Here is a 144,179-nt window from a genome sequence, read left to right on the forward strand (position 1 = left end):
GAGCTGAAGGAGGATCCTGAGATGGTGGGGGAGGATTGTCATCCTCACTTTCATCATCTGAAGAAGAAATGTTTTCAAAAGTAGAAGAGATAGGGGGAGGTGGCACATCCATCGGACTAGGCTCGCAGGCTGATATATTTTCATCAAATTTTACATCTCTTCTAATGATAACATTTTTGGACTTAAATGGAATAAGTCTATAGCCTTTGACATCTTCAGAATATCCAACAAAAGTACATTTTTCACTCTTAGGTTCTAAAGCTTTATGCTTTTCATCTGGAATATGGGCCCACGCTTCACTTCCAAAAACACGAAAGTGACTTACATCTGGTTTGATTGAGCTCCATGCTTCTTCTGGAGTGATATTCTTTAAAGCCTTAGTAGGAGTGCGATTTATTATGTAATTTGCACAGTTAATTGCTTCTGCCCAAAAACTAAGACCAAGTCCTTTAGATTGTAGCATACAATTAGCCATTTCCTTTAAGGTGCGATTCTTCCTTTCAGCTACACCATTTTGTTGTGGAGTATATGGAACAGTATGTTGCATTTGAATTCCATTCTCAGTGCAAAAGTTGATGAATGTGTTTTTAACATATTCTCCGCCATTATCAGATCTTAGCTTAAGAATTTGATGTCCAGATTGTTTTTCAACAAAGGCTTTGAAGGCCAAAAATGTGTTAAATACTTCACTCTTGAGTTTTAAGAAGTATACCCAAGTGCGTCTGGAGAAATCATCAATGAAAGTTAAGAAATACTTGCAGCCAGAGAATGAAACAACAGGAAGTGGACCACATAAATCACTATGCACAAGCTGTAAAGGGGCTGAGGCGTGCCAAGAGGCACCTTTTTGAAAACTGTCCCGATGATGTTTTACGAGTACACATCCGGAACAAACACCATCTCTACAAGATACCATAGGAAGACTTGTCACCATATTTTCTTTACATAGATGCTGAAGGGAGCGATAGTTTAAGTGACCAAATCGCTCATGCCAAAGTTTGCTCACTTCATCGTTATGAGCAACAAATACTGCGGGAAGATTTGATGACCCAAAGTTGTGAAACTTATACAACCTTGTAGAATCATCAGCAATGCCAGTAGCCAAAATCTTTTTAGGATCTCTTAAGTCCTTGATTACAACATCATGAGGTGAAAATTCAACGATTTTACCTTCACCTGAATGAGTTATCTGATTACAGATAGAAGGTTGCAGGATAAGGTTGGAACACATAATACATCATTAAACTGACCATTGTCTAGATGAACAGTTCCAGTCCCTACAACACTAAGAGATCTATCATCACCAACATATATATTTTTGGTGTTACAATCATTTAAAGAAGAAAACATGGCTCTTTTTTTTTGCCATGTGATAAGAAGCTCCAGAATCAATGAGCCACTCATGAGAATGAGAAGAAGAAGATACATTTAATGCATAACCAGACCAAGATGATTGACAACCACATGCAGAAAGTGCCATTCCTGAGGATGAAGTTGAAGTTGAAGAATGCTCCACATGGATGTTATGTTTCTTCATCGCTGCTTCCAAGGCTTCCATCTTCTTAAAGCATTTGGATTCTAAGTGGCCATCTCGATTACAAAAGTTGCAATGTCTATCAGTCTTCTTCCATTTGTTTTTATTTGTCTTATCATTTTGTTGAAAGGATTTTTCATTTTGAGGCTGAGATTGCTTAGGACCCTTGTTTGGTTTAGGACCATTCTTTTTAGGATATGACTTCTTAGGATTCTTTGAATTTGGTTGTTGTTGGGCGGCTAACGCTTTCTTGGAAGAGTTTCCAAGATTAAGAAGACCAAGGTGTAAGAGTTTTTCTTGTTCTCTTATTGAAGAATCACAAAAAGAGTCAAAGGAAGGGGACTTGTAGTCTGTTCCTTGAGAAATGAAGGCTTCTCTTGTAGAATGGAAGGTGGAAACAAACACAGAGTAGGTTGGTCCCAACTTAGTAAGAATGGAATAGATAAGGTTACTATCTTCTTTCTTAACTTTAACACCTTCCAAGAGATATCTAAGGGTCTTGAACTTGGACAAGAAATATTCAATGCAAGAAAAATTATTAGGGTCCAATGTAAGCAACTCATTTTCAAGTTGATGGGCTCTAAGTTCATTTTTAATCCCAAAAACTTTATTGATTTGTTTCATTGCTTCATCAGGAGTATCAAGTTCTGCAATATGGAATCTAAGATCTGGAGAAATAGACATCCCTATCAATCCACGTGCTTGATCTTGCCTATTTTCCCATTTAGCAGCCTTATCTTCATCCTTCGGTTTCTTTTCTTGGCTTGAGGCTATTCTGTAGAGACCTTTACTTCTAAGTAAATCCTCAATGTAGGACAACCATTGGAAGTAGTTGGTGCTGCCAAGGGTAACTTGGTATTGACTTTCCATTTTAACAGAAACTGAAGGTAAAGATGCTGAAAATAAGTGTTCCAATGGATAGATCTCGAAAAATTAGGCTGGTTTAAAGAAAACGGCTCTGAAAACGGCTTCCGGATGAAGAAGTTATGGCTTTTTGAAAAAAAAGTTGATGAAGTCGCCGACGAAGTGCGGGAATGTGCGGAAAAGAAAAAGTCCGCCCCCACAAAATGGAGACTTGAACCCAAGACCTCTACTCTCTTAAAATAGCTTTGAACCAATTGAGTTATACAAAAAATTTGAGAGAGAGAGAGAGGGGGGGGGGGGGGGGGTGCTTTGGGTTGCGTGCTTGCTTTGAGAAAGCTCTTTTTCCCTACAAAACAAAAAACACAAAACCCAACACGGACATGCAAAGAAAACGAACCTTATGGCTCGAAGTTAGCTTTAGCCGAAAAACTAAATATTTTCAAAAATGAACCTTGCAGCTCAAAGTTAGCTTTGGCCAGAAACTAAATATTTTCCTCAATGTTTATGATTTTCCGAGATCACACTAAGGCGCAGGGAAAAGAGCATACGCATGAGAAAAATCCTTCTTTTCTGTTTCTGATTTTCCTAGATCGCACAGAGTCGCAGGGCAAAGAGCATAAGCAGAAATGAAAGGTATAGATCCGGTAATAAAAAAACTAAATAAACCGAAACCGAAATAAACAGAGAGAAAATAACTGTAAACTGCAAATAAACACTGTATACCTCCAGATCTTAAAAATGACGCAGCTAGGGCTACCGGAAACCTTTTCGCGTGAAACGAAAGGGGTTCCTCATTGGAACAGATGCTCCCAACACAACAGAGCAGTCATCTCGGCCCGAAAGCAGTCAGACACAGTAGATCTAGGAAACGGCAGTCGGATGCAGTTCTACCGGCTTCAGATTTGGATCACCAACAGACACGGCCCTCAAATAGCTCTGATACCATGTAGGAATTTACAGGGTAAGTTCCTCAGACAGAACACCAAAGGACACCACTCACAACCAGATTGCAGATCAATACACCAGTATTTTTGACGTGGTTAAAGCCCTCAAAGAGGGAAACAGTCCACGGCCTGAGCCAACGCGGCCACTTCAGGCAATTTATTAATAAAAGAATGAAAATTTACATATGCTTCTCTCATGCACGGATTACCCTACAAATGACCCTCCATGCGCTTTAAATAGAAATCATGGACCAATCGGGTGTCAAGCCACGGATCAAGTGTCGGTAATACCGAGGAGAGAATGAACCGTCGGATCACTACATATCGTGACTGTCGGATTGTAAGTTACAAAATATACAACGGTAAAGAAACACACTTTACCTAACTCTATACTAGACCAAGTTGTACTTAACTATTTCCTATGTGTCGGAATATCCTAACAGTATTATATTGTTTTATATGTGGGTCATATGGTTGTGATTTCCTTGGTATTTATGTTGTTATTATGCTAGTTATGTATATGTTTTATGGCAGTAGCTATGTATGGCTCTCATCATGTTTTTACTTGTAAATGAATGAACAATGTATCTATGACCTAATGGATGAAACTGTAGCTAATGTGTTGAGGCATCAATGTCTCTTAGCGATTCTCAGATGAGTATGAGACCCCTATGCTTAGAACTGTTGTTTACACCTGTAGATTACATATTTGTGATATGTTTAACGAAATGCTTGTCATGGCTAGTAGGGGCTCAGTCAAGGGCTTGTTCAATTATTTGCATTTGAATCATTGTTTCATTGTTATCTTTCAGTTCTGAAGGTGTCAATCAATTTTGGGCAATGACCTGGGCTCTAAGCCTGAAAAAGTGGCTCAAATCCCAGGGACGCTGGCACAACACTGAGCAAAATAGTCCCTGGACGTTGGCATGCCTTGTCATGAGAGCATCCAAAGCCTCCTAAACACTATCAGGCACATAGCGTGGGAACGTCGAGAGCCTCTTGGACACTATCAGGCACATAGTGTGGGAGAGTCCATAGGTTAAGAGGTCTAAAACCTCAGTGGGACCTAGGGGTCGGTTACCAGAAGTGTTGGGATGATTCTTAGGGGTCTTGTAGTTGATATGGAAGGTCTGTATAACGTGTTTTTGTCGATTCCATTTCCTTAAGGTCTCCTAAGAGGTTTAATCCAATCATAGTAGCCTCTCGTCACATGTTTACCCCGGTTGGTCGGTTACTTGGGTAGATGTGGGAGGAGGGTGTTACACAAACAACATCCACTGGTGATATTTCCCTAAGATGGAACTACCTTTTTCCTGACTTTACAGCCCAACTGCATGCATGCCAAGTAGTGCATGTGGTCATAAGGCTTTAGCCACACGCACAAGCCTTCCTCCATGCATCTACATTCACACTCAAGGGCCATCTTCCCTATGGCTAGGGACTTGTCCTAGAAATTAAGGGCTAGCCTCCAAGAAAACTGCCCAGAAAATGCCCATAACTCTATCATCCAACTATAGGAGCCTCCAGAATCAATTTCTAAGCTCTAATCATGTTAAACCTTACAAAACACATAATAGTAATTTATGAAAACACTTTGTAAACAAAGTACTTGTAGCTCATGAATGCCTATCTGTTCACTGATTCATTAAATCATTTGGGGATCATTAAGAAGGATCACTTCCCTCTCTTACTAGTTGTACAAACACATGTTAGCTCATGCATTCAAATAGATAACCAAGAGTCTGTCAAACCATGGAATATAACCATAACAAGATCACATCACATAACGATAAATATACCATGCTTATAACTAGCATTTAACCAGAAAGAAACCAATACAAGCTAGTAATATAATCATATACTAAACCAAAACTTGTGCTTATTGATCTCATTAAAGAATAACACATATTACCATATGCAAATGCCAATCAAGTGAGGGACTTCCACGTACCACCCAACCATAGATTGAGTTGAACCAAATCTTTCTTTCAGCCAATCACCCCCATGCCATATTCCAAGCATGAATGTGGGATCACATGGTATAAACCAAAATAGAACCAACCAAGGCTTTCAAAGGCTAAACCACCTCAACCCTCAACCATAATGATTTCACTTAAACCAATCCATATTTAAGAGATCACCAAAACCAAAAAATCTTTGATGCCTCAGACTTTCCTCACCATATCCAGAGGAATTTTCCTATCTCCACCCACCTGTCAAGAGTTCCAGGAGAACACCATCTCCACCCTCAACCCTTGGGAATTTTCCTGAGACCACCTCAACTAGATATACTGCAATCCAAAGCTTAACCAAAACAAGGAACCCACTACATCATGGCTATCCAGGAAATGGCATAGGCAAAGGGTGTACACCATTATCAATCCAGGCAAATCCAATGCCAATGACAACAAACCTAACCAATAAACCAATGCATAGGCCATGCATCAAATCCCAACATGATAACCAAACATGGAACCTGTTACCTGCAAAATCCTCTTGTTGATTACTCTTTTCCTTACTTGATTTTTTTCCTTGCTTTATGATGATCTAATTCCTCTTGCGCTCCTTGCTTTCCTTGCTCCCTCTTTCTTCCTCTCTTTTATCTCAAGAGAGAATGCCAGAATGTACAAGAGTAACTAAGAGTATATGATCCAAGAGAGAGTGTTGGAATGTTCTCTCTCTCCTTTTATTTCCTTTTCCTTTTCTTTTCTTTCAATTTCCTTCATTATATTTTTGTCTCTTCATCTTCATTTTCTCTTATTTTCCTTTATTCCTTGAATTAATTGTCATTTATTGCCTTTTGTCTTTTCCAATGCAAATGCCAATGCTAATTTCCATAGCCAATAAATAATTAACCACAAGTGACCCCCAATGTGTTGTTTTCCCCCTCATTCATCTTGGAATATGTGTCCCGTGAACTTGGTTTGATTTTTGCCTTTAAAATGCCCATTTACGTGGAATTTTAATCCGAGCCTATTACACCTTTTCATTTTACTTATCTAAGTAAAAGAAAAGGGACCCCTTGCCAAATTTGATTTTAATGTTTGTCATGTGAATTTACTATTTATTCTTTCACTACCTTTGGTTTGAGCGATTATATGTTTGACCTTAGATGTTTGAATTTGATAGGCCATAAATTGGTTCATAATTTACTTTTAATGCATTAAGTAGGTTATAAGGTGTTGCTTCATTTGGTTTGATAATTTCTCAATTTTGAGGCAACCATAATCTTCTATTCTTTGAGATTTTCTTAGTAATATAAAAAATTTGTCATTCTGAGTCCAAGATACAATGTTATGGCCCTAAGGAGTTTTTTGTATTATCATTGTGTTCTAGATGACATGGCAAATGACATGTCTCCTTGATTTATGTGGCAAATGATTACACCAAATGTGTTGACATGACAATTGATGTGAACTATATCAATTTTTATTATATTTATTTAATTTTTAGTTTTTTATTTTGTTTTATAATCTAATTTAACTTTATTCTTTCATTAATTTATTTTCATTAGTCATTGTTAAGTAACAAAACTCGTTTGATGAAAATATTTCACATATGTTGATGGAAATGTGGGCATCATGCATTGAATGTTTTTCTTACGTGTTGATTTCAAGATTTCCAGTGCTAACAAAACCCAATTAAAGAGAATGTTTCATGCATGTCGATGGAAATATCGAGTGTCAAGTATCAGGTATCTTTTTCATGTTGATTTTAGGATTTCCGATGCCAACAAATTTTGAATAACGAAAATGTTTCACATATATTGATGGAAATATCAGGTGTAAGGTATTTGGCATTTTTTAATGTTGATTTCAAGATTTATGGTGCTAATAGAACCAGATTAATGGAAATGTCCAACATATGTTGATAGAAATACAATTTAATTTTTGATTTTTTTTTTTTTTTTTTTTTTTAGCAACTTGATGACCCGGTTAGAATGCAATGGTACATATGTTGATCGAAATACAAGGTGTCAGTTAATAGGATTTCGGGTACTAGGCATTCTCATTTCAAGTTCTACTTTTTTTTTTCGCCGACTCGATGATCCGTTTAGAATGCAATGGTACAATGACAAAATTCAATGGTTTTATTTATTTGTTTTGTTTTTTTGCTTTGGTATTCATATGAAACATTAACATGCACTTAATCAATGACTATTGAGTGTTGTCTTTTCGGGGACATATCTTGAGTTTCATAAGGCTAGATTGAGCAAGAAACAGCTAGTTGGAAATGTGAGGAACACTTTATGAAGATTATTTTCCCAAATAGATAATAAAAATACTTAAAATTTTTGGTTTAAAAAGACCCACAAATTTGTTTAAAAGAAAAGAAAAGAAAAAGACCAAGATATTAAAAAAAAAAAACACAGAAAAGAAAAGGGGAAAAATATTAAAACTTAACAACTTAAATTTAGTATTTAAATTTATCTTGTGTGATTTTATTTACAAATTGATTAGATGTTGAAATTTTAATTGATTAGATTTTTTAATAATTTTATTTAAATAAAATTTGTAAACTATACAAATATTTAGAATAAGTTTATAAGGTAAAGGTTCTAGATGGAATAAAATAATAAAAATTCAATCTAGATTGTTAATTATTTTAGGGATTTTGTTGACTATTAGTTTCTATATTAATGGTTTTCCAAGTAATTTAGGAAAATAAAAATAACTATAATTTTAAATAAATGAATGGCTTAACAAGAACTTTAATTAATATTCTTTTTATTAATTCATTTCTATTTTATTTTATGGAGAAATCTTTCTTTTTAGTGATGATATAAATGAATATCTTTATGAAAATGTAAATATTAATAATTATATTTAATATATTTTGTAATGATGAGTGGAAAAAAGAAGAAAAGAACACTTAAAAATGAAGAAACTTGTGACCAGACAATAAGTTAGAAAGATACTATTTTTTTTATTTTGATAAGAAAGAATATCTAAAGGTGAGTATGAAGAGAAAAATAGTTGCAACCAAAGAACATGAGGAAGATTAATTATAAAAGGCTACTCTTTCTATGGTTTATGGGTTGGAAATCTTGTAATCAAAGACTATATATTTCTATCCATTTGAGTATAATTTTGAAGACTTGTGGATTGGAAATATAGACTTGAAACGTGTACATTGTTGTCAAAATTTTAAGAAGGATTAAAGTCTTGATGATTGGAAAAATTGTAATTCTTTCTTGTATATTTTTATCAAGTGAAATTTAGATTCAAGGATAATGAATTTTGCTTGAATTTGATATTAAGTATTTTTTCTCAACACTTAATACAAGTAAAATCCAGTTCAAGATCAATTTGTGCATTCTTGTCAATTATTTTATCAAGTTCTATTCATTACTGAGTTTGGTTGATGAAATATGATAATATAATTGTGAATTTGGTTGCAAGAATACACTCTAATGGCATTTATGTGGAGTTTCTTCCCATTCATGTTATTTGAATATTTCACTTTGGTTTATGGTGGAGAATAACTAATTTCTTCTTGTTTTCCATTAATGAATCACATGCCTATAATATATACATGATCACATTCACATAATTAATTAGGTTTGCATTTAGGATTTAGAAGAACTGTAATGTGAAACTCTCCTTTCAAGGAGCAATCTATTTAGTGGTAATTAGGGCCACATACGGGTGCAATTCACTAAATGAAATGAGAGCAAGTCTAATTAGGACTTGCTATCAGGCGATTATTATTTTGTTTATCAATAAGTCCCTTTGAAAAGTTGGAGTGGGTAGTTGATAATGCTTACATACTCAATCTACCTCTATATATGCACATTTACGTAGTGGTGAATGTGGAATTTTTGAAACATCTATGAGCCTTCCTTGTTATACTTGGAAAATGATGGGAAAGTCTTGCTTGCCATAGATAACATGGTACCATAAGTTGAGGCAAAGTTTAAAAAGAACATAGTTTTGAAGAAGAAGTGCAGTACAATTAAAAGGGGCCAATTAAAACTTTAGTTAGTTGGGTTGAAAGGACAACTTTAAGGTAAGACCAAATGAAACTCCGTGGAGAGGTTTAGAAAAAAAATCCTTCTCCTCCTTCAGTGAAAGCTCTTGGGCACCAAAAGCCTCCCAAAATGGGGAGTTATGATTCAAAATGAACCACTATATAATTTATTGTCTATTTTGGTGCTTTTTGAGAGGAAAAATTAAAGTTACTAATTTATAGGTTGCGTTTTAGGGGTAAGTCCTATTTGGGTTATTTGGGATCCTAAAACTTTGTAGAGTTTGTTTAGGCCATTAAATGACCATTTTTGGGGTATAAAAATTGTAAACAAAGTTCTCAATCCTCCAATTTAATTTTACACTCAAAAAGCTTCCCAACAATACAAGTATTGCCTCAATAACAGTCTATATGAGGAAGTTACACCTCCCACAAATTGACTTATGCTTTTGACCACCATAGTACTAAGTGAATGTCATGTTAGCTCCCATTGCTCACACATGTGGAGATAATCATATATTATGGACTTTCAAGTAGATTATGGTGGGTCCAACCCTAACCCTAATCAAGATTTGAAGAATACAAAAACCATAGATGACCACTGAGACTTATTAAATATTGGACCACTAGGAAAGTAAAGGGTTTATTTCTTGTCATATTGTTTTAGTATTCTATAGTTGAGTAGAGCAAGGAAGTAGGATATTATGAGTGAAACAAAGGAAGCAGAAGACCCAGTAATAACCATACATGGCATAATGTCTATCACAACTCCATAGTGAGTTCATCTTTCTTTGTATTTGAATTTCATACATGAGGAAAAAGAACATGGCATAGTTGTCACCTTCCTGTTTGGATTTCCCATATTGGTTCTCCGAAGTATATCTTATGTTCATTGTGTGGTTTTTATTGTCTTAGCTCCCTTAATAGCATTCTCAATGTATTCTAATAATTTTATTGCCACACTTGTAATATTTAAGTTATATGAATAAGTCAATGCTACATAGCAAAGATATTTTGCATAAAACTTCTAAGAAATATTGTGACACATTGTTCTAGTGAAACAACCATTATAATGTATAAATCATAAACCTTAAATTTCCATTATCTCATGTCCTTTAAATATCTACTTTCTAACATTTACAAAACATGTGGATAGAAGTAAGACTCTGCCACATTAACATTTTCAATATTGGTAGAGGAGGATAATTATAGTGTTGGGTTTGTAGTGGCTAGAATAGTTAGAGTATGACAAATGAGTGAATGCTTGCATGATAAATAATGATCCATTGGGTTGACTGGTGGAAAATGACATGAGTGACAAGTGGCACTATTTTGACAAGTTTCAAGTCACAAATGGTTTAGAGCAACACGATCCTCTAAAAAACCACCTTCAACATACAATTTAAGTATATTAATTAAGTTGTATATGTGTGTTTTTAAAGGGAAATGTTAGAATTTCTTCAATTGTCTTGGATCTACCCACAAGAGAAACATAAGCATCCTATAATCATAATATCCTATAAACCTCTCTCACTATAATGACTGCTATTCCATGAGACATATTTGGGCAATCAACAACGCTTACTAGATTATTCTGGTCACGCATACCTAAATATCAAAATCAACGAAGTTGTAGTTAATAACGAGAAGCAGGTTTGCCTTATTCTCTAAAAGAAAAATGTGCTTTGAACCCTTAACTTACCGACTACCCCACTATCTACTTAAGAGATCCTTCTAGCATGATTAATCCAACTAATATAGCCAACTCTTGCACACCACCTTGTGGTAGTTTAGCCTCATGCCAAGGTGGTAAATGTAATGACCCTTTTTTACTAGGTTGCTAAACTACCTTATGACCACTTTTGTATTTCCTTGCTTATTATATGTGGAACTTTGTTAGAAAATTGAAACCTTTATTATATGGACATAAGAACCTACTTGTATACAAATGTTATGTATAGTTATTGTTTATGTAGTTAATGATGGTTGTTGTGTGATTTACTTATAACACATAAGTTTTAAATGAAATATTGTGGTACATGGATATAATTTTAGATTATATATTGAAATGAGTCAATAGGTACTCTCTACATGATAAATATACTAACTAGTTTGTGTTGTTTGTTGATGAGTAAAATGGTAACCACTTATAGGTAGTTATATGGTTATGAACGGTCTCGTGTTTTGGTAAGCTAGCCTATAGGGTGAATGGGCTAAATGGTAGGCATATAAGTATAATGCTAAAATGAAGTAGATGTTGTGTACATCAAAAGATAAATGGTATATTGTGAAGCATTATTTTGTTATTTGATAATTGGTTTGATATATGGCTATGATATTTGGGCAAGTGCAACTTTCAATATGGAAGTAAAATTTCTCAGAGTAATTATTTGATGACAAAACTCTAAGAACAATAATAGTGGCACATTAGGGTAAAAGATAAGGTTTTGACCCTAGTTCTATTTGGAGGGTTGGAAGTATTGCCCACCATTTATATTTTGAAACTTGGAGAAGTGGGAATGTTGTGTTAAACCATGCTCCCATATATGTGTGATGTCAAATTCTAGTTACTTACTAGGAAATATTAGTTGAGATAATTCACACTTCCACTTACATGTTTTAATTTGGCCCAGGTCAATGTAGTTGATGCTCTAACATAGTCCAACAAAGTAAAGGATATGATGTGGAAGATAGAAGTAGAATAGGGAGGAAGGGTGGTTTGAAGTAGGCTATTGGGAATTAGAAATGTAAACTTAGTTCCTTACTTTGTTCCCTTTATCATTTATAGAGATGCAAACTTAGTTCCTTCTTTATTCCCTTTAACGTTTATAGAAATGCAAGCTTAGTTCCTTACTTTGTTCCATTTAGCGTTTATTTGCTTTCTTAATCCATTTATGATGATCTTGGAGTAATGTTGAAATCATATCATATATTTTGGTTGAGATAGTAAGATTTCTAGATGTTGTGCTTAAAGGGATCTCTATCTTGTAGGTTTGGATGAGAATACAAAAGAACTATGCATTAAATGTGCTGATTAATCATTGATGAATTATTGTAATTTTGTTGGTGTAGATTTTTGAATGATGCATACATGGTTGTGAGCATACATGAATTACTCATTAGAAGTCGTGGTTGTTTATTGTTAGTACATGCACAAGTTATGTGTATGATAGCTATATATACATACATTGCACATGTAGATTAGTGTAACTACTTGATGTATTAGTTATTAAACTAAGTTATTAAGTACTTAATTAATGGTTGAATAATTATGGAAATTAATTTGCACATGTAACTATCAAGTAGTATTAAATGTCCTTGATTTTATTCATTAGATTGTATGATGTATTAAATGTGTAGGGTGGTTGTCATCAATTTTACGGAAAATATCTATGTTTTAATTATAAGCTTGCAAGATAAAGAGGACTTGCAACTTTGTTTTTTAATTATTTTATTAAATTCATTTAATATTGTATTTTTAATTCACTCTTTCCTAAAAAACTATAAGGGGGTTGATGACTATTAACGAGGGTGGCTGAGGAAACTTTGAGAGGGAGGATGGAAATAACGTAAGGGCGAGTCTATCGAGGGACAGGGGGATGGTTTTGTGGGGGGGAAGCACTAGAACTATGGAAGCTCATAACAGTGAGATCTATGAAAGATGTGAAAGACTAATTATTGATAGGAAACCCTAAAGTATTTTAGAGTTAGGGAGTTGGAGAGGGTATTCTTAGCTAGTGAGATGATTAAAAATATAATTTGGATAGCCAAATATACAAGGAACTCCATGAATTATGTTATCAAATGTTACATTATTATTACGAATAAATACTTGGGTTTTTTCTTCTATTTCTACTATTTAAGAGTGAATTGTTCTAGAAATTGATTTGTTAAATATTATACTTGATAATGTCTTAAAATATTTGAATACTAGTAATTTAATAAGATAGAAGAATGTATCATAGTATATTATATTGATTAAGTTATTGAGAAAAGGGGTACTCCACAACCCAATATGGGGAAAATGTTGTAGTGGTTGTAAATGAGTGTAAACATTTAAATCTCGACTCAATTAAAAAAGTAATAAAAATAACAAATTGAATTAATTCAATTTGTTATCTCATAATTTTGTTTTTGTTAATATGTATTTCACATTAAAATGAACTTAAATAATGCCCACGTGGTGGGGTGTTTTGTTATGGCATTCCATAATTTTAATTTAATTATCAATAATTATTAAGTGGATGGTAGAGCGCTTCTAATTAAATTGATTAATTAAAAAAGACGTCACATGAACAAGTGCCATATGAAATGAGTTATAGTTTTTTGGGTATATGATATTCATAAGCCATGGTATTGGTCCATGGTATTGTCACAAAGCCTATTTACAAGTTAAGAATCTCTATGGTAAATTGAGAGTGAATCTCCATGGTTCAAAATCTAGTTAGATGTTTTTTTCTTTCAAATTTACATATGTTTTTTTTTAGTTGGCTTTACCCATGGGGGATTTGAACTTTCAATCTCATAGTTTACCTCATATTTCATATAGCCAATTGAATTACCACCCTTTGCCTTAAATTTATATATATATATATATATATATATATATATATATATATATATATATATATATATATATACTGAAACGGTTGTGATTTTTATTTATTGCAAAAGGGATGGTGGGTCTTTGCCGTAGCGACCCCTATTACATGGCTGTTTTCCTTTTTTACAGCCTTTCAGCTATTACAATTTCACATTTTTTGGAAGAGTCTTTCCCCATTTGCAGTTAAGCTCCCTTTCCTGAGAGTGCATCCAATGTTCGCCATCCGATCCGCTTCGCTGTTGGAGTTTCTGAGTATGTGGTAGAGCTTGTATGAGTTGAAGTCTTGTAACACTCTCTTCAGTCTGTCCATAATTTTATTGAGACCAACATTGTTGAAGAGTTCCCCTTTGATTAAATTTTTAATTATAATTTCTGAGTCTCCGAAAACTTGGAGATCTTTGATTCCTTTCTCCCTTGCAATAAGACAAGCTTTGAGTAACCCAAGGATCTCAGCTTGATTGTTAGTTTTCAGGCCAAGTCCCCATGCAAATGAGTCTCTTTCTGTCCCATCCGTGGAGTAGATAACCCCACCAGCACCGGCTACTCCGGGGTTCCCTTTGGAAGCCCCGTCGAAGAATATGGAAGTTAAATTTTGGGACCTCCACCATTTCTGGAAGATGTCATCTGGTTCTCTTATTTTCCAATCTGATTTAGCTTTCAGGGGATGCAGAAGATATTTTCGGGGGTGAGGTTCTAGGGCCAGCCACCTCTTTTCTTCCAGCGTGAGTAGAGGATCATCTTTGTGGTATTGCTGTTGGGTCATTTCCAAGAGGAGAGACTTTGCTTTGGCTGCAACTTGAAGCGGGGAATGTTGTATGTCTTTGAATATCTGCTGGTTACGTGCCAGCCAAAGCTGCTAGCAAACATATTTTGGTATCGCTATCCATACCTTGCGCCAAAAGGACTTGGGAGGGATGCGCTGAGGGTAGAAGGCATTCCATGTGGCAATGAAATCCGGGACAGAAATCTGTGATGGTATGGAGATCTGAAAATCTTGCAGGATGAGTCCCCAGACCTCTTTGGCGAAGAGGCATTCCAGAAATAGGTGTTGGGCAGTTTCAAGGTTTCTTTTGCATAGATCGCATCTATGAGGCCCTTCGATCTTCCTCTTTACGAGATTATCTCCTGTTAAAAATTTGTTGTGCGCTAAAGTCCAGTAGAAAAAAATTATTTTTGGAAGTGCCAGCAGCTCCCAAACCTGTTTCCAAAACGTGGGAGGATGATTACTGTTCTTCGAACCTTGGAGCGCTCTATAGCCCTCAGCTGAAGTGTAGTTGCCTGTCCGCCCCCATCCCCAACTGTCTCTCGTGGTTCTGTTGATTGGCGTAGCCTCTTCGAGGAGCTCCTCCAGATGGTTTTGTTGGCCAATTAAATGCGCAGGTGCTCCGTGGAAGTTCCAGCCTACCCATTCATCGCGTCTGTCCCAGTTTGACAAGTCATAAACGCTGTTTATGTCTGCTCTTTCTAACCATTCCCTGAGCTCTGCGATTTCCTCATTCTTAGCTAAAGGTTCACACCCCATTATGCGGTCTTTCCACAAGTGTGTGCACTTGCCATTTCCGAGGATTTTGTACAAGTGTTGCTTGAAAAAATTGCTGCTTTTGCAGCAGAGTCTCTAGACCTGTGTACATGGAATTGTGTTGTCTAGATGCATTTTCCTGAGAGCGGAATTGTCTGTGTATTTTGACCATAGAGTGATGCTGACGGGGTGAGAAGGGTCGTGGATCATTTTCCACAGAAGCTTGCCTCCCAACGCTGTGTTGACGAGGGAAGGGTCGCGGATTTGCAGTCCGCCCTCAGTGATCGGTCTCTTGACCAGATCCCAGTTTACAAGATGATTTTTTTTTTCGTTTCCTTTCCCTCCTTGCCATAAAAAGTCCCTGAGGAGTGAAGAGGTCTGATCCATTACATGTTTAGGAGCCAAGAGGAAAGTTGCTTGATAAATAGGAAGAGCTGACAGCTGGGATTTGATGAGAATGGTTTTTCCACCTTTTGTTAACCAGTGACCTCCCAAAGCTTTGATTTTAGATTTGATTTTACTGATGATATCAGTCCAGAGAGACCTCTTGTTCGTGCCTGAGATTATTGGAAGTCCAAGATACCTGAACCTGTCCCATTTTGCATGCCCTTTGAATCCTAAGATCTTCACAATGTTATTGATCTCCTACTGATTTGTATTCCAGCTGAAGATTTCACTTTTGTTCTCATTAACTAGAGCACCTGATACCCTGCAATAACTTCTCAGGACATTGTCAAAGGCTTTCGCTATTATGGAGGAGGCGCCTCCCAGGAATAGGGAGTCATCCGCAAAGAGAGCATGATTCAGGGGGGTTGATCCATGGGAAGGTTTGAGACCGGGAAGGGAGCCAACATTTCTTTCAGATGATAGTTTTCTGCTAAGGGAGTCCGCCATGAGGATGTACAGAAAGGGAGAGAGGGGGCATCCCTGCCGGATGCCTCGCCGAGCTTGGAAAAAATTGGTGGGGCGTCCGTTGATAAGGGGAGCGATCCACGGGGAATCAATACAAGCTTTTATGAGCTGAATAAATTGCTGAGAGAAGCCAAAAGATTGCAACACTTTGCAAAGGAACAAACGATTAACTCTATCAAATGCGTTTGCCATATCAAGTTTGATCAACATACCTTTCTCCCCACGCTGCTTGCTTGAGTGGATGGTCTCCTGTACCTGTATGACATTGTCCAAAATGTTTCTGCCTTCCACAAATCCTCCTTGAGAGCTAGAGATCAATCTTTTGAGCAGAGGCTTGATTCGATTGGCTAAGATCTTGGCTATTATTTTATAATAAGCATTGCACAGCGAAATAGGCCTAAATCTTGCAAAAGATTCTAGGTTGGTTTCTTTAGGAATTAGGGCTAAATAGGTGGGGTTGGTTCCTCCTCCTATCTTAGCTTTTTTCATGAAGCCTCTTATCATTTTAAGGAGATCCACTTTTATGACTTCCCAGCAAGCTTTATAACAATGGATTGTGAATCCATCTGGCCCAGGGGCCTTGTCAGCTTCCATGGACCAGATTACACTGATGATCTCCTCCTCTGAGATGGATCTGCAGAGAGCTATGTTGTCTTCAGTGTTGACTAGGAGAGGGATTTCGGTGAGGAATTCGGTAGTTTCCTCATTGCTGCCTTGGGTTCCATCATTGAATAAGTTCCTGAAGTGATTTTCAGCAGCATCTTTAACCTGATTGAATCCTTTGCAAACTTGGCCCTCCGTAGTTTTGATTTCAGCTATATAGTTCCGGCACAGCCTGGCTTTGTATTGTCGATGGAAGAAGGAGGTGTTACGGTCCCCAGCCTTCAACCAAAGACTTCTTGATTTTAGCCTCCAATGTTCTTCTTCAGCTCGAAAGGATTGGTATGTGGAATGTTGTGCTTTTACTTCCTTGTCCAGAAGTTCTGCTGTAATGACAGTACTTTCCATGTTTATCTGCAGAGAGTGCAACGTTTGGACTACCTCTTTTCTTTGATTGGTTGGAGTGGGATCTGGCTTTTTGATCCACTCCTTCAATGCTAGTTTTGTGGCCTTCAGCTTTTGTTCCCATATATAGCTGGTGGATCCTGTAACGGGTTTAACCCATGCAGCTTTCACAGTATCCATGAATCCCTCTTTTTCGAACCAAAGCGGGCTAAAACGGAAGGGGATGGGCCCCATATTTTCTTCATCCTCTAGTAGGAGCTGAATTGGCTTGTGGTCTGAGGTTAGTTTAGGCAAAATTTTTGTAATGATGATTTTTTTGTTCATCATGAGGGTGCTTTGGACTAGGAATCTGTCCAGGCGGGCAGCAATATGTTCCGACCCAGCTCGATTATTTGACCAAGTGTACTTCCCGCGGATTGGGATGAAATCAAGAAGGTCCCAGTTTTGGAGGAGCTCCTCCACAAATGCTAGCATGGGATCTCTACTGCCTGATCCGCCCCTTTTCTCTTTTGGATTCATCACTATGTTAAGGTCTCCTGCTAAAATAATATTACTTGGGGAATGTTGCTCTAGAAAAGTTGAAAGTGAGTTCCAGCAATCTCTTTTCTCAGAATAGTTAACAGGGACATACATATTGAAAAGATATGTTCAACTTACTAGCTTTGTGCTTGAGTTCTGTATAGATCCAGTGCTGAGTTTCTTTAGAGTTTTGAAGCTCGAAAGCGCTGTCTGACCAAAGAGTAGCCAGGCCTCCAGAGGTACCCCTGACACTGATTGCCTTGCCTGTATTTTTATTCCACTTTGACTTACTGATGTCTAGAAGGGCTTGCCCTTCAATCTTGGTCTCTTGGAGCATGAGGATTTCTGAGGGTTCTGTTTTGAGTAGATCCTTGACCGCTTCTAATTTAGAGGGGTTCCCCAGTCCTCTGTAGTTCCAAGAGACAAACTTCATTATTTACTGAGAGGGGGATTGGGACCTCCCTTTGAAGGCCTCGGTCTGGTATTTCGTTCGATGGACATTTCTATTGTGGCTTGACTTCCTTGGGTTTTGAGTCTCTCTGCCTCTTCTTCTCTCATTTCTTTTCGGGATTTCCTTCCAACTCTTTTGAAGGGGTGCTCATAGGTTTCATTCTCCGCTGAACCTGAGCTTTCTATGGCTTTTTTCTTTGCCACTTCTGCATATGAAGGGTTGGATGGGCTGCCTTAGGTAACTTCAACCTGAACTGCTTTTTCTCCTTCTTTGCTTGGAGGGGTACTTTCTTCCTGCGCTCGATTTTCCTGCTCTGGGGCTACAGGGTCGATCTGAGTGCTTGTTGTCTCTTTTGTTTTTGCTTCGCCTTCCTGAGTAGGCTTAGAGCTGCTTGGGATTCCTGTTGTGTTTCCTTTGCCGGAGCCTTTTTTTGGAAGGGTTGTTTTCTGAACTAGGGTCCATTGATCCCCATTTTGTTTGTTTGGTTGCTCTTCTGCCCTTTTCTTGCAGTGCTTGGCGAAATGTCCATGCCCGTGGCAGTGTCTGCATTTGAAAGGTAACTGTTCGTAGTCCAGCTCCTGGATATGCGTCCATCCGGCGACAGTGAGCTTGATTGCTTCCGGTAACCCCTCCTCTAGATCGACTTCAACACAAATGCGAGCACAAGAGTACTGATCTTTTCTTGCAGCTTTGTCTATGTATTTTCCCAGCGCGTTTCCGATGTTCTCTAGGGATTTTTGGTTCCAGCAGTGGAGCGACAGGTGGGGAAGTCTCACCCAGACCGGGACAGCTGATGGGACGTCTTGGGAGGGGTCGAAATCTGGGGACCATTTGTTCAAATACAGTCCCTGCGGTCCCATAAAATATGGACCATTTCTGAAAATTAAACTTCTGTCTTCTATGCTTTCAAAAACAAAGACAAAGTATCCTTTACCTACAAAGTAGCTTTTGACACCTTCTTTGATTAGGGGGTTCCAGTTTCTTTGAGTCCAGTCTTCTACTGATTTAGGGGAGGGCCAGAGACCCGTGAACTGCCCAATAAGGCCTCTCTCTGCCAGGTTTAGAGTTGCCTTGCACGTCTCTTCTTCAGGAAGGGCCACTGAAGGGATTTTTTCCATTTTCTTGATGAACTTCTGTTGAGTCGCCGATGGCGCTCGTTTCGGGGCTGCTTCGATCATTGCTTTAAAGGCTATCACCTCTGGAGGCGGGATGGAGAGGCCCCCTGAAGAGTCCATGGTGAGAGCGCCTCAGTGCTGTGCGCAGGGGCGCAACAGCCACGAGGGCGCACAGAGGAACTCCCAGCAGCCAAGAGATACGCTGCCCTTCTGCGCTGCCAAAGGGCTGGATGGCTGGATCGATCTGCGGCTTCAGAGAAGGCGAGCCAGAGGCGGCTAGGGCTCCTGCAGCGCAGCTCAAAAAAAAAATTATCCCTTAACTTTATTTACTCTTGTTGTTTATTTATATATGTTTAACTCATATATTATTATTATTATTATTTTTTTAATTAATAATACTAATTTAAAATAAAGTTATATTTTAGTTAATTTTTATGATATTTTAATCTTAACCATGTGAAATATGATATGAGTTAATGCTTATAGATATTTACCAACCATTTAATTTATATGACTATAGTAGTACCGTATAAATTAAAATAATGATTCATATTTGTAACCATCATATTTAAATTTACTACGCATATAAAACTAATACTTATAATAATTTTTTTTTTTCTAGGCAAGTTAATCAAATTTTTGGTGAATGTGATCACTAGGTTAAAGTGTACAACATTAAAAAAGACGTTGCTCACTTTCACATGTGCTACAAGTGATGACCATCTAAATTGCCCCACTATGAATGACAAACTAGCTTCATGTGATTTTAACACATTCATGTTACTTGAAAACATTCAATGACAACACATATCCATCTTAACTTTGGATCTACCAAGCATCAAGAGGAATCAAATTTCTCGAGGTGCAAAACTTTCATTAAGTTTTGCACTAAAAAGAGTTTTGTATATTAAGAGATTTTATTCTTCTCGGCGCTTGGTAGATCCGAAACTAAGATGAATCTATGCTCATCTAGATAAAAATAAAAATAAAAATGAAAGAAATAATAAATGAAGATTTAGACAACAAATTAAACTTCATAGATTTTTTATATCACGAGTAAAATGTTTATGTAAATGTCTTATAAAAAGTGTTTGAGAGATAAATAATTACTAATTATTTCGTATCTTGATAGTTTATTGCTTTAGTTTATTAGTATTCTCTTATTTAATATTTCAATGTCTAAAATTTTACTAAGGAAAAAGTGTTTTTTTCTTCATTTATGACTTAGCAAGAGCCGAAAGTCTAGAAGGGTGAGGGAGCCTACTTAAATTCCTTAGCAAGAGCTGATATTCCACAAGGGTGGGGGAGCCTACTCCTTGAGCCTGATCATAATGGGCCAAAGATGCCCTCCCATGGGATTTGAAACTAAGTGGAGGGGATGACATCCCGTTGTGCCAATCACTCAATTGTCCAATGAGGTGACAATCATATTAATCACTTATCACCCTGAGTATCAATAGGAATACCCCTTCTCTCGGGGTTTAGGAATTGCCACAAACAACCAAGCATAAGCCTACGCGCTTCTGCAACGTCTCTCTCTAGCTAGAAAGATAAACATTCAAGATCTCATTATCATTGATGACTTTGCCATTCTTTTGTGCTACCTCATCAATAGCTCTCTACTGCTTGACATCAAATTCCAAGCTATTATAAAAATGATTTGCCATATGTTAGGACGCTTTCACTCCAAATCATTTATTAATGTCCATAGGCACAATAACAAGAAGGTGGACTTCCTTGTGAGTGACATTGTCCATCTAGCAAATGAAACCTTAAATTGGATGAGGTTTTAAACTTAACCCTAGCTCCTCAAGCCTCCCTGCAAAACATGTTTTGTAAGTATCAATTATTAATTGGTCCTTTTTTAGAGGATCTACAAGGTAGCGTTTTAGAACACTGTAACACCCATATGCCTACTCCAAAACATAGTTTTTGAATCATAGTTTAGAATTTTATTACTAACTACAACATCCATAGATCTAAATTAATAAAAAATATTTGTAAAAAACACAAAATTATATATTAACACAAATTTTATGAAATATAAATATATTTTCCATTCAGATTAAAAAAAAAACCATTAATAACTTAAAAAACATCAATAATAACATTAATAACTTCAAAATGCCAAGCACCTAATGTCCATTACAAGATGCCAAGGGCCCATCACAAAATGCGAAGCACAAGGGTGCAACATACATTCGAGCAGAGACTAACTAATTAACAAAGATAAAAGCAGAACACAAAGGAAGAGGATCGTTACTTATGTTTGGCTGCAACTATACTCTGCAATTACCCTGCAATTCTTGATAAGGGTATTGGGCTCACCAAAATTATGCAAAACTTGCAACCCACACTGCATCAACGCAAGTAGCCAGGGCTTTCGAGTATTCAAAAATCAAACAGTATTAGCGAAAGTAGCCAGGGCTTTCTAGTATTCAAAAATCAAACAGTATTAGCGAAAGTAGCCAGGGCTTTCTAGTATTCAAAAATCAAACAGTATTAACGAAAGTAACCCGGGCTAAGTTTCTAGAAATCAAAAAATCTTTAAAAAGTTTACTATTTAACATAATGGGTAGCCTATTCTAGAATTCTGTATGAAGGAAATCCAATACAATCCATGGCAACAAACCCAGCGTCTGCATTACCATCGCGGCGTTGTGCAATTTTCCTCAAACCCACGGCTTCCCTAAAATCCATGTTCTCCGGCAGGTCCGCCACCATGTCTTCCGCTGCACCACCACAACACCAAACTCCAATCCCAACTCTGCCGGAAAAACTGTCGACAGTGATAAAATACCACGAGCAAACAAAACATTCCTTTAACAAATACGCCCGTGGCCCCCATGGCCTCGATTGGGCAAACCAGCCCAACCCCTTCCGACGATACGAGCCTGCTCCGGCAATCAGTCTTCTCCACTTCCCACCCGATAAAACTAACACCGATGATCCTCCATACCCCTATCCCTTCTTGCAGTTTCCTGCCTCGAAACCGCTGGACAAAGCCACCATTTCTCAGTTCTTCTACGACAGCCTTGCGCTCTCGGCCTGGAAAACCACCGGTTACTCCACTTGGTCTCTCAGGGTCAATCCCAGCAGCGGAAATTTGCACCCCACCGAGGGGTATATAGTCAGCGGCCCTGTGAGCGGTATTTCTGAAACTGCTTTTGTAGCCCACTACGCCCCCAAGGAGCACAAATTGGAAGTCCGAGCAGAGATACCGCTGGATTTATGGGTAGAATTGAGCAAAGGGCTACCGAATAATACATTTTTTGTTGGACTGAGTTCAATTTTCTGGCGGGAAGCCTGGAAGTATGGAGAAAGAGCTTTCCGTTACTGTAATCACGATGTGGGTCATGCCATCGGGGCGGTCTCGATCGCCGCAGCGGTTTTGGGTTGGGATACCAGGCTGATTGATGATCTGGGTTGCGAGCAATTGGACGTTTTGTTGGGCTTGACAGGCCAGAAAGAGGTGGCCATTTCTGAACGGCCAGTGAAGGGCTACATGCTGGAGCTTGAGCGGGAGCATGCTGACTGCCTGTTGGCGGTTTTCCCGGGCAAGGTTTCAGGTCGGCCTCAGCCAGAATTGCGAATCGATCATGAGTCTTTGAGTTCTGTTATTTCTAGATTTCGTGGGATTGAATTCAAGGGACGCCCCAATGCGCTCAGCAAGGAACATGTGTGTTGGGACATTATTTACAGAACCGCAGATGCTGTTAAGAAACCATTAACAGAAATTGAACCCACTATCAAAGTCGCCCCGTTCCCAAAAGCCCAAATTTTTTCAGAGGAATCATATAAGTCCTTCAGCATTAGGGAGGTTGTTCGGAAGCGGCGCAGCGCTGTTGACATGGATGGAAAACACAGTATAGATAGGAATACATTTTATCAGATTCTTTCAAAAGCACTTCCCTCTGGGTTGAATGAGGAAAGCCAGGGTGAACAGGAACAACTCCCATTTAGGTCTCTTGCTTGGAAGTCGGAGTTGCATATGGTTTTGTTTGTTCATAGAGTGGTGGGGTTGCAGCAGGGAATTTACTTTCTTGTACGCAACTCCCAGCATTTTGATGCCCTTAGAAATGCAACCAGGTCCGAATTTGAGTGGGCTAAGCCAGAGGGCTGTCCGCCGGGTTTGCCTTTGTACAAACTTGCAATGGGCGATTGCCGACAGGTAGCAACTCGACTTTCATGCAATCAGGTTTGTAACTTATCTAACTCTGTCATTTTCTCCTTTCTTTTGGAAATTACTGCAAATAATATACCCCAAGGATCTGCACTACAAAGAATGGATTTCTTGGATTTCTTTCAGCCTAGGTGCCAGGTCCGGTCTGAGCAGTATCCATTCCATAATTCCCCTGAACTTGCATATGGCTTTATTCCTTTGAAACTCATGCCATATGGGGGCAGATCACAGCGAAAAGGGACTTTTAGTTTAGCGGTTGCTTAAAAATTAAATCCTCCTTATTCAGTCAACTAAGTGCTTTAGTATCATTGCAGTTTCCTCGTTCCAAATGCTCGTCATTGGACCATTCATGTATTCTTCTGTCACTAATCTCCAAGGATACACAAACTACTCACAAATGATATAACTATGGAAATACAAGAATCTAATTGGCACCTCGCTAAATAGAAATCACAACAGATAAATGCTTTTTTATTGTCATGGTACATTTTTTTTTACCATGGTGAATGGGTACCTTGTTGGAGCAATTTGGGTGAGGCCCAAGATCAACCTAGCGGCTGCCATAACACCAAGAGTATATCCAACAGCCTTTAAGCCAGATATATGGAGAATTTATAGCTTAGCAAGAGCCGAGACTCCATGTGGGCGGGGGAGTCTACTCCTTAAGCCTTATCACAATAGGCCAAAGATGTTCCCTTGTGGGATTTGAAAGGAACCGGATGGGGGGATAACATCCCATTGTTCCAACCACTCAATCGTCCCATTAGGGGGGTTATCATCATTGGTACATATTACCACGAGTGGACTGATATATATATATATATATATATAAGAGATAGCCATGACTTTTAAAAAGGAGGTTAAAATCTATGAAATAACTATTATGGGAAATCCAAGGGGTGCTTACCCTCATTATGAGGATGGCACCTAGGGTATATTGGATTTTGCAAAAGCTTGAGGTTTTGTCCACACAATTTTTAAGGTCATTACAATAATACACTCATTAAGAGCCCAATATGTTACTAGCAAGGATTGAGCTTGGGTGGGAAGGATAACAATCATTCCTCCCAACCACCCTAGCTAGATCCAATTGATAAGAATAGTTATGGCTCATGATATATAACAAATACCGATCAATAATATTTCCAATAAATAACAACATTTGTTCATTAAGCAGAAAAACATTGTAATCTTTAGTAGTACTATGTAAAGGGATTTGGATTAGGAAGAACATGGTTTTGATTGCAATTAGAGGACTATCATATGGTTGACATGGATTAGATAAACACATATTAGAAAATGTTGCATCAAGAGAGGTAAATGAGAACGGAGCTTAACATACTTCGAGGCTTTGTCCACATAGGTCTTAAGGTCATTACAATAATACACTTATTAAGAGCTCAACATGTCACTAGCAGGGATTGAGTTTGGGTGGGAAGGATAACAATCATTCCTCCCAACCACCCTAGCTAGATCCAATTGATAGGAATAGTTATGGCTCATGATATATGACAAATATCAATTAATAATATTTCCAATAAATAACAACATTTGTTCATTAAGGAGCAAAACATTGTAATCTTTAGTAGGACTATGTAAAGGCATTTGGATTAGGAAGAACAGGGTTTTGATTGCGATTAGAGGACTATCGTATGGTTGACATGGATTAGATAAACACATATTAGAAAATGTTGCATCAAGGGAGGTAAATGAGAACTAAGCTCAACATACTTCGAGGCTTTGTCCACACAGGTCTTAAGGTCATTACAATAATACGCTTATTAAGAGCTCAACATGTCACTAGCAGGGATTGAGCTTGGGTGGGAAGGATAACAATCATTCCTCCCAACCACCCTAGCTAGATCCAATTGATAGGAATAGTTATGGTTCACAATATATAACAAATATCAATTAATAATATTTCTAATAAATAACAACATTTGTTCATGAAGAGCAAAACATTGTAATCTTTAGTAGTACTATGTAAAGGGATTTGGATCATGAAGAACAGGGTTTTGATTGCAATTAGAGGACTATCATATGGTCGACATGGATTAAAAAAGCACATATTAGAAAATGTTGCATCAAGAGAGGTAAATGACAACTAAGCTCAACATACTTCTAGTTGTAGAAGACAATCGTATCTTGTTGGTGAAGTTTTGGTTTAATTTGAGATGATGTGACCTTAGCATCGTTAATTCTATCAACACTATATTCGTTGTTAAAAGTAATTGTAGTATGTGGGTATAGAATCAACACGTGAAGGACTTCAGTATCTAATTTTGCTATGATCATTTTGATTCGTAAAGGATTTATTGAAAGATCCTTCCAATAGTATGCATGTGGACATTGTGTCACCATCAAGAAGTCTAGAAAAAAGGCTGGTTTTAGATTTCAATTGCTAAAGCACTAGGAAAGTTAATGGCTCGTATGGGCAACATATCAAGGCTCATAAGAGGTAGAAGGATGATCAATTGGAAAGTGGAAGACAATTCACAAATCAAATGGTAATGGTCTCTTGGTGAGCTCATAATTTTTAACAAGGGCACTAGTCCAAAAGAGCAAGGGGATCACAAGAATCAATCAACGTTTAAAGGACCACCAACCAAGAGGCAAATCCATTGTAATGGTAATGGTCTCTTGGTGAGCTCATAATTTTTAAAAGGGGCACTAGTACAAAAGAGCAAGGGGATCACAAGAATCAATCAATGTTTAAAGGACCACCAACCAAGAGACAAATCCATTGTTGTGGTGAGAGATGTAAAGGTGCAGAGTAGACAGAGCTTGCGAAAATAAAGCTCTTAACCCAACATTTAGTTGGATGCTAGACCATTTCGAAAAGCATGCATGAGTACATAACTCAATGTGAAGGTTGTTGTGTATCAAAAAGCATCCACGAGTATACAAATTAACGTAAAAGTTGTTGTGTATCCATGTTTTTGTTTTTATTATAGACTTAATATAATTTCGGGTTTTTTTTTTTTTTTTAAACTATGAAAGGGGTTTCTTCAATTTAAAATCTCCGTGTGCAGTAGACGTGGATGTTTTTTTTAATGTGGTTGCTATGTTTGTTTGTAATCTAAAATTCTGCAAAGTGATCCTTAGTTTATAGCAAAGTTCTCGATTGTAGTTTTTGCTTTTTGCACAATCAATTGTAGTAGCATATTTTAACAACATATAAATGAATGTAACACTGTTGTTAAATCCGCGAGAGCAAACAATCAAATGTCAAAACTTATTTTGAAAAATTGAGGGTGATTCTACTCTAGCTTATGAGTTAAAAGCATAATAAATTTTGAGTCAATGGTATTAGAGCATTTGCATCTAGAAGTTTAAGAGCCTAGAACTAGTGTAGACAGTGAGAGATGCCCTTAAGAAATGGTCGAGAACTAGAGTCGGAGCTAAGAGCTAGAGCATAGTGTTGGAGCCAAAGCTATAGCTAGAGCTAATAGCTCGAGTCTTCAATTTATTGAGTTTTTGGGACCCAAATTCACCAAATTTGGGAGGTATGATCCTTGAAGGATATGTTGAAAGATCCTTCCAATTGCACATGTGGATATTGCATCATCAACAACAAGCCTAGGAAAATAAGGGATAGTTTCATATTTGGATTTATAAAGATGGAATCACCAGGAAAGGTAATGGTTCTTGGGGGAAATTGTGAAGGCTTGGAAAAAATAGGAGGACAAGCAATTGGAAGGTGGAAGATGAGAAGACAATTAACATATCAGATGGTAGTGGTCTCTTGCCAAGCTCATAACTTTCAGAGGATGGCACAAGTAAAAGAGCAAGGGGAAAGCAAGAATTTGTTGTCATGTATCTTTTGTAGGAACTAGCCAAGAGAGAAGACAATTGTTGTAGTGAAGATGTTGTTTGTAAAGCTAACAAGTAAAATACTTCTAGGAAAGGAGTTTGGGAACTATCGTGAAGAATCTATTAGTAAGGCCAATAGAAAAACAACAAGAAGGAAGTAGAGAGAGAGGTTGTGAAATGAAAGTTCCTAGGCTACTTTGTGGATGGATGCCATAGTTTGTAAACCATGTGTGAGTGAACACTCAACACGGAGGTTGTTGTGTATCCATTTTTTATGGACTTATTATTCTGGACTTTTCCTTTTTACTCGGAAAGGGTTTTTTCTCCAATTTAAAATCTTCATGTGAAGTACACATGAATGTGTCTTTTCATATCTCCCTACATTGTTCATTTTTGTTATGATGTTACTCATTAAAATCTGTAATTTGTGGCAATGTTTTCCATGCAGTTTTTGCTTGGGACAGTGAATTGTTGTAGCAGATTTTAATAGAAGATAAATGGATGTAACAATAGTGTTAATCCATGAGAATGCACACTTAAATGTTAAAATCTTATATTAAAAATTTGAGGGTGATTCCTCTCTAGTTTCTGAGTTTAAATCTAGAAGAAATTTCAGATGAGTTGATTAGGATTAGCATTTTTCATCTTGTCTTAAAATCATTGAGAAGAGCTTTGGTGATTTGCTCCCATGATATTGAATCATTACCATGTTCTTTTTGTTTGTTAATTCAGATGGTCTACTAATCATATGCCTTTGTCACACATGTGGAACATGAAAAATATAATTTAGTCTTTATTGTTCTGTAATGGGTGCTTTGAGAAATATATATCTAATTTTTGTAGAAACATTGCTTGGCCCATTATTTGTTTTCTTTGTTTTTTTTTTTTGTTTATTTATTTATTTATTTTTTTAGGCTGTGGTTCACAGACACCCTGGTCAACAGGTGGCGCTACGTCCACGGAAATATCTGGGCTGATCGACCCCGAAGGGAATCTAGCCCTGTAGCCCACTAGCAAGGCCTGACCCCAAGGGCTTCGGGGAGATTGGACCCTGCGACCTGCCGATGGGGAGGCATTGATTTTGACCAACTAAGCTAACCCTTGGGGCTTGCTTGGCCCATTATATTGTGGTGTGTCAATCAGATAATATTGATTTGAATGAGCGTTTGCTCTTGTATGTACACATGCTTCTTTTGGTCATGTTCTCTTTTTGTGAAGGTCCTAGGTGTTTCCATTATATCATATATATGTATGTTGAGATATTTTGGCTAATCTTCTCTTATGGCCATGTGTGAGCACACTACGTGGGTAGTTGACGCCCTTTAGAGGTAGACTTGTGGGTTGTAACACATTATTACATTATATTGAATTTTATCGTATTTGACTAGATTTGCCTAGTCATCCTCTTGGGGTGTGTACCCTATTCTTGTGGGCTCATAACCCCTCTCGAAGGGGGCACCCCACTTGAGTTGCATATAATTACAGAATTCAAGCTCTCATTTGTAACTTCATCTAATCAAGTGAGTTTATTCATTCTTTTTTGTTAAATTTTCTTAGGGCTAATTGTTCCTTACCTTGGATAATTGCATTTCATCATTTTAGATTACATTCGCCCCATAACATTCAAGCATCATTAGCAATTATATAGAAAGAACAATGACATCATAGCAGTGGAACTTAAAAGATCACAAGAAGAAAAACCTGCACAAAGAGGACCCCAAGATTTGGTCAGAGACCAGAGCAAAACCCCACAAGGGGAAAACTCATCGCAATTCTTCTTCTTCTATTAGGTTGTCATAGAAAGTTCAATAGAGAGGTACAAAGTGCAAATATCATCATTAGGCTGCTCAGGTCCTATACATGACTTATTCACAACTACGTTTGTGAACAAGTCTTATCGAGAACACTGTTACACTACACTGCCATATTGATATTAGGGCTGCAATATATAAACACCATCACTACGTTTGGACTGAACGATATGATACATATTCTTGAACTATGATGCCAATAGAGCCATACATATATTGTAATGGTGATGTCAACGAATATAATGCCAATGCTGCTATCTATACAACTAAATTGAGACACATATGTAACTGAGCCATATATACAATACTAATATCATACATTTGTGATGCTCTACAATTGATCATGCCATACATATAGTCTATGTCAATGTTGCATTAATCGTTATCAGGATTAAATCGGCGTGGGGAAAAAATTGGTAAAAATCGGGAAAGAATCATAACATACAAAATTATTCATTTTTTTTTTCAATTTTTTTAATATCTAAAGCATCTACAACATAAAATAAATACATTGACACATAAATATGATAAAAGAACTAATATATAAGATGTTTAATATCATTTCTAGTGCCACATCACACATAACAGTGAATCATATCCTGAATAGTAAGTTCTGACTCATGACTCCCAACTCAACCTCAAAAGATCAACAAAAAATATAATAATGTATCTCATATCATGAGTCATAATGTTATATAGTATATACAATGAAATGAACCAAATAACTAAAGTATAATACCACTGATTTCCTTTGCCCCTCTAGATGTAGATGTCGGTGGACTTGGCAGTGGACTCTGCTGTGCTCTAGAAGCTAAAGAACTAGGAGCTATAGGAGGTATAGACCACATCCTCTATTGGTGACAGGGGTAGCTTGGGTAGGTTGTGTCACCTCCTCCTCCTCATGAAAAATTGCGATTTTTCATAAAAATCGCCGAAAAAAATACATGTATTTATCAGCCGATAATATCGCCGATTTCAAAAACTCGCGATTTTACGATATAATCGCGATTAAATCGCGATCAGTGCAACACTGGTCTATATAACAGAGCCGAGACTCATCTAGTGTGAAACAAATCCATATAATAGTGAGGCTGTGACTATAGGAATGTCGGGACCGTAATATATAACAAAGTGCTTGTGCCAACCATATAAGTACTGCAAAGATCTGCGGAAACAATACACCCAACGCAGAGCAACGTTGAGACCTCCATACATATTATTGTGACCATAATGCAATGACAACATATTGTGTATCAAATTGTAGAGTATACGCCCAATTGAAAGATTGCCCATCAAGACCATATGAATAACATAGTTGAGATTTGAGCCAATATACTGAAACTGTGATCATAGCATTGAGATGCCAAGTGCCAAACATAACTATGATACCACTGAGATGCCAATAGACAACAGAAAGCGAGAGCCATGATACAAAGAAATGAGAGTACCATAGATGCCATGATATAGTAAAATGCGAGAGCCATAGATGATGTTCCACTGAGGTAAATGCGAAGCACAAAGAGCCATATATTATGAGACCATCCACAGAGAGCGAGTAACCTTTCCATAGAGATGTGAGTAACCTGAGATGCCGAGACACTGTGGAGTTCGTGACACTGTGGAGAATGCAAAAAACAAAGATGTCATGTTATAGACTACAGTTGGAAGCAAGGTCCACAGAAGTCACCGAAATCTCATGGTCATATGAGCTTACTAAGGTAGCCATCCGAAAATTGCAAATTAAAATTCACGCTTTTGAGGAGCACCCCAATGGGGTATATATAGTGATTTGTTATAGTTTGAAGGGTCACAACTATTGGATGGGTTGACATAAATTCATTGATGAGAAATTTAAATTTGAATTACAAATAAAATGATTTTCCCTCCAAATACATATTGAAGTCGACTTTGAATATCTTAGGTGGGAGACATTAATAATTTAAAATACCTCCATAAGTATTATCAAAATAAAACTTCCAATCAATTTGAATTCACTTTAGGGGATCAAGGGAAATTCTTCCATAAGCTACCTCATAAATTTAACATTTTTCCTATAGGCCCCATATCTTGTATTTCTCTTATTCAGGTGTTTATCCTTTTTTCTCATCAAGGCATTGTTACATTTCAATTTGTTTATCTTATTGATTAGGGTTTATTGGAGAATTCACCATAGATCATCTACCTTATGATTGTTAACATGGTATTGGAGCTAGTGTGGATTTTTCTTATGCCATCTATCCCCCCCTTTTTTTATTAATCAGATCAGGAATCAGGGTCTCAACACTATTTCAAGGCTATCACAGATATGGAATTAGGGTCTCTAGTACCTAATTTTTTGGACAATAGAATTCACCATAAATCCTCTACCTTATGATTACTAACATGGTATCAAAGCTAGTGTGGATTTTTCTTATGCCATCGAACCCTATTGTTTTTTTTTTATTAATTAAGATCTGAAGTCAGGTTTCAACACTATTTGAAGGTTGTCACAAATATTAAATTAGGGTCTTCAATACCCAATTTTTTGGACAATAGTAAGTTTTTAGGGGTTTTCACCCCTATCTTTGTCGATGCAACCCTATTTATAGCTATGTCTTGGTTTCTTGGTGTATTTAAGGAAATTGCTATAGTTTTTGTTGATTTTGTAGCTTCAGAAGGTCTTCTGCACAGGCTTGTTGTTGATTTTTGTAGTTATGGCCAGTCTTCCTAATTAGTATTTTAGCCCTTGAAATACATAATGAAAAATGTAAGACATGTTCTTCATGTCATTTTATTGTTAGCTCTTGAAATGATTAATATAAGACACGTTCTTCATGTCGGTTTCAAAGGAGGAAATTTTGAATTTTTGGCTCAAAACTTGTCAAGTCGGGCCCCAATGAAAAGACACCCATTCAAGCTAGGCAACACACTATATATAAGGCGTTCAACCTCCTCCACAAGGCACAATTCGATCTCACACACAACATGATATATTTTGGGCATCCAAGCGAAGAAGAAAAAGGATGAGGAAGGACAGAATCATCACAAGCATCTCTCTCTCTCTCTCTCTCTCTCTCTCTCTCTCTCTTTGACTTTGCACGTGTGACTTTCTGGGCATATTATGGGCAATAGGTCGAACTTCTGGGAAATAGTTTCTTTGTAGCAGGGCCAAAATTCTAGGCAGTATATTTTGGGCAGAAGGGCCTAATTTCTGGGCAGTTTTTGGGAGGCCGAAATTCGGCTTAGGGAGATCAAACAAGGTCGAGTTTGTTAGGCTTGACAAGAGGGTAGTTTAACTGGGTTTGACAATTGTATTGTTCATTAGTTTGACCACCATATTGACTAGCAGAATTAGATGTATCTCTTGTTGAATTGAAGAATTTCTTTAAGGAAAAGGTTGCTAGGTTTTTCTAGGTTAAGTCTTGTGTTGTCTGTGTGCATTGTGATCTCTACTGTCCTTGTGCATTTATGGTTGAATTTTTGAAGTGTAATTGCTTAATGATAAACTGGAAGTGCTAAAAGAATATCTACATCATTAGAAGTAATTATTAGTTTTAGAAATTATTGCTCGTATCTATTGCACTTGAAAAATCAACATGGTATCAGAGCTTTGGTGAAGGAAAGGACATCGAGATCACTCTTGAAGAGCTTTGGTAAAGGAAAAGGCTTTGAAGATCACTCTTAAGGAGATCTACATCTGCAATTTGATTGTCTATCTATATCCATGGGTTCCTCTATGAAGTCAAAGAACAAGCTAGAAGGAGCTTCAAATTTTAGGGCTTGGAAGTCAAGGATTGACCTCATTCTTGCAAAGAATGATGTCTTGGATATTGCGAAGGGCAAGGTCATCAAACCTTTGAATAATGAAGGGAAAGCAAAATATGAGAAGGATGTCATCATAGTTAGAAGTATTATTGTGGATTCTATTAGAGATCATTTGAAGGACAGAGTCATCTCAAGCATCTCTCTCTCTCTTTGACTTTGCACGTGTGACTTTCTAGGCATATTATGGGCAATAGGTTGAACTTCTGGGCAATAGTTTTTGTGTAGTAGGGCCAAAACTCTAGGCAACATATTTTGGGCAGAAGGGCCTAATTTCTGGGAGGTCGAAATTCGGCTTAGGGAGATCAAACAAGGTCGAGTTTGTTAGGCTTGAAAAGAGGGTAGTTTAACCAAGTTTGACAATTGTATTGTTCGTCAGTTTGACCACTATATTGACTAGCAGAATTAGATGTATCTCTTGTTGAATTGAAGAATTTATTTAAGGAAAAGGTTGCTGGGTTTTTCTAGGGTAATTCTTGTGTTGTCTTTGTGCATTGTGATCTCTACTGTCCTTGTGCATTTATGGTTGAATTTTTGAAGTGTAATTGCTTAATGATAAACTGGAAGTGCTAAAAGAATATCTACATCATTAGAAGTAATTATTAGTTTTTAGAAATTAGTGCTTGTATCTATTGCACTTGAAAAATCAACATGGTATCAGAGCTTTGGTGAAGGAAAGGACATTGAGATCACTCTTGAAGAGCTTTGGTAAAGGAAAGGGCTTTGAAGATCACCCTTAAGGAGATCTACATCTACAATTTGATTGCTTGTCTATATCCATGGGTTCCTCTATGAAGTCAAAGAACAAGCTAGAAGGAGCTTCAAATTTTAGGGCTTGGAAGACAAGGATTGACCTCATTCTTGCAAAGAATGATGTCTTGGATATTGTGAAGGGCAAGGTGTTAATTTTAGGTATGTTCTATGCTTAGAGCAATTTATTTCAATTTTCACAGTTAGCTCAATATCTTTTCCAGATTAGCAATCACATCAGTATTAAAGTAAACTGCAGATAGAACATAAACATAAATCGCAGAAGACAAGCCAAGACAAGAGGACACAAGATGTGGCGCTAGCCAGGGACAAACCCCAATGTGGGGAAACCCTTGATCAATTCTTCTTATATGTTCTTCAATAGATCAACGGAGAGAGAGAGAGTACGTTTACAATAGAAGTCAACGCTTTGACTTATCTAGATAAGAGCATAGATCATCTCTAAGAAGATGATACATGAGATCAGTTGAAGACATGCTGCTTCAACTGATTCTCCAAGGTGACTCCTTCACCTATTGTTGTGCTGCATTTTGTCATCATGCTGCACCTCACAGTGTTGCACCATGCTGCACCCATCATCACTATGCTGCATCTCATCATGCTTCATTAATCATGAATGTACCCATCATTGTACTGCATTATGTGCCATTGCTACACCATGTTGCCGTACTGACCTATGCTCTGGCTGCACCCTGCTTGCTTGTTGTCCTTAGAATGCTTGCTGTTGCATGCTAGTTGTCCCTTGCATGCTAGCTGTGACATTGCATGCTTGGTGTATTTGCTGCTAAGTACCATACAACTGTCCCAATGTTAGTTAGATGTCCCTTGCATGCTGCTCTCCTTCAGAGACAGATGCTTTGGCTGTTTCGGCAGTTCCCGACAGTTCTGATAGTTCCGGTAGTTCCAGCAATTTTGGCTGTTCTTGGCAGTTCTGGCTTTTCCCCGCAGTTCTAGTAGTTCTCGACAGTTCCAGCAATTCCGGCTGTTCCCGACAGTTCCGACAATTCCGACTATTCTTGGTAGTTCCGGCAATCCTGGCTATCCCCGACAATTTTGGCAATTCTGGGTAGTTCCCGACAATTCCCGACAGTTTCGACTTCTTGGTAGTTCCGATAGTTCCGACAATTCGACTATTCCCATCAGTTCCGGCAGTTCTCGGCAATTTCGGTAATTCCTGGCAATTCTTGCAGTTCCGGCTATTCTCGGCAGTCCCGGCAGTCCCGATAGTTCCGGCTTCTCGGCAGTTTCGACAGTTCTGGCTTCTGCCCTCTGGATTAAGGCAGCGTTATCCCTTAGGATCTCTCCTCCTACTAAAACCCAAAGACAAGTAGAGAGGAAGAGATCCCAAGTGTGTTGAAATGACTTGAAGGCCACCTCTATTTATACTAAAACGTTGAGCACAAGTGGGGTTTATTTGGTTGCTGGCCGACCTTGACGAATTGTCCCATAACACAAATAAATTCATATCTCCATGAATACTTATCGGAATTGGATGATCTTTAGATCAATTTTACACTTCTCGATGAGATTCTCGATGAGAAGGATCTAAGAAAAATATTAGCTTCCATTAATAAGATGACCCACATGGAGTTTTGCCCTAGTTGCCAATTTTAACACTCCCTCTCAACTAGGGAGAACTCCATCCGCTGATCCATATGTTTGACTGTACTATCTCTGCCATCAGTGCCCTGCACTGCTCTGTTCTGCTGAACCATGAAGAAGAAGAATTGATCGAGAATGTCTCATACCATTCTCTACTGACCCGAAGTCAGTTTCATTTGAAGAGAGTGTCACATCACTCTTACTGGCCCGAAGTCAGTTTTGTTGATCGCAGATCAATATCACAAGAGAGTGTCTCAAACCACTCATACTGATCCCAGATCAGTTTCATTGATCCCAGATCAATGGAGGTCATCCTAGCATAGGGAGTACAGTAGATACATCGATGTGTCCATCGATAGTACTACTATGGTCCCTAACCCCATTTCCCTGCTCATTGATCAGATGAGAGGTACTTCCCATGAGTCCCAGACAACATGGGTAGGATGCCTCGACAGGAGAACTAATCATCCTGTCCACAGGAGAACGAATCATCTTGCCTCACAGTCGCCATGGGAGAATTAATCATCCTGACCCACAGGAGAACTAATCATCCTGTTTAACAGTTGCCACGGGAGAACTAATCATCCCAGTCCATAGGAGAACTAATCACCCTGTTCCACAGTTGCCACCTGAGAAATAATCATCCCGGCCCACAGGAGAACTAATCATCTTGTTCCACAGTTGCCACGAGAGAACTAATCATCTCGACCCACAGGAGAACTAATCATCCTGTTCCACAGTGGCCACGGGGTATCACAGGGGAAGGTTGAACCTGTCATCTTGTACATAGCGCACCACCAGGGGAGGGTGAGTCGCCATGTGGTCGTATGTTGCTCCAGTGAGTACTCCAAGCCCCCCAGAGCTCCCAGAGCTTAATGCATGCAACATGCAGGTCCCTTATTAGAAGGTCTCTCAACGACTCCGAGTTGTTTGGGAAAGTCACAGATTTGACCTTTCTCGAGGCTTTGACAAAATGTCTACGACCTGTACATCAGTCTCAATGCGATGGAGCCTCCTCGCTCATTGACTTACAATATCCCAGATAAGGCAGTATACGATGTCTATCTGTTGGAGCAATCATCGAATACGGGATTCCTCAATAATCGAATCCCCCCTCTGGTCGTCACAGAGAATCACAGTGGTAATAGGTATTCATCATGTGTACAAACAACTCACTTAAGAGCTTCTGCAACCATGCAGCTTCACACGAGATCATACTCGTAGCTATGTATTCGGTCTCGGCAGTGCTTATAGCAACCGACTTCTGCTTCCTGCTCATCCATGATATCGAAGCAGAATCCAAAGAGAACCAACACTGAGAAGTGCTCTAGTGATCCTCCACACTGCCTGCCCAGTGAGCGTTCGAATAATCATGCTGTTTCATATTTCTAGCAGTGTATCTCAATCCATGAGAGATTGTGCCTCGAAGATATCTCAAAAGATTCTTGGCACCAATCCAGTGAGGCTCAACCAAATATGAGCTCACCATGCTAATTGCAAAACATATGTCTGGACGGAAGTTCACCAAGAACATCAACGCGAATGAGTTTATGAAACTCAGAGGCATTTCCCAACTTTGGTCCGACATCACTACCATATAACTTCTGAAAGTTAAGATCCTCGAGGTAGTCGCAGGCTTGCAGTTTATCATTCCACATCCAGAATCCAACTCCCTCTTACTTCTGCAAATGAGAGGGTCTGCACCTGTTAGAAATAGGTCGTCCTCATAAGGTGCCGGTATGAGAGGTCTATCATCCACAACCTTCGGGTAATGGTTTGGATCGGTTTCACTCCTAGTGAATCTCAACTTCATCAGAGAGCTATCAATCCTCTCATGCTACGCCCGGGGTGTTTTGATTCAAGCCATAGAGGGCTTTCTTCCACCTGTATACATGAGATTCCCGATCATGAATTTCAAACTCCTCGGGTTGTTCCAAACCTGTGGACTTGTTGCATGAGGGGAATGGTCCCCTTATAAGATTTTCCTTCGGTACATCTCAGACATGTACCTTTATGCTCTTCTTGAATTCAGGCATCGCTACCACCATCTGACTCACATCGGGTAGGGCCCCAAAGGTAGACCTCCGGTGTTATAGATGCGAGTCAATTGACATGATCCCCAATGGACCATCCTGCAACTTGATACAAATTACCAACTCTGAACCCATGAGAAAAAGCATCTTTTGAAAATTCTATTTTTTAACACGTACCTTTCCATTGATGAACGCCACCCTAAAACCTTTGACTTCCATTTACGAGATGGACACTAGGTTCTTCTTGCGATTAGGTACATAAAAGAGATTCTTGTAAATGAATAGAGTTACCCTCATTCAATTGAGGGGTAACATTCCCTACACCCTTTTCGGGATAGGTGGCATCGACTCCGAGTATAATCCCATGGTTGTTTTCGTCTCTACCAAATTAGAGAGTGCACCCTACTATCTGATGAAGTGCCTTGAAGCACTACAATCAATAAGTCAGATTCCCAAAGAATTTGAAGGAGAGGGCCAATACAAGATAACACTTCTTAATCTTATCAAAAACAACATTTGATTCTTCATACTTGGGGTTCCTTGCTTTTTTCTTTTTGAAGAGTCGACCATTTCCTTGATGACCTGCATTACCTGTCATTCCTTTGATCATTGAAGATGTCCCTGGAATGATTGTTATCTTCATCAAGAGATGTGTCTTTGCCATTCAGACACTCCTTTGCATAATGGCCGAACTTATTGCAACTAAGGCATTTGCCTTTCCTTCCACCCTTAGACCCGGACTTCCCATTGCATAATGGCCGAACTTATTGCAACTAAGGCATTTGCCTTTCCTTCCACCCTTAGACCCGGACTTCCCAATGAAGTGATCTTTAGGTAGGCCATCAGAAACTTCTGCTGCGCCATTCTGATAATATTCTCTGCTTCGACTTCACCCTCCGTGAATTTGAAGAGGGATGAGGAATCCACTGATCCTTTTGTCCTTTCCCATCTGTCTTCGGTGATTGCTCTTTCACTCTTGCTTGGGCATTGTCTTCACCTCAACTCCGATACCATGTTAATTTTAGGTATGTTCTATGCTTAGAGCAATTTATTTCAATTTTCACAGTTAGCTTAATATCTTTTCTAGATTAGCAATCACATCAGTATTAAAGTAAACTGCAGATAGAACATAAACATAAATCGCAGAAGACAAGCCAAGACAAGAGGACACAAGATGTGGCGCTAGCCAGGGACAAACCCCAATGTGGGGAAACCCTTGATCAATTCTTCTTATATGTTCTTCAATAGTTCAACATAGAGAGAGAGATAGTACGTTTACACTTTGACTTATCTAGATAAGAGCATAGGTCATCTCTAAGAAGATGATACATGAGATCAGTTGAAGACATGCTGCTTCAACTGATTCTCCGAGGTGACTCCTCCACCTATCGTTGTGCTGCATTTCGTCATCATGCTGCACCTCACAGTGTTGCACCATGCTGCACCCATCATCACTATGCTGCATCTCATCATGCTTCATTAATCATGAATGTACCCATCATTGTACTGCATTATGTGCCATTGCTACACCATGTTGTCGTATTGACCTATGCTCTGGTTGCACCTTGCTTGCTTTTTGTCCCTAGCATGCTTGTTGTCCTTAGAATGCTTGTTGTTGCATGCTAGTTGTCCCTTGCATGCTAGCTGTAACATTGCATGCTTGGTGTATTTGCTGCTAAGTATCATACAACTGTCCCAATGTTAGTTAGCTGTCCCTTGCATGCTGCTCACCTTTGGAGATAGATGCTCTGGCTGTTCCGGCAGTTCCTGATAGTTCCGGCTGTTCTCGGTAGTTCCGACTGTTCTTGCTGTTCCTGGCAGTTCCGACAGTTTCGGCAATTCCGGCAATTTCGGCTATTCCCAGGCAGTTTCGGCAGTTCCGGCTTTTCCCTGCAGTTCTGGCAGTTCCCGACAGTTCCGGCAGTTCCCGACAGTTCCGGCTGTTCCCGGCATTTCCAGCAATTCCCGACAGTTTCGACAATTCCGGCTATTCCCGGCAGTTTCCGATAGTTCTGGCAATTCCAGCTGTTCCCGACAGTTCTGGCAATTCCAGCTGTTCCCAGTAGTTCCCGACAATTTCGGCAATTCCGGCTATTCCCGACAGTTCCAGTAGTTCCCGACAGTTCCGGCAATTCTGGCGATTCCCGGTAGTTCCGGTTGTTCCCGACAGTTCCGACTTCTCGGTAGTTCCGGCAATTCCGGCTATTTTCGGCAGTTCTCAGCAATTCCGGCTATTCCCGGCAATTCCTGGCAGTTACGGCAATTCCGGCTATTCCCGACAGTTCCGGCTTCTCGGCAGTTCTGGCAGTTCCGACTTTTGCCTTCTGGATTAGGGCAGCGTTATCCCTTAGGATCTCTCCTCCTACTAAAACCCAAAGATAAGTAGAGAGGAAGAGATCCCAAGTGTGTTGAAATGACTTGAAGGCCACCTATGTTTAAACTAAAACATTGAGCACAAGTGGGGTTTATTTGGTTGCTGGCCGACCTTGACGAATTGTCCATTAACACAAATGAATTCATATCTCCATGAATACTTATCGGAATCGGATGATCTTTAGATCAATTTTACACCTCTCGATGAGAGGGATCCAAGAAAAATATTAGCTTCCATTGATAAGATGACCCACATGGAGTTTGGCCCTAGTTGCCAATTTTAACACAAGGTCATCAAACCTTTGAATAACGAACGGAAAGTAAAATATGAGAAGGATGTCATCATAGTTAGAAGTATTATTGTGGATTCTATCAGAGATCATTTGATTCCATATGTTGCAAATCTTGAAACTTCAAAGATGGGTTCCTCTATGAAGTCAAAGAACAAGCTAGAAGGATCTTCAAATTTTAGGGCTTGGAAGACAAGGATTGATCTCATTCTTGCAAAGGATGATGTCTTGGATATTGTGAAGGGCAAGGTCGTCAAACCTTTGAATAAAGAAGGGAAAGCAAAATATGAGAAGGATGTCATCATAGTTAGAAGTATTATTGTGGATTCTATTAGAGATCATTTGATTCCATATGTTGCAAATCTTGAAACTCCAAAGATGTATGATGCCCTAGTTGGTTTATATATTGTCATTAACATTGGTCACTTAATGAGTTTGAAGAATGAGCTTTGTGATGTTAAAATGACAAGAAATGATACCGTGGCCTCATATTTCATGAGGATCTCTCAATTAAGAGATCAACTTCAAGCGATTGATGAAATCATTTATGATAAAGAACTTGTGACTATAACTATTAGTGGTTTACGTGACTCATGGGATTCGTTTGCATCTAGTATTTGTGGCAGGAAGGAGATTCCAAGTTTCAAAGAACTATGGATCTCATGTACTAAAGAAGAATCTAGACTCATATCAAAGGGAAGGATTCAAAGATTTGAAGAAGGTGATTCTTAAGCATTTGCAACACGTTCCAAGAAGGTTGGAGGAAGAATGAAGTTTGGCTTCCAAAGAAGAAATGAAGGTAGAAGACCTGCTAGGGAAGAATAATATGTCGAAATTTCAATGCGACCATTGTCACAAATTTGGTCATTATAGAAGCCATTGTCCTGAAAGATCGAAGGATAGAAAGAGAAAGGGGAAGCAACATGCTACCACAGCATACATTGATGAACATCCATACCCAACTCTAGGGCTTGACACCCTCCCCTACTCAAAATTATTGCCATCCTCGACAATACTCCAGGTCATAACCCATAAGTCATTTCTCCTTGAAATCGACATCATGAGGTGTCGCTGTTATGGAGGATGTATCTGATTGCATCTTTGGAAATCATGCTAGCATATACAACATGTGATGGATCCCCTCATGTCTCTCGACCAATTAGGTAGCTAATTTGATAGTCATGTCTAGTTCCATAAGAACTCATGTCTCTTACACAGTGCAATGGCCTCGACCTCAAATCATCCAAACTTTCACATCAATCTACCACTGTTGGACAAGTACCCTAGGCACCTCATGGTCTTGGCTTGCCATTCAACTGCAACAACGAGCCACCTCCTCATGGCTCAGTGTGGAGATAAGGTATGGTAGTCATGGCGACCACCACCTCTATCTTTCGTGTCCAACTGCTCACTCGGAAGTATTCCTCCATACTTCTCTGTCACGTACCTCAATAATGGTGGATATGAACCAATTATGCCTTCATCTTCCTCAACAAGCCTTTCCAATTAAGGATCACATGGCCACCCTCCTAGGCTCCTTGCAAATGCACCAACCTCCTCCTTGGCTTTATGATCTCAAGGCACACTCTCTTGGTCACATCTTTGAACCATCAGTGCTATAGTCACATCCTCCTTGGGCATAACATCTCTCAGTCCATGCTCCAACCTACCATCCTCCTCTCTAATTCTTCAACCCCATTTGTCAAGGTAGTCATGATGTCCGCACGCTGAGACAAAACAAACTCAATCTCTTTGCTGCTTATAACTATTTGTGCCACACCACAATATTTTTACTCATCTTGGAATGTGGTAGCCATCTTGACTGTTGTACTTTGATCTCCTCTCTGAGTCTTCACAACAATTGATTCATGTTCTACCTTTCCCGCATCCTTTTGAGTATCCAATGTTCCCAATATTTGCAACATTCCCACCTTCAAAGACTCTTGTTGCTCCAAGTCAACTACTTTTTGCTTTATTGGGCAATTCCTTGCCAAACGATCACTTGCACATATCCAACATGTGATAGGTCTCTTTTCCTCTGCAGTGCTTGCTTGTCCTGCTTTGCCTTCCTTGGAAGACATACTCTTCTCTTGGTCCTTCTTCTTGCCTTTATCACCTCGACCTTCCTATTTGTCCTTCTCATCAATCTAGTTGCCCAAGAGTTTTTTCGCTGCAGTAATAGCCTTTGCAAGTGTTCAAACTCCGTGCTTCTTGACTTCTCTATCTGCCCATGGTTGCAAACCATTGATGAAGTGATACATATGATCCTCATCAGACATTTCCCTTGTCTCCAACATAAGTATAGAAAATTCTTTGATGTAAGGATCCTTCCAGAATATTTTAAAGTCATAAGGTGATCCCTTGCAACCCATGCTTGATTTCTTGGTCCAAATGCGTGTGCAAAGCAACCTTCAACTCTGCCCAGTTTTGATATCTTCTTTGTGATATGATTGGAATTCAGACCCTCCACTTAAGTCCTCCACCAAAACTTTGCAGTTCCCGTGAGATACATTGCAACAACATTTACTTTAGCTTCATCATAACATTGTCCTAGTTGTTCTAACATCTGCTCCACATCCCAACAAAAGTTCACAAGTAGTTTGGCACTTGTAGTCTATTAAAATTGGAAACTAGGGCCAAATTCCACCTTAGGACAACCCATATGATGGAGATGATTATTGCATTGGATTCCTCTTTTCGAGAGGTCCAATTTTGATATAAAGATCATCTCATTTTGACAAGCAAAAATGGAATTTTGAATTTATTCTTTCTCATGCACAAATTGTCAAGGTCGGCCTCAGTCAAATGTAGGCTCATGAAGCCTAATGGATGTGTCTCCTCACCCTCAACGAAGTGTATAAATAGAAGTGACCTCTCTCTCATTTTCACATCATCTCAACACATCACATCATCTCTCTCTCTCCTCTCTTGATTGGTTCGTACAACTTGGAGGCTTCTCTACTTTGCATCGGTGGAAGAGGACGATTTTTGGACTAGTTTTGGTGGCCGAAAATTTCAGGAAACAGGTTAGCATTGACCAACGTTGACTTGGACTCTTTGACCATGCGTTGACTTCGATCTGGAGGGCAGAATTCCAATTTCTAAAGGCTGCATTGATTGGCATGATTTTCGAGTTGATTGGGGTAGTTTGAATGGTTTGACTTCAACGTTGACTTCAACCTTTGACCACAGGAATTACAACAACGTTTGACTGGGTTGATCGAGCTATTTTTGGGTTTACTTTGACTCCCTTGGCATGCCGAATTTTTCTACTATTGAATGAGCTGCTTGGAGGACATTTGGGGCTGCTTTAACCATCGTTGACTTTCAGGGTAGCACTGCAGTCGACTGTTGATTTGACATGACTGTTTTGGGTACGTAATTATGATATTTGTACTCTCTCTTTCTTTGCTGAACTATTGAAGAATAATAAGAAGATTTGATCAAAGGGTTTCCCCACATTGGGGTTTGTCCCTGGCATCTGTCATATCTTGTGTCCTCCTGTCTTGGCTTGTCTTCTGTACATGTTTTTATGTTTTATTTGCATTTACTGTCAATGTGTTTAAGTTAATGTGATTGCTACTGGATATAATTGGAAATTGTCATTGGGTTGCTAAAGGAACATTGGAGTAAATTGTGCTTAAGTATAGAACATACCATTGTTATCTAAAATTAACATGGCATCAAAGCTCAGGTGAAGACAAAGCCCAAGCAAGAGTGAGGAAAAGCAAGGGAAGCTGTTGGACAAGGACTTGGAACTAGTCCCAACGACGACTACATCTTTCGTCAAATCTGAGGACAAGCTTAAGGACAAATCCGACTATTATGCATGGAAGATGACTCTAGATTTGACATTGGAAGAAAATGATGCTATGGACTCTGTCAAAGGAAGAGTAGTGGAGTCTCCTTCAAATGCATCTGCAGCTGCACAAACAAAGTACAAGAAAGGTGAAGTTAAAGCAAAAATAATTTTATCTTATTTCTGTGCTCAGCATCGCCTCCCCTCCGGACACATTGGACCATTGGTTAATTGATAGTGGTGCCTCAAGGCCTTTCACTGGGTACAAGGAGGCCCTCTCAAATTTGGTTGAAAAGAAGACGAATATGGAGATTATACTTGGGGATAATGCCACTTATCCCGTGAAAGGAATTGGCACTGTTACTCTTCACTTAAATCAAAGGTCAAACTCTTCATTTACAAGAAGTGCTATATGTACCTGATCTGAAAAATAACTTGGTTTCTATTTCTACGATGGAAGATAAAGGTTTTACGATGACATTTATAGATGGGAAGGTTCGTGTTTGGAAAAGGAACCCAAGAGATGCATTCACTCTTGGATTTAGGGTTGAAGGTCTTTATCAGGTTAGAGGAAGTTCGTTGGGAGCAATGACTCGTGATACTTCTCTTCAATCCGAATTATGACACCGGAGATTTGCTCACCTTCATTTCAAAGCCTTACCTGATGTAAGGAAGATGGTCACAGGTATGCCCAAATTCAACTTAAATCATGAAGGTGTTTGTCAGGGATGTGAAGCTGGAAAACATACAAGGGGACCATTCCCCACAAGTGAAACTCAAACCATCGATATTCTTCAATTGGTCCATTCTGATCTATTAGGTATGTTGCCCGTGACATCTTTGGGTGGATATTTATACTATGCTATTTTTGTGGATGACTTCTCTTGCAAAAAATGGATCTGTTTCTTAAAGAAGAAAGATGAAGTATTCAAATGGTTCTGCTCTTTCAAACCCTTGGTTGAGAATCAAACAGAGAAGAAGATCAAAATATTGGGGACTGATAATGGAACTGAATATGAGTCAAATGTGTTGAAAAGTGTAACTAGGTTGGGTCTTCATATTGCCATGTAAATATGATTTTATGTAATGAGATGTAAATAAGGAAAATAAAATTATTTTGTTGTCTTGCTTCATGGGTTTCATGAGCAAGGGATTTTGTTTTTGAGTCAAGACTCCCATTGAGAGTCTTTAGGATTTATGTGTCATCTAGTCATAAAATGTTAGTCATTGTCATGTAATGAAGTCATGATACACTTTGTTAAAATTGGCAACTAGGGCCAAACTCCATGTGGGTCATATTATTTATGGCCGCTGATATTTTTATTGGATCCTTTTCATTGAGAGGTGTAGGATTGATCTAAAGATCATCCGATTCCAATAAGTATTTATGAAGTTATGAATTTATTTATGTTATGGACAAATTGTTGAGTTGGCCAGCAACTTATGTAGGCTCAGAAGCCTAACAGTCATGTCTATTCAACCTCTACATTTTAGTATAAATAGAAGAAGACTTCAAGTCATTTCTACATACACTTGGATCTCTTCCTCTCTCTACTTGTCTTTGGGTTTTAGTAGGAGGAAAGATCCTAAGGAAAAGCCGAAACTGCTGGAAAAGCCGGAAAAGCTGGAAAAGCCGGAACTGCTAGAAAAGCCGGAAAAGCCGGAATAGCCGGAAAAGCTGGAAAAGCTGGAACTACCGGAAAAGTGGAAACGCTGGAAAAGCTAGAATCGCCGGAAAAGCCGGAACTGCCGGAAAAGCCGGAACTGCTGGAAAAGCCGGCACTGCCAGAAAAGCTAGAAACACCGGAAAAGCCGGAACTACCGGAAAAGTCAGAAACACCGGAAAAGCTAGAAATGCCGGAAAGGCTGGAAAAGCGGGAAGTGCCGGAACTGTCGGAACTGCCAGAAAAGCCGGAACTACCGGGCACTGCTGAAACAGTGGGAGCATCTGTCTCCAAAGGAAGGCAGCATGATGTATGAGATCATGGGCAACATAATGATGCATGATGATATGAGTATGAGAGCATGATGTATGAGATCATGGGCAGCGTAATAAGCAGCATGATGATATGAGTATGGGCAGCATAATGATGCATGATGATATGAGCATGGGCAGCATAATGATGAATGAGATCATGAGCATGGGCAGCTTGATGATGAATACGACCATGGAAGATGCAGCATGATGAGCAGCATGAAGATGAGAGTAGCTCAGTCATCAAGGTTCAACACATGTGACAGTACAACAAGGTGTCACGCGGTAATGTGCAGCAAATAGACGAGATGCAACACTATGATAGGTGAACGAGTCACCTTAGAGAATCAGTTGAAGCAATATGTCTTCAATTGATCTCATGCCGATATAAAAAGTCAAAGTGATTGACTTCTATTGTAAATGTACTATCTCTCTCACTTTCTCTGTTGAACTTTGAAGAACATAAAAGAAGAATTGATTAAGGGTTTCCCCACATTGTGGGGTTTGTCCCTGGCTAACGCCACATCTCGTGTCCTCTTGTCTTGGCTTGTCTTCTGTGATTTATATTTATGATCTATCTGCAGTTTACTTTATGCTTATGTGATTGCTAATGTGGAAAAGAAATTGAAATAAATTGCTCTAGCATAGAACACACCTAAAATTAACACCCGTGACATCTTTGGGTGGATATTTGTACTATGCTATTTTTGTGGATGACTTCTCTCGCAAAAAATGAATCTATTTCTTAAAGAAGAAAGATGAAGTATTCAAATGGTTCTGCTCTTTCAAAGCCTTGGTTAAGAATCAAATAGAGAAGAAGATCAAAATATTGGGGACTGATAATGGAACTGAATATGAGTCAAATGTGTTGAAAAATGTAATTAGGTTGGGTCTTCATATTGACATGTAAATATGATTTTATGTAATGAGATAAAATTAAATTATTTTATTGTCTTGCTTCATGGGTTTCATGAGCAAGGGATTTTGTTTTTGAGTCAAGACTCCCATTGAGAGTCTTTAGGATTTATGTGTCATCTAGTCATAAAATGTTAGTTATTGTCATGTAATGAAGTCATGTTACACTTTGTAAAAGATTCAATCTTGTCTATGTAAAGTATCCTCCAAGACCTTGTCCCTTATCCTCTTAAAGTCAACTTACAATGATGGGAGAAACTGCTAGATGAAGTCGGCCTAACCTCAAGTGAACATGTCGGCCTAAAAGACATGTGTGTAGGTGTATAAATAGCCCAACTCCTCACTTAAAGATACAATTTGAACAAGAAAACTCGACTTGAATTCGGTGAAGCAGAAGTGTGAAGAAGGGATCAAGAAAAGTGCGAAGAAGATTTTTCTGAGCATTGCGAAGTAGGGTTTCTTTTGGGGTCAACGATGGAGATTTCTTTTGGGTAGTACGAAGGAGAGATTGTTTTGGAAAGTGTGAAGGAGAGGTTCTTTTGGATCAACTAAGAAGGTATTCTTCTGGGGTAGTGAAGAAAGGTCTGTTCTAGGCAAGCAAAAGAGGGTTTCTTCTGGGGCAGCAAGAGGAGGATTCTTTTGGGTGATCGAGATCTATAGACTGAGTTTCTCTAGTGAAGACCAGTGAAGGCCTAGAGACTGAGATTCTCTAGGGAAACGAAGAAGAAGTAGTGTGAAGTATAGAGACCGAGTTTTTCTAGGCGCCGAGGAGAGCAGTTCCAGATCAAGAAGGAAAGGCGAAAGGAAGAGTTAGAGCATCAAGGATAGTGACAAGGTTCCTGGGAGGATACTAGAGTCAAGGGTTTGTGTCATGATCTTGGTACTTATCAATTGAAGATCTAGAAGAAGAATTTTGATTGGGTTTTCCTCTCAAGAGGTGAGAGTTTTTGGACCTGGCTGAGAAGCCTACATGTTGTGTCACTTTATTGTGCATATTGGTAATTGTCTTGATGAAGAGAACACAATAATAACATAACGAAGAAAAGATTATAAGCTAAGAAGTAAAAGTGTATCACAAGCAATTATCAAGCAGAGAAATTGTTAACTTCGAATGCCCTAGATTTCTCAAAAAAATGAATTCAAAGACTATTGTAGAGAAGATGGCATTAAGAGGGAGACCACTATTGCATATACTCCCGAACAAAATGGTGTTGCCGAAAGGAAGAATTGTACTATCATAGAAGCCACCCGTGTTATGCTACATGATCAAGGACATCCGAAGTTGTTATGGGGAGAAGCTGTCAACACCGCTGTGTATGTTAAAAACAGATGCCCACATCAATCTTTGGACTTCAAGACACCCGAAGAAGTATTCACTGGTAAGAAACCTGATGCTTCTCATTTTAGAATTTTTGGTTGCCCCGTATATTTTCATGTGCCAAAAGTGAAAAGAAACAAACTAGATGCATCTGGGAAGAAAGGAATGTTTGTGGGCTATAGTGAAACTTCAAAGGCATATAGAATCTATGTGCTTGGTCAAAAGGAAGTGGAATTAAGTCATAATGTTACTTTTGATGAAGATTATGCTCTTAGAAAGATTCGATATCTTCCTATCCCTAGCAAGGACAATGATGACGCTGATGAATAAAAGCAGGACGAACTTTCGTTTGATGAACTGATGCCCGATGTTGAAGGTCCATTGGATCCCATTGATCCACCTTCTAGTGAGCCCTCTACTTCAAGAAAAAGACCTCTGTGGCTCAAAGATACTCTTGAAGATGCTGAGAAACATATTGCACCGAGGGGGGACATTTCGTGAAAGCAAGAAGCCGAATAGTTACCAAGGGTACTTAGCTTCCATGAGTACCATTGTACAATTTGAGCCTTGTACATTCGAAGAAGCCGTGAAGCAACAAGCTTGAGAGGATGCGATGAATGAGGAGTATGAATTGATCATGAAGAATGATGTCTAGGATGTGGTTCCTAGACCCAAGGACAAGTCTGTGGTTACGTCAAAATGGCTCTACAAGATCAAACATGGCGCTGATGGGAGTGCTGAAAGGTTCAAGGCCAGATTTGTAGCTCTAGGCTTCTCTCAAAAGGAAGGAGTAGACTACGATGAGATATTTGCATCGGTTTCTCGATACACCACCATTTGTTCAATTATAGCCTTTGGTGCCTCGCAAGGATGGAGCCTACCACCAGATGGATGTCAAAACTGCCTTCTTGCATGGTTTACTTAAGGAGGAAGTGTATGTAGAACAACCTGAGGGGTTCAAGGTTGAAGATCGTGAGACACATGTATGTAGGTTGAAGAAAGCCCTCAATGGATTGAAGCAAGCCCCTAGGGCTTGGTATGAGAGGATCAATAGCTATCTTATGAAGCTAGGATTTACAAGGAGTGATGCTAATTCGAACCTATACGTCATGGTTGAAAAGGACAGAGCCCTCATTTTGGTCCTTTATGTGGATGATCTCTTTTTGATAGGTGATGACCTTCTCATTCATCAATGCAAGAGGGAGTTGGCTTTCGAGTTCGAAATGAATGACCTAGGATTGATGCACTATTTCCTAGCGCTGGAGGTTTGGCAAAAGCTAGGTTATATTTTCCTTTCTCAAGGAAAATACATTGTGAAGCTACTTGAGAGATGTGGGATGGTGGATCGCAAATTCGTGATTACTTCGATGGAACTCAACTTTAAGAAGCTATGTGGAAGTGCTGCTGGACTCAGATTAGCCAACCCTACTAAGTATCGTCAACTTGTGGGGGCTCTAATGTTCTTGGTCAACTCCCGTTTTGACATATGCTTCATTTTGAACACGTTGAGTCAATTTATGATTGAGTCTCATCACATTCATTGGATTGTTGCTAAGAATCTCTTGAGATATCTATGGGGTGCAATCCACTATGGTCTGAGATACACTGCCGGGAACTTGAGATTTCATGGATATTCAGACGTTGACTGGGCTGGCAGTGTGGTGGATCGTAAGAGCACGTTTGGGTGCTGCTTCTCTTTGGGGTCTGCTTCATTATCTTGGATGAGCGGGAAGCAAAAATCGGTTGCATTAAGCACTGCCTTGGCCGAATGCATTATTGTGAGTATGGCCTGTTGTGAAGCTGTTTGGTTGAGGAAGCTTTTTAGTCAGCTATTCGAGCACGCGCTGGATATCACCGTGATCTTCTGCGACAACCAGAGTTGGATTTGTCTATTAGAAAATCTTGCATTCCACGACTGCTCCAAGCACATTGATATCAGGTATCATGTTAGATCCCTATAATACTAGTGATTACCCCATTACTATTGTAGTTGTATCCTTTATTAATATTGTTGTGCCCCTATTGCCCCCATATTGTTATTATCTAAGTCACATGACACGAGGACACAAGACACGGAGGACACGTAAATACGAGTATTCAATACGAAACGCAGCAACCTGGAAACAAGACATGGGGGGCACGTTTATATATTTATATATATATATATATATATATATATATATATATATATATATATTGAAATATAGTTTTTTATCCATATTAAATTGCAGGTTGCAACTTATCTAATCAAATTAAAATATAATTACTTCTCAAAGTTCATAGTTCACTTTAAAAAAATAAATAGAATCAAAATTTACTATTTAGAAATTAGAATGTGATATGCTTGGTCTTGATTCTTGAATATTCAATGTTCATTGTTCATGTACAACTTACAAGCACATAAGAAAATAACTGAAGTCTAATCCTATTGATTTCCTCTGCCCCTCTTGCGAGAAAATGCCACAGCTTTCTCTTTCCCTCTAGATGTAGATGCTGGTGCTGGTGGAGTTGGCAGTGGAGTTTGCTATGCTCTAGAAGCTGAAGAATTAGAAGTAGGAGTTATAGGAGGTAGACCACGTCCTCTACTAGTGGCAGGGGTATCCTGGGCAGGTGGTGTCACCTGGAAACATTACAATCTCCCAATCCTGAAATCCTGAAAAACTGATAAGTCTGCTGCATTTTGAATGAAATCTAAAATTCTACTTTCTCCATATGAAATCCAATGAGGCCGAAACCACTCTCAAACATCCGGAGTCATTTCATGGTAACGTTAAAAATTTAAGTAAAAGGATGAAAATGAAGATTAAGGAGAATGTCACTTTTACTTTAAGAATTTAACATTACCATGAATAGCATATCAATACTAGGGCCTAGACTTGATCATTAAGCTGCCCCACTCAAAAATTATTTGTTTCTTTCAAAAAAAATTGCAGCTTATACAGGCAACGTTTTCTACCAATGAAATACGCGTTTTCCAAATTCAGGACACGACGAAAAGTGGTGAATACGTATTCCATTTTACAGGACACGATAAAAACCGTATTCGACACATATTAGGGCCGTTTTCGTGTCCAGTACGTAAAATACGGGACACGGGACCCTGGAGGACGTGTCTGTGACTTAGGTTATTATTGTGCGCCATAGAAACTCTCTATTGTTATTTTTGTGGCTTTATAGTATTATTGTTAGGTCGGCTGGGTTATATTGTGACTCCTTAGACTCCTATATATAGAAAGGAGGTTTTGTCATTTGTATCACGAAGAAATGTTCATTTATGTAATGTAAAGGAGGTTTCCCCCTTGAAGAGGCTGAATTCTAAGGCGTTGATCTATCTTTTCTTGAGCTGGTTTCATAACATTTGGTATCAGAGCTTTGGATTCTAGGGTTTCGTTGCTCCAAACAGGTCATTGTGGAATTTTCGCTATAAATTTTTTTTCTGCGACATTTCAGAAGCTAAAAAAAAAACCCATTTGAGAAGAGATTGCGCTGAATCTCGGGTCCGAAATTCAGAGCTTTTCACTCTATATTTGCGGAGATATGATCTGAGGAAGTTGGTCTTTTTGCAGACTCCTGAATTACATTCCAAACAGGTGACTTGGGGAAAATCATCATAACTTTCTCTTTGAGCATCGGATTAAAATTTCGTAAGAAGGTACAGAAAGATGATGGACTGTAGCTTGTATATATTTTTTAGAGCCAAAGGTCGAAACAGTGACTCGTGGCACGTCATACAAGTTCGCTCTACTGAACTAGTCTATAATTAGGTCACTGTGGGAGATTTGGCATAACTCTTCCGTGGAGAATCCAATTTGGATCAGATTGGTGGCATTGGAAAGAGGACACAAAGGGCTATCGCAGGTTGCAATTTCAGAACTAGATGATTCAAAATTACAGAGATACATCAGATTCAATATCAAGCTCCTACAAAGTGAAAAAAGGTGTGTAGTTTTTTTAAATTTTTGCATAAGCTTGGTTTGAAAAATTAGTTTGAAGGAATTCAAAGGGCATAGTAAAGCATTATTATCGGTAATTGATGACCCGAGGGAAGAAAATGCAAACACCTAGTAGGCAACCTGAAAGCTCTAGCATGACTCATGAAGAAGAGGAAGAAATGCAACATGATATATCAAAATTACGAGACCAAGTGCAACAAGTGTCACTTGCACAAAAAGCAACAGAATCTAAGATGGATGGTTTAAAGAAAGATGTAGAAGCTAAGATGGATGGTTTAAAGAAAGGCGTAGAAGCTAAGATGGATTGTTTAAAGACAAGCATGGAAGATTTGAAGACAGGCATGGAAGATTTGAAGACAGATTTGACAAAGTTTCTACAAGAAATGCTTACTAATGGTGAAAGGGTAGTAAAGGAAACTCATGATGAGAACAAAAGAAATGTTAATCATGATTTCATAGACTCTAATGTTGGATCGAAGACCCACCATATTCCAAAAATCGATATGAGGAAGTTTGATGGCAAGGATCCCGCAACATGGATATTACAGATGGAGCAATTTTTCGATCTCAATAATGTGCAAAACACACAAAAGGTACGTATTGCAACTTTATATTTGGAACCAAATCAGTTTGTATGGTATCAATGGCTTTGCTCTCATAAACAAATTATCACTTGGGCAATTTTTACGGAAGAATTGACAGCACATTATGAGGATACAAAAAACAACACTTTTTTTAGCCAATTGATAAGTCTCAAACAAAAGGGTTCAATAATGGAGCACATTGAGGAGTTCAAAAAATTGAACATAAGAGTAAAAAATATTCCAGAGGAGCATAGAATTGATGTGTTTATAGGGTCTTTAAAGGATAATATCCAACATGATGTTCGCCTTTGGGAACCTGATTCATTAGAGAAGGCATTCAGGTTAGCAAGAAAAATGGAAAGCAAAATTATGGCAACCAGGAAGCATACCACTCACAACTATAAAGATGGAAGTGTTGTTGCCCCTCGTCTTCCACAACTTTTAAGGTTGACACCACAACAATTGGAAGAAAAAAGAGCAAAAGGGCTTTGTTACAATTGTGATAGCAAATACACTAAAGGTCATAAGTGTGCTGAGAAGAAATTATTCTACATAGATTGTGAAGAGGAAGAAGAAAAGGAGCAAGAAAGGTCAAAAGAGGAGGAGATACTTCAGGAACAAAGCCTAGATAAAGAAGAAATGAATCCGACCATATCTTGTAATGCATTGGCGGGAATTACCACTCCTCAAACCGTCAAGATAGAAGGACAAATCAAGAAGAAAAAGGTAATAGTGTTGATTGATTCAGGAAATACCCACAATTTTATTCATTGTAAGGTAGCAAAAGAATTGAATTGCTTCTTATATCCAGCACCAGAGTGTCAAGTGATGGTTGCAAATGGAGGAACAATAAATTGCTCTGGAAAGTGCCATAATATCAAGCTATCCATGGGAGAATATGTATTGACTAGCGCAATGCTTTCCATTCCAATGGGAGGTGCTGATGTTGTACTAGGAGTCCAATGGCTACAATCCTTGGGTACAATATCTTTTAATTTTCAAGAACTTTTTATGAAATTTTATGCAGAAGGAAAGGAAGTTGAATTAAGGGGTATTGCAGGGAAACCGGGAAAGATAATCAGCTCTAACGGTATGACAAAGCTTCTAAAAAAGGAACAAAGAGGTGTAATTGCACAATTATGTTCGCTAGATGTTTCCACATCGGAATCATCTATTTCTCCAGATCTCCAAAAAGTCTTGGACAATCATTCCAAGGTATTTGAGACTCCCAAAGGTCTCCCATTTATTCGTGATCATGATCATGCTATTCATTTGATTCCAGGAAGTGTTCCTCCAAACATCAGGCCGTACAGATATCCCTATGCCCAAAAGAGTGAAATTGAACGTATGGTTGCAGAAATGCTAGAGGCTGGTATAATTCAACCTAGTCAAAGTTCTTTCTCTGCTCCAGTAGTATTGGTGCACAAGAAGGATGGATCATGGTGCATGTGTCCGGATTATAGGGAGCTCAACAAGCTCACTATTAAAGATAAGTTTCCCATTCCTGTCATTGATGAATTACTGGATGAATTGCATGGATCAATTTACTTCACCAAGTTGGATCTTCGTTCAGGATATCATCAAATCAGAATGAAGACTGAAGACATTCCGAAAACAGCATTTAGAACTCATGAGGGTCATTATGAATTTTTGGTCATGCCTTTTGGCCTTACCAATGCACCTTCTACATTTCAAGGTTTGATAAATTCCATTTTCAAACACTTCCTTAGAAAATTTGTGTTAGTATTTTTTGATGATATACTAATCTACAACAAGTCTTGGAAGGATCATGTTGAACATGTTGACAGGGTGCAACAACTATTGGAGGAGAAACAATTATATGCAAAAAGATCCAAATGTTTCTTTGGAGTACAAGAGGTGGAATATCTGAGTCATAATGTATCTCATGAAGGAGTTAAGGTAGACCCTAGCAAAATTAAAGCCATTAAGGAATGGAAAATCCCCACATCCATAAAGCATCTGCGAGGATTTCTCGGGTTGACAGGGTATTATCGCAAGTTTGTTAAGAATTATGGGAGAATAGCAGCACCTCTAACAACATTATTGAAGAAAGATGCATTTTCATGGACTCTAGAAGCAACAAAGGCCTTCGAACATCTTAAAGAGGTAATGTGCCAAGCACCGGTCTTAGCTACATCGGACTTCACAAAAACCTTTATTGTGGAATGTGATGCTTAAGGAAATGGAATTGGTGCTGTTTTAATGCAAGATGAAAGACCCATTGCTTTTGAAAGCCGTCCAATCAAGGGAATTTTTTTACACAAAGCTATTTATGAGAAGGAAATGTTGGCAATACTATATGCACTTAAGAAATGGCGACCCTACCTAATGGGAAGACACTTCAAGGTAAAAACAGATCATGATAGCTTTAAATACTTTTTAGAACAAAGATTATCCTCTGAAGAGCAACAAAAGTGGGTCACAAAGATGTTGGGTTATGACTTTGAAATCTTCTACAAAAAAGGGAAACAAAATGTGGTGGCAGATGCACTCTCAAGAAAGGATGAGGATGTGGAAGCATTGTTGTGCGCCATTTCTATTATCCAACCCGATTGGATAAACGAAGCAAGGGAGGAATGGAAGAATGATGAAGAAGTGTGGGCACTTATTCAAAAGTTACAACAAGATTCTAGTACTTATGATACATTTAGCTGGCAAAATGATTCGTTATGGTACAAAGATCGCTTATACCTCTGTAAGAATTCCCAACTCAAACAAAAGATTCTTATGGAATTGCACACTTCTCCCTTAGGAGGGCACTCAGGATTTTTAAAAACTTACCACAGGGTTAAGAAGGAATTTTTTTGGGATGGCTTTAAATCGGATATTCAAAAGTTTGTGGCGGAATGTTTGGTTTGCCAACAAAATAAAGTTGAAACAATTAAGACCCCGGGTCTATTACAACCTTTATCCATTCCAAGCTAACGTTGGGAGGAGGTTTCAATGGATTTTATCACAGGTTTACCCAAGTCTGAGGGAAAGAATGTCATCATGGTGGTAGTTGACAGACTTACCAAGTATGCACACTTTTGTGCATTATCACATCCATTTAAAGCCAGTACAGTTTCTACTGCATTTATGGAAACAATTCAAAAGCTACATGGAAATGCAAAGATTATTGTAAGTGACAGAGATCCCATCTTTACTGGAAATTTTTGGATAGAATTATTTTATTGTCTTGGTACTCAGTTAGCTCATAGCTCATCTTATCATTCTCAATCTGATGGGCAAACTAAGATAGTAAACAAATGTCTGGAAGGATATCTTCGTTGCTTTGTCTCTGATAAACAGACACAATGGGTCAAATGGTTGCCTCTAGCTGAATGGTGGTATAACACATCCTTCCATACAACACAAAAATGACTCCATTTATGGCACTTTATGGATATCAGCCACCATCCATCACATCATATTTAAGAGAAAATTCTAAGGTTCAAGCAGTGGAACATCACATCGAACATCAACAACAAGTCCTCCAACTCTTAAAGGATAACCTCGTGTTGGCACAGAATAGAATGAAACCATAGGCAGATCAACATCGCAACGAAAGAAGTTTTGATGTAGGTGATTGGGTATTCCTACGGCTACAACCATATAAACAAATGTCCCTTAAGCAAGCTAAGAAGGATAATAAATTATCACCAAAGTATTATGGTCCGTACAAGGTGTTGCAAAAGATTGGTACTATGACATACAAATTGGAGCTTCCTGCAGCTTCTTGAGTGCACCCAGTTTTCCATGTTTCATGTTTAAAGAAGGTTATAGGCGACAAGCTCCCAGTTCAAACAATATTTCCAGAACTTGACGAGGAAGGAAAAATTATATTGGAACAGGAAGCAGTCACAGAGACAAGAACTAGACAGCTATGAAATCAATCAATTTCAAAGTATCTCATCAAGTGGAAGAACTTATCCGCTGAAGATTCCACATGGGAGGATGAGAATTTTATACAAAAGCATCCAGAACTACTCAAGCATTGAGGACAACACTTTTTTGAAGGAGAGGGGCATGTTAGATCCCTATAATACTAGTGATTACTCCATTACTGTTGTAGTTGTATCCCTTATTAATATTGTTGTGCCCCTATTGCCCCCATATTGTTATTATTGTGCCCCATAGAAACCCTCTATTGTTATTTTTGTGGCTTTATAGTATTATTGTTAGGTCGGCTGGGTTATATTGTGACTCCTTAGACTCCTATATATAGAAAGGAGGTTTTGTCATTTGTATCATCGAAGAATTGTTCATTTATGTAATGTAAAGGAGGTTGCCCCTTGAAGAGGCTGAATTCTAAGGCGTTGATCTATCTTTTCTATCTTTTCTTGAGCTGGTTTCATAACACTGCTGGGAACTTGAGATTTCATGGATATTCAGATGTTTACTGGGCTGGCAGTGTGGTGGATCGTAAGAGCACGTTTGGGTTCTGCTTCTCTTTGGGGTCTACTTCAATATCTTGGATGAGCGGGAAGCAAAAATCGGTTGCATTAAGCACTGTCGAGGCCGAATGCATTGTTGCGAGTATGGCCTGTTGTGATGCTGTTTGGTTGTGGAAGCTTTTTAGTGAGCTATTCGAGCACGTGCTGGATATCACCGTGATCTTCTGCGACAACCAGAGTGGGATTTGTTTATTAGAAAATCCTACATTCCACGATTGCTCCAAGCACATTGATATCAGGTACCACTTTATTCGTGATATGGTACAATGGGGAGCAATAAGGCTCCAACACATTAGAACAAATGAGCAGGTTGTTGACATTCTCACAAAGCCATTGGGAAAGGTCAAATTCATAACCTTTCGAGAGAGACTTGGAGTCGTGGAATGACCCTCTTATGAGGGTCCCGTATGAGTTGGACATAGAGCTCTGGGAACTCCTCGGGGCTTGGGGTACTTCTTGGAGCTATGAGCGGCCATAGGGTGAGTGGTTCACCTTCCTCTAGTGGTGCGCTGGATACAGGGTGAGTGGTTCACCTTCACCTGTGATATCCCATTATGGCTGACATGTGTGTAGGGTGAGTGGTTCACCTTCCCCTACGATTGACATATGCATAGGATGAGTGGTTCACCTCTCCTATGGCATATGAGCAGGATGAGTGGTTCACCTTCTCCTGTCGACACCCCAACACACATTCTACCCATAGAGTCTGGGACTCATGGGAAGTACCTCTCATCTGGCCAATGAGTTGGTAAAAGATAGTTAGGGACCATAGCACTACAGATGGACGCATCCTGTATTGCCGTACTCCCTATGACTAGGTTGAATGGTGTTCAACAACTTGATCCTGGGATCAAGGACTGAATTTAGTCAGTGGTGCGTGGTATGATCTTATGACTCACTTTCGATCATTTCTTCTTCATTATTACTTCATGGTTCAACAGAGTAGGGTAGTGATGACAGGGATGGTACAAGATGACAAGATGGCATGATGACAGTTGGATTGGCATGTGGAATTCTTCCTAGCTGAGAGGGAGTGTTAAAATTGGAAACTAGAGCCAAATTCCACCTTAGGACAACTCATATGATGGAGATGATTATTGCATCGGATTCCTCTATTCAAGAGGTCCAATTTTGATATAAAGATCATCTCATTCTGTCAAGCACAAACAGAAATGGAATTTTGATTTTATTCTTTCTCATGCACAATTGTCAAGGTCAGCCTCAGTCAAATGTAGGCTCATGAAGCCCAATGGATGTGTCCCCTGATCCTCAACGAAGTGTATAAATATAAGTGACCTCTCTCTCATTTTCACATCATCTCAACACATCACATCATCTCTCTTTCTCCTCTCTTGATTGGTTCGTACAACTTGGAGGCTTCTCTACTTCGCACGTGTGGAAGAGGATGAATTTCTGCACTGGTTTTGGAGGCCAAAAATTTCAAGAAACAAGTCAGCATTGACCAATGTTGACTTGGACTGTTTGACCATGTTTTGACTTCGATTTGGAGAGAAGAATTCCGATTTCTGAAGGCCGCATTGATTCACATGATTTTCACTGTGATTGGGATAGGTTGACTGGTTTGACTTCAGCATTGACTTCAGCCTTTGACCGTAGAAATTACAGGAGCTTTTGACTGGTTTGAGTGAGCTGTTTTTGGGTTTATTTTGACTCCCTTGGCAGGCCGGGTTTTTCTGCTGTTGAACGAGTTGCTTGGAGGACATTTTGGGGCTGCTTTGACCACCATTGACTTTCTGGTTAGGGCTGCAGTTGACTGTTGTTGACTGCTGATTTGACAGGACTGTCTTGGGCATGTAATTCTGATATTTGTACTTTCTCTCTGCTGAACTATTGAAGAATAATAAGAAGATTTGATCAAAGGGTTTCCCGCATTGGGATTTGTCCCTGGTATCTGCCATATCTTGTGTCCTCTTGCCTTGGCTTGTCTTCTGCACATGTTTTTATGTTCTATCGATATTTACTGTCAATGTGTTTAAGTTAATGTGATTGCTACTGGATATAATTGGAAATTGTCATCGGGCTGCTAAAGGAACATTGAAGTAAATTGTGCTAAAGCATAGAACATACCATTGTTATCTAAAATTAACATAGTCCCATCAGATAACTTTGGTTCCTTCAACTTCGCCTTCATTGATGAACTTGACAAATCCTGCCCAATGGCCTTGTTCAGTACTACTATCATGTTCATTTGATCATGTGTCAAAGTCACAAGTGATGCCACTTGCTCTTCCAAGTACCTCATGAACTTCTTGACCTTGAAAATGCTTCACTGCTTTGGTAGATTTTTAAAGTGCATATGAACTTGTCTAGATAGCTTCCTTTATCTCAACAATACCATTTTTGATTTCATCGAACTCATTTCTGTGGCCTTCCATAGCGTCCATCATCCGAACTAAGCTTCCTTCATAGTATCCAAGAGGATAGGACTGTTTCTGGATAACAGTTGAAATCTGTGCCTAATGTAATAGTTCGTTGCTTGGATACAACAGGTGTTTGAATCTGGGAGTGCCACCAGGTAAGGGCTGGGTCCCCCATATGAAACTCAACAACCACGAGTTTTTGGTCATCAGTGATACTTTTTTGAGTTTGACTCTAGGCCTTTGTGAGAAATTTGTGTAATAAAAGCTGCTTAAACTTTAAAAACTGAAACGATCAGGTCAAGGTACACAGTAACAACCTTTAAATAACTTCCGGAAGGCATCCCTGTGCATATTATTTGAATTTATTGATGAGAAACCATAGGTGAGGATTGATAGCAATCCTTAGAAAGCTACAGACCAAGACTTTGAAGGAAAATTGTGGACAGAGGAAAATAAAAATGTTACAAGAACTGCAGAACTCCAAAGTCCAAATTGAAGGCTTTGATACCAATTGATATGTGCTGACAGGTGATCATGGAAAAGCAAACACAAAAAGCAATAAAGCAATTACACATAACAGAGACAAGTAACTAGAGCAATTTCCACCTGACAGTTGTACACTATATTCAGTATGCATTATATTTATATATAATTTGCAGAATGGGGAGCTTCTCTAAATAAAGCTCATCCATGAAAGGAGCACAGTTTAAATAGAAAATGCTAAAAGATTATGTCACACTATATTTACAGGCACTTTTTGAATATTAGCATCTTAAGGCTCATCAGTATCTGGGACGATATATTCTTATTAGTTTGAATTAAATCAAATGCATTTAGGTTATTATTGATATATTCATTTTCTTTGGAAAATATTTGTTTTCTCTTATTTTACAGGTATTTTCTTCCTTTATTATTTAGTAAAGTAGGTATAGTTGTTTCTTTCTATTTTAATAATTCAGTTCCAAACGCAGGATATTGCCGGTGATGGTTGCTTCAGCCTAGGAATGCTAGCTCATTTTGAGCCAACCCTACGCAACAGACATGCCTGGATGTATCCTCGACTCTTCTGGGAAGCTGGATTGCTGGGACAGGTGTTATATTTAGAATCACACGCAGTTGGAATATCTGCAACTGGCATTGGATGCTATTTTGATGATCCAGGTAATTTATTATTGTTTTATTAGTCTTCTAATTTAAGTCTATATGTGATTTTTCATGTGCATTTGCAATTTTATTTTTTGCATGTGAAAGTGTTGAAAGTGAGCTTGTCCAATGACCAAGGCTTCAATTGAATGAGTTTTATTTTCATTGTTTTGTTTGTCATTTCTATACATCCCATTTTTTGATGCATCTTGCATATATGTGTTAGTTTGTAAATCATCATTCAAATCATCCTGAAATTTTAGTTTCCAAGACAGCAAAATGAGTTTGAAACTAGATCATAACAACGAATGATCTCTGAAATTTAACAGAATGGACACAATAATGCTTACTAGGAGGTAAATGTATACCCTGTAGAACGGGCCCACCTCCAAAAAGTTTTCTTTAGAGAAGGAAATACTTCAAATGTGGTGTGTGCCCTAGCAAAGAATAATTGGGCTTCAGCCTTGTGATTTCACACTTTTATTTCATGAAGTTCTTGGAGTGGTTTGATATCCTAAAATATTTGTGAAAATTCCCTCTTTATTCTAATGTATTGGAATATCAGGAGTGATTAATCTCTTAATTAAAATAACTGTATACAAATAGGTTTCATTAGTTTATACCAATATGTCCAGCTTGTGAAGCGACATTTACTGTTTCCTGTTAAATTTTCTAAGGGCTGATTGTTCTTTGCTTTAGATAATTGCATTTCATCATTTCAGATTACATTCACCCCATGACATTTAAGCATCATCAGCAATTATATAGAAAGAACAATGACATCATAGCAACAGAACATAAAAATCACAAGAAGAAAAGTATGCACACAGAGGATACCGAGATTTGGTCAGAGACCAGGGCAAAACCCCACAAGGGTTAAAACCCTTCCAACTTCTTCTATTAGATTGTCATTGAAAGTTCAACAGAGAGGTACAAAGTACAAATATCATCATTAGGCTGCTCAGGGTCTATACATGACTTGTTCACAACTACGTTTGTGAACAAGTCTTATCGAGAATACTGTTACACTACACTGCCATACTGATATTAGGGCTGCAATATATAAACACTGTCACTGCTTCTGGACTGAACGATACCATACATATTCTTGAACTGTGATGCCAATAGAGCCATACATATATTGTAATGGTGATGTAACTGAACCTAATGTACAATACTGCTATCATACATCTGTGATGCTCTGCGATTGATCATGCCATACATACAGTTTATATAACAGGGCCAATACTCATCTAGTGCTGAAACAGATCCATATAATAGTGACGCTGAGACTATAGGGATGCCAGGAGAGTGCTTGTGCCTACCATATAAGGACCACTGACCATATCCATTACTCTATATGTATATATGAATATAGCTGCTAGCATAGATCTGTAAAAACCAGTGTTGATAATATCGCAGATATTTGAAAATAAAAACCAGTGTTGATAATATCGCAGATATTTGAAAATATCGCGATATTTTCAACAAAACGATATATCCTTGAGTAAATATCGCGATATTTTGAAAATATTGGCTAAATATCGCGATATTTTGAAAATATTGGCTAAATATCGCGATATTTTGAAAATCTCGGCTAAATATCGCCATAGTTTGAAAATCTCGGTTAAATATCATTATTGCTTTATATGTTTAAAAATCTGAAAAAATTGATTTTTTATGTTTGTCGATATTTTCCGATATTTTCGCCGATATTTCCGATAAGATGATTTTAAGAGCCTCGTCAATATTTTGCCGATACCAATATTTCCAACACTGGAAACAATACACCCAGTGCAGAAAAGCATTGAGACCTCCATACATATCATTGCAACCATAACGCAGAGACAACATACTTTGTATCAAATCGCAGAGAATACGCGCAATTGAGAGACTGCCCATCAAGACCATATGAATACCATAGTCGAGACTCTGAGCCAATATACTGTGACTGTGATCATACCATTGAGATGCCAAGTGCCAAACATAACTGTGATACCACTGAGATGCCAAGAGACAATGGAAAGTGAGAGCCATGATACAGAGAAATGAGAGTACCATAGATGCCATGATATAGTAAAATGCGAGAGCCATAGATGACATTTCACTGAGGTAAATGTGAAGCACAGAGGCCCATATATAATGAGACCATCCACAAAGAGCGAGTAGCCTTTCCACAGAGATGCAAGTAACCTGAGATGCTGAGACACTTTGGAGACTCTGACACTGGATAATGCAAAAAACAGAAATGTCATGTTACAGACTACAGTTGGAAGCGAGGTCCACAGAAGTCACCGAAATCTGAGTCATCCGAGCTTACTGAGGTAGCCATCCGAAAATTGCAGATTAGAATTCACACTTTTGAGGAGCACCCCAATGGGATATATATAGTGATTTGTTATAGTTTGAAGGGTCACAACTATTGGATGGGCCAACATGAATTCATTGATGATAAATTTAAATTTGAATTACAAATAAAATGGTTTTCCGTCCAAATACATATTGAAGCCGACTTTGAATATCTCAGGCGCAAGACATTAATAATTTAAATTAAAATAGACACCTTCATAATTATTTTCAAAATAAAATTTTGCCAATGAATTTGAATTCACTTTAAGAAATCAAGGGAAATTCTTCCCTAAGCTGCTTCATAAATTTAACATTCCCTCTCAGCTAGGGAGGAATTTTTATCAGCATTATAAGCTTCTTGTCTCATGACGAATCTCAAGAGTGCAAATTTCAGTCTAGAGAAGACAGACAACTGTGTCATAGGAAAAACCCATCTCATAGTTACTCATAAAATAAGAGGAATCCATAACCAAAGGTAGTGGAGATCAGCTCTTCAAACCATACCAGTCTCAAAGACATATGAAAGATATTCATCATATCTCAACATAACTCGATCATTAGCTGAAGAAGAAGAATCATCATAGGGAAAATCAACTTATTTATCATCGTAGGGAAGCATCCACACAGTAATTCGTTATCGTCATCAGGACATATCTCGTCTCAGCTCATCTCCATCTGTTGAACAATCTCGAATCTAAAGAAGAAGAAGAATCTGACATCACAGGGGAGCCCAACTCAACCCACAACAACATCGAAGAGCTTAGCTCAATCTAGAACAACATCAGGGAGCCTTGCTCAACCTGGAACCACATCGGGGAGCCCAACTCAACCCTCTATCCAATATGTGAGATCAACTTACCGCAAGGGAAAGGATCACACTCCAAGGATCGAAAGAGGGTGGGTCACAAGACCCTGCCACCCTCACCAAGAGTGACAAAGGCAAGTCTTCATGTCCAGGGGGAGAACCACTACCAGACTTGATCCCAGATCAAGTTGTTGAACGTCATGCATCCTACTCATAGGGAGTACGACAGTACACGATGCGTTCATCTGTAGTGCTATGCTCCCTATTCTCTTTTCCCAACTCATTGGTTAGATGAGAGGTACTTCCAAGAGTCCCAGACTACATGGGTAGAATGTACGATGGGGCATCTGTAGGTTAAGGTGAACCACTCATCCCGCCCATATGCCATAGGAGAAGGTGAACCATTCATCCTATGCATATATCATCATCCGTAGGGGAAGGTGAACCACTCACCCTACACACATGTCAACCACCATAGGGGAAGGTGAACCACTCACCCTATACATGTGTCATCCGCCAACATATATGTATATATAAATTTATAATACTGGGGTATATATTGCACAGGGGAAGGTGAACGACTCACCCTCTACTAATATAGCTCCAAGAAGTACCCTAGCCCCCCCCCCCCCAGGAGGTCCTAGAGTTCAATGTTCAATTCAAGCAGGACCCTCATGAGAGGGTCTTTCCACAACTCCAAGTCTCTCTCTGAAGATTAAAGGCTTTGTAAGGATGTCAACAACCTATTTATCCGTTGTGATGTGATGGAGCCTTGTTGCTCCCCGCTGTACCATATCCCAGATAAAATGGTACTTGATATCAATTTGGATTGGTTGTGGAACACATGATTCTCTGAGAGAAGAATCACGCTTTAATTATCGCAATAAATGATGGTGGTATCCAAGACGTGCTCAAATAGCTCATTAAAGAGCTTCCTTAACCAAATGGTTTCACAACAGGCCATTCAATATATTCAACCTCTGCAGAGCTTAGAGCAACAAAATTTTGATTCTGGTTCATCCAAGAAATTGAAGCGGACCCCAAAGAGGAGTACCCAGATGTACCTTTTCTATCCACTATACTACCAACCCAATCAGCATCAGCATATCCATGTAGTTTCAGATCCCTGACAGTGTACCTCAGTCCATGATTGATAGGACTATGATGATATCTCAGAAGATTCTTTGCAGCAACCCACTGTATATGATGAGGCTCAATATCAACTCAAATAGATCACTGAATAATCATGCTGCGTTATGCAGAACTTGGAGCAACAATCTTTTGTTCTCCAGTTTATATGGGACATCAATTCCACTATTATGTTAGAGCAATTGCATGACATAAAGAAAGGAATACCTTATCCATCCTCACTCCCTCACACAGGGAGGCAACAACAACATTTTTCTCAATTCATGAATATGTCTCTGTCCCAACTACACACACATATATATATATATATATATCCAAACTCTATCAAGCAACACAAGGATCCATCAAATCTACCAACAATGATTCATCAATGTCAACTAGTATGCCAAAAATACTTCTTCATGGGAAGTGGATCCTAAAACTGTTTGAGGTAGCCCAACCCTGTCAGCAAAGAACTGATAGTTCACAAAATTAAATTGCAAAGACATACTTTTAACAACATCAAATGTTCATCATTCCAGGTCCAGAGGACTTTTGCTACAAACTACAATCATGGATCTTTTATTCATGCACTTTGTTGACCACTATGTGTCAACGACCCATAGCAATGCACCCCTTTTTTCGCAAAAGGGATAGCGCCTGTTCGATGTGTCTATGCCGTCTAGCTATCATTATCAGCTTAAATTCCAAGATGTTATGTAAATCCATTCTGCATGTGTATAATGTAAATAATCTCAGCAGACCCGTGCCATGTATGTAATGACCTGGGTAAACCTACCTTTCTAGTGATTATTTCCATTCTAGGAGGTTTTTCGTCTCACTGATTCATTTTCGAATAATCGGTAGAGTTTTTCCTTCCAGTCTTACCCAAAAGTTGGAATGATTGTCACTAGGATCTTAGGTGAGTCCTAGTGTTCTAGATCGAGTCTATGTAAAAGAAATTTGGGAATAATCCTAACTATTTGGTTAGATTATTTTATTACAAATTACTTGGTTTGTTGGATTATATTTGTGTTGCAGAAATGGGTAATCTGTGAGGGTCTATTACAAATTGGTTTTCCCCCTTGTGATGTAATTTATCCCCTCATAGGTTAATTAATTAAAATTTCTGGCCCAAAATTAATTAAAATTGCCAAAAATTTAATTAATTCTAGGTCCTAGGTAAATTTGAATTCTCCAAAGGCAAAATTCGTCGGTCCTAAAAAATTAAATTTTAAAAGGTCTCCAGGGATTAAGATAAATTAATTATTTTGCTAAATTTTAAACCTTTGATCTTTGGGGGTTAAGTCAAAGTCAATTTTTTTGGGGAAATTAATTCAAAAATTCTATTTTTGAGTTAATTAAAACAATGTTGCACTAATCGTTATTCGGATAATATCAGCGCGAGGAAAAAATCGGAAAAAATCGTAATAATTGGGGAAAAACCGGTAATAATCGGGAAAAAATCGTTTGGTACTAAAATATTCATTTTTTTCAATTTTTTTAATATCTAAACCATCTACAACATAAAATAAATACATTGACACATAAATATGATAAAAGAACTAATATATAAGATGTTTAATATCATTTCTAGTGCTAAACTCACACATAACAGTGAATCATGTCCTGAATAGTAAGTCCTGACTCTTGAGTTCCAACTTAGCCTCAAAATATCAACAAAAAATATAATAATATATCTCATATCATGAGTCATAATGTCATATACAATGAAATGAACCAAATAAGTAATACTATTGATTTCCTCTGCCCCTCTTGCGAGAAAATGCTATAGCTTTATCTTTACCTCTAAATGTAGATGCTGGTGCTGGTGGAGTTGGCAGTGGAGTCTGCTGTGTTCTAGAAGCTGAAGAACTAGAAATAGGAGCTATAGGAGGTAGACCACGTCCTCTACTGGTGTTAGGGGTAGCCTCGGTAGGTGGTGTCACTTGACTCACCTCCTCCTCCTGTTGCTCCAAATCCTCCTCCTCCCCCTCCCCCTCCCCCTCCACTACACCCTGCACTAACCAATCATCAACAGATTCTATGAGAGGCCTTTCGGCCTCAACCCTCCATGCAGCAGTGGTGTCAATCCCATCCAATGCGATGGCCTCCATATCAGGTGTCCTCTCAAGTTGCCTCACCTACAATCGAAGATTGTAGTAGACGTAGACCATGTCATTAAGTCGCTGAGGCTCCAACCTGTACAAAGATCATGAAATAATAATATTAATTATAAAAAAAATATTGTTAATTGAATTCAAAAATTTATTTGGAAATTTGCAATATTTTAAAATTTTAAGTGTTAACTTGTTGCGCTTCTTGTTGTGTATTTTTCAAATACACTTCAGTTGCGCTCACATCCTGAGGAGCTACATGTTTGGTTGAGGATTCGAATGGCAAGCTTTTGCAGAAGGGGTACCCTGGCACCATACATTCTCCACCATGCATCTACAACAAAATTACAAATAAATTTTTAAATAAATATAAGAAAAAAATGGAATTTGAAGAGACAATGAAATTTGAAACAAAGTTACAAACTAAAAAATACCTGGCATTATTTAATCGTCCTATTAGTCATAGCCATGTCAAAGCCAAATGTGCCATCTGCCATCCTATATGTCTCAATTTCTTTAGAGATCTCTGTACGTTCTGCTGGAGATCACACCATCTTCTGGACACAGGATAAGAATCCATCCATGAAAATCCCAACAGCATGAATGGGACGATGGAGTGTGTTGTTCCATCACTTATCAATCACTCCCCATAGGAGGAGTTGTCTCTGAAACCCCTCATCTTCTTTATCATCATAGTAGGCCCGAATGGCTTCTTTGGCTCTGTCCGTGGCCTCATACAAATAACCCATTGCGGGCTTCTCACCATCAACTAACCGAAGAACCTTTACCAAAGGTTCAGTAACGGCGCACACCTGCTGCACTCCCATCCAGAAGTCTTCCTGGTATGAAACTAGTTTGCATACGGCCTCTCCTTTTGGTTTGCGGCTCATTGGCAAAGCACGCCACTCCTTTGAAAGAAACATTCTCTTCACATTCCACATAGAATTCAAGAGGGATTGAAGAGATCTGAAACTGGTGGCAAACCGTGTAATGACGGGGCACACTAACTCTTTTTTGTTGGTGAATCTTCTCATCAAGCTAAGTACAGATGTATGGTTATATGTAAATTTTGTAATGCTTTTGGATGACTCAACAATATCTTTGACAAAGGGAATTTTCCCTATGTCCTCCAACATCAAATCAATACAGTGTGCAGCACAAGGTGTCCAAAATAAAGTAGGATGCCTGTCCATAAGCACCCTGCCAGTAGCAACATAATTTGCAGCATTTTCCATTATGACTTGGACAACATTTTCTTCACCCACCTCCAAAATAAACACATCTAGCAAATCACATAAAGTTCTTGCATCTTTGATTTATGCATATGCATCAACAAATTTGATAAACATAGTCCCCTTGGGACAACTAACCAAGAAGTTTATAACTAAGTCACATGACACGAGGACACAAGACACGGAGGACACGTAAATACGAGTATTCAATACGAAACGCAGCGACCTGGAAACAAGACACAGGGGACACATTTTATATATATTTAATAAAATATATATATATATATATATATATATCGAAATATAGTTTTTTATCCATATTAAATTGCAGGTTGCAGCTTATCTAATCAAATTAAAATATAATTACTTCTCAAAGTTCATAGTTCACTTTAAAAAAATAAGTAGAATCAAAATTTACTATTTAGAAATTAGAATGTGATATGCTTGGTCTTGATTCTTGAATATTCATTGTTCATTGTTCATGTACAACTTACAAGCACATAAGAAAATAACTGAAGTCTAATCCTATTGATTTCCTCTGCCCCTCTTGCGAGAAAATGCCACAACTTTCCCTTTCCCTCTAGATGTAGATGCTGGTGCTGGTGGAGTTGGCAGTGGAGTTTGCTATGCTCTAGAAGCTGAAGAACTAGAAGTAAGAGTTATAGGAGGTAGACCACGTCCTCTACTAGTGGCAGGGGTAGCCTGGGCAGGTGGTGTCACCTGGAAACATTACAATCTCCCAATCCTGAAATCCTGAAAAACTGATAAGTCTGCTGCATTTTGAATGAAATCTAAAATTCTACTTTTTCTATATGAAATCCAATGAGGTCGGAACCACTCTCAAACATCCGGAGTCATTTCATGGTAATGTTAAAAATTTAAGTAAAATGATGAAAATGAAGATTAAGGAGAATGTCACTTTTACTTTAAGAATTTAACATTACCATGAATAGCATATCAATACTAGGGCCTAAACTTGATCATTAAGCTGCCCCACTCAAAAATTATTTGTTTCTTTAAAAAAAATTGCAGCTTATGCAGGTAACGTTTTCTACCAACGAAATACGCATTTTCCAAATTCAGGACACGACGAAAACTGACGAATACGTGTTCCATTTTACAGGACACGATAAAAACCGTATTCGACACGTATTAGGGCCGTTTTTGTGTCTAGTACGTAAAATACGGGACACGGGACCCTAGAGGACATGTCCTGTGACTTAGGTTTATAAGGGTTCTCCCCTTTTGGTCAGTGCAACCATCTGACATCACAGTGCATCCTGTTTGTGCCTATGATGCCCTGAAATCCTCCAACCTTTTGGTGCAGTCAAGTTTTTCATTTTGAAGAATTCGGCCTCTCATGTCATGATAAGAAGGGATTTGTACCCTGGGCCAACAGTTGCAATAACATCAATAGCAGGTTGGAAAAATGGATTATTCCTTACAATGCTGAAAGGAATATCACTCCAAAGGAGAAATTTTGCCAGCAACTTGTTAGCTTGTTCTTTCTCAGTTTTTTTTAGCATTGAACTGATAGATGGCTGTGAACTAGGTGTGGTTCGAGGAACAAAAAATGATGAGGCAACTACCGGATTGGTTGATGCTGTAGTAGAACCAGTGGCACTTGCTTGTTCAACTGACTTTTTTAGTTGCCGCTTCATTTCTTTTTTGGCCTCTCTATTGTGGTCTAAAGTTTCCAATGCTTTCATGGCTCTTTGGATGAGTTCAGGATTTGTATTTTTGCAGGGCCCTACATCAAATCTAGGGATTTTTGCAAGGTGATACTTCAATCTGTACACGCCCCCGGACATATGGTGTCCACACAACTTGCAAGTCAAGTTTAGTCTATCATTCAGAGCATTAGGTTCACCAAATTCCCAAAAAGGGTCCAATTTCCTTGGCATGTTTGATTTTGAACTTTGAAGTTGAAAACTTGAATGATGTTTCGATGAACCTATGAGAAAATAAGGATTACAATTTAGTATTTACAAGTTACAAACTTACAATCTAGTATTTTACTATTTACATTGTACAAAAACTAAAAGAAAATTACATACAATTTAAGAAACCCCATTCCAAACCCAACCAAAAAAACTAAAAAAACAATACATTGGACAAATGTCAAAAACCCCATTCCAAAGTTCAAACCCAACAAAAAAAACTAAAAAAAAATTACATTGGACAAATGTCAAAACCCCATTCCAAACCCAACCAAAAACATTGAAAAAAAAACAAAAACAAAGTTACAAAACAAAGAAAACAAAAAACAGTGGTGCCCATACCGTTTTTATGGAGATAATCAGTCTCCTCCTTAGCACACTCTTTGATTTTCTCCTCCACTTAGTTGATTTAGCTCTAAAATGGCAAAATCTCCAAGCCTCCATCACTCCAAGTCTCCAAACCCCACCATGCGCTTTGCTGTCAAAATGAAATGAAAAAAAATCGTGTTTTTCCCTTTTAACACGCGCTGTCCAAGCTTCTCGCGATTTTTTCGGTAAAATTCGCGATTTAAAAAAAAAAAATTCGATTACTAAGCGTGATTGTCTCTTTTCATTGAAATTATTGCGATTATATGATAATATCGCGATTTTAATAACACTAGTTTACGTAACATCTTGGAATTTAAGTTGATGATGATAGCTGGATAGCATAGACACATTGATTAGGCGCTATCCCTTTTGCGAAAAAAGGGGGTGTACTGCTATGGGTCGTTGAAACGTAGTGGTCAACATCTGGCTCTACTTGGGGACATGTTGCTGCAAGGAGGAATGTGAGAACCCAGAATCTGCATCCATGCAACACACAAGATAACATAAGTAGCGTCCAACCAAAAATCATCATATAATATTAAGCTCAGGAAAGATATAAGCTCTTCATTTATTAACTATCCTAATAACATGAAAAACATAAATCTACCTACAAAATAAAACACTGAAACAAAAGGGTGTAGGGATAGGAATACAATACAAAGGATGCCCCATGGCATCAAATGCGTTCAATGTAGTGCACGCTGAGCATTTCCCTACTTTCAAGCAAATCTGTAGGTTGTTTTTCAGATGTGCCATGATCAATCGTGCATATGGTAGGACTTTTCCCTCTCTGAAAATTAAGTCGTTTGGATCCGTCTTCCGCATAATTTATCTGAAAACCCTGAAACTTATCCAAATTATTTAGAAAGTGAAATACATGTGTTTCATTATCAAAGGCCTACCCATGTTTAGATTTATCTGGGATAGAAGGTTCAAAAATGATATTCGCCTTAGTTTTATCTTCAATTAATTTATCAGAGAATTGCATGGTAGAAGTAGCAACAACGAACTCATTAGCTAAGCAATTTTTCTCTCTTGGGATAGCTTCAAGATTGATGGCATCAAAATACTTAATGGTATCCCACATAGCATTTCTATAATTTCTTAATCTTTGATTTTTACATGTAAATTTATTTTTTATTTGCATGATAACTAAATCTGAATCACCCTTGATACTCAGCAATTTGACTTTCAAAGTTTTTGCCATTTCAATACCCAACAACAAGGCTTCATAATCCAGCCATATTGTTGGTTGCTTCAAATTCTAATCAATAGGCAAATTTGAAAATATGACCAAGGGGATATTTCAAGACAATTCCCACACCTTTACCATGCCTAGATGTTGCACCATCAAAGTACAAATGCCAAACTTTAATTTTTAAGTCACCCTCTCTTTTATCAACCTTGACCTCTACGAGAATGATTGAATTAGATAAAGTAGCATGATTCCTAGGGTCTGGTCGTTCACATATTATCTCATTATGGGGACTTTTAGGATCTTCGATGTGGAATCTCCTTTCGAGCTCTCTGTTTAATTTAAGAAATCCTTGACCATTAGGGGAAGGAATCATAGCATATGACCAATTTATTTGTATGCTTCCTCCTAATTCAGAAGCCCATTTCATAGACAACAGCATACCCCAAGCATAAGGCACATCAACCACAACTATGTCCATGACAATCATGATATCGGGGTACACAGAGAGATGGACTTGCAAGTCTTTAATCAACCCATGAACTTCAATTTCTTCGAATCCATGGCACATATGTTATAGTAAGGCCTAGATATTGTCAAGTGTTGAAATTTGGTACCGGAGGACAGGTGGTTCCTTCAGGCTTTGATCTTTGGCCTAGGGAAAAGTGTCCAAAAGAATTTAATTTTTCTCCTAAAGTGACTTTATAATTTTATAAAGTTAAATCTAATTTAAAAGTGACTTTAAGTGATAAAGTTACTAAGTCTAATTTTAAAGTGACTTTTATAAAGTCAATGAAAAATTAGAAAGGAAAAGTGACTTTGGAAATAAATGACTAAGTGGGTCTTTATTAAAGTGGGGTGAATTAAAAAATAAAAAGTGAGATTTAAATGAGCATTTAATCTCAGCGTTAGATCTCAATCTATTTCAGCCATTGGATTTAGAGATCACCCAAAAGTCACTTGGATCACCCAAAAGTCACTTGGGGTTAGATTAAAGGAGGAAAATGAGGAAAATGTCATTAATTCTTTCATGAGCAGATTGAGAGAAGGAGAGCAAGAGAGCAAGGGAGATTTTTGGACAGTGATCTGCTGAGTTTCAGCAGAGCGGAATTTCAGCAGCGGAGTTTCAGCAGGGCGGAGTTTTAACAAGTCTGTACAGCGGAGTTTCAGCAGGGCGGAGTTTCAGCAAGGCTGAGTTTCAACAAGTCTGTACAGTGGAGTTTCAGCAGGGCGGAGTTTCAGCAAGGCTGAGATAAGTTGTAAAAGTTTGCTTGCTGATTTTTGCTGAATATTTCTCTTACTGTAAAAAGGCATTTTCCAGAAATAAAGAAGAGCTCTCAAACTGGTCTTCCCCAAGAGTTGTAGGGGGTTTTTCTAGGGTCACATTGACCAAAAATCTCAGTGTTTAAATGTGTTTTAATGGCTGTTTATTACTGCTGATTTTTATTTCTGCAATTTCCAACATTCTGTAAAATTTACAGAATTTGTGTTTTCAGCAAATTTATTTTTTCCAGCTTGTTAAATGTATGGTTATGGGAAAGGGCATTTAACTATATGGGAGAAATAAGGAGAAACTGAAAACCGGGGTGGGAAATGAGAAATTTCTACATGGTATCAGAGCTTGAGTGCTGAAGGACAGTTTGGGACAGCAAAAGGAAAAATTACAGCGACTGATTTTTCACTCAGAAATTCCAGCAAGCTGATTTTTTTCATAAACAACAGTTTTATCTTTACTACAACAGTGCTATTTTTCAGTTTTAGGACAACAGGATGTCATTGGGATTGAGGGTGGAGGATAGGCTGGATGGGCATACAAATTACAGCGTTTGGAAGGAGAGAATGCAGAGTATCTTTGAGGAGGCAGAAGTTTGGGATATCATGGTGCATACCACACAGAACCCTGTTGTTGTGCCTATTGATGCTACTCAGTTGACAGCTTATAATAAAAAGAACAACAAGGGTAAGAGGCTGATTTTAGACGGAATCAAAGACCATTGCATTCCTCATGTGAGAGGAAAGAGCAATGCCCATGAGATGTGGACAACATTGTCCAATCTCTACCAGAGTACCAATGAGAACCAGAAGATGGTCCTGCAAGAGAAGCTGAAGAACATTAAGATGGGTAATGATTGTGCAGCTGGATATCTCACAAAGATTACTAATGTGAGAGATGAGTTGGCAGCGATTGGAGAGGCCATTCCACCCACTGAGTTGGTGCGGATTGCAGTGAATGGCCTCCCCCGTTCATGGTTGAACTTTGCTGATGGGGTTTGTGCACGTGAGACCCTTCCCACATGGGAGAGGTTTTGGGATGATTGCATTCAGACAGCGATCATGAAAGGTCAGCTTGGGGCATCCAAGCCAGTTGAGCAGGATGAGGATGTAGCACTGGTGGCAAGAGGCAAGAAAGACAAAGGGAAGAAGTAGGCTTCCACAAGCAGTGGTGGGGGCAAAGGAAAAGGTAAAGGTAAACAGGGGAACACACAGAAGGACTATTCCAAGGTGAAGTGTTGGAATTGTCAAAAGATGGAACACTATGCAGTTGTGTGTCCGAAGAAGAAGAAGAAGAAGAAGGGGAAGAACCAGGACGTGGCAGCTTCAACAGAGATTGAGGACTTTGCAGGTCATTTTGACCGGGAGTTTGCGTCCACTACGTGTGAGTCCTCTAGTGCAGGATCACCTGCCACACAGGTTCAGAGGGAGCATGCTTTTCCCTTGATTAGCGGAGCATCTTCAGGTATCTGGTATGTGGACAGTGGGGCTTCACGTCACATGACAGGAGTTCGTGAGTACTTCTTAGAGCTTTCAGAGAGTGGCACTGATATAGAGGTAGTACTCGGTGATGACAGAGTTGTTAGAGCAGTCGGGGTGGGAACACTGACATTTCAGAGGGAGTCCAACCTCCCTTGAAAGTGTCAGATGTTCTTTATGTGCCAGGGATGAGGAAGAACCTCATATCTGTCTCAGCTTTGGAGGACAGAGGATATGAGGTACTGTTCAGGGGAGGACAGGTGTTGATGTATCCCAGGGGCACTCCGGCTGATTCAGCTAGAGTGATAGGTGTACGCCATGCAAAGGTGTACAAGTTTGCATTCCAGCCCCTTTTGGCATTGAGCAGTAGTATTGACAACAGAGCTAGCAGTTCTGAGCTGTGTGAGATTTGGCACCGCAGGATGGGACATATGTATCATGGAACCTTGAGGACATTGCGGGAGATCACTACAGGTGTGCCAGATTTTAGTACTGATCACTTTGATACTTGCAGAGGTTGTGCGATGGGCAAGTTTGCCAAATCCCCTTTTCCCAGCACTGACAGCAGAGCGACTGGGATACTTGATTTGATTCATTTCGATGTGAGCGGTCGGATGTCTCATGTTTCCTTGAGTGGATATGAGTACTATGTTTTATTCATTGATGATCACTCCAGGAGGACCTGGATTTATTTTTTGAAGACCAAGAGTGAGGTCTTCAAGCGGTTTCAGGAGTTCAAAGCTCTTGTGGAGACACAGACAGGTCGAAAGATCAAGTCCCTGAGGTCGGACAATGGAGGAGAGTACACCCTTGGAGAGTTTGTTGACTATTGTGCGGAGGCAGGCATTAGGAGGGAGTTCACTGTTCCTTACAACCCCCAACAGAATGGGGTTGCAGAGAGGAAGAACAGATCCATCATAGGGGCTGCCAAAGTCATATTACATGATCAGGGGTTGCCATTGTTCTTGTGGGCAGAGGCCTGCAACACAGCTGTTTACTTGCAGAACAAGAGTCCGCATCGTGCCTTGGGGCACATGACTTCGGAGGAGACTTTCTCTGGGAAGAAGCCTGATATTGGTCATCTTCATATCTTTGGATGCATTACATACTCCTATATACCCAAGGAGAAGAGGACCAAACTAGAGCCCACCGCAGAGAAGGGTATCTTTGTAGGCTACAGTGAGACCTCAAAGGCGTTTCGGATTTACATTCTTGCATAGAGGAGAGTTGTTGTCAGACGGGATGTGAAGTTCGAGGAGGACAGGGCCTTTAGGAGGTCACGGGAGTTAGAGTATCTGGATCATCCAGATCCTCAGCAGCAGTTGAGTCAGTCGCAGGGATCCAGTGGGCAGGGATCAGGAGGATCAGGAGGATCAGGAGGTACATCTATGAGGATGTCAGGTCCGTCAGTGAGTAGTGGCTCACCGAGCCAGAGGGGTGGTGCTCCGGGAAGCGTGTAGAGCAATTCACAGAGCAGTTCACTAGGGAGTCCATTGATGGACAGTTCACATGGTACCTCAGCTTCTACAGGTTCAGGTGCAGGCAAGAGGACAAAAAACGGACAGTCAGGAGTTCAGGCTCCTGATGATGATGAGGAGGAGTTTCATTCTCCGGTGGGAGAAGTGCGCTCAAGGAAGAGGAAGCCCAAGTGGCTTCAGGACACCTTGAGAGATGCCTCATCTGTTGCTGAGCCGAAGAGGCCGGTCAGAGAGAGTAGACCACCTGAGAGGTTTTGTAGCTATATGGCGATGGTTACCAGCATCCTTGACTCTGAGCCTTCTAGCTATGAGGAGGCAGCTAGCCAGCAGGTCTGGAGAGAGGCCATGCAGGAGGAGTATTCTTCTATCATGAAGAATGATGTTTGGGAGGTGGTGCCGAGGCCTGAGGGCAAAATCCGTGGTTACTTCCTGATGGCTTTACAAGGTAAAGCATGCTGCAGATGGCAACATTGAGAAATTCAAAGCAAGGTTTGTGGCTAGAGGGTTCTCCCAGGTAGAGGGAGTTGATTATGAGGAGACCTTCGCTCCCGTGGCTCGCTATACTTCGATCCGCTCCATTATATCGATAGCAGCAGAGATGGGTTGGAAGATCCACCAGATGGATGTGAAGACTGCATTTCTCAATGGCTTCATACAGGAGGAGGTGTACATTGAGCAGCCACAGGGCTTTGAGGTGCATGGGAAGGAGTCCCATGTGTGCAGACTGAAGAAGGCCCTTTATGGCCTGAAGCAAGCTCCCAGAGCTTGGTACTCCAGGATAGATACATATTTGCAGGGGATGGGTTTCACAAAGAGTGAGGCAGATCCGAACCTTTACTTTATTGTGATTGGTGAGGAGCCTCTCATTCTGGTGCTGTATGTGGATGACTTGGTCATTACAGGTGCAGAGAGACTCATAAAGCACTGCAAGAGAGATATTGCGACGGAGTTTGAGATGAAGGACATCGGCTTGATGCATTACTTTTTGGGCTTGGAGGTGTGGCAGGAGGAGGGGCATTTCTTCCTGGGGCAGGGGAAGTATATTGTGGACATCCTTAGCAGATTCCACATGGAGGATTGTAGACCAATGTCGACACCGATGATCACCAACTGGAAGAAGCTTCATGCTTTCGATTCCGAGTTGGTGGATCCCACATTGTACAGGCAGCTGATTGGTTCCTTGATGTATTTGGTCAACACTAGACTAGATATCTGTTTTGCAGTCAACACGATGAGTCAGTTTATGTGTGAGCCTAGGAAGGTTCACTGGGTGGCTGCAAAACACATTTTGCGGTACTTGCAAGGGACAATGGATTATGGTCTGGACTACAGGCAGGGAGATGGAGTGAGATTGGCAGGATACACTGATTCTGATTGGGCAGGTTGTGCTTCTGTGCTCTTCAGGGTGCTGTTTTGGGTTGGGTTCAGCAGTAGTGTCATGGTTCAGCCGGAAGCAGCAGTCAGTAGCACTGAGTTCAGCAAATATGGCAGCCAGTTTGCTAGTTGTGAGGCCATCTGGCTTCGCAAGTTGTTGTTTGGCTTATTTGGTCAGCCGTTGAGACCTTCAGTGATTTACTGTGATAATCAGAGTTGCATTAAACTCATGGAGAATCCAGTATTTCATGACAGGTCAAAGCATATCGGGATCAGATATCATTTCATCAGAGACTATGTTCAGAAGGAAGCTGTGAAGCTTGAGTATATTTCCACTGATGAGCAGGTTGCAGATATTCTTACCAAAGCCTTACCACGGGGCAAGCATGTCTACTTCAGAGACAAGATGGGTGTGGTGAGGAACACCTTCCTCGGTAAGAGGGAGTGTTGAAATTTGGTACCGGAGGACAGGTGGTTCCTTCAGGCTTTGATCTTTGGCCTAGGGAAAAGTGTCCAAAAGAATTTAATTTTTCTCCTAAAGTGACTTTATAATTTCATAAAGTTAAATCTAATTTATAAGTGACTTTAAGTGATAAAGTTACTAAGTCTAATTTTAAAGTGACTTTTATAAAGTCAATGAAAAATTAGAAAGGAAAAGTGACTTTGGAAATAAATGACTAAGTGGGTCTTTATTAAAATGGGGTGAATTAAAAAATAAAAAGTGAGATTTAAATGAGCATTTAATCTCAGCCTTAGATCTTAATCTATTTCAGCCATTAGATTTAGGGATCACCCAAAAGTCACTTGGATCACCCAAAAGTCACTTGGGGTTAGATTAAAGGAGGAAAAGGAGGAAAAGGTCATTAATTCTTTCATGAGCAAATTGAGAGAAGGAGAGCAAGAGAGCAAGGGAGATTTCTGGACAGTGAGCTGCGGAGTTTCAGCAGCGAAGTTTCAGCAGAGCGGAGTTTCAGCAGAGCGAAGTTTCAGCAGTGGAGTTTCAGTAGGGCGGAGTTTCAGCAAGGCTGAGTTTCAGCAAGTCTGTACAGTGGAGTTTCAGCAGGGCGGAGTTTCAGCAAGGCGGAGTTTCAGCAAGGCTGAGATAAGTTGTAAAAGTTTGTTTGCTGATTTTTGCTGAATATTTCTCTTACTGTAAAAAGGCATTTTCCAGAAATAAAGAAGAGCTCTCAAACTGGTTTTCCCCAAGAGTTGTAGGGGGTTTTTCCAGGGTCACATTGACCAAAAATCTCAGTGTTTAAATGTGTTTTAATGGCTGTTTATTACTGCTGATTTTTATTTCTGCAATTTCCAGCATTCTGTAAAATTTCTAGAATTTGTGTTTTCAACAAATTTATTTTTTCCAGCTTGTTAAATGTATGGTTATGGGAAAGGGCATTTAACTATATGGGAGAAATAAGGAGAAACTGAAAACTGGGGTGGGAAATGAGAAATTTCTACATCAAGTTAATTTGTTCCATGACTTTCTTAGTCATCACACAAGCGGAAGCACCAGATTCAAGCATGCAGTTGTATAACCGATAATTATTAACAAGCAAAGTAATGAAAAAAGGAGAATGCCCTTTGTTATCGGATTCCATACTTTGCAAATACACGAGAGCATCTTGGTAGAAAGCCTCATGAGTTTCCTCTTGAGTTGCATTCACTTGGGTACTATCAATAGCACTTAGTAACTTGGCCTTCTGGGAGGGGATCTTCACTATTTCGGTGACAAGAACCAAAACTTCAGTTATTAAACCAACCTCCTAAATCAATATTCATACCAGAAGTGATCCAAGGTTAAGACTTCGGGAATTAACTTGATTATCATTTTGACTTCTTCTTTGATAGGTTAGCCCCTTGTCCTTAGTAATATCAAGAACTCGCTTAAGAGGAGGCTCCTCACTAAAAAGTTTAACCAAGACATCAGTTTCTTGACCAAAATTATTAATGCTATATGAAGATGTGAAAGGTCTGACGGGTTGACTATTTCCCTTAACTTCTTCCCAATCCTATTGCGATAGATGATATTATTTACCAACCATGTTTATCTGATTACTTGTCCCAAGCATCTCATGATGCATGATTCTCTTGATAATAGGACAAGTGGCTTTTTCACGAAGCTCATCACATGCTCTACAATAAGGCGGGGTCTCGTCCACAAGATTATTCATTTCAAGAGGGTGAGGAGGCATCTGCTCACTAGACTGACTTTTCTTCTGCGAATTATTTCGATTATTATTATTATTTTGACCCCTAGGTTGACGATTTTGCATTTGAGTTCTTTCCATTTGAATCAACCTAGACTGTAATGTAGTTATTTCCTTAGCATGATCAACAATCATCCTAGCTTGATTTAACTCCATATTTTCCAACTTCTTAAGCAGTTTTGCATAGGTTCTTCTTCGGATTCTTTTTCCTTTCCTTTAGGTTCTTTTAATTTAACAACAAATCTATCAAACCCAGGAATTTCAGATTTGCTAGAAGCCTTCTTATCTTTTTCCAGCTCTAAAGCTGTGAGTTGACAAGCCTTGTAGTCAACAGGCTTGGACGTTCTTATCTCATAAGAAGTGTCAGGATTGAAAGCATCAAGATAATATTCTAGAAGCATTTTCTCAATTGGTTTTTTAATCATTAGATATATCTTTAAGCATACCATTAAACGTTTTATTAAATTCTTCACACGTCTCATTTTCTTTCTTTCTAATGATGCTAATGGCTTTAGCTAAAAATCGATCTTCTTTCTTATCACCAAATTTCTCTCTAAAAGAATTAAGGAGGAAATCAAATGAATCAATGCTATGATCAAGCCTATCCCTAAACCAATCCATAGCATCCTGATCAAGGGTCAAGACGAAGCATTTCATTTGCACATCCTCATAATTATGAGCATGAGCGAATTTAGCCCACCAAGTAAGGAAAGCATATAAATGATTTTTCACAGTGATCACATTATTTCCTTGGAAAGCGGGCAACTTGTCTATACCAATGTTAGGAAGGTTATGGGGATAACCCTGGATGTTAGCAAAGTTAAGAGGCTCATAGATATCCATGATGTCTAGAACGGGAGGATTCAAGAAGAGTGAATGGATGTCACAGAGAGCTTCCTGGTTGAGATTGTCAAGGAGTGTACGAGAAGAGAGCTTGTGTAATCTAGCTCTGAGAGCCCTTTCTGGATCCACAACAAGATTACCCAAGCTACTTGGGTTCCTCCTAGTACACACCCCTGTAGAAGTTGAAGGAAGTGGAATCGCCACTTGGACATAAATCTAACTTAGACATGGAAGATGATATGATGAAAATGAGATGAAGATCAATGGGTGAAGATGAAAGGATCAAATGATAAGAAGAGATTGAGAGGACCAAGGACAGAAAAACTCTGTCCCCGACAACGGCGCCAAAAAATGTTGTTGCACAAAGTGTCTAAGAACCGTGACATCGCTCAAAGTAAGGGTTGTCACTCGTATCCTTATTCGCTATGTTTAGACTCCCTCCTAAACAAGTCAAGGGGGGTAGTCCCTAAGGTGAATGAATGAGGATAGCTTGTGGAACACAGGCTCTAGGAGACTTAAAGATGAACAACTTGATGAATGTAAACGAGTCTTGGTTAACCGAAATGGATAGATCTAATAAAATAGGACACAACCACGAGATAAAATTGATTTTAGACCAATGCCTTTATATTCAATTAACCATATACTAGATAAAAACAAGGTATCCAGAGCAATCTATAAATGTGACGAAATTGACGATCATGAACGATTAAATGTAAATGCCCAAAACTTTATCATTCAATATAATCTAAATACCGTGAAGAATTAGTTGTGAAGTAATGATTTTAGATTTAAAATGATTTTCTTCAATAACCCAGATCTAGATCTTATCTTTCTCCTATAGTCAATCTTTAGATATGATCCTAAAACATTAATTGCACTTGACACAGAGAAATCTCTACCACAAAATTTAAAATTTTACACTTAACACACAAAAAGAAATTAATTATCCCTTAGGTAAATTTTAAATGTGTTAAGCTTATGAAGCAAAGTTTACTGTGGAAAATGTTTAATTAAATTTTTAAATGTGAACAAAGATAAAAGACCTTAATTAAATTTAAATTTTTAATGGGTCGTAGGCCACATAAAAAATTAATTTTTTAAATGTGAAAGCTTAGATATTCTTTTGATTTATTTCATTCAATTTCAAAGTCACCAAAATGAATTTTTTGTTTTTTTTTTGTTTTTTAAACAAAATCAAAATAACAACAAAAAATCAAAATCGTAAGTTAAATTAAAAAAAACAAAATTTGTCCGCCTGGGGTAGCTCAAGTGGCGATGGTCGTGGAATGAAGTCTCATCGAACTAGAGATCTTGGGTTCAAATCTTGTGCTACCCTCCCCCGTAGCGGGGTGAATAACAGACATGTAAATTCGAAAATCGGAGAGTCCTACCAAGCTTACGAAAAAAAACAACAAACAAAATTTAATTTTTTAGATTTCTTTTGAATTTAAATAAAAAAATCAAAACAAAAATATAAAATGTGAAATAACACAAATCGAAAAAAGTGAGCAAAACAAATAGAAAAAAAAAATCGAATTTGTCTAAAGAAAAAATGTTTAACCCTAACTCAACCAAACAAAGGAAAAGTAAGAAAAATGAAATCGGCTTGTTTGACTTTGCAGGTCGAGAGGAAAGGCGGCAGTGAGGAGCTGGACGAAGGAGAGAGTTGAGCAACGGAGGGGATGGCGTTGAAGGTTTGCAGCGATGGAGTCGTAGTTCGAAGAGGATGAGGAAGGCCACAGAGAAGGTTTTTGTAGGCAGATAAGGAGAACTCAGAAAGGAAGGAAGGGCTCGAGGGACGTAAGACGAGCTGCAGGCAAGGAGAGACGCAAGTAAAGGAGACGCGGGAGTAGCAAGTCAACAAGGAGGGTTGCGGGTTTGCTGCAATGTAGTCGCGAGCTAAGGATTAGACGCAGGGAGCAGCGAGCAGGAGGGATTGGGAGATGGTATCCGACTCGTTTTTTGTAGGTTCCTTGTGTGCAAAGTTTGCAAGAGAAACTTCAAGGCCGCAAATGGCAGCGTTTGGAGCTGTGGACTTGATGTAGGTGTGGCGGCAACAAGGAGCTCGATAATGGAGGGCCGCGAAGAGGAAATTTTAAGGAGCTGCGAGCAGTAGAGAATGGAGAAATAAGGGGTTTAGAAAGAAAAAAAATTGTAGCAGATCAAAAACCCCAGGTGGCAGATTGAAAACCCCAGGCAGCAAAGAAATGGTAGCCCAGAAAAGAAAAGAAAAATATTCCAAATTTTTTTGATTAAAATGATGTATCCTTTTGCTTCAGATATACCCTTGAAACACTTGTAAAATTTCTAGATTTAAAATTTTAAAACCCTTGGACTGCAAAAAGGTTGAAAAATATCCCTACAAAGTGATATTGGGCCCAAATCTTACCTTCCACGACCTAGATCCGGCTTCAAACAAAAATCTTCCTTCAAATCTGTAGATGCAAATGTCAGTAACACCCAGAAACGATATATATAATGATGAAATTAAAAAACCCAAAAACTCAGTTAAATTACAATAATTACAAATTGAAGGCTCTAAGTAGCTAGATCTATCATTATGTTGCATAGGAATTAAAATATTTTTTTAAATTTTAAAGTAGGTGCTAACTCGAAACCCTCATGCGTCAATAAAACAAAAAATATTATGATAAGCCCGAGATTAATTTAGTTGGGCTCTTTAGGAAACACAGATCGGGAGTTGGTTGGTCCAACTGAAAACTTCTCCTAATGCTCGATGATCCTAATCAAGATTTCCCTACAAAACTTGATTCAACCATTAATAATAGAGGGAGAAAATAATAATAAAATTTAGACAAATAGAGATACCTGCTATTACGTTCAAAATTTAAATTATTATTCAAACCCCAACCACTGAGCAAGATACCTGTACTCAAATCACTCTTCAAAAGATATCATCAATGGCTTTAGAAAAAATCATGCATGAAAATAAAACATCTTGCAGTATTCCCATGAAGAGTAACACCAGTGGAATTTAACCCCAAAGTCTTTCTTTATCTCAGAGATCAGATGCATCAGTTGACAAATTACCTCCTATTTAAAGATAAATCCTCCAACGGCTAGTTCGAGTGACCATCGTCAAAGCAATCTCGACCGTTGATGAAGATTATAATTTCTTTTAATCTCACCCGTTGAAATATTTAAATATTGAGGAAATTCGAAATTTTTATTTAAATGCATTTTAATAATCAACCTTCCCCTGTGACACCCTGTGGCGACTATGGAACATGATGATTAGTTCTCCTATGGGCCTGGATGATGTGTTCTCCATGGCGATTGTGGAACAGGATGATTCGTTCTCCTGTGGGCCAGGATGATTAGTTCTTTGTGGCATCCACTGGACAGGATGATTCGCTCTCCTGTGGACAGGATGATTCGCTCTCTTGTGGGACAGGATGATTCGCACTCTTGTGGACAGGATGATTAGTTCTCCTATCGAGGCATCCTACCCATGTAGTCCGGGACTCATGGGAAGTACCTCTCATTTGATCAATGAGCAGGGAAATGAGGATAGGGACCATAGTAGTACCGATGGACGCATCATTGTATCTACCGTACTCCCTATTCTAGGATGACTTTCATTGATCTGGGATCAATGATACGGGTCTGGGATCAGTGAGAGTGGTACCCACTATGACACTGACTTCGGGTCAGTGGAGGATGGTATGATACATCCTCGATTACTTCTTCTTCTTCTTCTTCTTCATAGTTCGAGCAGAGCAGAACAGAGCAGAGCATAGCAAGGCGGAGCAGAGCAGGGGTCAAGCTGTTCAGGGCAGTGCATTTGATGGATGAATAGTGGCGACGGTCAGACAAATTGCAGATGGAGTTCTCCCTAGTTGAGAGGGAGTGTTAAAATTGGTAACTAGGGCCAAACTCCATGAGGATCACCTTATTCATGGCTGATAATATTTTATCTAGATTCCTCTCGTCGAGAGGTGTAGGATTGATCTAAAGATCATTCGATTCCGATAAGTGGTTATGGAGATATTAATTTATTTTGATTATGGACAAATTGTCAAAGTTGGCCAGCGACTTATGTAGGCTCAGACGCCCAATAGACACATCTATTCATCATCAATGTTTGCATATAAATACATGATGTCTCCTCATTTGGACACACACTTCTCATCCATCTCTCTCTCTCTTCTGCGCAGAAAAGAGTCTCTCTCTCTCTCTCTCTCTGTGCAGATAGGTCTCTCTCTCACACGTGGGAAGGAAGGACACAATTTTCTAAGGTTTTACAAATGCAGATTGGAACTTTGACCAGTGTTGACCATCATTCTCTCTCTCTTGATTACGTAGTAGGTGAAGCTGAATCTCCGTGGAAATCCACAATTTTTGGCACAGGAATCAAGGTGATTTGACCTCCGGATTGGAAGATATTGACTGCACTAGTTTTGATGCTAATGCCGCTGATCTAGGGTTTGCTGCTGCTGATATAAATCAGATTTTTGTACTATTTCTCTCTGCTGAATTGTTGAAGATAAAAGAAGATTTGATCAAAGGGTTTCACCATATTGGGGTTTGTCCCTGGCTAGCCGCGACATCTTGTGTCTCTTGTCTTGGCTTGTTTTTAGTTGATCGTCTAAATGTTCTATCTGCACTTTACTTAATGTGCTAATCTGTGAATAATAAAAGAAAGATAAGTACATTGCTCTAAGCATAGAACATACCATAATTTAACACAACTGCTGGAAACCACACTGAAAATCTTCTCCGAAAGAATATGGATGAATCCTCTCTAGGGTAGCACTCGAAGGCCCCCGGAGAAAGGGTGAGTTCTCTGCTTAAAGAACTCTTGCTAAACAACAAGTGACTCGGCTAAGTAGCTTGAGCAACCAAGAAGAAATTCGATATGCCAAAGATGCTCGAATGAGGAGTGCTGCCTTCCTTATATAGATTTCGTGGAGCACTTTTCCCTCCTTCGTGGGTCCCTCACTTAACCATCGACTTCCCCTCTCATGCAATTTGAACTAGTGAGTGCGTATTTTCCTAGTGTGGGTGGCCCCCACGTGTTACTTAACAAAACCCAAAATAACTTACTACTAATGTCTAAGCCTCCTAATAAAATCAAATGGGCCCCATCTCCTCCAAAATTGGCCCCAAAATGTAGAGATTAATCCTGTTCCAAAATAATTTAGGAAGGGACATTACAGTCCTCCCCTACCAATTGTTGCTTGTCCTCAAGGAACTTCAATGCTGGATGTTCAATTATGTGCTCGCTCTCCTAAGTAGCATCCTCATCCGGTAAGCGCTTCCAATGCACCAAGTATTCTCTAATTATTTTGCTCCTGAGCTTCCTTTCCCTGGTCTCCAAGATGGCTTCCGGTTCCAAAACCAGATGCTCCTCATCATCAAGTGGAGGAAACTCCACAACTGCTGTAACCTGTTGCCCCAACACCCTCTTGAGGCATGAAACGTGGAAAATCTTATGGATCTTGCTCTTGGTGGTAGCTCCAACTCATAAGCTACCTCTCCAACCCTCCTGATCACCCTGTAGGGCCCAAAAAATCGTGGTTGCAGCTTTTCGGCCCCCTTCTGTTTCAGAGTGGACTGTCGGTATGGTTGCAATCGAAGGTACACCAAGTCCCCTTCCTCAAAATGCCTCTCCACCCAATGCTTGTCAGCATATATCTTCTACTGATTCTGAGCTGTTTGCAAATTATCCTTAAGAGCCTTGAGGATATCTTGGCTCTCTAGGATCCAATCTTTGGCCTTTGGGGCCCGACTGTCTCCAAAAACAATGTCAGCAAAAGATAAAGCATCATAACCATATAGAGCACGAAAAGGAGTCATACCAATGGACATATGATGTGTAGTGTTGTAACAATACTCTCCCAAGTGCAACCATTGAATTCAAGCTCTCTGCTGCCTTGTCACACAGTTCCTTAGATAACCCTCTAGCCATTTGTTCACCCTCTCTGTTTGGTCGTCGGTCTGTGGATGGTAACTAGTGCCCGGCGTGAGCTCGGTGCCAACTAGCCTAAAAATCTCTTGCCAAAATCCCCCCATGAATCGACTGTCTAGATCACTGACTATTGTCTTAGAGAGTCCATGCAAGCGGAAGACCTCCATAAAGAACAATTTTTCCACCTGTGAAGTTGAATACCGTGTCAGAATGGAAAAGAAATGTGTGAACTTGGTTAGCCGATTGACTACCACAAAAATACAATCCTTCCCTTGAACTGAGGGAAGCTCGGTGATGAAGTCCATAGAGATACTTTTCCATTTCCCCTCAGGAATGGGAAGAGGTTGCAACAATCTTGCTGGATGGGTCAACTTCCCCTTGTTCCTCTGACAAGCCTCACACTCCTGCACATATCTCAACACGTCCCCCTTGAGGCCCTTCCAAGCGAAGCGCTCTCTCACTGCCATATAGGCCTTCTTGAACCCCTGGTGCCCAGACAAAGGGGAATCATGAGTTGCGCCGTGGATGCGCTCCCTCAACGGTGACCCTGAAACCAAGAATATGTGCCATCTGTAGTATATAACCTCATCCATCACCTTGTAGCGCTCATATGCATAACTTCCCTCCAAGATCTTGCATGCCCGACGATCCTTGGAGTATTCTACTAATAATTGTGCCTTCCAATCATGGTAGATGCTCATGAGTGAAAGTCCTGTGGGTCTCCTGGATAGTGCATCTGCCACCACATTGTGTGCTTCCCTTGCACATACTCAATATCAAAACCCTAGGCCTGCACCATACTGACCCATCTTTGTTGTCTATCATTGAGGCGTTGTTCCCCATGAAGTGGCGAAGACTGTTGTGATCCGTCTTCACCCGAAACCAGTGGGTTACCCACCATTTACTATCTAAACTTCGCTAATGCATGCATTATGGTCAACATCTCCTTGTCGTATATGGAATATGACCTCTCATGTGGTAGGAGCTTCCGACTCTCAAAAGCAATGGGGTGCACTCGATGCATCGCACTCCAATGTGAAGGGTTGTGTGAAATTCAGAAGTGCTAATACTGGGCAACAACTCATCACCTCCTTGAGGCGATTGAATGTTTCTTGAGCTCCATCTATCCATGCAAAAGCCCCCTTCCTAGTCAGATCAGTAAGGGGTGCTGCCAACAGTGAGAAGCCCTTAACGAACTTTCGGTAACAAGTACAAATGGCTAAGAATCCTCTCAGCGCTGTCACATCTCTAAGCTTTGGCCAATCTCGAATGGCCCTGATCTTCTACTTGTGCACCTTGACCCCATCTGCGCCTATGATGTGCCCCAAGTAGAGCATCTATTTCATCCCAAACTCACACTTGGACATCTTCGCGTAGAACTGCTACTCCAAGATACGCAAGACCGTCTCTAGATGCTGCAAGTGCTCCTCCCACGTCCTGCTGTAGATCAAGATATCATCAAAGAATACCAGTACAAATATCCTCAGCTAACCTTTGAACACATGGTTCGTGCATGATTGAAACATAGCAGTTACGTTGGTCAATCCAAAAGGCATGACCAAGAACTCAAAATGCCCATAATGACATATGAAAGCTGTCTTCGGAATATCCTGCTCCCTCACTCAAATCTGATGATACCCAGACCACAAATCTATCTTAGAGAAGTATTTGGCTCCTCTAAGCTCATCCATCAACTCATCAATACGCGGAATGGGATACTGGTTCTTCAATGTCTTCTTGTTGAGTGCCCTGTAGTCAATGCACATGCGTAGAGTCCCATCCTTCTTCTTCACCAACACGACTGAAGAAGCGAATGGACTAGAACTCGGTCTGATGTGGCCCAACGCCAATAGCTCCCTGATGGCCCTCTCAATCTCATCCTTATAGGCTTTGGGATGCCTATAGGGTGTAGTAATGACTGCCTGCACACCAGGCTCCAACTCTATAGTGTGCTCAAACCCCCTGTCAGGTGGTTTCCCCGGTGGTATATCTCCAAAGACTACCAAATACCTATCCAGTATCGCGTGTATGTCTGGATGTGGTGGCTTGGCCTTCCTCCAGCCTCAGAAATCCTCAGCTGTACTGCCCATGCTATGTCTGCATGCCTCAAAATCGGCCTCCATCCTGTGTGATGAAACTATGTGTTGAGGATATGAATGCATGCCTTGAAGAACCACTAGCTTACCATCTGGCCTTGTAAACTCCATCTCTAGTTTCCTCCAATCAGTGGTAAGTTGGCCAAGGGAATACAACCATTGGACACCCATCACCACATTGGTGTCTAGTACGTCCACCACGAAGAAATGATCTGTCATCGAATAGTTGCTCATGGTTACTGTCAGAGAGGGAACATATTGAGTGCACTGCATAGTTTTTTCTCCTGGTACTAGAATTGAAAACCCCCCAAACTCTACAGTGGTGATGCCTCTCCTTTGGACCATCTGAGCATCAATAAAATTGTGGCTGCCCCTGCATTATGCCTTTGATCCTCATGGTAAAAAACTTGGGAACTCCACACAAAGAAGCTAGGACTCCCCCAGATGGTGCAAAAGGTGCTCCCCCATGTGGTGGTGGTGGTGGTGGTCCCCTCTCTGCAGGATCCTCGCTATCTCACCCACCAAGCTCCAACTCCACCTCATCTTTTTGATCGCTATCCGAGAAGATCTCTATGTAATGAGCCTTGCATGCTATGCACCGATGGCCTGGTGCCCATGGCTCCCGACATGTAAAACACAACCTCCTCCTCCTGAGGTCTCTCCTGGTCTCATCGTCTAATTGTCCTTGTCCTTGGGCTGCTCTCTCTACTGGGGGTGCTCTAGTGTCACTTCCCTTCTGAGGGTAGGGAGTGCGTGGTGGAAAAGGTGCCCGGGTCTTGGGGATGGTCCCCTGTAAGTCTCTCATACAAGTCATTGCCTCTAGTAGAGTAGATGGCCTGCGTGCCTTCACCAGTCCCCGTAGTGGCTCCGTCAATCCATCCACAAATGTGTATACTCTCCTAGCAGCTAACAAATTTGGCACCATGATTGAGACCCTCAGGAACTCTGAATATAATGCTCGGGATGTCCTGTCTGCATGAGCTGGGTCAACTCCCTGAAGTGAGCCTCTGGATCCCTTCGATCAAAACGCTCCACTACTCTCCATGTAAATTCCTCATAGGAGGTCACCTTGGCATGCCCAGAGTGGACAAGCCATGAAACCACCAGTCATGTGCCTCCCCCTCCAAATGCAATGTGGCGATTTTAATGGCCTTTACCTTCGTCATCCTGTTGAGCTCGAAATATGTGTCCAGCTTCTCCACCCAAGCACGCATCGTGCACTTGGTAGTGCCATCGTAGGTGGGAAAGTGCATCTTCCCAATGGTGCACTGCAGCTCATAGTTCTGCGTACCATGGGCTCCATAGCCCTTACCCTTCTCACTTTGTTTTCTTTGGCAAAAGTCTCCGAAAGATAGTGTCTCTCTGAAGTCTGCTCCCATGGACTGCCACTCCCTGAAATGCTCTCCCGTAGGTGATTGATCCTCAACTCCTCCCGGTTCACCTTGTGCCAAAGGTAAGAAAGAAGGTAGAGTGGCTCGAGGTGGCCCACTCGAGGATGGAGGTTGCGCAGTGGATGAAAGATGATCAAGCTATTGAGAGGCCCTCGAAGTCTCTCCAAATAGAAACTCCCGATGAGTGCTCCACTCTCAGTTTTGCATTTTGAGCTCGTCTAACATCTCTTTTTGCCCCTTTGCCAAATCGCTCAAAGCCTTCAAGAGACTGTCAAAGGCAATCTCTTCTCTGCTCTTGGGCTCCCCCATGTCTTCTGTCAACACTTCCTTCCCACGGTCCTCTGTGTCTGGAGTGATCTCCAACACCCTCTCCCAGCTTCGGTACCTTTGCCTCCTGTAAGTAATATTCTGTCAGTCCTCCTCACTCATAGGAAAATCCCCCATGACTGAGCCAAGATCTAAGCTCTGATACCACTGTAGTGTTCCAAACTTGGATAAACAACGATATGTAAAGCTTAAACTAATACAACACCATAAAATTCAAACATTCAACAAATACTCATAAAAACTCCAGAAGTAAAATTCACCGGAGCCATTTTATTAATCAAATGGAGCAAGTACAATAGTATGGAAGAAGTGCACCTAGGCTTGCCTAAATGGTAAGCGTGACAAAGCAGAAGTGACAAAACAATAAGCCCAAATGCTGATAACAACTGCTTCGATGATGCTCTCCGCTGCAAAAAATATCTGCATTGTCTGTTGGAAAGGAATTGCTAGAAACCCGACCACTGATGCTGTGAAAATGTTGCAAAATTAACCTCAAGCTCCTTGACCAAAACCCAGAAATGGTTTGGTCTGGTTTTGACCTCCCAAAATCAACCCCCAAAAGGCCCTACGCCCTCCAAGACTATTGAAGCACACTGCTTGCCAATGCACCAACAAAATCTCCCTCCAATACTCCAGAAAAGTAGCAATCACCTCCACTAATGTTTCCCTTGTTTCTCCCAACAAGGATCAACCTCAATCGCTGAGTCTCCACCTCTCACGTGTGCCCAATATCCTCCCTTCGCGCTAGCCCAGGAAGTGCGAAAATCCCACTGAATAGTAGCTCTCTCCTCTAGCCCAAAAACTAGATTAAATGGCAACAAAACACCAGAGCCTCCCTTCCGGAATTTCTCCCGACCAAAGCTTCTTTGAAGAACGTCAAAATCACAACTCGACTTCTCCCACTGCATCCTCCAGAAATACGCAACACCTGGAGATGCTAAATACAACTGCTGGAAACCAGACTGAAGATCTCCTCCTAAAGAATGTGGATGAATCCTCTCTAGGGTGGCATTCGAAGTCCCCCGAAGAGAGAGCGAGTTCTCCGCTTGAAGAACTCTTGCTAAACAACAAGTGACTTGGCTAAGCAGCTCGAGCAACCAAGAAGAAATTTGATATGCCAAAGGTATTCAAATGAGGAGTGCTGCCTTCCTTAAATAGATTTCATGGAGCACCTTTCCCTCCATTTTCCCTCCTTTGGGGGTCCCCCACTTAACCATCAACTTCCCCTCTGATGCAATTCGAACTAGGGAGTGCGTATTTTTTGTTGAAATTGGCAACTAGGGCCAAACTCCATGTGGGTCATCTTATTAATGGCAGCTGATATTTTTCTTGGATCCCTCTCATCGAGAGGTGTAGGATTGATCTAAAGATCATCTGATTCCGATAAGTATTCATGGAGATATGAATTTATTTGTGTTATGGGACAATTCGTCAATGTCGGCCAGCAACCAAATAAACCCCATTTGTGCTCAACGTTTTAGTATAAATAAAGGAGGACTTCAAGTCATTTAGACACTCATCTTCTTGGTGATCTCTTTCTCTCCACCTGTCTTTGGGTTTTGGTGGGAGGAGAGACCTAAAGAGGATACGTTGCCCTAGAGGATGCCCTATCCTATACGCTGTCATGAAGGAGACCTCTACGCTACCCTAATGAAGATCAAGCTTTAGCCATGCAGAGATCTATATGCTGGACATCTAGGCCCTATAGACTGAGTCAAGGAGGATCCTTATACGCTGTATAAAGGAGGCCTTAATAAGCCCTAGCCGCAGTCACAAAAGAGGCATAGCCGCAGTTGGAAGGAGCCTTACCGCAGGTCCTATTACGTAGCAAAAGAAGGTCTAAATATAGCCCTATATCTGTAATTGAAGGAGGCTTCTATATGCTTGTTGCACAAAGGAGGACTAAATGCTGTCAAAAGAGACCTAATCTATCCGCTGTTGAGGAGCCCTAATCCGCAATCTTGAAGGAGACTTATATGCAGTCAAGGGAGGACCTATACGCTGCTTGAAGAAGCTCCTCCTAAACGCTGTCAAGGAAAGGTCTGAGACACAATTTAGGATGATGCCCTAGCCACTGTTATGTGCAACCCTTATTCCGCAGACAGAATACATTATACATAGCTCTAAGAGATCTGTTACAGTCATCTAAGCAACTGTCATAATGCCACATTGCTGTAGGTGACAGCGTGGCCTATTTAAGGATTGTTTGGGCAAGTTAATGTTATTCTTGAGGGGCAGTAGAATCTGCAATAAGGAGGAACTAGAGGTTGTTGTTTTAGCGCTGTTTGGATCCCTAAGCTACAATCAAGAAGTGCCCTAACCATGACAGCATCAAAGATTGTGTTATAGAAGTGTGGTGACAGTGCAATGATGAGGCTGTTCATGAGGACAGTTAATAAGGTTGTCATTCAATCAAGAAAACTGTCCTTGTGTATATTCAGATTGAGTCAATCTTGTTGGACTCAATCATCATAGGCTTAACTTGTTGCTGGACTAGGCCGTAGGCCATAGCCAGCAGCACAGTTTGATCTAAGGATCGCTCAAGTGGTAGAGCCTCACCTTGAAGCCCTGCATTGTTGATTGTATGAAGGAAGAGCACTGAATGTTAATGACCTATCTCATAAAGCAGTGAAAACTAGTGCAACAGCATGATGATTAAGAGCAGCAAGTTGTGTACAACGTGATGAGGTACAACTCAACAGTGGAGCAACGTGGTGCAGCTCAGGAACATGATATGATGTTGTAGCATGGTGCAGCACATGGACGAGATGTATCACAATGATAGGTGAAGGAGTCACCTTGGAGAATCAATTGAAGCAACATGTCTTCAACTGATCTCATGTAGAGATGATCGATTCTCTTATCTAGAAAGTCGAAGTGTTGACTTCTGTTGTAAATGTACTATCTCTCTCTCTCTCTGTGCTGAACTATTGAAGAACATATAAGAAGAATTGATCAAGGGTTCTCCACATTGGGGTTTGTTCCTGGCTAGCACCATATCTTGTGTCCTCTTGTCTTGGCATGTCTTCTGCGATTTATGTTTATGTTCTATCTGCAGTTTACTTTAATGTTGATGTGATTGTTAATTTGGAAAAGATATTGAGCTAACTATGACAATTGAAATAAAATGGTCTAAGCATAGAACATACCTAAAATTAACATGGTATCAGAGCTGAGGTGAAGACAATGCCCAAGCTAGAGTGAAAGAGCAATCACCGAAGACAGTTAGGAAAGGACAAAAGGATCAATGGGTTCCTCATCCCTCTTCAAATTCACCGAGGGTGAAATCGAAGCAGAGAATATTATCAGAATGGTGCAACGGAATATGGCCTACCTAAAGATCACTTCATTGGGAAGACCGGATCTCAGGGTGGAAGGAAAGGCAAATAACTAGTTCGGCCATTATGCGAAGGAGTGTCCGAATGGCAGGGACATGTCACTTGATGATGATAACAATCATTCCAGGGACATCTTCAATGGTCAGAGGAATGACAGGTAATGCAGGTCATCAAGGAAACGACCGACTCTTCAGAGAAAGCAAGGAACCCTAGGTATGAAGAATCAAATGTTGTTTCTGATAAGATAAAGAAGTGCTATCTTGTATTGGCCCTCTCCTTCAGATTCTTTGGGAATCTGGCTTATTGATTATAGTGCTTCAAGGCATTTCATCAGATAGAAGGGTGCTCTCTCTAATTTTGTAGAGATGGAAACAATCGTGGGATTATACTTGGAGCCAATGCCACCTATCCCGGAAAGGGTGTAGGAAATGTTACCCCTCAATTTAATGAGGGTAACTCGATTCATTTACAAAATCTCTTTTATGTACCTGAACGCAAGAAGAACCTGGTGTCCATTTTGGCAATGGAAGTCAAAGGCTACAAGGTGGCATTCATCGATGGAAAGGTAGTGTTGGAAAATGCAATTTTCAAAGATACCTTTTTCTCATGGGTTCAGGGTTGGAAATTTGTATCAAGTTGCAGGATGGTCCATTGGGGATCATGTCAATTGACATATCTCATCTGTAGCACCGAAGGTCTACTTATTATGCGACCCTACCCGATGTGAGTCAAATGGTGACAGGGATGCCTAAATTCAAGAAGATCATGAAGGTACATGTCCGAGATGTACCGAATGAAAATCTTACAAGGGGATCATTCCCCTCATGTAGCAGGTCCACAGATTTGGAACAACCCGAGGGGTTTGAGATTCATGACCAGGGATCTCATGTATGCAGGTGGAAGAAAGCCCTCTATGGCTTGAAGCAAAACACCCCGGGCCGGGCCTAATATGAGAGGATTGATAGCTGTTTGATGAAGCTGAGTTTCACTAAAAGTGAAGCCAATCCAAACCATTGTTTGAAGGTTGTGGATGATAGATCTCTTATACCGGCACCTTCTGAGAAACGACCTATTTCTGATAGGTGCAAACCCTCTCACTTGAAGAAGTAAGAGGAAGTTGGATTCCAGATATGGAATGGTAAACTGCAAGCCCGTGACTACCTCGAGGATCTTAACTTTCAGAAGTTATATGGTGGTGATGCCGGACCAGATTTGGGAAATGCCTCTAAGTTTATAAAATCCTTTGCATTGATGTTCTTGGTGAACTTCCATCCATATATATGCTTTGCAGTTAGCATGGTGAGCTCATATTTGGTTGAGCCTCACTAGATTGGTGCCAAGAATCTTCTGAGATATCTTCAGGGCACAATCTCTCATGGATTGAGATACATTGCTGAAAATATGAAGCTGCATGATTATTAGAATGCTGACTGGGCAGGTAGTGTGAAGGATCGCCAGAGCACTTCTCAGTGTTTCTGGATTATGCTTCGATATCATGGATGAGCAAGAAGCAGAAGTCGGTTGCTATAAGCACCACCGAGACCGAATACATAGCTACGAGTATGATCTCGTGTGACGCTGCTTGGTTGTGGAAGCTCATCAGTGAGTTGTTTGTACACATGATGAATACCACTGTGATTCTTTGTGACAACCAGGGGGGATTCGATTATTGAGGAATCCCGTATTTGATGATTGCCCGAGTAGATAGACATCAGATACTAGCTTATTTGGGATATGGTAAGTCGATGAGCAAGGAGGCTCCATCGCATTGAGACTAATGTACAGGTCACAGACACTTTGTCAAAGCCTCAGGGAAAGGTTAAATCTGTGATTTTCCCTAACGACTTGGAGTCATTTAGAGACCTTCATATAAGGGTCCTACATGTTGCATGCACTGAGCTCTAGGAGCTTTGGGGGCTTGGGGTACTTACTGGAGTGACATACAACCACAGGGCGACTCACCCTCCCCTTGTGGTGTGCTATGTACAGGGTGACAGGTTCAACCTTTCCCTGTGATACCTCGTGGCAACTATGGAACATGATGATTAGTTCTCTTGTGGGCCGGGATGATTAGTTCTCCTGTGGCAACTGTGGAACAGGATGATTAGTTCTCCTGTGAGCTGGGATGATTAGTTCTCCTGTGGCGACTGTGGGACAAGATGATTCGTTCTCCTGTGGACAGGATGATTAGTTCTCCTGTTGAGGCATCCTACCCATGTAGTTTAGAACTCATGGGAAGTACCTCTCATCTGATCAATGAGCAGGGAAATGGGGTTAGACCATAGTAGTACTATCGATGGACGCATCGTTGTATCTACCGTACTCCCTATGCTAGAATGACCTCCATTGATCTGGGATCAATGTAATTGATTTGGAATCAATGTAACTGATCTGAGATCAATATGAGTGATTTGAGACACTCTCTTGTGATATTGATATGGGATCAATAAAACTGACTTCGGGTTAGTAAGATGAAACTGACTTCGGGTCAGTAGAGAATGGTATGAGACATTCTCGATCAATTCTTCTTCTTCATGGTTCAGTAGAGCGGAGCGGAACTGAGCAGAACTAAGTAGAGCTTAGCAAAGCAGAGCATTGTAGGGCATTGATGGCAGAGATAGTACAGTCGAACATATGGATCAGCGGATGGAGTTCTCCCTATTTGAGAGGGAGCATTAAAATTGGCAACTAGGGCCAAACTCCATGTGGGTTATCTTATTAATGGCAGCTGATATTTTTCTTGGATCCCTCTCATTGAGAGGTGTAGGATTGATCCTACGTTACCGGATCCGGCAGCTGAGGGTCCGAGATCTCCGTATCCGCGGATCTGATACGGATCCGGATCCGGATACGGAAAAATACGTGGGAAAAATGGCACGTGGCGAATATCAGTTTTTGGAAACGGCTCGTCTTTCCTGGAAACGTATGGTTAGTCGAATGCCGGAACCTGCATACCTTAAAACCGAAAAAGTAAAAGCGTTGTATGCGTGGGAGTTTAGTTTAGGGTTTTTGCTTTGATGTTTGCGTTAAAGTGAGGTGGTCCCCCATTGGTCGGCAGTCAGGCGGAACAGAAAAAAACAGTGGAACATAAGCGTTTGGCGTTTACCTCTGAGTTTCTTGGCGTTTAGCTTCAGGGGGCCCAGCGTTCCAGTTGTGTCGGCTGGACCAGACACCGGGCAAGGTATTTTACTATTTTATCATTGCCATTGGAATGTGCCGCATTGTTTTTAAATTTTATATGATTACAGCCGCATTGTTTTATATTATAACCATTAGATATTATAATTTATAACCATTGTTACAACTTACGGGTCCACCGTCCACGGTTCTGGGTTTAGACCCGTCCACGGTTCTGGGTTTATCAGCGTTCAGTCAATATTCATATATATTATAACCTTTATATATTATAAGTTTATAACCACTGTTACGGGTCCACGGTTCTGGGTTTACCACAGCCGTCAGCGTTTACAAATTAGAAATACGAGCTCTGGAATCAAGCCACGGGAGCGTTTATAACTTTATTGGTTCGGATATTTAATAGCTGCGGCGGTGCCCTTCCATCGGATTAGCGTAGAGACTATAGTCTATAGGGGTGTGATAAAATCATAAATCATAACTGTAAAAATTTAAATATATAAATATAAATATATATAAATATAAATTATCAGAGTTTATAAATATAAATTATCAGCGTCATAGTTGAAAACATCGGCCACTGTTTATCGGATATCCTAATGTATTATTATTTTGAAAAGATTGAGATTTTAATGAAAATACTTTCACCTCACCTACGGTCGACTCATAAAATTTGTTCAATAAAAATTCTTTAATGAATTACACATCTCATAATGTTAAAATTATGAAAAGACTATACATTATTATAACTCTAATACATCTACGAAACAACAAAACAAATATTCTAACTAATATAATAATATTATATTATTTAAAGACAACCAAATCACGTTCTCAAAACGATATTCTAAATCTGAGATCAGGGTTAGCGTATCAGGGTTTATAAATATAAATTATCAGAGTTTATTAGATACCTGTTAAATTATCAGAGTTTATCTGATACCTGTTAAATTATCAGAGTTTATAAATATAAATTATCAGCGTTAAGGTATCAGGGTTTATAAATATAAATTATCAGAGTTTATAAATATAAATTATTAGCGTTAAATCTGATACCTGTTAAATCTTGGCGTTTGTCTATATATAAATATATTAGTTATTTAATTCAAATTGTGTATGGATAATTAATATTATTAAATTTTAATACATTATATTTTGAATTTTATATGCAGTTGTGAGTATCAGTAACATAATTTATATATCATTATGGAGCCATCACAGCGCGAGCAGAGTGAAAGAGAAATCATCAAGACAGACCCAAAATCTCCTCTATGGCAGTATGTGGAGATTATTGGAAAAAATCCCGGAGGTGGTTCATTTAAATGGAAGTGCAATGAATGCCAAGATATAAAAAATGGCTCATATACTAGAGTGAAGGCCCATCTCACTGGTCAAACTAACACAGGGGTGCAAGTATGCACTGGACCAAAAGATGCAAATGGCAAACTTGGCAAAGGTTTGAGTCCTGGAAAAATGCAATTCTATGCATCTTTGCAAGACGTTGCTGATAGGAAGCATGCTAAGGGAAAGTACCCTGTGCAAAGCTCTACAACTAGGCCTCCATTGCCATCTAGGCCTATTGCCACAACTAATAAAAGGCCCACTCTAGGCCCTCTTGAAGCATCATTCAATAATCAAGGTAGAGAGATAGCTGATGAACATGTAGCTCGTTGCATCTATGCAAATGGGCTAGCATTCAATTTGGTGCGTTCCCCTTATTGGCAACAAATGATTAAAGCAGTGAATGAAGCGCCGAAAGGGTACAAAAGCCCTGGATATGAAAAGGTCCGCACTACTTTGTTGGCATCAGAAAGACAATCTGTGGATAGACAACTACAGGCAATCCGGGATACATGGGCAGAAACAGGGGTGTCCATCATTTCTGATGGATGGAGAGATCAAAGAAACCGTCCATTGATTAACGTTGTTGCAGTATGCCCCCAAGGGGCAATGTTTTTGAAGGCTATTGATTGCAGTGGAATAAAGAAAGATGCATCTTTCATATCCACAATTCTTATTGAGGCAATAGAAAGTGTGGGGCCACATAATGTTGTCCAAGTCATTACAGACAATGCACAAGTTTGTAAAGCTGCAGGTTTGATTGTGGAGAGTCAATATGATCACATCTTTTGGACTCCATGTGCAGTACATTCACTGAACCTTATGCTTGCCAAGATTGGTGAGATTGAATGGATTAATGAAATATATGTGGCAGCAAAGGAAATCCAAATGTTCATAACCAATCATTCAATGTCCCAGGCCATTTATAGAGGTTTTGCAAAGTTGGAGCTACTAAAGGTATTCTCTTTTAATCAATATTATTTGTATTGGAAATTCTTTTAATTGCAAATTTATATATGATTTCTCATTTCAATTTGTGATTTGACTTTTGTACTTTTTGAAACTTGTAGGTTGCTGAAACTCGTTTTGCCTCCCACACTCTTGTCATAAAGAGGCTTGTGGAGGTGAGACAAGCATTACAAGCAATGGTCATTGACCCTCTTTGGGAATCATGGAGGACTTCCACTTCTGATAGAGGGCAAAAAATCAAGTCCATCATTCTTGATGATGCATGGTGGGACAAGGTCCAATATCTTCTACGGTTCACTGAACCAATCTTGACCTTGATCAGGGCATTTGATACAGATACACCTTGCTTGGGGGAAGTTTATGAAAACATTGATAGTATGTTAGAGAGGATAAGGGAAATTATCAGGGCAAGTGAAAATGACCCTGATGAAACATTCTATTATTTAGTGAAAGACATAGTTACAGAAAGTTGGAACAAAATGACCACACCATTACACCTTCTGGCATATGCATTGCACCCTAAATACTATCATTCCAAAGTTTTGTCTTTACCAGGTAGAACAACACCAAACAAGGATTCTGAAGTGGTACAAGGATACAAAACAGCTTTGAGGAAAATTTATAGAGATATGGGAGTTGCAATGGAAGTCCGCCAAGAATTTGGAGGGTTTGTACAGTCTACAAGTAGCTTTTCAGATCCAGTAGCTATGGACGATCGAGGACATCTTGATCCTATTACTTGGTGGTGCTTCCATGGTGGGGATATCATTCATCTCTCTACTTTAGCCACCAAGTTATTATCACAGGTTGCTAGTTCCTCATCAGCTGAGAGGAATTGGAGTACATATGGCTTCATCCATTCAGTGAAGCGAAACAGGCTGGGAGCGGCAAAGGCTGAGGATCTTGTTTATGTTCATTCCAACCTCCGTCTTCTATCACATGTTGAACCAGAGTATAAAAAAGGTCCGAATAGGATGTGGGATGTGGAGCCTGAGATCTCTGACTTGAACCTGACACTAAATGCCATGAATCACCTCAACCCACTTGAGGACATTGTTCCACCACCAGTCCAGCCTACTGATGCAACTTCCTACATTCCAGGACCCCCATCATCTATTCATGATGTAGAGTTGCAATATGCAGAAGATAGAGATCCATTTGAAGATATGTAAATGTATTTACTGTTAACATTTATGATATTATGATCTTTTTTGTTACTTTGTATGATGGATGATGCATCATTTCAGTGTTTCAGTCTTCCTATTCATAATATATCTAACGGTTTCGGTTCTAAAAGTGTTTGATGGTTCAATGGAGTAATTGATTTTTGAACTCTAAAGTGTTTTTTAAAATTTTAAAAATATTATTATATTTTATTTTTTTGTACGTGACGTATCCTTGCCGTATCCGGATCTTGCATTTTCAAAAAACTAGCGGATCCGGATCCGGATCCGTATTCGTATCCGTATCCGTATCCGAATCCTGGTAACATAGAATTGATCTAAAGATCATCCGATTCCGATAAGTATTCATGTAGATATGAATTTATTTGTGTTATGGGACAGTTCGTCAAGGTCGGCCAGCAACCAAATAAACCCCACTTGTGCTCAACGTTTTAGTATAAATAGAGGAGGACTTCAAGTCATTTAGACACTCATCTTCTTGGTGATCTCTTCCTCTCCACTTGTCTTTGGGTTTTGGTGGGAGGAGAGACCTAAAGAGGATACGTTGCCCTATCCTATACGCTGTCATGAAGGAGACCTCTACGCTGGACATCTATGCCCTATAGACGGAGTCAAGGAGGATCCTTATACGCTGTATAAAGAAGGCCTTAATGAGCCCTAGCCACAGTCATAAAAGAGGCATAGCTGCAGTTGGAAGGAGCCCTACCGCAGGTCCTATTACGCAGCAAAAGAAGGTCTAAATACAGCCCTATATCCGCAGTTGAAGGAGGCTTCTATACGCTGCACAAAGGAGGACTAAACGCTGTCAAAAGAGACCTAATCTATCCGTTGTTGAGGAGCCCTAATCCACAATCCTGAAGGAGACTTATACGCAGTCAAGGGAGGACCTATATGCTGCCTGAAGAAGCTCCTCCTAAACGCTGTCAAGGAAAGGTCTTAGACACAATTTAGGATGATGCCCTAGCCACTGTTATGTGCAGCCCTTATTCCGCAGACAGAAGACCTTATACACTGCTCGAAGAGATCTGTTACAGTCATCTAAGCAGCTGTCATAATGCCACATTGCTGTAGGTGACAGCGTGGCCTATTTAAGGACTGTTTGGGTAAGTTAATGTTATTCTTGAGGGGCAGTAGAATCTGCAATAAGGAGGAACTAGAGGTTGTTATTTTAGGGCTGTTTGGATCCCTAAGCTACAACCAAGAAGTGCCCTAACCAGTCATCATGACAGCATTAAAGACTGTGTCATAGAAGTGTGGTGATAGTGCAGTGATGAGGCTGTTCATGAGGACAGTTTATAAGGTTGTCATTACAATGAAGAAGACTGTCCTTGTGTATATTCAGATTGAGTCAATCTTGTTGGACTCAATCATCATAGGCTTAACTTGCTGTTGGGCTAGGCCGTAGGCCATAGCCAGCAGCACAATTTGTTCTAAGGATCGCTCAAGTGGTAGAGCCTCACCTTGAAGACCTGCATTGTTGATTGTATGAAGAGCACTGAATGTTGATGACCTATCTCATAAAGCAGTGACAGCTAGTGCAGCAGCATGATGATTAAGAGCAGCAAGTTGTGTACAGCGTGATGAGGTACAGCTCAGCAGTGGAGCAGCATGGTGCAGCTCAGGAACATGGTATGATGTTGTAGCATGGTGCAGCACGATGAGGTGCAGCACATGGACAAGATGCAGCACAATGATAGGTGAAGGAGTCACCTTAGAGAATCTGTTGAAGCAGCATGTCTTCAACTGATCTCATGTAGAGATGATCGATTCTCTTATCTAGAAAGTCGAAGTGTTGACTTCTGTTGTAAATGTACTCTCTCTCTCTCTCACACTGTGCTGAAATATTGAAGAACATATAAGAAGAATTGATCAAGTGTTTCCCCACATTGGGGTTTGTTCCTGGCTAGCGCCACATCTTGTGTCCTCTTGTCTTGGCATGTCTTTTGCGATATATGTTTATGTTCTATGTGCAGTTTACTTTAATGCTGATGTGATTGCTAATCTTGAAAAGACATTGAGCTAACTATGAAAATTGAAATAAACTGCCCTAAGCATAGAACATACCTAAAATTAACAATTTTCCTAGTGTGGGTGGCCCCCACGTGTTACTTAACAAAATCCAAAATAACTTACTACTAATGTCTAAGCCTCCTAATAAAATCGAATGGGCCCCATCTTTTCCAAAATTGGCCCCAAAATGTAGAGAGTAATCCTGTTCCAAAATAATTTAGGAAGGGACATTGCTCAACTACTCGAGTATTCATGCAAGAACAACAAGAAAAATGATAAACCTAAACAAGAGTGGTGTCATAAAGAAATAGGTCTAGAAGATACTTATCTTTAACAAGGGTTGAAAGAAGTGATCAACTCCCTCTTGAACCTGTTACCAAGGGTCTTCCGAAGATGCAATCATTGTAGAATGCTTGTTCCAAGTCCTTTCCTTTTTAATCGTGATGTATCACATATCATAAATATCGTCAAAGGAGGAGAAGTCTCAATGGCCAATAGCCAATCAAACATGCTATCTCTCTAGAGTGAATCTAGGGTTACACAAAATCTATCAGGGATGCTTGTACAACTTTTCACTGATCATGCTAGGGCTTCAAGGCTTCATCATATCCACACTGCACTTCTTCCAAGGGTTTCCTCCAAACTCTAACCCTAATTCTTGTTGCTATAACAAGGGTGCCTAGGGTTTACTTCAAACCCTAGCATTTTTTTAGGTCTCTGTCATCCCTTTAACTTATTCACAGGTGTCCTTACAGGGGTGATGTCATTGATGTTTCTTCACCCTGGCTCTGGTACCATGTTAAATTTTCTAAGGGTTGATTGTTCTTTGCTTTAGATAATTGCATTTCACCATTTCAGATTTACATTCACCCCATGACCTTTAAGCATCATCAGCAATTATATAGAAAGAACAATGACATCATAGCAACAGAACATAAAAGATCTCAAGAAGAAAAGCATGCACGAAGAGGACACCGAGATTTGGTTAGAGACCAGGGCAAAACCCCACGAGGGGGAAAACCCTTCCAAATTCTTCTTCTTCTATTAGATTGTCATAGAAAGTTCAACAGAGAGGTACAAAGTACAAATATCATCATTAGGCTGCTCAGGGTCTATATACATGACGTGTTCACAACTACGTTTGTGAACTAGTCTTATCGAGAATACTGTTACATTACACTGCCACACTGATATTAGGGCTGCAATATATAAACTCCGTCACTGCTTCTGGACTGAACGATACCATACATATTCTTGAACTGTGATGCCAATAGCGCCATACATATATTGTAATGGTGATGTCAACGAATAGAATGCCAATGCTGCTATCCATAGAACTGAACTGAGACACATATCTAACTGAACCATATATACAATACTGCTATCATACATCTGTGACGCTCTGCAATTGATCATGCCATACATACAGTTTATATGACAGAGCCGAGACTCATCTAGTGCTGAAACAGGTCCATATAATGGTGACGCTGAGACTATAGGGATGTCGGGAGAGTGCTTGTGCCAACCATATAAGTACCGCTGACCATAGACATTACTCTATATGTATATATGAATATAGCTGCTAGCATAGATCTGTAGAAACAATACACCCATCGCAGAACAGCGTTGAGACCTCCATACATATCACTGTGACCATAACGCGTAGACAACATATTGTGTATCAAATTGCAGAGAGTATACGCCCAATCTAGAGACTGCCCATCAAGACCATATGAATACCAGAGTTGAGACTCTGAGCCAATATACTGTGGCTGTGATCATACCATTGAGATGCCAAGTGCCAAACATAACTGTGATACCACTGAGATGCCAAGAGACAATGGAAAGCGAGAGCCATGATACAGAGAAATGAGAGTACCATAGATGCCATGATATAGTAAAATGCGAGAGCCATAGATGACGTTTCACTGAGCTAAATGCGAAGCACAGAGACCCATATATAATGAGACCATCCACAGAGAGCAAGTAACCTTTCCACAGAGATGCGAGTAACCTGAGATGCCGAGACACTGTGGAGACTGTGAAACTGGAGAATGTGAAAAACAGAAATGTCATGTTACAGGCTACAGTTGGAAGCAAGATCCACAGAAGTCACCGAAATCTCAGAGTCATCTGAACTTACTGAGGTAGCCATCCAAAAACTGCAGATTAAAATTCACACTTTCGAGGAGCACCCCAATGGGATATATATAGTGATTTGTTATAGTTTGAAGGGTCACACTATTGGATGGGCTGACATGAAGTCATTGATGAAAAATTTAAATTTGAATTACAAATAAAATGGTTTTTCCTCCAAGTACATATTAAAGCCAACTTTGAATATCTTAGGCCGGAGACGTTAATAATTTAAATTCAAATGGACACCTTCATAATTATTTTCAAAATAAAACTTTGCCAATCAATTTGAATTCACTTTAGGGAATCAAGGGAAATTCTTCCCTAAGCTGCCTCGTAAATTTAACAATTCCCCATCCCACAATTTCTTTTTGTCAAATATTTTTAACACATGAAGTAAAATTCAAGAAAATTTACCTATTAACAATTTTAGATTAGAGCACCATAATTTACAATTTTTTAGTTTTTGGTTAATGGGTGAGGGATGGGTAACATGCAGTTGAAAATTATTGGCAAACTAGAAGGATGAGGGCTACATACCTCCCTAGGATAACCAGGTTGTGGTATCACCTAAGTAGTTTTTTGTAATATGAAATCAAAGGGGCAAAATGCAAAATTGATGTTCACTGTATTGATTTAGATGCATCCATGATGTAAGGTCCCAAACATTGTTCCTCACATGTTGAAACTAGTGCTGTGTAAGATGAATGTTAAGAAAAATATTACAGTATCTAATGTTCACTTATCCATTTAACTACATACAGTGCTAAGTATTGATTAGCAAAGTATTCATGCATGTTTATTGTTGCCTGATTTTGGTATCATTTAATCAGAATTTGTGTCTGATATCTCAATTTCGCTGGAATGTAAGGTATTTCCTGGTAGAAATGTCAATTAATCAGAATATTTATGTAACATCTCAGTTCAGTTGGAATAATAGGCATTTACAGCTATGCCATGATGGTCAGTTTAAAGGATTATCTTTTAGTGCTTCTTTATAGTCAGATATGTGACAATGCATGATTGCAATGATGGGAAGTTTTAATATTAATGCTGAATCTTTTTCTGGATTTATTTGTTGCAGTGCATGCAGTTCTTGGATTAAGTGGAAATGAATTCCAGAGCCTTTATCACTTCACTGTAGGAACTGGGGTATTAGACAAACGGATAATGAGTCTACCAGCTTATCCAGGTCCAGAACTAGATTCGTAATATACAACAACTGCAGGTGTATATGTTATAATTTTGAAGTTCTTATGGCACAGTGTCATAAAAGCTTTGTGCATAAGACCCATGGCATAGGCAATCCATGAAATTAGTTTCTTCTGATTGAGATAGCTTAACGTCAAGTTTGTAATAATTTTCTGTAAATTGTTAGATGCAATACCTAACATGGAATCAAGAAATATCGTGTAACGCAACAAAATCAGTTATCAGAATTACTCCAGTATATTAATGTATTTGATTGAGTACACTGTAGTATCACTTTATAGATATATTTGTGCAAAATATTATGCACACTCACTTCACAAGTGCGGAAAATTTGTTTGTAAAGTTTGCACATTTTGGATGACTTCTTGTTACATGGTAAACGCAAAATGCGCAACCACGGTTTCAGTGCAATTTATTGTTGGGGGTAAGCCTCAAGGATAGATCTGTATGGTTAGTCATGTTCCCCCTGCTCAAGAATAAGTCATTTCATGTTTATGTACTGACATTATTCATATAATAAACTAGTAGGATTCAAGGCAAACCTAATAGAATGATATGCTTGTTGTAAAACGTAATTAGGTTCGGTCGTCATAATGACATGTAATTATGATCTTTGTAAATGATGAAAAGAAGTAAATAAAACTATTTTTGCAACGCCTTGCTTCATGGGTTTCATGAGCAAGCGCTTTATTTTAGATGGCTCCCATTGAGAGCCTTAGGATTTGTGAAAGAGTCAATGTCATGTATAAGATATGTCAAATGTATCCTAGTAAAATAGCCCTCCAAAGACACGCACAACCCTCCTCTTCCTATGTTGGCCTCAAGATAAATGAAGGAACTCATGTCGGCTCACATTATGGAGACACACCGGTTCATAAACTCATGTTGGCTTATATATTCAGACATACCACTATATATAGAAACCTTGGCCTATTATTCCAGTCAGAATTCAGATATATTCTCTGATGTTTTTGGTGATAGAAACAGAACTTTGCATGGATAGTGGAAGACTATAATTCACATATCTTTGTGATTTCGGATGGGTAATAGAAGAATGAAGTTTGGATGCATATCTCCCTATTTCAGATGGGCAGTAAGGATCTCCACAGAGAAGACAGTTCATGTCTCTCTATTTCGGATGAGCAGTAACATATGAAATGACAGTTTGGTTTGACAAAGGGAAATCAGATCCCTCTAAAGCTCGGATCATAGTGGTAGTAATCACAATTAAGAAGTTCGGATCTATGAAGTAGATATAATCATAGTATAGATGCTACCTTGCAGAGCCTCTGTTTCGGTGTTACATCAAGTGCAGTAAGGCATCATTAATGACATAACAGTTCGTTGTTGGTAATACTATTATGATAAGGGCTCATAAAGGAAACAATGTTGTCAAGGTAGTGATGAAGATCTCAGTATCAAAGGTAATGATGAAATTGTCGGTGGAAGAGGAGTCAAGAAGAGGATTGACAAGAGAACGTGTGTCTTGGTTTTGGAGTGGCTAATAGGTCAAGGGTCTTGGTCTTGGTATTTGTCAATTGGAATCTTATAAGAAGAATAGGTGCGAGTTTTCCTCTCAAAGAGTTAGAGGTTTTGGCTTTAGCTCATATCTTACACTCTTTCTCGTCTATTTATGTTTATGCATTGGTAGCTGTTTGATGAAGAAGACACTAATAACTTAAGCAAAGAGAAGATCCTAATCTAATGAAGTAAAAATACTCACATGCAGTTACCAATGGAAGAGAAATCACATAACTAATAATTCCCTAGATTTCTCAACAATGCTAACCTGGAAACTATACATTTCAAGTAGTAGTGAGCAAATTGACCAAGATATAGCTTTATGTTGACGACAATGTCACATGCAAATTCTAGTTAGTTCACATCCACAGATGATCTTAAAAACGTCTTTAATTACATTCTGGTGCCAATCACATTTTTCAAGATGCAAGATGTTTAGCATATTTTCGGTTTATTTGGTCTTTTCGCTGTGGATGATGGCAAACCAGTTTTGTATCATTATCTTGCAAGATACCAAGTGCATTAATGGTACTTATTTTTGTCTGAGAGGTCCCAAAAGCATGTTGAGGCTGTTGAAAGGATGTTCAAGGCTTCTGGCAACGAAGTTATTGGATTGAAGGTTCAAAAGTTTGGTTAAGACTTCAAATAAAATTGATTCAAGCATTATCACATTGACTACTTATGTACTCTAGCAGCTGGATGCAGTGATGACTTCAACAACTGGAACCCTGCGTGTTAACACTGACAAGATTGATGATTTTGACCCATGGTTGTTGCAACACAGTGCTTACATGAAACAATAAGGTGGAGATAACCAAGCGACCCTTTATCTAATGCTGAGAAGCATGCTAAAAGGTTGAATGCCATGCAGGAGATAGAGAACAAGTTCCACAATTATGTGGAAGCATAGGTTGCAGGCATGTTGGTGCTCCTTTCTCTGATTGAGGGCAAGGTTTGAAGATGACTAGTTGGTTACTTATGCTTCGAGTGGTTTACCATTAATCAAGTCACTGGTGTAAAGGTGGTGTCACGCAATTGCTAGTGTCAAGTTGTGAACTTTGAATTACATTAACTTTTGCCATGTCTAGTGTTGCGTATGGGCTGTGTTTTGGGAAGAGACTGTCATGCTTCTAGGCTTCCAATTCTTGGTTAGTCGTAATCTTTTCTGTTTATGTATTCAATGGCGTACTTGAACTTGTAAGTGGCCCAAGAGTTTTAGCGAGTTAGTGGGGTATTTATTTACCTTTCCTCTACTCGTCTTGCAACTATATTCATTTTTATGTAACTATACATGTAAATACTTGACAGAAAACAAAATAATAGATTTTGAAAAAGAAAGTGGAAATTTGATTACTTTTCTCTTTAAGAATATATTAAATTAAAATTCTTATTATTTTTGTTTTTCTTAAAAAACCACGCTAGAAAATCTAAGGGATGTTTCTCCATATTTGCGAGTGACATCCTTTGTAAACATGTTAGCGTACGTTGGTGCACCTAGGGGGTTTTGAACTTTACATTTGCTCACAACAATGTTATCAAAACCAGACTGAAATTGGTGGAACCGATCTTTTTTGGCCCAAAATCGGTCCGAAACGGAATAGGCCAGTTTGATATTGAACCAACCTATTCCACCGAACCAGTTGGTTCGACACCGGTCCATACAATGCATGGTTGTGCAATCCAGGGAAAAAATTATTCCCTACTTTCTAATTTCCCACCCCCCTTAAACTTATTTAAATACACTCGCCCCTTCTCTTTCGCTCACACTATTCGTTTGAGTCTCTTGAATTTCTTCAGTTGAGTTTGGTGAGAAGAATTCAAAGAGTTTTTTGCAGGGTTGTTTTGAGGGAGTTTTTTTGTAGATTTGAAGAGCCGATTAGAGCCTTGGAGAGCTATTGGGCTAATTACCAGGGGAGATTTTCGAGCTGCTTCAAGATTTTTTTTCCTAGGAATCTTTTGGTGTTGAGTGGTTTTTGGAGTTGGTTGAAGGATTTTTTTTTTTTTTGATTTTGTGGAGGTTGTTACAACGCTGATTTGGGAGGATTTTGGCACTGATATTCTTCAAAAAATTTAGAGGGTAAGTCCAGGTATTTTTTGACATCCATTATTGTTATATTTTTTTTCCAAAAATCTGTTTTTCCCCTAAAAATTTAAAAACCATAGTGTTTTTATGCAGATTTGTAATTTTAATTTGCAAAAATTTTTATGGCCGCTATTTTTTTCTACTTTTTTCTCAACAATTGTTGAAATTTGTAGGGTTATTTTGAAGGATTTCATTGACAAATTTTTGAGGGAGATTTTGGTGTTGATTGAAGAATTTATTTTCTAATTTGTGGGAGCTTCTTCTCTTCTCAAAATTTACAGATATTTTCTAGGTATTTCGTGGCTTCTATTTCTTTTTTATTTTTCTCAAAAAATATTTTTTGCCATAGAATTTGAAAAACCCTAGGGTTTTCAATGCAGTTTTTTATTTTTCATGTAGAAACTGTCATGCCCCCCAAAAACAAGAATGATCCAGCTTGGGTTCACTACCATTTAAACGAATAAAAGATAAAAATTTACAACTATTGTGAAAGAAAGTTAAGGGTGGGGGGATTAATAGAATTAAAGAATGCCTAGCGCATTGGAGAGGATAAGTAAAACCTTGTGACAATGTTTCTGGCGATATTAAAGCAGAGATGCTAAGTCTAATTGAACCCTACAATGAAAAAAATAGGAAAAACAAGAGAATTAAAAAAGATATAGGCAAAATTCAAAATGATGATGCTGTTCTTAGTGCCCCTAATTTTGAAGAATATATGCTCAGTTTTGAAGATTCCTCTAGTTTCCCTGTTAGAGTTGGAGAGAGTACTTTTAGCTTTAGTTCAAGTGCTTTGAACTTGAAGAGGACAACAACACGTAAAGGGATATCTCCTTTGTACCCCACACTACCCCTGGTTCTCAACTTTCTTGATGCTAAATGGAAAACAATAGAGGAGATTGCATATAAATGCATTGCTAGATGGTGGTATGATGGAGATGTATCTTTTAATGCTATTAATTTTGCATATTATCAACCCATGATTGATGTTATATCTTCATGTGGAGCAGGGTTCAAAGGCCCTAGCTTTCAAGATACCAGGGGACCACTTTTACAAAATGAGGTCCAAAGAATACCAAAACACTTTACAGAGTTCAAGTAATCATGGACCAAAATATGATGCACAATTATGTCTGATGGATGGACTAATGGTAGATCTCGCATCATATTAAATTTCTTAATTGTTTGTCTTAAAGGTACTATGTTTCTCAAATCTGTTGATGCTTTTGATCAGGTGAAGGATGCATAATTACTATTTCGTCTTTTGGATGAAGTAGTTATGGAAATAGGGGTTGAAAATGTTGTAAAAATTATCATAGACAATGCCTTTACCTATGTTGCAGTTGGAAATATGTTGAAGGAAAAACACTCCACCATTTGGTGGTTTCCATGTGCAGCTCATTGTTTGGACCTCATGCTTGAGGATATTGGAAAATTTGAGTGGGTGAAGAAGTGTGGATGATGCAAAATCCATAACTGGGTACATCTACAACCACTCATGGGTTTTGAATCTTATGAGAGAACACACTAAGGATAAAGAGATTGTTCGATCAACCATTGCATGATTTGCAACAAAATTTCTTTTGTTGCAATTCTTTGTTCAACAAAAATCCAACTTGAGGAAAATGTTTTCATGTAATGAATGGAATGCATCTCAGTTGAGCAAAAAAGTTGAAGGGAAACAAATAGTTAACCAAGTATTTGGCAAAATCTTTTGGTCAAAGGCATAAGAGATTGTGCTATTTAGTGAGCTTCTTGTTAGAGTTTTGTAGATGGTGGATATTGATAACTCTGCCATGGGTTTTGTTTATGAGGCTATAGGTCAGGCCCACTAACAAATAAATGCAACATATGAGGATAAAGGGCAGAAATACATTCCTCTATGGAGAATCATTGATGAAATATGGAACAAACAACTCTATAGACTTTTATATGCCACTGACTACTACTTAAATCTAAGCTATATAATTTTGGATTTCAACCTCATTGCTTATAAGTTTTAAGTTTTAACTTTTGTCATTCATTACTAATTAGAAAATATTTACAAAATATTCGAAATTGGTTTATGAATATGTTTTGTTTTCTGAACTTTGAAGGTACCATTACACCACAAATTTTGAGGCTGATGGGGAGGTATTAGGGGGATTGTATAAATGCATTTAGTGCATGGTCCCAGATTCCAAGACTCAAGATCATATTCATAACAGGCTATTGAATTTCAGTGAGAGTATCAATACCAAGTTTATGAGAAAAAGTTTTTCGGCGTAAATCATATGATATTTCATTTGTCGACGCATTTCGAACCAACTAGTGTGGATCAACTTGTCCTGACGATGATCCATACTAGTTGGTTTGAAACACGTTGACAAATGAGATATCATGTGATTTACGCCGAAAAACTTTTTCTCATAAACTTGATATGGATCACAGAAGCCTCAATTCAACAGTGTCAATACCTTTGAATTTTTTATGGCTGTAAGAAATAGAACAAAGAATCCCCTAGGTAAGAACTATCAAAATTTACAAATTATTATATTACTCATTTCAATTGTTGAGTCCAAGTTTGAAATTTCAAATTTATTTGTTAATACTTATTTTCCTTCCACCCTTTTTGGAACTTATCGGTGGCAGCAATTTGGTGGTGAATGCTTTCAAGTGCAAAAAATGCAATTCAAATATTGAGCCAAACATGTAGTGCTTCAAGGTGTGAGCCGAATTGGAGTGTGTTTGAGTGTATATACACTTAAGAAGAGTGTTAGAAAATTATAAAGGTAGAAAGATTCTCTTATGTTGATGATTACTTGTGATGTTCTTGTAGTCTTATTAACTTTCTTTATGTTCCTATTTTATCTTTTATTTATCAAGAAATCATCAAATAAAAAACATGAAGATCAACGACACTAGATATAGGCAGTCAACCAAGGATAAAACCCCTTTATAGGGGAAAACCCAATCAAACTCTTCCACTATTAAATCAAATTGAGATAGACCAAGACCTTAGATAAGATCAAATGACCTTCCTCCTCTACCAAGTCAACCTTTTGTTGGAAAATCAGAAACACAGTGAAGGTTTTCGTGATCTTGATAATTACTTGTGATGTTTCTTATTATTATGATTCTTTATATCTTTCTTTAGTTCATCAAGCAATTACCAAAAGTAGTAATACATAAAAAAATAGGCAGAAGATGTAGGCACATGCCAAGGCAAAACCCCCCTCGAGGGGAAAACACAGTGAAAATAATTTTTCCTTTCAATAGTATTCTTTGAGACTTCACCCTAGAATAAGACCAAACCTTCCCTCCATACTACGTCAACTTCCAGAAGATTGACCTCTTCCGAGCAACTTTGACTATGCAATAACATGTAGCATCTACCAGTTTCCGACAACAATCCAACTTGGAAGACTTCGTTCTCCCAATCCAGAACACGAAATAGAGAGAGACCACCACCAAAATTTCGATTTTCCTTGACTCCTTGACTCCCCTAAACTTGCATTCACTTCAGCTTCTTGACAATAGAATTTCCCAACTTCCTTCTTCGCACTTCTACCCAGCAAACATATTTTCACATTATGGTCCAGTAGAGAGAGAATGAGAAGTGATGCTCCAAATGAATTCAAAGTCCTTCCTTTATAGGCTTCTTATGGAGTTGAATGGGTCCTTAGACCAACTTGATCTTCTCTTAAGATGACATGGTGTGGAGGTTACATGGTTCATATTTGACTCAATACTTAACATTTTTACATGATTCAAAAACCCAAGAAGGGTCTCTTTAAATGTATAATAATTCTATAGACTCAGAACAAATCTTAGAAGTCCCCAATGTAGACTTTGACCTAAAACATGGTGACTCAAGCATAAAACCCATGCTTTAATAAGAGACTACAATAATAATAAAAATTCTTTTCTTTATTCTTTTGACAAGTACATTACGTAATGACTTAAGTATATTATTGAAGACCGAACATAGTTACTTTTTCCAACACTCCCTCTTAATTAGGGAGGTATTCATAATGTACATATACAATGGAATATCTCAAACTATATGAACCATAAAGAACTTTAGGCACTGCAATGCCATAGACTAGATTCCAGATAAGGGAAATCTATCCAACCAGTGAATCAATTTAAACACTGCAATGTCATGGACTAGATTCTTGACTAGAGCAATCTATCCAACCAGTGACTCAATAGTTTAGGCATCGCAATTCCATGAACTAGATTCCTGACCAGGGAAATCTATCTAGGTGGGACTTAGATGGAATCAAGCTTTCATCCCCTTTAGGTACCATTAGGGTTACTTGCTAACCATCAACCCAAAAATCCAGGTGTGTATCCAAAACAGAATGATCAACACCACCTTTCCAACTTCTAGACATCAACACAATGTGCCAGCCAAATGTCCTCCAAGGCAATGCTTCACTCACAAAGCCTCAACATCCCTTGATCTAGTAGATCAAGAATGACCAATCTCTCCCAATCAATTTGATTGGTAACCAACATGCTTTCCTTCGAGAGATTCACTTGTCCAAACACAACCCCAATCAATAATATACTTGTGCATGTATATAATCAAATACAGACCACTAGGGTCTTCCAAGCAACAGATGTTGCTTCTCAACTTTCCATAGTAGGACTATCAACCAAATCTTTGACAGAAGATTCCTCAATCATACATTTTTTCTTCCTACTTCATATGCAACAACTTATTCTTTAGTCAGATCATGCTTTCCTTTTTTCAACAACACTTCAAAATGCATTCTCCAATTTCCTTTTCCTGTTCATGGCTTTCACTTAGACTTACGACTGTTAGTCCTAGTCTAGTGCATGACACATGAAAGAAAGAACCATATCTGACACCCTCTCAACTAGGAAGCACCTCTTTATTCAAACTCCCTCTTAATCTTAGGAATATATCTTTTATTCATGCTTCCTCTAGGAAATCAACTCATTAGGGGATTTTTGAGGTCTAAAATGGGCATCCTAAGAAAATTATAAAATAATAATGGAAATAATAAAATAATATTAGATTACATCATCAAATTTTAGAGGGAAAAAAACAAAAACTATATTTTCGACTTGTAATTTCAACTTATCTCTTTATGGGTTTACTCAAATTTCGAGCATAACCGCTCGTTTGATGTAGAATTTGATTACCCATCCAAGGAGTACCCATGTTACATACTTTCGATGGACCCTCCTACATGAAAAATGAGAAATACATGAAAAACATGATTGTAATCATGTTTTTAATGTAATTTTCATTTTTCGTGTAGCAGGGTACATCAAAAGTATGCAACATGAGTACTCCTTCGAGGAGTACCCATGTTGCATACTTTTGATGTACCTTGCTACACGAAAAATGAGAAATACATGAAAAACGTGATTGCAATCACATTTTTCATGTATTTTTCATTTTTTGTGTAGCAGGGTACATCAAAAGTATGCAACATGGATATTCCTTGGATGAGGAATTAAATTTTGCATCCAACGAGTACTCCGGCTTGAAATTTGAGTAAAACCTTAGGGAGATAAGTTGAAAATAAGAATTGAAAAAGTAGTTTTATTATTTTTTAATCTTTTTACTTTTTTACTCCAAAAATAGTGAATCATCCTCCATGGTTTACATCATCATCTTGAATCCTATTGGTTCTTATAAAGTTTATTTTGGTTGTACATTTTTCTTAGGAGGCCCATTTTAGATTTCAAAACTCCCCTAATATCTTCTTTTTTGACATAGGAGAATCTTTTCATGGCTTCCAACCATTTCATCAGAGTTATCATCAACCTCATCATGCTTGTCACATCGAGCATCTTCACTAAGTTGAAGATTGTGTATCAACACAACTTGCTTGTCACATTGAGCATCTTCACGAAGTTGAAGATTATGTACCTACACAGATTAGATAACAAGTACAACCAAAACTATAGAAGCATGATGTTAGCTATATCAAAAACATGAAAGCATTTCAACTTTATTCATATCAAATACCCGGACTTAATTATAAACAAGAGACGTATACTCTTCAACATCTTGCTAGGGAATTTGTCATACACCCTAGACTACTTCATAACAATATTCATTCCATCTAGGGTTTCAATATGTCTTCCAAAGGTATGACATACCTTATTACAACATATAGAAATCCCTATAAACCATTCACAGAAATATGGATCTACAAATCATCTAACAACCTTCCAAAATACATGTATTAGACTTCTCACCAGGGATTCATACAAATCCTAGATTTCATATAAAAGAATCAATCAATGTCAATCACAACTTAGTCATTAACCTGACTAGCTTCCAATTAGTTCCAAACCCCTAGATTTTTAATCAACCATCAATCAGTCACTAACATGACTAAATACTACTAAGGTTAGTTGCAAACCCTAGATTTCTGAGCAATCATCATAATCAACCAAACATTCAAATTTCAACACTTTCTTCACAAATCTCAAATTATGATACAGTGAACATTCATCAGAGATTTCTACTTCGACTAAGGTTCGACTCCAAAACCCTAGAATTCCATTTTCACAAATTCAACAATCTTATACAAATTCAAATCATCATATTCCAGATATTTTACTTTGACTAAGGTTTAATTCCAAAACCTTAGATTTCCAATCTCAACAATCATTACATGCATAAATCTCAGATTGTTATATTTCACACTAAACAATGTCACTACTAGGGTTTAACTGTCAAACCCTAGATTTTCATTTTTCAACAATCATCTAATAGATTTCAGATTGTTATATCACACATACTAAACAAATTTTAACTTCACTAGGGTTTAGCTATAACACCCTAGATTTCCAAACATCAACATCCTAGAATCTTAGACAAGGACTTCATTAAATCCTAAGACTCATGACCATCAATGACTAGGTCAACACACATATCTAGGAATTCATAACCATACATAAGCATATCATATGTCCAATAACATTAATACATATGACCTAGACCAAGTTAGGGATTCAACCAAAAGGACATATCTCTATATGCCTAGATTTCATCACCATTCAAATACATTTCATATCATGAGATAGTCAAACCCAACTTCACAAATATCAATAAGAGTTAGACACACAAACATATTGATTATACTAGGGTTTGATTAGACAACACACACATACCAAGTAAATCAATTCTAAGACAATATAAGGGTCTTGCTCACACATTCCACCAAACTCTAATGAGATAGGGTTATAATGTAGAACACACAGTCCACCAAACCCCAATGAACTAGGGTTCCAATGTGGAAACATGACAAACCCTCTATTACCAAAAATTCAAAGGTTCCGGGATTTTATATCTTATCATTCCATCCTAACAAGTTAGGATTTCCCGATCATACCAAAATCCCAAATATGAAATCATCAGTAAAGGTTTCAATTAATATTTCACAATATCCCTAATTAGTTTAGGGTTTCAGACATTCACAATAGCATACCCTTCGGTTAGGTTTTTCCAAAACCTGTCTAGGGTTCTACCAAATCAGATAAGAGTGGGGTGGGTAGATTTATCAAGAGATGAATCACCCAAACAAGAATCACTAGGATTCAATACTGATAGTCATAACAAGGTTAGTAATAGATCATCAAATGAATAATGTTTTCAATCAATAAATTCAAAGCATAGCTTTGTTTCCTGACTAACCTTGTTTTGAGAGATCCTCCTTCTTGTGGATGTTTTCCCTAATCAAGACAATAGAGGGAGAATGGTGATTAGTATTTAACATAACCAAAACTAAATGAATGTGTGAGCCCAAAACTGAAAAGACATGAGATACTTATCTTTTTATGGAACAATCTCATTAATGGCCAAATGATCATCCTTGAGTCTAGCTATCTTCACAAAGAAGGTTTCCACAATATCTGCTTTCTTAAAACTTCTATTCGACCAATGTTCTTAATAGTGAACAACTTAGAAAATGCTTTATACATCTCCTGAGCATGATCGATGTTAGCTATGAATGGGACATGATTGTCTTTTATCCCTTCTACCATCAGAGTTATAGCCACCAATTCTAGATCCCTGAATTTCGCTTTTTCAGCATCACTGGCTTCTTCTATAGGATTCTTTACATTTCCTTTAACCAAGTCTAGCACTTTGTTCTTCTCGAGGATTAGGTCAATCTTATTCTTCTAGGATCTGAAGTTAGATGCTCCTTCAAGCATGATCTCCCCCTCGATAGAGTTAGACATCTTCCTTGAATATGATAGTCTCCTTCCCTAAGATAGTGCCTATGAATGGATATGCCTTTTTCTTCTTTCTTCACCAAAGCTCCGATACCATGTTGGAAAATCAGAAAGCTAGTAAATATTTTCACGATACTAATAATTACTTGTGATGTTTCTTATTATTAAGATTCTTTATATCTTCTTTTTTAGTTCATCAAGCAATTACTAAAAGCAGTGGTACATGAAACAATGGACACAAGATGTAGGCACATGCCAAGGAAAAACCCCCGTCGAGGGGAAAACCCAGTCAAAGTAATTCTTCCTTTTAATAGTATTCTTTGAGACTCTTCACCCTAGACCAAGACCATACATTCCCTTCACACGAAGTCAACCTCCAGAAGATTGAACTCTTCCCAGCAACTCCGACTATGCAACAACATGCAACATCTACTAGCGTCCAACATCAGTGCAACTTGGAAGGCTTCGTTCTCCCAATCCAAAACACGAAATAGAGAGGGACCAACACCAAAATTTTGATTTTCCTTGAATCCTTAGACTCCCCCAAACTCACATTCGCTTCGGCTTTTCGACAATAGACTTTCCCAGCTTCCTACTTCTCACTTCTGCCCAACAAACAGATTTTAGCATTTCTGCCCAGTAGAGAGAGAATGAGAAGTGATGCTCCAAATGAATTCGAAGTCCTTCCTTTTATAGGTTTCTTGTGGGGTTGAATGGGTCCTTAGGTCGACATGGTGTGGAGGTTACATAATTCATATTTGACTCAATACTTAACCTTCTTACATGATTCAAAAGCCCAAGAAGGGTCTCTTTATATGTATAATAATTCTATAGACTCATAATAGATCCTAGAAGTCCCCAATGGGGACTTTGACCTAAAACATGGTGACCCAAGCATGAAACCCATGCTTTAATAAGTTACAACAATAATAATAAAATTTCTTTTCTTTATTCTTTTGACAAGTACATTACATAATGACTCAAGTACATTATTAAATACCGAACATAGTTACTTTTTCCAACACCTTTCAAGATGATGAGTCAAACACAGAAGTCAACACTGCTTCAGTCGAAGTTCAAGTCAAAACTTTGGCCCCTAGCTTTAGAGCTTCGGCCTCGAAATTCAGAATTTCGGCCTACTGCAAGCTTGTGCCTTCATCCCTCTTGCAGCTTCATATTTTTGCATGCGTGAGACACTAGAGAGAAAAAATGAGGTTCTTCCTTCTTGGCTTAGGGTTTCTTCTTCTTCTAGGCTTCTTCGCTACTTCTTCCTATTTCACACTTCTTGCTCTTCTACAAATTGTAATTGATCTTTTTTGAGTGAGTGTGCAAATGAGGATGAGTAGCTGCCTGTTTATAGTTTTTCTTGCTCCTGCTTGAGGCCGACTTGGTGGAGGAGGCCTAGAAGACCTAATTTACATAAAAAAAATTATTTCTTGACATAAGAAACCAAAGAAGGGTATTTTACATGATGACAAGCACAAGGACTCTTGACATAAACCCTAGAAGTTTGCAATAGAGGCTTTGACCTATTAACCATTGACCTAAGCATGAAATTTATGCTTAATAAGTCAATTTCTTTAAAATAAAATTTCTTTTTTCTTTCTTTTGACAAATATATTACATGATGACTCAAATACAATTACAAAGACCTACACTAGTTACATTTTTCAACACTCCCTCTTAACTAGGGAGGTATTCATAATTACATATATACATAGATACATGGAAGATATCAAAATGATATGCTCTATGAAGAGTCACAACGCACACATTGCTACAAATTAGATATCTAACCAGTGTACTTTAATCGGGTGGGACTAAGGTGTACTCAAGCTTTAGCCACTGTAGGTACCATAAGACTGTTAAGCTCTAACACCAACCAAGGGATCTACGTGTGTATCCAAGGTCAAAGCTCAAAGACCAATGCTACCCTCCCTACTTCGGGATCTAGACATCAACACATAGGCCGACCAAATGTCCTCCCAAACATCTTGTTGCCACAAGATGCTTTATCTCTCCTAATAATATATATCCACCAATTGAAGCATGCTTCAAACGTTCAACCTTTTTACGAAGAGATATTTCACAATCACAACTCCAATAAGCAATAAACTTTCATATATATATACAAATAAACACAAACCTTCAAGGTCCCCAATTATTATGATGTTACTTATATCATCATCAAGTTATCCAAATACAACTTGTTGAAAGCTTTCTTCTTTCATTTCTTCAACAACACCAAATCCAACTTCAGTACTTCTCAACTCTTTTGTTTGTAACTTCATGAATTATAAACATTTGTCTAAATTACTTTTCATTCGTTCTCCCTTTAAGGTATTTTCTATGACTAACATAATATGCCCTCCCTTATAATTGGGGAGATATACCTTTTCTTATATCCAAGCTCCCTCTCAACTCAATAACTTTCTTATTTTATAACATTGGATAGACTACAACCTTTCAAGGTTTTATTTATTTCTTATGGTATCAATATTATCTTGATCATCATCATTCTTATAACTTCCTTCATCATGCTCATCATTATTATCATCTTGAACATCTTGAAGATTATGTACCTGCAAAACTTTAATATCAAATACAACCAAATACAAATATATAGAAGCATGAAGCTAACTATATCAAAATCATGCCATTACAATGAAAAATTCAAAATATTCAAGCTTTAGACATCAAATACCTAAAACCTAGTTAGGTTCATGTTTAGGAAGGGTCACATCTTTCATATTATAAACTTCAACAACTTGCTAGTATTTTGTCACAAACCCTAGACTCCATAATCAAGACTTAAATCAACTCAATCAAGATATCAATCCAATCATAACACTGTACATCTAGGGCTTCAATATTATTTCCTAGAATTCATAACATATTCTAGTAGCATTTTGTTACAAACCCTAGATTTCATTAATCAACAATCAAGTTAGAATACTTGCATATACATATCTAGGATTTTATGTACTAGCATCTCATATCAATATCTACTAGGTAAACCCAAGATACAAACATCAATACATCAAAGTTAGATATATGACAAATTCTGAACAGACTAGGGTTTCGATCATATTGATGAATATACACCTAGGGTTTCATTCCTAGGATCTTACTTTAGTTATTACAAGGGTTTTTTTCATAAACCCTATTTTACCAAACCCTAAAAATATAGGGTTTAATTATATAACCTAGACATTAACAGTAAACCCTAAAGGACTAGGGGTTTTACCATGACATTACCAAAGCCCTAAACTTCAAAAGAATAGGATTTCGTTCTATGTTATAGACTTTGTCAACAACCCTTAAGTAGACTAGGGTTTGATTATTAACATTGACATACCCTTAATATCAAGAGGCTAGGGTTTTATAGGGAACCCTAAATTTTAGAGTTTTACAAAAAAATCAAATGTCAAGAGACAATATAACGAGGGTAGATTCAATCTAATGTTTAATCGCCCTAATAAGGATCTTTATGATTCAAAACCCTAGACACAAAAATGTTAGTAATATAAATTTTAAGTGAGAATGATCATACATTTTGTAACAAAATTTGTAATCTAAGACATACCTTGAGTTGTTCTTTAACAAAACTTGTATGACATCAAATTCATGAAGGGCTTCCTTTGCAACATAACTCCTTTCATGATTCAAGTTTTTACTTTGAAGTCTCCTCCATAACCTTTGTGTATTGTGCAAGATTTCCTACCAGGAAAATATAAAGAAAATGTTATTAGTATACAATACAAACAAATCTCAATGTGAAGAGGAAACCAAACATGAAAAATGAAACAAAGAAAAATATACTTATCTTTTGGTAAAATTGTGAAGGCTCCCTCTTAATCCAGTCCTTTTGAGGGATACCTACAACTTAAACTATCCAAAAAGTTCTAACAAGATATATTATATCAAAAGATAAAAGACAAACTTCACAAAAACTTAAAACAATAATCTAGAAGGATATGTAAGGAAAGACTTAATAGTATAAGTCTTTGACTTTAGATTCTTCAATATTGTTTTTCTTAGGTGGAGTTTCATTTGCAAAAGTTGCATGTTCCCTTTCTCTCTTCTTATTCCTTGGATTTCAGGACATTGACTTTTTTAGTGTCCCATCTTATGATAATTGTAGCATTCAATCTTTGTTACATCAACCTTCTTCTTTGGTTCTTTGAACTTCTTGTATACTCCCTTTTTATTTTGATGAGTAGACTAGGCATTTGAAGTGTTGTTTTCTTTATCCTCCTTTTTTTGACTTATTAATGAGATGAAAACTTCTTTTGACTGCATGCATTCCACATTTTTTCAAAGGTTTGTGTCTTTCCAATTGTTAATTCCTGATGCAAAAGAGCTCCAAGATTTTGGTAGACCTAGTAGTGTAGCAATCACGAGTTCTTTCTCTGGTACAACTTCATCAATAGCTTGAAGTTCATCACTTATTCTAGAGATACTTATAAAATATGATGATATAATATCATCTTTTGTCATTTTTATTGTTATTAGTTCATTCTTGAAACTAACTATTTGACTAATGTTCTTGATGGTGAACAACTTAGAGAGGGCTTCATACATCTCTTTTGTAGATTCTGTATTAGATATATATGAGATTAGATTGTCCTTCACTCCATGTACAATTAAATTCATGTTCAATATGTTAGTTTCCTTGTATTTTTCTTTCCCTGCATCAGTTGTTGGTTCCTTGATTTTTTCCTTGAATACAATCCAAAACTTTATGCTTAGCAAGAATACAATCTATTCTCTTCTTCCATGCACTGTAGTTGGAGGCTCCTTCTAGCTTATTTTTTGTCTTCATTGAGGTTGCCATAGACCTTATAATGTCTCATTTTCTTGATATAGATAGGATGCCTTTCTTTTCTTATAGATCTTTTCCATAGTTCCTTCCTTCTAAACCCTTCTTTTAATAGATCTTCTAATCGCCTTTTTCTTTCCTCCTTCACCTTAGCTCTTATACCATGTTAGAAAATCAGAAATGCAGAAAGATTCTCTTATGTTGATAATTACTTGTGATGTTCTTGTAGTCTTATTGAATTTCTTTATTTTCTTTTTTTTATCTTCTTTTCATTAAGCAATCATCAAATCAAAAACATGAATATTAACGACACTAGATATAGACACTCAGCTAGGGCTAAAACCCCTCTATAGGGGAAAACCAAGTCAAATTATTCTACTAGTAAATCAAATTGAGATAGACCAAGACCTTATACCAGAAAAAATGACCTTCCTCCTCCACCAATTCAACCTTTCAAGGTGATGAGCCAAGCACAAAAATCAACACTGCTTCAATCTAGCTTCAAGTCAGAATTTCGGCCCCCAACTTCATAGTTTCGGCCCCAAGCTTCAGAATTTAGACCCTATTGTAGCCTTGCAATTTTGGCCATCTTGCACTTTCCAAACCATTTGGAGCAAAAGTGGTTGAATAACATGGCTTTTGTTCAATACAAACTTACGCTGAGGCACAACCAATTGCTGAACAAAACCCCTGAATCAAGCAACATTGTCTTGGCTAACTTTGATCCAACATCATAATGGGTTGTGGAGAGTCAGGCACCAACATTTGACAATGAAGACCTTTCTTGGTTGGACTTGGACCCACCTCCACAACTTTCACAACAGATATATTAGAAGTACCAATAGTAGCTTCAGGGTCAGGGGAATGAAGCCATAATCCCATTGTAGACTTGGATGCTACTTATTCTGCAACTGAGGATGAGGAGGATCAAGACGATGATTCTGATAATGACATTGAAAATTAGCACTTGTAGGCTGTAGCTATAGTATTGTATACAATAGTATCATACTATCATGTTATTTTAGACTCTAGAGGCCTTTTAGAGCCTACTTGTTGATGTTTTTTGGTTCAAACTCCAACGGCTGCGCAAGATACCTGTATTCAAATCACTCTTCAGAAGCTATCATCAATGGATTTAGAAAAAATTATGCATGAAAACAACACATCTTACAATGTTCCCATGAAGAGTAACACTAGCAGAATTTAACCCCAAAGTCTTTCTTTATTATCCAGAAAAAAGATTACACTAGAGCTTCTTTCTAAGCACATGATCAAACGATCGGATAGATCGATTGACAAATGACTTCCTATTTAAAGATAAATCCTCCAACAGCTAGTTCGAGTGATCCTCGTCAAAACAATCTCGACTGTTGATGAAGATTAAAATTTCTTTTAATCTCATCTGTTGAAATATTTAATTCTTGAGGAAATTTGAATTTTTCAATTAAATGCACTTTAATTAACTAAAAAATAATTTTTTTGAGTTAATTTCTCCAAAAAATTGACTTTGACTTAACCCCTAGGGATCAAGGGTTTAAAATTTGGTAAAATAATTAATTTACCTTCGTCCCGGGATCTTTTAAAATTTATTTTTAAGGACCGATGAATTTTGCCTTTGGAGAATTTAAATTTACCTAGGATCTGCAATTAATTAAATTTATGGCTTAGGATTTTAATTAATTTCTGGCTATAAAATTTAATTAATCAACTTATGAGGGGATAAATTATTTTTCCATTCCTCCAAGCATTTTAAACCATGATTTTCATATTTTTTACATTATAAGGGGGAAAACCCATTTGTAATAGACCCTCACAGACCACCCATTTCTGTGACACAAATATAATCCAACAGACCAAGTAATTTGTAATAAAATAACCTAACCAAATAGTTAGGATTATTTCCAAATCATTTTTACATAGACTCAATCTAGAACACTAGGACTCGCTTAAGATCTTAACGACAAAATCCATTTCAACTTTGGGGTAACACTAGAGGGGAAAGCTCTGCGGACCATCCGAGAATGGATCAGTGAGACAAAAAACCTCCCAGAATGGAGATCCTCACTAGAAAGGTAGGTTTACATAGGTCGTTACATACATGACATGGGTCTGCTAAGATTATTTACATTATACACATGCATAATGGGTTGACGTAACATCTTGGTAGTCAAGCTGATGATGATAGTTGTACGACACAGACACATCGATCATGTGCTATCCCTTTTGCGAAAAAGGGGGTGTACTACTATGGGATGTTGACACGTAGTGGTCAACATCTGGCTCTACTTGGGGACACATTGTTGCATTAGAGGAATGTGATAATCCAGAATCTGCATCCACACAATATAACAAAAGTAGTGTCCATCTAAAAATCATCATATAACATTACGCACAGAAAAGATATAAGCTCTTCATTTATTAACTATCCTAATAACATGAAAAACAAAAATCTAACTACAAAATAAAACACTGAAATAACAGGGTATAAGGGTAGAAATACAATACAAAGATGCCCCATGGCATCGGATACATTCAATATAGTGCATACTGAGCATTTGCCTGCTTTCAGGCAAATCTATTGGCTGTTTCTCAGATGTGCCATGTTCAATCCTGCGCATGATAGGACTTTTTCCTATCTGAAAGTCAAGCTTCTCGCGGACATCAAATGCATCAAACCACTTTCTCATTCTCTTTCTCTTGTGTTTTTTCTTTGTGGTAGGTTGTATCACTGATAATGTGAAACATTCTGCTTGAAAAATCTCAGATGAAGTATGTAAGATATGCATGGCATGCCTTTCTTCATTCTACATTTTTTTTTGTCAAGAATGATGGATTAATCTCATAGGTGTCATGAGTTATAACTTGATCTTTTTTAATTTCTTCTTTGATAATGTCATTCTTAGTTAAACATTCGTTAATGGAGTTAGCCTCTTTCTCGGGATATTCACAACAAGACGAGACGCGTGATTTCCTCTCTTCGAGCCTCTTATGTAATGAACTCATTTCTCTAGCATGTCTTACTATTAACTTCGCTTGATTGAGTTCAGTTTTCACGAATATTTCTTGCATAGTGACATGATTAGCTTGCATAGCCTTTATTAGATTCTGAATAATGGACATCTGATTAGAATGATTAACTTCCATTATTTTTAATATGTTTTCGATGATATCTATTCCCTCTGTATTTATGACACATGGTACCCGCTTTTCCTCTATGGTCAATAATTTATTCTGAAGAGATATTTGACCAACTTCCATGTCCTTTATAATTTTATCATTCTTTTCTTTCATGCCCATGGATCAGTTTTGCATATAGTTTATCTCTTTCTTATGATTTGCTTGCATTGTAGCTAACTGATTATTATAATCGAATTTCATGATGACCATTTCTTCATCCATAGTTGACAGTCTATTCTGAATTGAACTTATTTTTTCTTGATAACTTGCTTCCATGGCAGTCACTTGATTTGAATGATTGAATTCCATGATCGTCATCTTTTCCTCTAGAGCTAATAACTTACTTTGCATAGAATTAATTTCCCTGGCATGATCAGCTGTTAATCTTGCTTGATTAAGTTCCATATCTTTAACAAGTTGAGCCTGATTAACTTTTGCATTCTTGATTGCTTGAGTCTGATATAACTGTATGTCTTTAACCATTTGAATTAACTCCTTAAAATTATTTTCAACTTCTATAGTTTCCTTTACTTTAGCTTTTGCTTTGACCTTTTCTTTATCTCCATATCTATCTTAAAAGACATCAATGATTGATTGTAGAGAATCAAAAGTGTTATCAGGGAACTTAGTAAACCAATCTAAAGCATCTACATATAAGGTGAGAACGAAAATCTTCATCTTCACATCTTCATATTTAGAATATGGGCGACACTTGCTTATATAGAGGCTGACATTCTGAAGGTGAGTTTCGGCAGTAAAAGCATTGTTACCTTGAAAAGGAGGAAGTTCATCGATGGTTTCACCCAAAACATAAGAATAATTATGTGAAGATCCCTGAATGTTAGTAAAATCATAAGGAGCAAACAAGTCGAAATCCATGACGACTTGCTTAACGGGAAAAAGATGGGCCAAACAAATATCAGAGAGAAAGATCCTTGCTCAAGAAAATCAAAACATCTACAAGAAGCAAGGTTCTAGCAGAAATTCTTGTAAGAAATGGAAGAAGTGGAGTTGCCACTTGAGCATGAATCTCTCACAAAGTTTCCAAAGGCGAAATCGAAAATTTAGTGGATGGAGGCAAATGGATATTAAGGGAGGGCTCCTTGTCTGGGATTAAATGAATGAATAAGTGGAGTCGCCACCGAAATAGAAAACTAATCGGAATGTCCAGGTGCAGAAAGTGAAGATGAAAGGATTAGATGAGAGAGATGATGAGAGTTAGGGTGGTGAGAAATGAAGAGACGAAATGACACCAGAAAAATGAGATGAAATGCCGTAAAGCCAAGATCCAATAAATTGGTCCTTGGTGGCAATGCCAAGAAGTGTTGGCTTTGCTGGCTCAAATGAGAGATGATAAATGAGAAGAATGATGAGGAAATGTTTTTGAAACACAAAATAAAATATCTCCAGAAATGGCGCCAAAAAATGTTGTGCTGCTTGACGTGCTAATGAATGGCGAGAAAGATTAGATGGTTAGAAAAATGTCGTGAGGACCAAGGACAAAAAAAATCTATCCTCGACAACGAAGCCAAAAAATGTTGTGCCGAATGACGAGATGATTAAAATGATGTCGAGGAAACCAAGGAAAAAAAAATCTCTATCCCCGACAACGGTGCCAAAAATGTTGTCGCACAGAATATCTAGGCACTGCGACAATGACTCAGATCAGGGGCTGTCACCCTGATCCCCAATCTCTCTGTTTAACTTGTCTCCCTACAGTAGACTAAGGGGGGTGGACCCTACGGAAATGGAATGAAGGAGGACCAGTTGGGAACCAGCTAGTCCAGGAGACAAAATTAAGCGACCAAATACTTTTTTAGATCTAGCAAGACTTAAATGATTTGATTTATACAATTGATACCAGTGCCTTGTGGAGTCAACTATCTTGCTAAGAAATTTAGGACAAAGTACATGATGGACAACTATTGCTAAGGAAAATGTTATTATGATGAAAAGAGATGCAAGATGCGATTATCAAATGGATGAGTGAGTAGTCTTGAGGTAAGATTGTTTAAGACTCAAGTATTTAGTATTGATTGACTTTATGCCAAGAGTATTTAATGAAATGAAGAGACAACCTTATACAAGACAAAGTGCCAAATATCTCAAGTGCCAATAAGATACACAAGATATATGCTCTTAAAGAAAGATCACTAATACGCCAAAAAATTATAATAACCACAAGCCAATAATGATATTAATGTCAAGAAAGAGAACTAGAGCATTTATCCAATTTATGCTTCAATGGCAATTACTTGAAAATTCCAAAACTACTTAACAGATATTCAAATAGCCCAAGTTTTATATTAGATCCAAATCGAATGCAAGCCTTTTCAATGATACTTAGTTCAACAGATTTCAAAATATTTACCATTCACCAAATAAGAAAACTTTGGGAAATTTAAAATATTAGACTTATCTATTCCAAGTGTGTGAAATGAATTTCCTTTAGGCAATGAGATTGTGTGTATGTGATTTAGAAACTCAGAAAATATGAGTTTAAATTTTGATTTTATTGCCAATAATTGTACCAAAAATTTGTTGACCTGAACTTATGTAAACAGTTATCCAAAAAACCTTATTTTCAAAGATTAGATTTAGGACATCAACAAATTCTCTAATGACAATAATAAAATTAAAATGCCAAACTAAGCCAAACATGTCAAACAAATTCTGAATTGTGTTATGAACTCAAATCACCTGAAATTTCAGAATTTGAGCTACGGTAGCCAATATGTTTCAGTGATAAAAAAAGAGTAGCAAAAACAACTTTATGACAATAGGGAAATGCTTGTTGCAATCAAGAAGATCACCCTTCTAGATTCTTATGGCAGTTACTTCCACAACGATATTAAAACTCCTAACTTTCAGAGAGTTGTTTTTTAGGACAACAGTGAATTGTTTAGGACAACAACAAAGAAATGTTATGACAAAAACAATATGACAATGAAAACAGTAAGCTATCAATGCTATCTTTATACCAAAAAATTTCTGAAAATTTTCCAAACTTGCCCACATGAATTATCAAAAAATTTCAGCATGTTATGATGTGAATTCTAGAATTACACCAGATCTGATATACTTATTACAATCAACCATTAAAATATGAAATATGCTTAATGATGGATTCCCAACTCAAGAAATTAATTCCTTAATGTACTAGAAAAATTAGGGACTGATTTTAGGCTAACCCATATGAAATTTTTCCACCATTAGAAAGGTATATGATTGATGTAGCAAACAATGAGGAAAAATAGGGTTTAGAGATCAAAGCCTTAGGCCCTAGGCCTTGAAGATCACTTGCCCAAGTTGCTAAAAAAATTCCAATGCCTGAAACACAATTTTTTACCAATTTTTCTGCAAAAAATCACCAATGATCAGCTTCAGGAAATTAAATATTCAGATTAGCAATGGAGCAAGGGGAATCTAGGGCCAATGAGGGCTAGCACTAGGCCCAATAGGGCTAGAGTTGGGCTAGGAGAAGGCAAATATGGGATTAGGAGCCCCAAAACATGAAACTCTTTTTCTGAAAAAATTATTTTGCTTCAAACCTTCAAATTTGTTGTAAAATCTTTAATGGATGGCCTTGCAAAAATATTTTGGACAAGATCTTGTCCTCCAGGGCCTAGACCTGTTTTGAAACTCCCAGATCTCCTTGACAAAATCTCAGATCTGAAAATTTCCCAAGCTGATTTCTCAGATCTATTCCTCCAAACAATCTTTGAGCCCAGATCTTGGCCCCCAAGGTCTAGATCTGGCTCAGATTTGAAGATTTCCTTGGTTGATTTCTCAGATTTATTCCTGCACAAGTGAAAAGAGAAAAACCCAATACCCAATATGTACAAAAATTGAGAAAATCCAAAAAACCCAATTGTTAAAATTCAAAATTATGTTACAAAATTTCAGATCTACACAAGTAAATAACAGATCTATACAAATAATTTACAGATCTATACAAATAATTTACAAATCTATCAGATCTGAGGAGTATGAGTCTAACTCCACTCCCAGATCTGATAATCGAAGGCTTTTATAGCTAGATCTATCAATTTTTCCACAAAAAAATAGATTTTTTTAAATTTTAAAAGGAGGTGCTAAATCGAAACCCTCTGTTTATCACCAACAAAATCTTATGATAAGTCTAGAGATAATTTAGCTCAGATATTCAGAAAACTAAGATCAGGAGTTGGCTGGTCCAACTGAAAACTTCTTCTAACGCCCGAGGATCTAAAATCAAGATTTCCTTGCAAAACTCAATCTAGCCATAAAAAATAAAGCGAGAAAATAATAATAAAATTCAGACAAATAGAGATATCTACTATTACGTTCAAAATTTAAATTATTATTCAAACCCCAACGAATGAGCAAGATACTTGTACTCAAATCACTCTTCAGAAGCTATCATCAATGGCTTTAGAAAAATTTATGCATGAAAACAACACATCTTACACTATTCATATGAAAAGTAACACCACAGAATTTAACCCCAAAGTCTTTCTTTATTATCTAGAAAAAAAGATTATACTAGAGCTTCTTGTTAAGCACACGATCAAAAGATCGGATAGATTGACTGATAAATGACTTCCTATCTAAAGATAAATCCTCCAACAGCTAGTTCGAGTGATCCTCGTCAAAGAAATCTTGACCGTTGATGAGAATTAAAATTTCTTTTCAATTAAATGTACTTTAATTAACTCAAAAATAAAAATTTTGAGTTAATTTCCCTAAAAATAAAATTTTGAGTTAATTTTTCCAAAAAATTGACTTTGACTTAACCCTCAGAGATCAAAGGTTTAAAATTTGGCAAAATAATTAATTTATCTTATTCCTAGGATCTTTTAAAATTTAATTTTTAAGGACCGACGAATTTTGCCTTTGGAGAATTTAAATTTACTTAGGACCTAGAATTAATTAAATTTTTGGCTTATGATTTTAATTAATTTTTAGCCAGAAAATTTAATTAATTAACCTATGAGGGGATAAATTATTTTTGCAACCCTCAAGACACTTTAAATTATGATTTTCATATTTTTTACATTATAAGGGGGAAAACCCATTTGTAATAGACCATCACAAACTGCCCATTTCTGCGACATATATATAATCTCGCTGACCAAGAAATTTGTAATAAAATAACCTAACTAAATAGTTATGATTATTCCCAAATCACTTTTACATAGACTCGATCTAGAACACTAGGACTCGCCTAAGATCCTAGCGACAAAATCCATTCAAGCTTTGGGGTAAGATTGGAGGGCAAAACTCTGCCGACCATCTGAGAATGGATCGATGAGATAAAAAACCTCCCAGAATGGAGATCATCACTAGAAAGATAGGTTTACCTAGGTCGTTACATACATGACACGGGTCTGCAGAGATTATTTACATTATACATATGTAGAATGGGTTTATATAACATCTTGAAAGTCAGAATGATGATGATAGCTGGATGACACAAACACATCGATCATGTGTTAACCCTTTTGTGAAGAAAAGGGGGTGTACTACTATGGGTTGTTGACACGTAGTGGTTAATAGTTGACATCCCACAAAAAGGACATTAGATCTCAAAGGGTCATCATGGATGTTGCGAAGGTTCACTTGATCCCTCACTTGGAAGAGAAAAAGATACCCAAGGAGATATTGAAAGCTCTAGTGGAGTTGTTTTAGAGTGACAACATGAATAGGAGGATGATCTTGAGAAACAAGCTCAGATCCCTCTAGATGTCAAGGTTTGATAACATTATCAATTAATTCACGAGGATCATCCATAAATGGGATGAACTTGTATACATTGGAGATAAGGTGGAGGATGTAGAGCATGTAAATGTTGCATTGGATAGTTTTCCAAAGTCACGATAACCAATTGTCAAGGGAATCTATACTCGGGTGGAGTTTCCCAATTGGGAGTTTCTTTGGGATAACTGAATCGAGGAAGAGATTTGGGAGAAGTCTAAGGCTAGTATACAAGGATATGAAGAGGAAAACTTGACCTTGGTTAGTATGGCCAATAAGGGAAAATGAAAGGGTTCCAAGGGTAATAATGAGTAGGACAACCTCTTAGTCAGGGAAGAATAAGGGCTTGATCAAGCTCAAGTGCTTCATTTGACACAAGAATGGGAATTATGCATTACGACATCTAAAGTAAAGGAAGGGAAAATGGAAGTTGTAGTAGATAGTAGGATAAGTAGAGGTTCAATTTGATAAGTTTGTAGTGAAGTTGGAGGAGGAGCTTTCATTCATATCCTGTCTATTTACCAACACTAGTGACAAGGATTGCTTGGTACTTGGATAGTGGTGCATCACATCATATGAAAGAGCCACGAGAGATTTTCAACAATTTAACATAGAATTACTTAGATTTACATGTGGATCTTGGTAATGATGCTAGGTGTGTAGTGAACGATGTTGCAACCATTAACTTCTAGCTCGACTAAGAAGGGTTGTTAGAAACTATGAACATGCTATTTGTACTTGGATTGAATAAGAACTTTCTCTCAATCTCAGAGATCAAGGATAGAGGATATGAGGTCATGTTCAGGAATGGACATTTGCTCTTTCATTCTGAGTAGTCTAGCCTAGACACAATAGTGGTCATTGGGGTTACAAAGAGCAACTTATACAGGGTTGCAGGAAAACCTGTTCATGATTTGGTACAAGTTGGTGACAACCTGTGTGAGCTATGACATGGGAGGATGGGACACTTGCACTATAGAGAATTTCCAATCCAGAGGAAGATTGTCATTGGTGTTTGAGATTTCAATATTGAGCAACAAAGGCATGTGCAAAGCGTGTGCACTTGGAAAAAATACCAAGGTTGCTTTTCTAAGAAGCGAGAGTAGGTCCAAGGGAATTTTGTATCTCATTCACATAGATGTATGTGGATGATTTTAGTGGCATAAATAAGAGTACTATACTATGTGGATTTTATTGATGATTATTCTAGGAAAACCTAGATCTTCTTCTTCGGAGCAAGGATGAGGTCTTCAGTTGGTGATAGGGGTTCAAGGCCTAGGTGGAGAGCTATATAGGGAAGAACATCAAGGTATTGAGGTCAGATAATGGAGGAGAGTACATCTCCAATGACTTCAATTATTTCTGCAAGGAGGCATGGATCAAGAGGGATATGAAAATCTCATACAACCCCCAAAAAATTGGGGTTGCAAAGAGGAAGAATTAGTTCATCATCAATTTTTCCAAGGGTATGCTATATGAGCATGGACTACTTATGTTTCTTTGGAAAAATGTGTGTAACATTCTAGTTTATGCGTAGAATAAAATTCCTCACAAGATATTTAGGGGAAAGAATCAAAGGAGGAATTCACTAGAGTGAAGTTAGAGATAGGACACTTGAGGATTTTTGGTTGTCCAATATACATCCATGTTCGTATGGAGAAGAGGACGAAGGTGGAGCCTTCAAGGCATAAGAAAATATATTTTTGGATATAGTGAAACTTAAAATCCCATAGGATTTTCATACAAACATAGAGGAATGTATTTTTTAGCACACACATTAAGTTCAAGGAGAAATTGGAATTTAGGAAGTCTCATGAGATTCCACCAACAATGATAGAAGATGAGGAGAAAGAGGCTCCGAACGTAGAGCAACATGGAGAGGCTTCTAGTCCAAGGAGTCAACCTTAAGGTGGGGAGGAGTCTGTATCTAGTTTTGTTAGGAGACCCAAGTGGTTTGAGCAGACATTGATGGATTCTTAAGAGAATGTGGAGGTTCCTAGGAGCACATTTAGGGAGAGCATGCCTCCAAAGAAGTTATCAAACTACATGGAATTGATGAGTAGCATAGTTGAAGGGGAAGCAAAATAGGTGGTTTGGAGGAAAACCATGGTGAAGGATGATGCATGTGATATTGTGTCAGGAATGGAAGGATAGCTAGTTCCAGGTGACTCTTCAAGAAGTCCCTTCATTGTTAAGAGGGAGCGTTGATGAGAGTAGATTGGGTAGGTACTTTCACACAAGTCTAAGTGTCTAGGCATGTGTAAGTAATCTAATTGACCCTTAACCTTAGAAAATTACTTAAATTAAAGGAATTATTAAATTATCATTTTCCTTTTATAATAAAAACTGAGTTAGTCTAATGAAATGCAAATTTTATTTGCGCTAGTGAATTAGATAAATCACAATCGTTGATCTCAAGTGAAGTTGAAATTTGATCTCAACGTCATTCACTTTAAAATATTAGAGTTGTTGATTTAGTGATAACTAAAACTTATAAAAAGAAGGTTGGGCTTAGGGAGAAGAGACATTATTGTGCACAAGACACAATGAGATAGTGAGGATCTCATGGTTTCGTGAAGAAGGATATTCATCCAAGTATACAAGGTACTAGAGGAAAAGTGAAAGCAGGTAGTAGCAAAAGGGAGGAAACCCAACAATCGGAAATTTAAGGATTGTTTTTTTGGGCAAAAAAGCAACATGTATAGTATCATCCACATGGATCACACAACAATAATCGTGGACATATGGAGGTACAAAATTATAGAGCGGTTGTACAACACCACTGTATAAACACGTGGCCATACAATAGACAACAATACAGACACACGATTGTGCAAAATACAATCGCATGGCTTCGTACAACAAGGCTGTAGAACATGTCAACAATCAAAGGGTTTTATCCAAAAATTTCTGAGGGCCATGCGGGTCATACATGTACGTAGCTTATTTCAAAAAATATTGTTGTAGCTTATTTTTTCCTCTATGGGCCAAGTAAAGGAGTGTTAGGATATTCCGACACATAGGATATAGTTAAGTTCAACTTGGTCTAGTGTAGAGTTAGGTATAGAGTTAGGTAAAGTGTGTTTCTTTACCGTTGTACATTTTTTAACTTACAATCCGACGGTCACGATATGTAGTGATCCGACGGTTCACTCTCTCCTCGGTATTACCGACACTTGATCCGTGGCTTGACACCCGATTGGTCCATGAGTTCTATTTAAAGCGCATGGAGGGTCATTGTTCGGGTAATCCGTGCATGAGAGAAGCTTATGTAAATTTTCATTCTTTGATTAATAAATTGCCTGTAGTAGCCACGTTGGCGCAGGCCGTGGACTGTTTCCCTCTTTGAGGGTTTTAACCACGTCAAAAATACTGGTGTATTGATCTGTGATCTGGTTGTGAGCGGTGTCCTTTTGGTGTTCTTTCTGAGGAACTTACCCTGTAAATTCCTACATGGTATCAGAGCTATTTGAGGGCCGCGTCCGTTGGTGATCCAAATCTGAAGCCGGTAGAACTGCATGCGGCTGTCGTTTCCTAGATCTGCTGTTTCTGACTGCTTTCGGGCCGAGAGGACTGCTCTGTTGCGTTCGGAGCATCTGTTCCAGTGAGGAACCCCTTTCGTTTCACGCAAAAAGGTTTCCGGTAGCCCTAGCTGCGTCATTTTTCAGATCGGGAGGTATACAGTGTTTTTGCAGTTTACTGTTATTTTCTCTCTGCTTATTTCGGTTTCGGTTTATTTAGCCCTTTTTTTTAACCGGATCTATACCTTTCATCTCTGCGTATGCTCTTTGCCCTGCGACTCTGTGCGATCTGGGCAAATCAGAAACAGAAAGGAAGGATTTTTCTCATGCGTATGCTCTTTTCCCTGCACCTTAGTGTGATCTCGGAAAATCAGAAACATTGAGAAAAATATTTAGTTTTTCGGCTAAAGCTAACTTTGAGATTTTTTTTTTAAAATATCTAGTTTTTTGGCTAAAGCTAACTTCGAGCCGCAAGGTTCGTTTTTCTTTGCATATTCGTGTTGGGTTTTGTGTTTTGTGTTTTGTAGGGAAAAAGAGCTTTCTCAAGGCAAGCACGCAAACCAAGGCCCCCCCCCCCTCTTTCTCTCTCTCTCAAATTTTTTGTATAGATCAATTGGTTCAAAGCTATTTTAAGAGAGTAGAGGTCTTGGGTTCAAGTCTCCATTTTGTGGGGGCGGATTTTTTCATTCCCGCACATTCGCGCACTTTGCCGGCAACTTCAACAATTTTTTTTCAAAATGCCATAACTTCTTCATCCGGAAGCCTTTTTCAGAGCCGTTTTTTTTAAAACAGCCTAATTTTTCGAGATCTATCCATTGGAACACTTACTTTCAGCATCTTCAGCTTCAGTTTTAAAAAAAAATGGAAAGTCCATGCCAAGTCATTCTTGACAACACTAACTACTTCCAATGGATAGCCTACATGGAAGATTTACTTAGAAGTAAAGGTCTCTACAGAATAGCCACAGACCAAGAGAAGAAACCAAAAGATGAAGACAAGGCTGCAAAATGGGAAAATAGACAAGATCAAGCACGTGGTTTGATAGGGATGTCTATTTCTCCTGATCTTAGATTCCATATTGCAGAACTTGAGACTCCTCATGAAGCATTGGAAAAACTCACTAAAGTTTTTGGGATTAAAAATGAAATTAGAGCCCATCAACTTGAAAATGAGTTGCTTACATTGGATCCTAATAATTTTTCTTGCATTGAAGATTTCTTGTCCAAATTCAAGACCCTTAGATATCTTTTGGAATGTGTTAAGGTTAAGAAAGAAGATAGTAACCTTATTTATTCCATCCTTACTAAGTTGGGACCAGCCTACTCTGTATTTGTTTCCACCTTCCATTCTACAAGGGAAGCTTTCATTTGTCAAGGAAAAGACTACAAGGCCCCTTCCTTTGACTCTTTTTGTGATTCTTTAATAAGAGAACAAGAAAAACTCTTACACCTTGGTCTTCTTAATCTTGGAAACTCTTCCACGAAAGCGTTAGCCGCCCAGCAGCAACCAAATTCAAAGAATCCTAAGAAGTCATATCCTCAAAAGAATGGTCCTAAACCAACTCAGCCTCAAAATGAAAGATCATTTCAGCAAAATGATAAGACCAATAAAAACAAATGGAAGAAGACTGATAGACATTGTAACTTTTGTAATCGAGATGGCCACTTAGAATCTAAATGCTTTAAGAAGATGGAAGCCTTGGAAGCCGCAATGAAGAAACATAACATCCATGTGGAGCATACTTCAACTTCAACTTCCGGAATGGCACTTTCTGCATGTCGTTGTCAATCATCTCAGTCTGGTTATGCATTAAATGTATCTTCTTCCTCTCCTTCTCATGAGTGGCTCATTGATTCTGGAGCATCTTATCACATGGCCAAAAACCAAGCCATGTTTTCCTCTTTAAATGATTGTAACACCAAAAATATATATGTTGGTGATGATAGATCTCTTAATGTTGTAGGGACTGGAACTGTTCATCTAGACAATGGTCAGTTTAATGATGTATTATGTGTTCCAACCTTATCCTGCAACCTTCTATCTGTATATCAGATAACTCATTCAGGTGAAGGTAAAATTGTTGAATTTTCACCTCATGATGTTGTAATCAAGGATCTAAAAGATCCTAAATAGATTCTAGCTACTGGTCTTGCTGATGATTCCACAAGGTTGTATAAGTTTCACAACTTTGGGTCATCAAATCTTCCCTCAGTATTTGTTGCTCATAATGATGAAGTGAGCAAACTTTGGCATGAGCGATTTGGTCACTTAAACTATCGCTCCCTTCAGCATCTATGTAAAGAAAATATGGTGACAGGTCTTCCTATGGTATCTTGCAGAGATGGTGTTTGTTCCAGATGTGTACTCGGAAAACATCATCGGGACAGTTTTGAAAAACGTGCCTCTTAGCACGCCTCAGCCCCTTTACAGCTTGTGCACAGTGATTTATGTGGTCCACTTCCTGTTGCTTCATTCTCTGGCTGCAAGTATTTCTTAACTTTCATTGATGATTTCTCCAGACGCACTTGGGTATACTTCTTAAAACTCAAGAGCGAAGTATTTAACACATTTTTGGCCTTCAAAGCCTTTGTTGAAAAACAATCTGGACATCAAATTCTTAAGCTAAGAACTGATAATGGTGGAGAATATGTTAAAAACACATTCATCAACTTTTGCACCAAAAATGGAATTCAAATGCAACATACTGTTCCATACACTCCACAACAAAATGGTGTAGCTGAAAGGAAAAATCGCACCTTAAAGGAAATGGCTAATTGTATGCTGCAATCTAAAGGACTCAGTCTTAGTTTTTGGGCCGAAGCAATTAATTGTGCAAACTATATAATAAATCACACTCCTACTAAGGTTCTACAGAATATCACTCCAGAAGAAGCTTGGAGTTCCATTAAACCAGATGTAAGTCACTTTCGTGTTTTTGGAAGTGAAGCATGGGCCCATATTCCAGATGAAAAGCACAAAGCTTTAGAACCTAAGAGTGAGAAATGTACTTTTGTTGGATATTCTGAAGATGTAAAAGGTTATAGACTTATTCCATTTAAGTCCAAAAATGTTATCATTAGAAGAGATGTAAAATTTGATGAAAATAAATCGGCCTGCGAGCCTAGTCCGGCGGATGTGTCACCTCTTCCTATCTCTTCTACTTTTGAAAACATTTCTTCTTCAGATGATGAAAGTGAGGATGATAATCCTCCCCCACCTTCTCAGGATCCTCAACTTCCAAGATGGGTCCGTGCTACTCGGGATGCAGCAGGTGATCTTGCTGGTGATCCTACAGATCAGCGATGTACACGTTCTCAGTTTGAAAGAGCCTCTTCTTTACTGGCTCAAGCTCCAGTAAATCATGATCCTGACACTTTTGCAGAAGCTTCAGGCCATCCACATTGGGAAGCAGCTATGAATGAAGAATATCATTCATTGTTGGCAAATGATACATGGGATCTTGTTCCTCTACCAAAGGGACGCAAACTTGTTAGATGTAAATGGGTTTACAGAACCAAGTATGGACCAGATGGGAAAGTTGATAAACATAAAGCTCGTCTTGTTGCTAAGGGCTTTTCACAGGTTGAAGGCATTGACTACACTGAAACCTTCTCCCCTGTTTCCAAAATGAACTCTATCCGCCTTGTTCTTTCCCTTGCTGCCTCTTTAAAATGGGAAGTCCATCAGATGGATGTTAAATTTGCCTTCTTGCATGGGGACTTGCAGGAAGAAATCTATATGGAACAACCCATTGGCTTCATACAAACAGACTCCAGCCTTGTTTGTCGACTTAAGAAATCCCTTTATGGTCTCAAGCAAGCTCCTCGGGCTTGGTATGCCAAAATGGATAGCTTTCTTTTAGAATCTGGCTTTTCTAGGTGTTATTCTGACGATACTGTCTACACCAAGAAAGTGGGCAACTCTCTTATCATCCTTGTTCTTTATGTTGATGATCTTATTCTTACTGGTAGTGATCCCAACCTTATAAACCATGTGAAGTCCAGCCTTAAAAAGAAATTTGAAATGACAGACTTAGGACACTTACACTATTTTCTCGGTCTTCAAGTCTTGCAATCCAAGGAGGGTATTTTCCTTTCCCAGTCCAAGTATGCCTGTGATATTCTTCGTCATTTTCACATGGAAGACTGTAAGCCAGCCCCTTCTCCCTTTCAGTCTGGAGTCAAACTTTCAGTCTCTTGTACTTCTCCTGAAGTTGATGCTACCTTATACCGTCAACTTGTAGGAAAACTCTTGTATTTAACCCATACTCGTCCTAACCTTTCCTTTGCTGTTGGCCTTGTTGCTCGTTTTATGCAAAACCCCCGTGAAAGTCATTGGAAAGCAGCTAAAAGAATACTTCGTTATGTTCGAGGTACAGTACAGTTTGGGATTCATTACAGTGCCAAAGCAGCTCCTCTATTAGTTGGTTTCACTGATTCTGATTGGGCTGGTGACCCTGATGATCGGAAGTCTACTGCCGGTTATGTCTTCACTCTTGGTTCAGGACCTATTACATGGGCTTGTAAGAAACAAGCTGCCATTTCTCTTTTGTCAGCAGAAGCAGAGTATCGTGGTGCCGTGGAAGCTAGTAAGGAAGCCTTGTGGCTTCGTCAGATCCTATCAGAGTTTGGCTTTGAGCAGCAGCATCCAACCACACTTTGGTGTGATAATCAAAGTGCCATTCAGCTATGCAAAGATCCAGTCCAGCATCAGCGAAGCAAACACATTGAACTACACATGCACTTCATCAGAAAGCTCATTCATGACCATGTTCTTGAAGTGCAATATTGTTCAACAGATGATCAGGTTTCAGACATCTTCACAAAGGCTCTCACAGAGGCGAAGTTCACTAAACTTCGATATATGCTTGGAGTTCAGGAAGTTGTCACTAAGGGGGGATAGGCTCTAGTGCCTCCTTCCTTCTCCTATTGTGTCATATTTGTAAATCCTTCAATCCTATCCCAAGTTGTTCTTAAGGGGGGATGTTAGGATATTCCGACACATAGGATATAGTTAAGTTCAACTTGGTCTAGTGTAGAGTTAGGTAAAGTGTGTTTCTTTACCGTTGTACATTTTGTAACTTACAATCCGACGGTCACGATATGTAGTGATCCGACGGTTCACTCTCTCCTCGGTATTACCGACACTTGATCCGTGGCTTGACACCCGATTGGTCCATGAGTTCTATTTAAAGCGCATGGAGGGTCATTGTTCGGGTAATCCGTGCATGAGAGAAGCTTATGTAAATTTTCATTCTTTGATTAATAAATTGCCTGTAGTAGCCACGTTGGCGCAGGCCGTGGACTGTTTCCCTCTTTGAGGGTTTTAACCACGTCAAAAATACTGGTGTATTGATCTGTGATCTGGCTGTGAGCGGTGTCCTTTTGGTGTTCTTTATGAGGAACTTACCCTGTAAATTCCTACAGGGAGGCCTTGTATGCCATGAAGTCATTTGAATGAAAAATATTTTTGAAGGGAAGAATTTTGTTGTGTGCATGCATATGAAGTTGGTTATTTATTTTGCTTCTATTGTCTCTATTAATGTGTTAAAATATTTGTTGTGATTTTTTAGTAGATTCGTAGTAATAAGTATTTTACAACAAGGAATTTACTAGGAATTGACCAACCCGGTTGCTAGAGCTAAGAGAAATTTAAAAACGTTTTGTTGGATGCACCAGGTTGCAGAGATAAATTCCTCAAATGCAAGACAACACATTGGAGAAAGTTTTTTCAAATATGAAAATGAAATATTTTGGATGCAATATGATAAAAAATATGATTTTTTCCTTGATAAAAATGTAACAAATAGTTGACCTTACACTTGTTGATGTATATCTGTATCATTCCATTCTAGCTAGCATGTGTGTTGCCACGTGGGCTTGATAACATTGGAAGGAGGAAATGATTAGGAAATTTCAAATGGATATAACTTTGTGCTTGGAGCTCAAAATTGGGCAAGAGTATAGTCATTGGAAAGATATCGAGGAGCATAATGCCTTTGAGAGATTATAATTGACGTTAGAATATTGTTCAATAGGGAAACCTTTGAGTACCCAACCTACATAATGAAAATTAAGGGTTGGGTATGTTATACATGGTATCAAAGCTTGGTTCAAACACCAGATTGCTATAGGCTAGGAATTATAGATTTGTAGTGAAGGAGCTATTTGGGCATAGAAAAAGGTTTAAGAATAAAATGACCTGTCATGTTAAAATAAGGAATGAGGACTCAGAGTAGAGTTCAAACAAAAGTCCTCAATGATCCAAATAGATACCACAAATTCATAGTCATTAGAGATTTCAAACTTGCATACTTAGAGGCAGAACAACAGGTAAAGATCCTAGAGCTGCAAAATGTTCAAGTGATGAATAAAAATCTTGTACTAATGACTACCAATATTGCATACAAGTTTTAATTGGAAAACTTTCTTGCAAATTAGATTGTTTCATGGGAAAAGGCTAAATCCTATATGATCAAGTTCCTTGGGATGGAGGTGTTGGTGTGTAGGTTTGAAATAAGCTATAGTTGGCCCCTCTTCTTATGACAGGAGGAGTCCAAGGATTGACTGTTTGAGAAAGAGAAGTATGGACATGGCTATATTTGAAATGTTTGATAAGGTAAGGACAACATCCATGACTAGATTAAATGTCCATGATGAATCTCCCCTTGGTGTTGAAGCTATTGTGAGAAGAGGTCACTTTTGATCTTCACATGTTCAATGTAATGCATCATGAATTGTTGAACCTAGATGTATGTTTTTAGGTAGATTGACACTGAGGAATGATACTTATCCTTGTTGTTCATATGAGACTATAGAGAATGTATTGGACAAGTTTTTACTTGGAAAAGAAAGGCACCTATAATCCATGGTGACATAGATCACTACTAAGGAGGAAGTGTCATGTGATTGTTTTGAGAGAATTTCAAGGGGGAAAATAGCCATTTGGGGTAGTTTATTGTGTTGCTGAGGAAACTATAAAGTATCACTTGGAAAAGGAGTGATTCCCTACACATGAATTTATTGAATATGAATGACTCTTTGAGCTTTTGGATTTATAAATTGTTATTCCTATAAATGAACATATGCATATATACATTCACCAAATTTCATGTCTATGAAGAGAAAGACATGGAAGAAAGACATGGAATTTTCTTGCTATACTTTGGGCAGTATTGGTAGTACATGGTTGACTTTAGTTGGAAATTCATGTTGCTTGAGATTATTATAGAGAAATTATGCAAAAATGATCTCTTCAAAGAGAACAATGCAAGCATGATTATGCTTCGAGGCTGATATGTGAATGGATATAAAGTTTTGTAAAATAGGTTGAATGAGAGTGAAAGTACATATATGAGGAGGAAAAGGTGCAGGTGATGCACACATGCATGTACGTATATATATAAGCATATAGGTAAGTGCTTTATGGCATGGTTTATGTGCATTACATGGATGTGCAACATATATACATGGGTTCTATTGTGAGTAATCATATGGGTTTGACGATGGAGAAAGAAATAGTGATTGCTATGTCTTGTGTAATGGAATTGTTATATGGACCTTATTTTACAAAATGAATATGTTACATTTGTAGTAACAATTTGAGGAAGTCGTAATCCACCCCTTAAATATGAAATGCTCACGTGGTAGGTGGGAAAGAGTGTTATGTATGACTTGATATATGTCATGTTTTCTTTTGATATTGAATATATTATGAAAATTAATGACATACATATGAGTATGCCTTGGAAAGGTTCCATCTAAATGATGGTAAGACAAAATTGTGTTTGATTATGTGATTGAGTTTTTAACAAGATACTATGGACATGATAGTGAATTCCTTGGATATGAAGGAATAAATTAAGATACCCATGTTGATTAGTACTCCATTGATATAAGGGATTGATATGTGTTGATATATTTTAATAAGGTGCAATCGTTGCATTGGAATGACCTCGATGGATGATTTTTATCAAGTAGTAAAAGAGCTAGTTGTGCCAATTCTTGTTGGATTGGACACAATCCAACAAAAATGTTGCATGATAAAGTAGTTGCACATGGATTGTAACAACCCTACTTGAATAATTCTATTTGGAATATCTTGGATAACATACTTTGATAATACACTGATAGATGATAACTAGCACTATTAAGTATGAATAAATTAAAATAGGTTGACAAACACCTGCAAGAAATCAAGGTTGAATTCACTGAATAAGTGGAAGGTCATGGAAGTAGAACCAAATTCTGCAAAAGGTTAAAGAAGCCAATAAAATTTCATTCAATGTTATGTCTTATTATAGTGTGTATATATATATGTTCATGATACCATATGATTTCATTTTATTTTGATGGTGTAGGTAATGGGTCATATGAAACATGGCAATAAGAAACATAGAAGATGAAGGGAATATAAAGTTTATTGAAGCTTGATTACTTTGAATTTACAAATTATTCAGACTAAATTTGGAGAGATTGTAGAAATCCACTTGAAAATATACATATTATTTAAGTGTTGGATATAATAGCCAATTAATGAAGCAAGGGTCACACAAAATAATACTCAAGAAATCAAGAAACCCTGAAAGTAGAAAATATATTAAATATTCATATTCCCATGTGTAATTTGTATTATACAAATGGCCACAATATATAATGATGGGTGACCATAACAGCTATTTCCAAGTTAACATTTTAGTTCAAACCATTTTCTCAACTTCCTCCACAACATCTCCATGAATATCTTTTTAAATATCTTAAGCAATCTTCATCCCTAACATTACTCATTTTTCCTAATTTCTCATACTTTTGTAGACTTCTATGGTTAGTCTACCTCATTACAATGTCATCACATAATTTATACATTAAATATTCTTCACAAGTAGGAGTTATTTCATACCCCCCTTAATAAGTACTTGTGATCTCTATCTTCAACTCTCCTCTGAACTACTCCCATATTCATTGTCAATCTTCTTCAATTTTTTTATTTGGACTTTTTCTTTCACCATCATGAATCTCTCAAATTTCCATCTTTTACTCTCAAAATATAAATAATGTGTTTGTTGAAATCCATATAAAAAAATAACCATCCACCAAAATACATGGGTTGCCAACCTCTGTATTCCCTTGTTCTCTAGGAAACCTTTTTTCGTAGATGGTTCAACAAATACCCCTACAAATTCAAGATTCATCAATCCAAACCTCCTATTATTTGGATACCCATACCAGAGAGTCCTATTCACTATGAAGCCTTATCGAGGCCATTATCAAGGAAGTTGTATATTTGGCCCATTCAATTCTCCACCCATTCACCAATCCCATCATTTATGAAATTTTCCTACTTATAAATGATTCAGAAATGAGGGACCTATAGCCTATTCATTTTGCCAACAAGGTTTAATATGTGGAAACAAAATGGAATTCCCTACAATCACAACAACCAATTGTTGATACTAAGTTTTTATCTCTATGCATGAATGTAAACCTTTGTTTCTAACATGAATTACACTACCTGGTGACTTGCTTGTGTTGAAATTTGGGTAGCTATGGGAAAAATTTCCCATGAGAAACCCAGTTTCTCCAAAGGAAATCCCATCGTTCCCTAAAGAGCATTTA

The 144,179-nt window shown here is 38.5% G+C and overlaps 1 protein-coding gene across 1 annotated transcript; it reads left to right on the forward strand.

Moving 5' to 3' along the window:
- Window positions 1-21,888: 21,888 nt before the first annotated feature.
- On the forward strand, window positions 21,889-105,745 carry LOC149263302 (nitroreductase family protein). The gene is made up of 3 exons (XM_089426100.1): window positions 21,889-23,631; window positions 60,464-60,653; window positions 105,370-105,745. Exons 1-3 carry the CDS (start codon window positions 22,054-22,056, stop codon window positions 105,495-105,497), a joined length of 1,896 nt encoding a protein of 631 aa, XP_089282226.1. The 5' UTR covers window positions 21,889-22,053; the 3' UTR covers window positions 105,498-105,745.
- Window positions 105,746-144,179: the final 38,434 nt, after the last annotated feature.

Source organism: Pinus tabuliformis, chromosome 6 (genome assembly GCF_031772625.1).
Source record: "Pinus tabuliformis cultivar Carrire ecotype Pingquan chromosome 6, CPIR1, whole genome shotgun sequence".
NCBI lineage: Eukaryota > Viridiplantae > Streptophyta > Pinopsida > Pinales > Pinaceae > Pinus > Pinus tabuliformis.

Coding starts and splice junctions, on each gene's coding strand:
- LOC149263302 (XM_089426100.1), top strand. CDS start 22,054: ATGGCAACAAACCCAGCGTCTGCATTACCATCGCGGCGTTGTGCAATT. Junction 23,632..60,463: donor CTCGACTTTCATGCAATCAG/GTTTGTAACTTA, acceptor TTCCAAACGCAG/GATATTGCCGGTGATGGTTG. Junction 60,654..105,369: donor ATGCTATTTTGATGATCCAG/GTAATTTATTAT, acceptor TATTTGTTGCAG/TGCATGCAGTTCTTGGATTA.